The 144,179-nt window shown below is 38.9% G+C and overlaps 1 protein-coding gene across 1 annotated transcript; it reads left to right on the top strand.

Moving 5' to 3' along the window:
* The first annotated feature begins 14,445 nt into the window (after positions 1-14,445).
* On the top strand, positions 14,446-83,100 carry LOC149138973 (Peroxisomal membrane 22 kDa (Mpv17/PMP22) family protein). The gene is made up of 5 exons (XM_089449235.1): positions 14,446-14,803; positions 81,707-81,862; positions 82,057-82,189; positions 82,288-82,327; positions 82,574-83,100. Exons 1-5 carry the CDS (start codon positions 14,528-14,530, stop codon positions 82,662-82,664), a joined length of 696 nt encoding a protein of 231 aa, XP_089305361.1. The 5' UTR covers positions 14,446-14,527; the 3' UTR covers positions 82,665-83,100.
* The last annotated feature ends 61,079 nt before the right edge of the window (positions 83,101-144,179 follow it).

Here is a 144,179-nt window from a genome sequence, read left to right on the forward strand (position 1 = left end):
AAAAGTGGACGACTGGAGCCATATACAGCAACTGGACTATGAGCAGATACCATTTAAATGTAAGGTATGTCACGAATACGGGCATTTTGCTAACAGATGCACTAAAATTGTAAATGCAGAAAATGAAGAGCAAGACGGACAATGGGAACCTGTTAAAAAGAAGAAATCAGCCCCCCCCCCCCCCCCAAGCCTTCCAAGGATACTGACAATCCTGGTCCTTCTACTCAGTGCCCTTCCTCCCCCTCTCTCACCCCTTCTGAACCCCTCCTCCCCGATCCACCCCTCCCTTCCTCCTCCAACCCCTTTCTTATCCTTTCCACTGATGATTCCATTCCTGACATCCCCTCCACTGAGCCCCCAGACTCCCTTCAACCTCAGATCATCTCTTCTCAACCCCCTCTCGAGCCCCTCCCATCAAGGATTACTAGAAGCTCTTCTAAAGAACATGGAGCATCCAGCGATACGTACAAAAAACCAGGCCCAGGCAGAAAATCCGCTAAGCAACATAGGGAAAGAACGCCCAGAAGGACATAGCAATGGGCACACAAACTCCAATAGAGTCCTTCATCCTTGGACACCAAGAGAAAGAGACAAGTGGTAAAGACCAAGAGAGGCGAGCACCTCTCCGCACGCCCAATGCGCCATGTTGAAAATCCTTTCATGGAACAGCAGGGGTCTAGGGCACCCCTCTAAAACAACTGCCCTCAGAGATCTAATTCACAGTGAGAAGCCAGAAATAATGCTGATACAGGAAACAAAACAAGATCAGCATGAAATGAAAAAAATTATAGATCAGCAGAAACAATACTTGGGAAGTATTAGCGAATCCAGAGGAGCCTCGGGAGGCATTGTTACCATTTGGGACAGCAGCAAATGGATTTGTACTGCTGCAAATCCCCATCAGAACTGGATCAGAACTACTCTTGACAGCAGAACAGGCAATCAGACAGTGATCATATATAATGTTTATGTACCCAACCATTACAGAGAAAAGGAAATTTGTTGGGATGATTTGAAGAATAGCATTGATGGGGAACGAAATCCAAATATCATAGTTGCAGGCGACTTCAACCTGATATTGCATGCCAATGAAAAAAGGGGAGGCACATTCGCTTCAGATCCCTTTAGAGATCGCCTGGAGGCCATCATTCAGGATCATGATTTAGTTGATATCATTCCCAAAAATCGCAGATACACCTGGAGCAATCGCAGGATTGGTAGTGGCAATATAATGGAAAGATTAGACAGATTTCTAGTTAACATCTCGCTCCTCTTAACCTTTTCTGTAGGATACACCAACATCCTCAGTACTTCTGCTTCTGATCACTATCCCATCACCTTAACTTTGGAAACCCATTGTCCTCTTGGTCCCATCCCATTTAAATACAGTCCTCTATGGAATCGGATCCCTGCGGCCAGAGAAATTGTTAAGGAAACATGGAGCCAGCATGTGGAAGGCTCGCCATGTTTTATTTGGGAAACCAAATTAAAAAGAACCAAGAAGGCATTAAAGGATTGGGCCAACGAAAGTTACCAGGAACCAGAGGAGACCAAAAAGAAAATTAAAAATGAGTTAGAAGATGTGCAGGCAAGGATTGAAGAGCATGGACTAACGCAGCAAAGCAAAGAGCAAGAGAACGCATTATATGCACAGCTGAGCTATATTAATAGGGAGGAAGAAACCAAATGGCGCATAAAATCCAGACAATTATGGCTCCAAGGGGGAGACAAAAATACAGCTTACTTCCACAAACAGGCCACTGCTCGAAAGCTCAGAAACAATGTAAATACAATCTTGGATAGTGAAGGAAACCGACACAGCACTCAAGAGGCCATAAGGAATGCAGCTTCTAAGCACTACAGGGATCTCCTAACTGAAGTCAAAGGGGCAGAAGACTACTCCGACCTGCTCCAGTATCTGCCCAAAGGAGTTACAAAGGAGATGAATGATAATCTTAGCAAAGAAATTGAAGAAGAAGAAATTAAAAGAGCAATCTGGAGCCTGCATCCTGATAAAGCGCCAGGGCCTGACGGATTTCCCATCTGCTATTACAGGGAGTTCTGGACTGTGATCAAAAAAGACCTGTTAAAGATGATTCGGTGGGTGCAAAGGAAAGGGAAGCTTGGAGGATTCACCAACTCTACCTTTTTAGCCCTCATTCCCAAGGAAAATCGGCCTTCCTCCTTCTCCAGATTCAGGCCCATTTCCCTTTGCAATTCTTCATACAAAATTCTAACTAAAATCCTAGCCTCCAGACTCAAACCCCTCCTCCCCTCCTTGATATCTGAAAATCAAGGAGGCTTTTTGCCAAACAGACATATCACTGACTCCATTCTTCTCGTCCAAGAAGCCATTCACTCAAGTCTATCCAGAAAAGAGAAAGGATTTGTCTTAAAGCTTGATCTGGCGAATGCCTTCGATAGAGTAAGGCACTCCTTCTTATCTGTTGTTCTTAATAAGATGGGCTTTGAATCTTCCTTCATTAATCTTATTGTTGCTTGTATATCCGGTCCCTGGATCTCCCCCTTGATCAATGGTAGACCAGGTGAAGCATTCCAATCATCCCGGGGTCTTAGACAGGGCTGCCCCCTTTCCCCCTATCTCTTCATTCTCATGGCAGAATCCTTCAGTCAAGCCTTGGACCACAACAGAAGAGTGGGACTTATAACTGGTATCAAATTTGGGAATGGAGTAAAAAATATTAATCACTCTCAGTTCGCTGATGATACCTTATTAATCGGAGGAGCCTCCACTACAATTGCAAGAAGGTTCAAGAAATTGCTAGATCAATTTATGGAGTACTCGGGAGGCTTGGTAAATCAGCTCAAAAGCTGTATCTACGGATGGAACACTACAAATCAAGTTATTCACAGCATCGCCAACATATTTGGTGTCACATGCAATTTTGAATGGACCCATTTTTCATACTTGGGCATGCCAGTGAGTTTGGGACCTCTGAAGCTGAAACTTGGAACGGGATCATAGAAAAAGTAAAGAGGAAAGTGCAGCAATGGGGAACAATGTGGCTTAACCCTGCTGGTAGACTCATCCTCCTTAAATCAGGTATCACTTCCCTTCCCCTTTATCGCTTCTCTCTTTATCAGGCTCCTGCTATTTTTCACCACAAATTGGAAGTTGCTCTTCGCCAATTCCTTTGGCAAGGGGGAAAGAGTGACAAAAGCAAGTTTAGTTTAGTCAATTGGAAGCAGGTTATTCAAACCCAAGATAGAGGAGGCCTTGGCATCAGAGCACCAAAATTTTTAAATCTGGCCTTTGGCGCGAAAATTGTATGGAGGTTAATAACAGGGCCCCCAACGTGGTGGAAAAAAGTGCTGGAGATCAAGTATCTAAACTTCCCAAGACAGCATCTTCTTGACTCCAATATCCCCAATAGAGACTCTACCAAAATCTGGAGGTTATGTAAGAAAGCACTTCCTATGATGATCCAAAATATTTCGAAAGTCCCAGGGGGGGAGCCAGCATAAACTTTGGAACTGACAAAATCCTGGGACATCAACCTTTGAGCATGCATAAAGAAGCCACTCCTGTCATCAAATACCTTAACGAGAAAGGTATCCATAAGCTAGCTCAAATCTCCAGCTGGGATCCTCATTCCCGTGCTTGGATTGGCTGGTCCTTCCCAGAAATTCCCAATGCCTTAGAACCCAGTCTCAGCTGCCTAAAGACTCTTCTCCACAGCAAGGCTCCTATCAAAGAAGATGAAATGGACGGCTTTCATTGGGATTCAACAGGAACAGACTATACAGTCAGAGCAGGCCACCAACACATATGCAACATCACCTTTTAGATTAGTCTGTGGCCTCATTGGAAAATTGCTTGGCGAACAGAATCTCTCCCAAAAATAAATTTTTTATATGGCTTCTGCTGAAAGGAAAAATTCTAATAGCGGAGAGGCATCAATGGGCCATCCAGATGCCCCAATTGCTGCAAAGCTGAAGAGACAATGTATCATTTATTCATAGAATGCCCATTTGTTGTAGAATGCTGGAGAAAAATGTCCTTCATTGGCAATTTAAACTGGGACCCTCAACATACCATAGTTGAGACAATCTATAAATGGAGAAAATGTTGTCCCTGGAAAGAAAAAAGAAGTCACTTGGTGAAGAGAGTATGGAACGCTCTCCCCCACACCTTGCTGTGGTGAATCTGGCTAGCTAGAAACAAAATTTTTTTCCAAGATAAGAGCACAAATACACGAACAACCTGCAACAAAGCTAAAATTCTCGCTTTGGAAACTATTTCAACCAACACCACTGGAAAAATCGATGCAACACAATATAGTGTCGAGGAACGAGACTTAATAAGCTACATCTTGGACAGACAGCATAAAGTATTGGAAGGCAACAGGAGTGAAGTTCAGAACAAAGCAGAAGCTAGATCATGGAAAGTCAGACTAAAAGAACAGGAATTTGCCAATTGGATACAAAAGAGCAACTGCTACTCCTTGTTCTTCGACGGGGCATCCAAATCAAATCCTGGTATAGCTGGAGCAGGGGGACTGATTATTAATGCCAATGGGGAGTGTATCCTTCAATATGAGTGGAGCCTAGGGAAGGTTTCGAATAACAGAGCCGAAGCTCTAGCTTTGTTTCAAGGCCTAACTCAGCTAGGCAAATTGGGAATAAAGAAAGCACAGGTATTTGGGGACTCCTCAGTCGTAATTCGCTTAATGGTTCATCAGCAAAACTCTCCCAACACTCTGCTCCAACAAATTAACAGACGAAACCAAATTCTTCACCAGGCAATGGAAGACATCCAATACTATCATATTCTCCGAAATCTTAACAAGAAGGCTGATGACAACGCCAACAATGCGTGTGGAAGACCTGTTGGCACCTTAAGATGCAACTCCAGGGAAACTCTCCAATATCTGCCATGATCTCAACTGAAAACATCAACGCCAAGCCCAAAATCGTTGTCAGGCCCGAAATTAGTCACATTACTTGGGTTGTCATTGGGATTGACCTCTGCAAAAAGATAGCACAAGGACACGAAATCCACAGGATATACATCAAGTGGGATAATCACATCATGCCCACCGGCAGATCTCCCAATAGATCTGACTCATGGATTCATTTAGATTTTATTCAGGTCTGCCAGCAGATCACCCTCCAGTACCCCGTGACTGGACGGCCCCTCTCCCGCCTCATTTCATCTCAGCTCCCCCCTATATCTCTCCCCCCTCCTTCATTCCCCAGCGCTATCTCCCTCCGTCGCTCGGTTCCCATTCACTCCTGTTGCTATCTCCCTTCGTCGCTTGGCTCCCGCGGAAATTACTGCCTCTGTCCCAGAATCATTCTCTGCCCACAAAGCTTTGTTTCGAGCCTCTAGACAATCTTTTTTTACTCTTCTTTAGACTTCTGCGCCTACAGGCGTCTTTCTCTCATATCTTCCACTGAGCCTTTTACCTTCCCCACCCTTTCGGATCCCTGCGCTGTGAGCTTTACATCTACCTTCGTTCGCACCTTCTTATCCTCCCAATCTCCCACAACTATTTCTATGGCACGCAGCGAAGATTGTCTGCACTGTGCAGACTTGCAAGCCGAGCTAGAGGAAGTCAGGGCCCAGCAGCGCATTCTGGAGAATCAACAAAGGATTTTAGAGACGAGGCTTGAAGATCAGAACCGCATCTTGAACGAGAAATACCGGGCTGAAATAGATCTGTTTCTGCACAGGGTGGCCTCTCTGCATGATCAGTTTAGTCACTTATCAAATCGATGCAGCCATGCGGAAGAATCGATTTCAATCCTGCAGTATATGATGGATAAGCGAAACAAAGCTGCTCCTAGTTCCTCAAGTGCCAAACAGCCTGAAGTGGATCCAAATCCGGAGGAATCTACCGCAAGACAAATTAGCCATATTGAAATAGATTAAAATGTTTTGTAAAAGTCAATTTTGGTTGTCTCAATATGTAAGAATCTACAGTAGCTCAGGTAGTTTTAGAACTAGAACAAGCAAAAAAAGGATCAAGGAGAGATCCCTATTTTGTAACTCTTCTGATCCAAGCTGCCATCGATATCTAATGTACTCCAGGAGCTCTGACTCCTCTCCTTTTTTCAGCCCTTAATATAGCAACCGACTTTGTTAAAAAAAATATCTAATTTTAATATCATACATAAAATAATATATTTTCTCCCATAATAATCTATTCGTTTTACAACCTCTTGCTTTTTGCTTATAATATCTCCCAAACAAATGGATGCAACCTTGTTGAAAAGAAGCATGCCAAGCTTATAGAGGTATAATATTAACATTATATTATATCTTTTGTTTTAAATAAATAGTTATATGGAGTTATGACATTAACATTATATTTGTTTTTAAATAAATGGTATATGGAGATTAAATTATTTGTGTTATATAATTAATATAGATTTATTTTAGTTCCAAATTTGTTAAGGGTCGAGAAAGATCAAGTTTTCATAGGTGTAAACATTTTTCTTGTGTAAAATTTGAGGAAATGTTTGTTATTTGATTTCTAGATATTTGACAAATCCACAGTTAAAATAAATTTATCCTGGTATTGAAAAACACATGTTTTACTTATATATAAAAATATTATTTCCACTTGTTTATATAATATATACATGATTGACATTGAGATATTTTATTTATGATTCACATCATTTATATTAAAATTTTAATACATAACCTTGGAATTAGAAAACATATATTCATAGGATTTAATATGAACATTGAAATATTTTATTTATGGCGCACACTAAAATATTTTTATGTTATTGATATATTTTTGTTTTAGATAGAAAATATATATTCATAGGATTTAATATGAACATTGAAATATTTTATTTACGGCTCACACTAAAATATTTTTATGTATATATATATATATATATATATATATATATATATTTTCCATGGAAAAAGCGCAATTTTCATTAATATAATAAGAAAATTACATGTTGTATAATGCTGCATGTATGAGATGCAATCTCTGAGGTGCAGATCAAGTAGTATATATAAGCTTTACAAAAAACCTTCATGATGTAGCTGATAATAAACTTCAAAGAAGTCCAGATAACATCAGAAATAGGATAAAACTGAGTTCGGTCCCAAAATAAACAACTGTGAATAGTAGAGAGTTTATATACATAGAACCAAAAAAGGAAAAAAGGAATGATCAAGAGATCATTCAGTGATGTGCCCATTCATCTCCATGAATGGTTGATGGTAAAAACTGTAGAAGGTGCCTCCCCTGAATTCCTGAATCTGCCATTGTCCTCTGTTCAGCTGCGCTGCCTCTTTGGAAAGACGATCAACGATCTCATTCCTTTCCCTGTATATATGTAAGCATGCAAAAGAATCAAATTGAGACTTTAGAGTAATGATATCAGCCAGAATATCTTTGAGTGTGTGCAAGTGACAGTGATATACATCGTTTATCCAGTTTATAGTGAGCTGTGAGTCCCCAAAAATCTGAATCTTTTGGCAATTTAGTTCTCTTGCAAATAGTAGAAGATATTTAAGACTGTTCAATTCAGCATAATTGTTGGTACCCCTGCCTAGGCCAACTTGAATTCTATAGGACACGACATTGTCAATATGCAAAACCGCCCCCCCGCAGCCTTCGGCCTGAGCCGAGCCATCAAAATAACCCCAGGGGGTATTAGTGTCAATAGATTCCGGGGTAATGACCTGAGGGGGTTTGCTGACAGGGTCCTCTGGGATCAAATTAAAAATAGCCATCAACGAAGTACAGGAGGTTTCCCAATTTATCTTGGCATCCATAAAAATAGATTTGTTCCTGTTTAACCATATACCCCAACAAATAAGCAATGGAAGATTCCTGACTTTATGAGATTGCGCTTCTGTCCACCATCTGAGCCAAGCCTCCTCTATGTTTTGCCCTGACTAGACAATCTGTAAATTTAGGGAGGTCGTGATCCTTGACCAAAAGAAAGTCGACACAGGGCAGGTAAGAAATAAATGGTTTGTATCTTCCTCTTGCTGCTTACACAGGCAACATCTGGAGGGGCCGTTGATTGCTCTGCGCATTAGCTTAAGCTCTGTAGGAGCTTTGTCCATAAGGATGCACCACATAAATAGCCTGGTTTTAGGAGGGGCTTTTAATTTCCAAAGGTGGCACCACCACCAAGAGATATCTCCAATTTGCCTTGTTGCCATAGAGGACGCATAACCTGCTTTAGGGGAGTATCTACCATGGGGGTCAAGAGCCCAAATAAGGACATCTTGATTATCGTTGATCCACACATTGGCCTCCTCAAGTGACCCAATAAACCGCTGCCAATCCTCTTCCCAACAGGCTAGGATGTTGAGCATTCTGTGATCCATCCAACTCTGTTGCTGCCATTGGTCCTGATTAACATTTGCTATTTGCGCTAAATGGGTGATACCAGCATTCTAGAGGTGATTATAGAGTGGTCGTGGGAGGATGTGAGCATTTCCGCAGCCACTCTAGGCATCCAGACTGATTCTCACTTGGTCCCCTTTACCAATTTTCCAAGCCAGTCCTCTCTTAATGAGGGGGAGGGACTGAGTTATTGTTTTCCAAATTATAGAGGCTCCAGTAGTAAAATTATAGGGGATGCGGATCCAGTCCAAGGTTGAGAGTGGATGGATGTATTTGTAGTAGGTTACCTCCTGCTAAAGGCTTCTAGAGTTTATGAGATGCCAACCCAATTTTGCAGCAAGTGCCTCTGCGAATAACTGAAGGTTTTTTATGCCCCAACCTCCCAGTTTTTTAGGTTGACCAATTCGATCCCAACCAACCCAAGCAAATGTTCTCCCAGTGCTTTGACAACTCCAGAGAAAACAACAGTAAATTTATTGGATTATTTTTAGGATGCCTTTGGGTATCCAGGCCAACGACATCCAATAAACCGGGATTGCTTCCAGAACCAATTTGAGCAGAGTGAGCCTACCAGCTCTAGAAAGCCAACGTTGTTGCCAGATGTTGATTCTGCTTTCAATATTTGCAATGAGCCATGCCCAATCCGCTATTTGATAACCATTTGGTTTCAATCTGAATCCCAAATATTTTAGTCCTGAGTCTATATCTTGCCGCACATAGTCAAATTGTTGTCAATCAAATCTTGTTTCATGCGGCTGACATGTTACAATGATAATTGTAGATTTCTCAAAATTTGGCTCCATACCTGTAGCTTTGCAAAAGAGGGATAGTATGGACTTGAACGCATGTGAGTCATTAAAGGATCCATTTAAAAAAATCAAAACATCATCTACAAATAAAAGGTGGGTTAGAGATGACATATCAGAGATCCAGACACCAGCCAAAGAGCCATCCTCTCTTCCTTTTTTAATCAGCCTGCTAAACCCTTCCATAATGAGAAGGAAGAGTAGCGGAGAAAGAGGGCAGCCTTGTCTAAGTCCACGTTCCGCATGAAAGAACCCTGAGGCAACACCGTTGATGAGGATACTGTAAGAGACAGAAGTGAGACAACCCATGATCCAGGAGATGAAGGCATAGGGAAAGCCGATGTGGGTGAGGGTAATCCAGAGGTAAGACCAACATGCACGATCAAAGGCTTTGGACAAATCGATTTTAAGAATAATAGATTTTTTATGGAGCTTTTTGATCGAATGGAGGGCTTCCTAGGCTGTCCCAATAGCTTCATGGATCTGGCGCTGGCTGAGGAAAGAAAACTGTTCCTTGGAGATCATTCGGGAGAGGATAGGTTTGATACGGAGGGCAATTGTTTTTTAGATGATTTTGTAGATACTATTGCAGAGGGATATAGGTCGGTAATCATCAAAAGAGGAATGGTTGTCTGTTTAAGAAATAGAGCGAGGAAGGTCGAGTTGAATGCCTCTAACATTCTGCCAGGTCTTCTACATTCCTCTATGGTCTGAAGGAGATCATCTCCAATTAGCTCAAAGAAGGAGTTGTAGAATTCAGCCGGCCAACCATCCGAGCCCAGGCTCTTTTCCTTTTTAAAGCACTTCAGCACCGCTTCTAATTCTCCTCTAGTAACCCGGGAATTTAAATTTTCCACCTCATCCGGATCAACAAACCTGGGCAATGCTTCAGCTGTACGGATGATGCTTGGGAGAGTTATTCCTGTGGGAGCTTTGTAGATATCAGAGAAGTGTCTAACCCCCATGTCAGCCAACTGCTCAAAGGAGCTTGCTTTTCTACCCTCATGGTCTTGTAGTTCCCAGATTGTGTTGATAGATTTCCGGCCCCTTGCATATTGTTGAATTTTTTTTGAATTTTCATCTCCAGCTTGAAGCCAGAGTGCTCTACTCTTTAACCTCCAATTTTCTTCTTGTGATCGAAGAAGTTTGATTCTTTCAGTTTCAAGCTGAACCAACTGAGCCTTTAGGGCAGTCGAAGACGTTTCATTGGGAGCCGAGTCTTCGAATGCTTTGAGGGCCAATTCAATCCTTAGAAGGTCTTCCTCATCTTTCCTTCGTTTCTCCTTTGCCCAGATTATTGTTTTGGCTTTTAAAGCTGCTAAGTTTTTCGCAAAAACCTCCCCCGGAGAGGAGAGCTCATCCTGAGAGCAGTGAATCCAGGAATCCGCTACCAATTTCCGAAAGCTTGCCTCCAAAAGCCATGAAGAGTTGAATTTGAAAGGCAAAGGCGGTTTAAAGTTATTATCCTTGAACTCCAAAAAGATGGGAGAGTGATCGGAGATCCCTCCTGAGCCCACCCATTGACGAAACAGATTCAAACTTGCCAGAAGAGGGGCCTTGATCAAAAAACGGTCCAGCCTTCTAGCTAGAGCCTCTGCCCCCGATCTTCGGTTCTGCCAAGTCGGCTTGATCTTTGCAGGGTCAATATTCAGTAAATCGTGGGAATCCAGCATATTTTCAAAAAAAGCCGTGAGATGATTGCTTTGACCCCGGGAACCCCATGATTCAGCTAACCCAAGGGAGAAATTTAGGTCTCCACCTATGATTATATTCTCTTGATTCATAAACTCAGCCCCCATAAGCCTGTTCCAATATGCTTCTCTGTTCTGACAAGGCCCATAAATATTGATAAGCCTGAGAGGCCTGTTGAGCTCCACCGAAACTATATCAGCCCCAAGAAAACCTTCTCCCCCCCAGACATTGAGGATTTTAGTGGAGCGTTTATTAAATCCCAAGGCACAGCCGCCAGAGCGACCCCTAACATCCAGAAAGTGAAAATCCCAGTTTGGGAGAAAACTTGATAAGAGCCTATTGACCTGAATTCCTTCGCCCAGCGTTTCTTGTAAAAAAATTGCATCCAGTCTTTCAGAAAGACAAAGTCTCTTAAGAGCCAATTTTTTGTCTGGGTTGGCTAGACCCCTACAATTAAAGGAGAGACAAATCATGGGGGGGCGATAAGAGGGTTGCCCTTTGCTCTAAGAACCCAGTCAATTGGGGATTGGACCCTGGAAGCCACTTCAACACCTACCCTTTTGATGGCTTTTGAGATTTTAGATTGTCAGTCGCGAGTAGGTTTATGGGGAATAGGGGGGGGATCGGTGTCTAGACCGAAAGCCGACGAGGGCGCGGCGGGGAGAGAGCGGAGGAAGTAACGATGTGGCCCACTTGATTGCGGACTGCCTCCTTGAGAGCGGATGGTATGATCAACAGAGGTATGGGGGATGGAGGTTGGTAGGGAAGGAGGGCTTGAGGGAACTAGACAGACCGGTGAGCACAACTTACTAGCCTCCGATATTGACCCAGAAAAAACATAGATGAAGTAAATTTAACAGTACCTAAAACATCATGAGATAAATGAGGGAAAGAGGAAGGAGGAGTACCCGCAAAGGTCGAGTCCCTGGATCGAGAGCTCACTGGAGAGGGCTCTATGACCTTGGCGGTCTGATGGGAGGCAGGCTGCTGCGGCTCCTGATGAGGAGGCGGTGTAGACTCTTGATTGTGCATAGGTGGAGGGAGCTCCGACTCCATTGTTTGATAGGAAGATGAGACCAACGGTTTGGCCGGGATTTGGTTCAGCCCAGACACTCTAGGGTTGTCTTTGTAAAGATGCCCTACTTCATGACATTTCTAACATTGAAAGGGGATGCCTTCATAGTCCAAGATTTGCCGACGAGTAATGTCACCCATCTGGAGCAGGTAGCTCTCCACCAAGCCTTCTCTGGTATCTAGATGCACTAGAATTCGAGCCAACGCCAAACATCCTGTGTCTTGATAGGTTCTATCATGATCCAAATAGACTCCTAAATCATCCCCGATCACCTTGAAGATCTCCTCTGCCCAAAACTAAAGCGGGAGAGCAGGCAAACGAACCCATATAGGACCAGCTCCATGATTTTCCTTTTCTGGTTCGAACATCGACGACCATCTTTTCAGCAGCACAGGGGTCATCTCAATGTGCCAATACCGGGTAAGGACCCAATCGACCTGATTCGGGTGGGAAAAGATCAAAGCAAACTAGCCACGGGACAGTGAAAGGATACCAGGAAGCTGCAGCAGAAGATTACCCCAAATCTCCGCGGTCCACTTCCGCAGTCGCATAGGGGTATAATTCCTGCCCCGGACCCTTCCCACGAGCACTGTGCTCTCAGTTAGAGCTGCTTGAGCCATAGTGATGCCTTCGTTGAATACCAATCGCCTGTCCCTTTCTCTTATTTTTGAATTTCTAGATTTTTTAGTTCGCTTCGGCGGCGATTTGGCAACCTGGTCACCCTCCTCTTGGCCAATGTCTTATGAATCCGAAGATCAGATGTCCTCTGTTCCTTGCTCTAGCCCAGCTATGCCATTGAAGCAGCCTGAGGGAGGGGCAGTTCCAACTGGTTGGAATGCTGGATAGAAAGGGGCAGACCCAAGAAGGCCCAACTGCTCTGGTGTCAATCGTTGAGTAGGAGGCCGTAACCCACTTACCCCTTCCCTGAAGGAGCCCACATCGCCTTGAGGATTTGTACCCACCGAAAATGCTTGAGACCAAGTATGTAGTTCTGAAGGAGAAGGGATAGAAAGAAAGGGAGGCTCCGAGCCTTCTCCCGAGTTAAAGATACCCTTCGTCACCGCCGATAACGGTTGCAAGTCTAGGTCCTGATTAGTAACCTCCATGTCTTCCATTTGCATAGTAACCTCTTCCACCCTCGTGACCGGTAAACTGGCTGCCACCGGCTCAGTCATAGTAGGAACTGGACGGGAGAAGTTGACCCAGATGTCTTCAGTGGTCAGGGAGTCAGTTGAGTAGTCTATTAGCTGCTTGTCCATCCAAATGCCAGCTGCCAGGGTTTTCGAAGCACCGTTCCAAGAAAATCGAGGAAAGAGGACCACTGTTGACTGGTGTAAGGGACTCCCGGGAAACCACAGAGAAAATTACCTCCATTTTTCGTAAACTGACCTACGACGACCGTAACCCCCAACGTCGTCTTCGTAACTACAGTGAGGACCCAAAACCTTCAGGCCTTAGGCCGTTCCCCCACCTTTGCAAACTACAAGGAAACCCTTCAACGACATCAATTTTGAAGAGAGACAAAAGGGTTCTTATAAAAAACTGTCAAGACTGACCCACAGGCCTGTAAACTCCAGGCTTGTTTCTCGTGACCACTGCAAGGCTTCGCCCGTCGATTTAATCGCTTAAACCAGCTTGAAGCCTGTCTTGAAAAACGAGGTTGAATAAACAATAGGGTTTGTTGTTCGCTCAAACAAAAACCGACGACCGCTTCCACAGGAGCATGTGAAAACAATGATGCACCCCACTGAGGTCTTCCAAGTTAGTGTAAAATTGCGACAGCCTGTAGTAAAAAACTAGGTCCAAAAGCTATCCTTTACCGCAATGATGATGAACAAGACCCACCTTCGAACCCTGCAACACTCCCCTTGTCTCCATTGCTCTCCGTGAACCTTCTTTCATCAAATCTATCCCTAATATATTTTTGTTTTAGATAAAAAACATATATTCGTAAGATTTAATATGAGCATTGAAATATTTTATTTATAGTTCACACTAAAATATTTTTACATTATTAATATATTTTTGTTTTAGATATTTCATGTCAATTAGATCTAAAATGAATTACACATTATATAATATCAATAATATTATTTTTATATATCATTTGTCAACTTTATATAAAATTGATTTGAAGTGACTTTTATTTTTTAATCACTATTGTTTTTTCCAAAAATATCGAGATCTAAATGCTAGTGACTTATTAGCAAGCTTATATATCATTTGTCAACTTTATATAAAATTGATTTGTAGTGATTTTTATTTTTTAATCACTATTGTTTTTTCCAAAAATATCCAGATCTAAACAAATATCTTATGCTAGTGACTTATTAGCAAAGCTTAACTAAACCGAAGACGCCAAGAAAAATTGACCCATAACTTTCCTACTCAGTTTTAGCAATATAATTGAAATATACACATACACTAATTATCCAAATTTAAACTTAACCATAAAAAATTGTCGAGTTGACAAAAATACACGTAATTCATTAAAAACTATAAACGGTAATGCACACCATTAACGTACTGTGAGATCCCCTGTTCTAGGAAACGGTAAGCTCGCGCTACATAGAACTTCATTACTCTTTTGCAAATTTTGAATGGGAGGAGGCACAGCAGTGCCCTTTGGAGGATCCGGTGGGAATTTTCCACCAGGGTGGCTGCGACGGCGCTCCAGGAAGCCTGCAACTCGTCCAGCAACCGGGCAAAATGCTAATGCAGGAGGAGGAGGACGCGGACAATGGCGGTTTCCATTGAAATCGGCCATGATAGCAGGCTCACTTGTCCTGGCAGGTGATACAATCGCCCAGCTCCGGGGCCGTCTCCTTGTTAGCAAAAGTAATGACGAGAACCAAAATTCGAACACCGAGAACAAGGTCAAAGCTCTAAGCCGAAACTGTGTGTTTCTGATCTCAATATTCTGTTATGTTTTATCCCTAAATTTAACAATCCCAAATAGGAATTCGCGCCCAACACAGCTAAAACAAATAAAAAAAACTTGTCTCTACTTTGATCTCATCTGATGATGTTTTTATTTATTTATTTTTAATGCTTAAAATACATGTTCCAAGGGTGATCTCATCTGATGATGTTTTTATTTATTTATTTATTTTTAATGCTTAAAATACATGTTCCAAGGGGGCACAAAGCAGACTTCATTCAGCTCAGGTGCCATGTCTCAGGTTATCTATTTTATCAAATTCGCCGGGGTTTGAACTTGGCATACAACATAAAGTTTAGAACTCTGGGGAATGGCTTAACGCTCCGTCAATCTAACTGACATTTATGACGGGCCACTAAATCTCTTGAGATCGAATAGGCACAATGTGTGACAGGAGTAACGCAGAAGATGCGCCATACCTAAATCTTGTTATCGCATAAATCTATGTTGCTAGCTTGACCACTAAAATTCTCTAAGAAGATCGAATAGGTAAAATGTACGATAGGAATAAAGAAGATGGGCACCGCCTAATTCTTTCTACCACATTAATACTTCGAATCTATGTTACTTGAAATGGGAATCGGAAATGGAACGAGAAATAGGGCCAGAGGGCTTTGGGAGGTTAAGCAATAGGAATCTCCTCTCCCCCAATTCGTGTATAGCATGCATATAAAATTAATTACTAATAAACTAATGTAGTGTCAATATGGAAACGAGAATTAGAAACAGACGCTGGTCAGGTTTCTGGTTACATTTTTTTTCCGAGTGAAAATCCATATATGGCCGCAGCCCTCATGATTATATTATGACCGAAGCCAGTCAGAATACGGCCGGAATACAATACGTCAACTCATTACATAGCTTTAAATATAAGAAAAAATACGTCAACTCTTTCCAAACAACCGAGAAACTAAATGAACCAAGGAAGCTATTGTCATAAATCCTAGACTCAAGGGCTTCAATACGAAATATTTGACTTGTTAGGCCAATAGGTGTGGTCTATTTCAGAATAGAACTTCCATAATTTCCATTTTCAAAAAATAGACTTGTTATTTCAGAATAGAACTTCCATAATTTCCATTTTTAAAAAAATAGACTTGTTAAGCCAATAAGCATGGTCCATTTCAAAATAGAATTTCCATAATTTCCATTTTTAAAAAATAGAAAATTATAGTCTAGATTTAATAATTTGAGAATATTCTTAATTATATACACAATCCAACCGAAGAAATCAATTGTATCCCAACAATTTTTCAGTTTCCGACCTCCACTCTTTCTGTCCTCTGTCCCGGGTTACAAATTGGTTACAAATTCTCGAAGTTGCAAATAACACAAATATTTTGATTACCATAAGCATTTATCAGCCATTTAATCTATATAGCTATGCTAGTAGATGCTATTATATTAAGTTCTTGATACATCATCTTTTCTTTTTGACACCTTTATCTTTTCTTTTCGGTAGTTAAATGCTCTGTTTTAGATTGGAAAAGGGATGAAACTCCTTATGAGACCTGCTTTTGTGATCAGGCTATCTTTGGCAAAGAGCAGCGACTCAGTGATATTTATTCTGTCGAAGTTACCTAGGACTTGCACTGGGCCTCATCTGCATAGAAAACTGCATTAGCTCTAGTGCGGCCATTGACAGCACTTCCACATTATTTCTATGCATTAGCTCTAGTGCGGCCATTGACGGCACTTACACATTATCATGGAACCGGTATTGTATCCTGAACATGATCAACATCTTGAAAGACATTTAGCATTGGGAGTGAGCTCCTTGCGTTTTGAACCCAGGTCTTTATCACTGTAAGCACTCCAACTTGACTCTAGACCACAGCTGAATGGACAAGTTTTGGGATATCAAATTGCTTTGAGTGGGTGTTTATAAATTCCTGGAATCATTCCAAGAAGGGTAATCTTTTTAACAGGTTTTATTTGTTCGGACAATGTAGAAATAAGGATCGTGTGTTCCTATAAATACTGTTCTAAATTCTACTCGTAGGCCCATAATATGCCCATGGTTGTGGCTATACCTAAGTTTGTTCATTCTGCAGTTACTTGGTCGTAGGATAAATGCTTAACTCGTCACTCACACTGTGTTGGATTTTACATTGATTGCTTCTGAAGTTGGTTCTCTACAGTGATGGCGCATTCCAGCAGAGAGCACGTGTACTGCCCCTTATGAATTAATTACCTACGGAAGTACGAAATAGCCTATTTAATCCTGTAGGCCATAGTCTTGATAATGGGAAAAAACCCAATTTTCTCAATGCTAGGCAACATTGTGAAAATGTTGGGTCGGCTGAGGCGAAAATTCAAAAAACCCAAAATTGGGATGGCATTTACAACTTGTCACATTCATTTTTGGGAGCCATGAAGGAAATTTATAAAATTTCCTACAAGAGAGTTAGAATCATTTGGAATCTTGGATCATCATTGGATTAGATCAATTTGTCTCTATTTTCTTTGAGCCTCTGAGGGTTTAAGACCCGTTTCTATTCTTTGACTAGTTTCTGTGGAGTTGATCCCACCCTACCACAAGTTTCTGTGGAGGTGATACACCCTACCTAGTCACATTCTTCTTGTTCTGGCACTTGTTCTGGGAGCAGCTCTGTTTTGAAGTAACTGGCAAATCAAAGGCAAGAACTTAAATTCGTTGAAGACTAATCCAAGGTCGGTTTCGGTGCATTATTCTCTCTGACAGATAGTTTTCCTGTGATAAGATTACGGATCTTCTGGCATTTTCGGTGGGCAGTTCTGAGGCACTTCGGCCTCCCTGAGGCAGAACTCGGCCCCTCTTCTGAGGCAGCTCGGCCTCCCTGAGGAAGAACTCGGACGCACTACTCGGTCCCTTTCTCTGAGGCACAACTCGGTACCTTTCTCTGTGGCAGCTTGGCCTCCCTGGGCAGAACTCGGCACCCTTTCCTGACTCCTGAGGCAGGACTGAAACAGTTTTACCATTTTCTGAGGCAACGTTGGATAATTATCCTGAAGCAGTTCTGTCTGAGGCAAGCTGGTGATCTTTCCTGAGGCAGTTCGGTCCTTTCCTGAAGTTTTCTGAGGCAGATTGGCCACATCTTGAGGCAGCTTGGGCAATTTTGAGACTGAGCTCAGTGGAGACTTTTCAGAGAGTTCTTTGTGGCATTCCTGAAGCAGGAATCTTCTACGGATTTGTTACAGAAGCTTATTCTAAACTATAGACAGCAGATTAAGCAAGAAACCCAGGTTCTGTAGGCTGTTAATAGGACTCAATTTAGTGAATCTGACTCGTTTTGCAGACAGTATTGAATTGGTAAAATATTGGTTGAGTACATTACTGGCTTCTTGGATAAATCAGTCCTGTTCGTTGTGGAATTGTGTAATATCAAATTGTAGTAGATTGATCATGACTGTCTACTATTGTTATTGCAAAATTTGTGTATTTTATGAAAAAATGCCTGCTATTGTGTGAATGTATGAACCCCTATTGACTTTCTGTTGAAAACCCTAGCTGGAAAAAAGAAGCCCTAGGAAGAAAAAATTACCGTAGGACACTACAGCACGGCAGGTCAAAGAGATGGTGTGGTAACAGAGGAAGAGTGGAGGGGCACATTAGTTTTTTATGTTCTCAGCACATGCATTGTATGCAGGCTGGGTGCTTCTACTTAGGTGCCTAAAATAGGCAGCAAGAAGGATAAACGTTCCACGAATTTGAATTTTGCCAACTTGTCATCACTATAATCTGGCCATGCAATCTTTGCCAAATTTCCAAGTTCTGATTGATAAAATTGTTGTTTTAAATGTAGAAATCAATTCAGCACCCTCAAATATCCCTACTGCATCTGGATTGTGCAATGTTAACATTTGATCTACAATTCCATCAATCCAAAATGTTTCTTGCCCAATTTTAGGTTAAAAATCCAATGTCCTTTCATGTTATATTGGGTGGCTGGAAAAATGTGAATTCATAGAATGTTTATACTACAACTCTCATTGTAAACCCTATGCCTGGTAGTGCTTCCATATATGGCAGGTGGGGTCCTCTTTGTGTGTGATTATTTATTTTTTTGGCTTACCAGCAAGAGTATGTGGACTGTTTTCCTTTCCTGAGTTAATTAAGAAAAACAGAGATGATTTTATGAGTTCTGCGAGTTCTTTCATATTGCTGTCGGTACTTTTCAGTTAGCAGATGTGTTTTAACTTTTCAGATTTAGCAGTAGAAGAAGTTTTGAGAGTTCCTTAAGTTTTTTTCCCAGTCTTCTAGGTTTATTAGTTGCAGGTCTGATTACCATGTACTGAAATTTTAACGCTTGCAAATTCAAGCTTCGTTTTTTTTTTCTATGTATACAAGTACAACCGTATATGCCCAAGGCATTCCTAATGGCCAACAGGGCCCAAAAAGCAGCTGTCCAAAAAGTTTTTGAAAGCATATGAGAGCTACTTCTGAGGAATATAAGAGCTACCCCTGAGGAGTAAATTATCAAAAGTTATATATACATTCATCTATCCCTCATGAGAGGGTGGAAAAGTAGTCTCTTAGAAAAAATTTACAGTCCATCCATATTCAGAAAACTTTGCTGTCTAGCAGCATAAAATGAGAACAAATCAGAGTTTGCTGTTTGCATCATATTTAGAACCAGGGTGTTGGAAATTGTAACTAGTTTCGGTTTTTATAATTGTCATTAGTCTTGTGTCATGATGTAATTATTACTGTACTTGTCGAAAGAAAAGAAAAGAAAATATTTTTATAAAAGAAAATTATTTATTTGAAGCATGGGTTTCTTGCCCATGGTCTTTGGTCCTAGGTCCAGCACCCATTGAGTGCTCTAGGGGTTCAGTCTCTAGTCAAAGTCAAAGTCATGATCTAAAAGACCCATTGGGGCTCATGTACCAAGAAATTTTTTATTTATTTGATGTATAGAAAGTTCTAGAAACTCCACCAAGATCAGGTCGGCTAGCTCTTCATGTCGGCCTAGAGGAGGCCCATCCAACGCTCAAGAAGTCTATATATAGGAGGACTTCCACCTCCATTTGGATACACACTTGGCACATGATCTTTTGTATTGATCTGCGGTTAGAGGAGCCAAAAAGAAGTGTGAAGGCTTTGGGAGAAGGGCTAAAGTCCAGCAAAGAAATGAAGGATGTCTTGCATCTTGGATCAACTCTATAGTGCAAAATTTTCTGTGAAAACTAGGGTTTCCACAGGTCCGATTTTGGAAGAAGCAGAAGCAGACTTTGTTTGGAGAGCAGTTCTTATTGTGAGTAGCTGGCCTGGTCTTGGAGAGTTTGTTTTGGGTCTTAGGTCTTGGAAGTCTCCTTTGAAGTTGATAAGAAAAAGTTCTGATGGGTTTTCCCCCTCGGTGGGGTTTTGCCCTGGCATGGAGCGTATATCTTGTGTTCAGTGTGTTTGGCATTTATCTTGATGATGAAAGAACATAATAATATTAAGAAGAATAACCTAAATCACAAGTAAATGTCATGTAAAGGAAAACATTAAGCTGCCCTATTAGTTTTCCAACATGGCATCAGAGCTATGATTAGTAGTATAAAGGCAGCAAAGATCACCTTTCATGTGAAAGAGAAAGGGTTTCATGCCTTGCATTGAAGGCCAAGCCACCTAGAAGGAGAGCCGAATTAAAATAATATATTTCTGGGGATATTCTTAGGTCTGTCTGTACCTCTGTAACTGAGCCACAGACTAGGGTGATTAGGCTGCAGGCCTGAGCTAGTAGACCAGAACTTGAGGAAGGGAGCCGAGTAGCATTATTGGAGGTCCAAAAGACTAGTCATCTAACCTAGTCGAGGCCGAGGTCCTTGAGAAGAAAAGTAAAGTTCTGAACATGGATGTAAGGATCTGAAATCACCACCGAAATTCTGAGGTTACAAGTCCATAATTGCAGAGGTGACTGATCTACAAGTTAAGGTACCTTCTTTGTGGACTAGAAGAAGTTCCAATATCAAGCAAAGAGTCTACTTATCCAAGACTGAACTGTTTAGAAGCTTTAAAAGCCTATTATAAAACTATAGTCACCATAATCTCTGAAGGAGCAGAGGCTCCTGTGGAATGAAGGACCTGGGCACATATCAGAAATCTGAGTTCTGTGGGTGACTGAATTAAAATCTGTGGTGTCTCTTTTTACTCTTCACTGCCAGCAAGGAGAAAAGACTAGGAAGATATATTTGGTAGACCTTTTGTGAGACTATGGTCATTACAGAAACCAAGATCCCTGTGCAGGAGTATATATATATGTGTGTGTGTGTGTGTGCTTGCAAAGGCCGAGCTCTATTGTGGCAAAGAAAGCTGACCTTAAAGAACAAGAAAGTCTCTGTCTGAACAAGCATACCGAGTTTATTTGAAAGAGCTATATGAGTAGATTGGTGAAGCACTAATCATAGGGTCACAGTCAAGTCATGTTGCAGCTCTTTATACCCTAACCAGAAGATTGAAGAACAGTGGAATCATTTCTATTTGAAGTCTCTTTGAAGGATCTCTTGAAGGAAGCAGTCTACAAACAGTGTTAGAAGAAGATGTCTAGATGTAGATCTACACCATCTTGCACAAAAGATCTTACATATCTGATCAATAATAATACTTAGTAAAATTATTAAGCGCTTTTGAGGGTTGTTCCTCATAATTTGCTTCAGAAATTTGAAAGTCTGAATATAGGTACCAGACCTATTTTGAAGGGACATCTATATTTTTGAAGATTGATAGAGGAACCACGCTTGAAAGGACAAAGCAGATTGCTCTTATTAGACATTTTCAAGATCATTGGGAGTCAATCTTTGGCTTTGGCATCTTGAAATCAATAGGAAGATAATGGCAGCTATGAAAGTGAAAATACCTTGACAATGTGATCAAGGAGAGAGATTTGTGTTAATTTTAGATTAGCATGTTCTTTGCTTATGAGAGACACTTCAATATTCCATATTAGCCCATTCATACTAGAATCATTATCATGTTGACAGAAACTGAAGAAAGAACGTATGCAACAAAGGCAAAAGACAAGCCAAGACAAGAGGACACAATAATATGGTTCAAGCCAGGGAAAAACCCCAAGATGGGGAAAACCCTTGAACAATTCTTCTTATTATCAATATCAAATATTCAACAGAGGGAGAGTACGATACTTTAAAGTCAAAATGACTTGTCAACGAGGAGATCCAATGTCACTGCCCTACACAAGTAGAAGGCCTAATCAATAGGCTGAAATTTATGCATTCTGTCACAGAGATCAGATGGTACCTTCCTGAAGCAAGATCTGGTTAGGGCTTCTTGTAAAACACTGCTGTCCTACTTAACTGTTCCAAAAACCCTTCATCTCAACTGCGGCTTACTTTGGTCAACATGATGGTACCCTTCGCTGGTTGGACAGAACCCTGGACATGTATCTCGGCCTCTTTATGAGGGTGAATGCCTGCGGCCCCTTTCTGAAGCAACGGATCTGAAATGCAGCCTTACTTTGGTGGGAGATTTTGCCTCTTATTGTCCACAAGCCAGTCCTCAAATTCGGCCCACCTTTCAGCTATTGAAATGAGACTTGCAATGATGAATTTGCCCATACAAAAGAGACCAGATTTCTCCTTAAGATCAGCGGCTACCCTATGTGAAGCATCTCGGCCTAGTTGCAAAAGAAGAACCCAAAAACAGGGCAGTCCTTTGTCCTCCTTGAGCACGGCTGCCTCAGACATACATTGGAGACCTTTTTGGATGATACAAATGAGGTGGGAGGATGCCTATATATACAAATAAACATGATGATTTATCCTTATGGAGGTGAGGCCGACCTTGACACTTGGAGGCAAATTCGAATTTCAAATTTTTAATTTTCCCACCCTGTTAAGGTCATGACATGTAGAAATTTCTTTTGAATACATAAATATTTTCCTTATCTAAATTCGGTGATCTTAGGTCGATTTTAGTCTTCTCGGAAAGAGGAATTCACTCCCATAATTATCTTTTTCAAAAGACTTGCCCAAAGTGGAATTTGGCCCTAGTTGCCAATTTTAACACTTTGTAGCATACTTCTTGCGATCACGAAGGACTAAGGTATGTGGTCCTTGAATTTGAGGTATGTATAATTGTTTTTATGAATATAGGGTCTAACATGAATTGCATTAGGGTTTTTGGGATATGTTTGGTTCTAGGGTTTGTTGAAGATTGTTGGTAACTAGGATTTTGTAAAACCCTAGTTGGCACTTGGAAACCCTAATTTATTTGTTCCCTCATAGAAACCCAGTTTTTGGTTTCTAGGGTTTGTAGGTAGTCTAGGTTGTATCACAAATCTTAGTAAGCGTAGAATTGAATTTTGGGTTCAAACCCTAGGATTGATGTTTCAAAGGAAATATCTAGGAACTTAGGGTTTGAATCTAAAAATCCTAGGAATTCTCCCTCTAAGATACCATGGTATCCCTAGATTGTCAAAGTTGCAATCATGTTCTTGTATTTGTATATTTTTCTTGGTGGTACTTGTCATAATGCAGGTATATGGCTAAGCAAAACCGATCTTATGAGAAATATGATGAATGGAGGGAACTGTAAAGACCCTGAAGGAACTGATGCTATCAAAAGTTCATTGAAGAAAGAATGGTAACTTGGTAATCAAGTTGGATCCTTGGGCACTCTGATAGACTCTCATGGAGATGGACCATGAAGATGTTTCGAAGATCGTCATGGTGATATAAGTCTGATGAGGATATCTATTATTGGTTATCTAGTTAACATGTTGCTTTGCTACCTGTAAAGATGTTGCAGGTTTACATGTTGATAGTTGAAGCAAGTTCAACTATGTGGATGTTGAGGGAAAAGCTCAACATGTAGTTTCTTTTAGATACATACAATCTCGTGAAGCCTTTCGACAAAAGCTAGAACATATGTATAAATATATCCTCAACATAATAACACCACTGCCCCTTCCAACTGAAATTTATGTTCTGAATGATTTGGAACTCTGGAGTAAATACAATTTCATAGAAGCCATTAGTCTGCCATGTTGAGTTTTGAAGTGGAATAGATACAAGCACTAATTTCTGAAATACTGATAATTACTTCAAATGATATATATATCTTCTTTTAACAATTCCAGCTTATCATTAAACAATCACACTTAAGTAATTCAATCATAAAGACAATAGAGATCACAATGCACAAAGAGAACACAAGATTTATCATGGGAAAACCCACTTGGGGGAAAACCCAACAACCTTTCTCTTAGAGAAATTCTTCAGTTCAACAAGAGATACATCTAATGCAACCAGTCAACTATAACATCCAGCAAGCTATGGTCAAACTTGGTCAAGTAGCCTTATAGTAAAGTCAAGTCAAGTCAAGCCAAACTTTTGCCCTCTCAGATCTGTCCAGAATTTCGGACTGTCTAGAAACTGCAGTCCAGAAAATCACACGTACGAGGTCTAGAGAGAGAAATGTGAGTTAGAGAGAGAGATACGATCTTTGTCCTTCTTGTTCTTCTTTGTCCTTCGCTTGGATGCCCAAAAACTGTCTTTCTTGTGTGTGATCGAATGGTGCCTTTGTGGAGAAGGCCAAATGCCTTGTTCTGTCTTCTCGAATGGGTGTTTCTCTTCACCGGGGTCGACTTTACTTGAGGGAAGGTTGACTTGACTAGTTTGGAGCCAAAAATCAAATTTTAAATTTCGAACTCTTCTCTTGTAAATTTGACATGAAGAACATGTCTTATATAAATTCTTTCAAGGGATAAATAATCAAAATGACATGAAGAACATGTCTTACAAATTCTTTATACATCAAAGGGGCTAAAATATAAATTATGAAAATGGACCATAGCTACAAAATTCAACACTCTCTATTAGCTAGGGAGGTATTCATAATGACTAGACAAATGTTCTTCATGTGAACAAATTTCTCTAAGAAAAGGTTATAACAAATCATCACCATAATCGGGTCACAATTGTGACACATGGTAAACCAATACCATCAACCATTTACTATAATTCAGGTTAGCACTTCAGACCTATGGTATATCCTCACCATAATTTGGGTCAGTGCTTCAGACACATGGTAAATCAACTGCATCAACTAATCACCATCATTCGGGTCAGTACTTTAGACCTATGGTGTGTGCTCACCATAATTTGGGTCAGTACTTTAGACACATGGGATATCATTTAGCATACAACTAGTCACCATAATTTAGGTCAGTACTTGACACTTGGTATCTAGACTAGTCTTGGTCCACCATCATTTGGGTCAATGACACATGGTGAATTGCCAAAGGCCAAACTTTAGCTGCATAATCTAGGGCCTGATGCTAAATGAATATGATGCTTTAGGACCATTCTTCCTTATTCGGGTCTACATACTAGAAACATGAAGAATTACTGTCCTTTGCCGGACCATTCTCCTTAGTTCGGGTAAATATACTTGACACAGGGAGAATGTCAGTCCACAATGCTATCTCTTCAACACTCCTTCTCAATGAGAGAGGCATTCTTAACAAGTCCAAGCTTGTCCTTGAAGTATACAAACTTCGGCCTGGACAAAGGCTTTGTAAGAATATCAACAATCTGCTCATCAATGGAGACATACTGGAGCTTTATTGCTCCCTTCTGCACCATGTCACAAATGAAGTGGTACTCGATCTCGATGTGCTTTGAGCTTGTGAAAATTCCAAGATGGAGTCCTATTGCAGCAACTGGTATTATTTCTCCTAATTGTTAATTAATTTAACAATTTATCTGCTACGACAAATATCAAAATAAGCACACTGCAAACTTCACAAATAAAATTATGCGGAAAAATAAAAAGTTGGAAGCTGAGAAATGCTAGCACACACATAAAATTAACACAATTATTTTTGGACAAAAGTCTTCGGAAAAACCCAATGTGGGAAAACCGGTGCAGCAGCTGAGGTTTTTATTATTATGTAGCAGTGAGAAATTCTGAGTACAACTGGATGTCGAAAATTTGGCAATCTTATAGAGAAAAATACTGGCAAAAATCTAGTGAGAAATTTCCTCACCCCACAAGCAAACCCTGGCACAACTCGCCTTCAGAAACTTGACCCTCTGACCCTCTGCGTTAGCCTCTGCATTGATCCGTGCGGCCTACTTGACGTCAAGCCTCTTACTGGTCTCTGATGAAATCATTCTGCCCTTTGCTGGCTGGAAAGATGCTTCTCTTGCACTTTGGGACTCCTTCCCGGCCTCTGGAACTGAAGATGTCAATCCCTCTCAGCAAATCGAAATTGCCTCTAGAAGCTACTGCGCAGCGCTTGCGTCAGCTTCTCTGTGGCTTTTCTGCCTCTCTGCAAATGCACTCACTGGATCTGGAATACTTACTCCAGCCTCACTATCTTTACCCCTCACACACTGCTTCTATCTCTAGCTCTCTCTGGCAATTGATTACTGCTACTCTGGAAATCGATATGCCAAGAAATCGAACTGCTCAAGTGATTTCTCCAAGCCCCATCGATTTCTTCTTATAATCCTTTGCTGAGACTTCAACGACCAAGATTAGATCTTAATCAATGGCTAGGATTAACTTGAAGTCGATCCGTGTGAGTTTCTAGAACATTTACTCCTTAACTTAATTAATAATGATTAATTAGTCATATTCCCTAAGTTTAGACTTAGGAAATATTTAAAAATTGATTAATAATCTAATTAAGTTATTCTAGGTGGAATTTCCAGAAACGATTTCTAGGTTTTGGAGAACTCATGTATTCTAGCCTCTCCACAAAATTTCAAGGCTAGAACACATCCGTTGCTACAAAAACTAACATTTTATCATGCATCAGTGAAATCTGAGTACATCTATGGATGCCCAATTGGAAATCCAAGCAACAAGAAAAGCTGAGTAAAATACTGAAGGGAATTACCCTTCTCCCATAGGAACCTCTGGCTGGACTTTCCCTATCAAAACTCTGCCTCTTGGAGCATTGTGTCAGCCTTTGCGTTGCTCTGCGTAGTTGGTTGGACGACTTGCTCTAGACTGGGCTCAGATGAAGTTGTTATACCTCTGGAAGTTGAGAAAATCATCTCTTTGGGCCTTTGGGACTCCTTCTCGGCCTCTGGAACTGAGAACGAATTTTTCTCCTCACCAAATCGATCTGCCTGACTGAAGCACTGCGTAGTCCCTCAATGCTGCCTCTCTGGGATAATTTGACTCACTTGTTACTGCCTCCCTGGATCTGGAAAATCTTTCCTCCAGCTTCACTGTCTCTGCCCCTCACACACTGCTTCTATCTCCAGCTCCCTCTGACAATTGATTGTTGCTACTCTGGAAATTGATCTGCCAAGATCGAACTACTCAAGTGATTTCTCTAAGCCCCATCGACTTCTTCTTATAATCCTTTGTTGAGACTTCAACGACCAAGATTAGATCTTAATCGATGGCTAGGATTAACTTGAAGTCGATCCGTGTGAATTTCTAGAACATTCACACCTTAACTTAATTAATTATGATTAATTAGTCATATTCCCTAAGTTTAGACTTAGGAAATATTTAAAAACTGACTAATAATCTAATTAAGTCATTTCTAGGTGGAATTTCCAGAAACAATTTCTGGGTTTTGGAGATCTCATGTATTCTAGCCTCTCCACAAAATTTCAAGGCTAGAACACATCTGTTGCCACAAAAACTAACAGACCTGTCATGAAAACTGGATTTTCTGTTAGCTTTATACAACTTTGATTATCACAATATATCATGGTCGGCTCGAGCACGTGATGACACAGTCATGCGAGTAACTTCCAAAGCCACACTGCTTCACAACTTGCCAAGCTAGCTGCAATATATTCTGCCTCGGCAACACTGAGTGCAACAAATGTCTGCTTCCTACTCATCAACGAAATCATAGCAGAGCGCAAACTGAAGCAACCTCTAGAGGTACTCTTTCTATCTTCAACACTATCTGCCCAATCTCCATCGGTATATCCCTGCAATTGTATGTCACTGTTTGAGACATATCTCAAACCATAGTCAACCATACCATGCAAATATCTCAATATATGCTTTTCTACAATCCAATGATCATGTCTCGGTTCCATCTGGAATTGGCTCAAAGTGTTCACTGCAAAGCAAATGTTTGGCCTGGTATTAACCAAATACATCATTGAGCCAATCAACTTTCGGTACATGGATGGATCTACCAAATTTGACTCATGTTGAGAAATCGAGGGCATCATGGTGATTAGATTCTTTAGGTAGATTTTTCTTAGACTTTGACATTTGCTTATGATTGCTTTTTTTTCTTCTTATTAGTTTTCTTATAATTTATTATGTTTCTTTCATCAAGACAAATGCCAAAACAATGAAGATCACGACAAGGGACACAATATGTAGGCACACAACCAGGGAAAAGCCCCTATCTAGGGGAAAACCCAGTCCAACTCTTCACTAGTAAACCAAGATGAGATAATCCAAGGCCTATAGACCTATACAAAAATTCCCTCCACCAAGTTAGCTTCCATACGATAGCTTCTTTCCTCTAATCCTTCCAGAATCTTGACTTGTTCTTGCACTTCAGAAGTATGTTTGTACCTTCGGCCCTGTAGTTGCAATAGAGAGAAATTTCATCTTCCAAAAATTCTTTTCCTTCTTCGTTGTATTACTCTTCTTTTGTGGATGCCAAAAATACCTTCTTTCTACTCTTCGCATTCCTTGATTGATGGCAGGATTTTAGATCTTCTTGAATCAAATGCCTTCCAAATAGGCCGAGTACTTTTGCTATATATAGTGGTTGGAGTCTATAATTTTGAGGCTAACATGATGAGATTGAGGTCGACTTGTTAAGTGAGGAAGCGGACTTGGTGGAGGGTAGATAAGACACATAAAAATATTTTTTCTTTCTTGAAAGTAGCCCAAGAAGGGTCTAGAATACATTGATTTAAACATTGACTCAATATAAAAATCCTAGAGCACTCAATGGGTGCTTTGACCTAATGACCATTGACCCAAGCATGAAACCCATGCTTTAATAAGTTAATTTTCTTTTGTAATAAAATTTCCTTTTTTTCTTTTGACAATTACATTACATCATGACTCAAATACAATTATGAAGATCAACACTAGTTACATTCTTCAACAACTTAGAGTCTCTCAACACTCTTAGATTTGTCACCATGGGAGTTGCCATCGATTTACACTTCGTCATTCCAAACTTCTGCAAGATGTTGATAATATATTTTCCTTGACCAATAAGGATTTTGCTAGGCTTTTGCCATACTTCTAGTCCCAAATAGTAGTGCATCAACCCTAGATCCTTCATATCAAATTCAGAGGCCAACTCCCTCTTACTTAGAATAATGAGATGCTCCACACCTGTCAAAAATAGGTCATCAACATACAATAATAGAATCACATGTTCATTCTTCTCGACCTTGAAATACAGGTTTGGATCAACATCACTTTTGGAGAAATCAAATCTTTTCAGATAACTGCCAATTCGTGTATACCGAGCTCTCCGTGCTTGCTTAAGTTCATACAAGGCTTTCTTCAATCTGCAAACATGAGACTCTTTTCCATACTTGAGGTTGCTCTATGTATACTCCTTCCTCATTCTTGCCATTAAGAAAAGTTGTCTTTACATCCATTTGATGTAAACTCCAACCCATAGAGGAAGCAATAGAAATAATAGATCTAATGGTAGTGTACCTGGTAACTGGAGCAAAAGTTTCATCGTAATCCTCTCCCTCTTTTTGGGAGAATCCTCTAGTCACAAATCTTGCCTTGTATTTGTCGATACTACCATCCACTGCATGCTTGATCTTGTATACCCATTTGGAAGTCACCACAAATTTCCCTTCAGGTCTAGGCACAATCTCCCATACATCGTTCTTGATAATCGATTGGTATTTTTCCAACATCGCATCCTTCCATACTTGCTGGCTAGCTGCTTCTTGAAAGGTGGAAGGTTCAGAATCAATAAGATTTGTCATGAAGGCTGCATATCCAGAATACCTCTTAGGTCTCCTTGCTTTCCTTGAAGGCGCCACGTGGTGCTGTATGTCCTTCTGCTTCCTGAAAGGTAGATCTAAGCCAAGTTGGCCTCTTCTTTATTTCAGGAACAACAATCAGATCCATTGGTTTGCTAGGCCCTTCTGGGTCTTCTAGATGATCAATGGGATGTTTTGCAATATTCGATGGCCTTGGGAGCTTCACATTCTTCATCATCATCAGAGTCCATGGATACTTCTTTAGATTTCCAATAGGCTACATTCTCATCAAAGGTCATGTCCCTGCTAACTTCAACTTGTCTTTGACTTGGAACATAGATTCTATAGGCCTTTGATGACTCACTGTATCCAATGAATATTCCTTTCTTTCCTGAAGGCTCTAGCTTCCTTCTCTTATCTTTAGGTACATGGATATAAACAGGACAACCAAATATTCTCAAATGACCAACCTGTGGTTTTTGTCTGGTGAATGCTTCTTTAGGAGTCTTGTTTTCCAGAATTCGATGAGGACTTCTATTTTGAATGTAGACAACTGTCATAGATGCTTCACTCCACAGAAACATAGGCAAGTCTTGATCGTGCACCATTGCCTTGACGAATTCATCGATGGTTCTGTTCTTTCTTTCAACAACTCCATTTTTGTTGTGGATTATAAGGAACTATCAACTCCCTCTTAATCCAACTTCTTTGCAAAAGGCAACGAGCTCCTTAGAAGTATATTCTCCTCCATTATCAGATCTTAGGATCTTGATCTTCTTGCCCTTCAAGTTCTCCACTTTAGCCTTGAATTCCTAAAACTTGTCAAAGACTTCGTCCTTTGTCTTCATAAAGTAAATCCATGTCTTGCGAGAGAAGTCATCAATAAATGTTACATAGTACAAAGATCCTCTAAGAGATTTCACTGGCATTGGACCACATGCATCATAATGAATTAGAACCAAAATTTCCTTTGATCTACTTTCGTTGCTTGGAAAAGGCTCTTGACACTCTTTCCAAGCGCACAACCTTTACATACTTCTTCATGCTCTATCTGCAATTCTGGAGCACCTGAAACCATTTGTCTTAAAGCAGGGAAAGCTTTATAGTGAAGGTGAGCATATCTTCTATGCCAAAGCTCACATGGATTAATATCATTATGTACAAATGTTTGAGCAGGTTGTTTCAAGAGTCTATACAACCTTCCTTCACGAATTCCAATTACTCTAGCAAAATCTATACTAGAGCCCTTTTACCATACAAGAAGTTTGCCATCAACAAATGCTACTCAATCTCCCTTATCTTCCAAACATAAAATAGAAACCAAATTCTTTTTCAAACCTGATACATATAGTATGTTGCTTAGATGAATGTTTTCACCTAATTCCAGGCGTATAGTGACCAAATTTATGACATTGATAGCATTGAACCTTTGACATATCTCTCTTTCCTTGAGGAGCAGGTCTTCTTTCTTCAGGTCTTCTTCCTTCATTTCTTCTTCCTCCATTTCTTCTTTGAAAACCAAACTTCTTTCTTCCTCCACCCTTCTTGAAACGTGCTGCATATGCTTGAGAGTCACCTTCTTTGGATCTCTGAATCTTCCCTCTTGACACGAGCCTTGATTCTTCTTGAGTACATGCAGTCCATAGTTCATCAAACTTTGGAGCTTCTTTTCTAGCACATATTCCTACTGCAAATGAGTCCCATGATTTAGGTAAACCATTAAGTGCTATAGTCATTAGTTCCTTTTCGAGAATGATTTCATCAATTGCTTGAAGTTGATCTCTCAATTGAGAAATCCTCATGAAATATGAGGCTATAGTATCATTCCTTGTCATTCTAACATCACGAAGTTCATTCTTCAAACTCATTGCTTGACCAATATTGTTGATAGTGTATAATCCAATTAGGGCATCATACATTTTCTTTGAAGAGTCAAGATTTGCAATATATGGAATCAAATGATCTCTGACGGAATCTACAATGATACTTCTAGTTGTAATATCATCTTTCTCAAATTTTAATTTTTCTTCATCCTTTTCGGGTTCAGTGACCTTGCCTTTCACAATACCTAAAAGATCATTCTTTGCAAGGAGGAGATCGATCCTTGTTTTCCAAGCCCTAAAGTTTGTAGCTCCTTCCAATTTGTTTTTTACCTTCATATAGGAACCCATAGTCATAGACAAGAAAATAGATCTTAGATGAGGTCTTCTTCAATGCTCTTCCCTTTACCAAAGCTTTCCAAGAGTGATCTCAATGTCCTATTCTTCACCAAAGCTCTAATACCATGTTGAGTTTTCAAGTGCAATAGATACAAGCACTAATTTTTGAAATACTGATAATTACTTCAAATGATATAGATCTTCTTTTAACAATTTCAGTTTATCATTAAGCAATTACACTTTAGAAATTTAACCATAAAACCATAAAGACAGTAGAGATCACAATGCACAAAGAGAACACAAGATTTACCCTGGGAAAACCCACTTGGGAGAAAACCCAACCTCCTTTTTCTTAGAGAAATTCTTCAGCTCAACAAGAGATACATCTAATGCAGGTAGCTTGGGAGGTACTCAAAACCATAGGGTTCAAGGTTGTGGAGGAATTGGCACCACAAAAAGGCTTGGTGGGCTAAGAACCCAAGAGGTGGGATTTGCACCCAAGCTTATGTGTTTGAAACCAAAAATTATTTTGTTGATTTGATCCTTGGAGATTGTAGGGCACCCTTAATGGAGCAAGGGGCCACAAAGAACACCAAGGGAGCATGTGCCAAAATGAAGAAAATAATTTTTATTTATGTGAGTGTGGGCTTGTGCAACAAAACACAAGTCAACCTTGTTTTAGGACAACCCAAGAGAGGGCTAGATGTTGCACATGATAATCATATAAATAAAAGAATGTGTGACTTCATTCTGGCATCCAACACATCACAAGTGCAAGAACAACTTGTCTAAGAGGAAGATCATATTTGATCTGGCCGCAAACCATTGGAGAATCAACTGAAGTTGAGGAAGAGCAGTGTTTTGGGTCTTTCTTGTGACAGGTTGGAGGTCGAGTTTGGTAGGAGTAGGAGATGAGCTTGAAAGTGGTAGATTTCGGGCATATTTGTTGGTGAAATTCTCTGTTATGTAGGCCAGGAATCATTGTTGAGTTGCAGGTGGACAACTCACTGTTTAGGAGAGTCAAGAGGGCCTAAAAGGAGTCTCTTCGAGGCCACATTCACACACAACATCAACATAGGGATAGGTGAGCAAAGGAGGAGGATAGCCGTAGGCTTGATGGGACTGTTTGGCCTGGAAGAGGGATATGAAGTTGTCTCAAAGTGCCTTAACTAGAGGGCCGAAATTCCAGAAGTAGGTGCCTAGGCCTAGTTACTTTATGGATAGAAATGTTGACGTCCAAGGTATGTGATTGTTCTTCCATGTTGATGTTGTTTTGCTAGGTGGTTGTTAGTCGAAGGTTGGATAGTTGTATTGGCTCCTTAAGTGCATAAAGGGCCGACTATAGTAGGTGCCAAATAAACCGTAGATCAGTTTGTTAAGAAGGATGTTGACAACTGTAAGAAGACTGGATTGAAGTGGCCTAGTGGTTGATCCCTTGAAGAAGTGGCTACCTAAGTGGGCTAGTGAATCAACCCTAAGTTGACGGTTGGAGAAGGACATTTGACAGCCATAGTGGGCAATTGTCCACGCCCTAAATTTGCCTCATTGGAGCAACACAGGAAGGCAATAGAGGGAAGAAGTCCCTAAGAGTTGAGGAACAACATTGGGCAATCAAGGAGTTGTTCACAAACAATGTTGTGAACATCTCACAAGAAGACCCTATGAGTTGATTCATTGAAGGACTAATGATCAGTGAGAGGGAAGATTAGTGAGCCGTGTTTATTGAGAAATCTATGGCAACTTAGTTAGGGCTTATTCATATTTATTTCTCTTTAACTTTGATAGTTGCTTGTGACATTCTTATTAGATTTTTCTTCTGCATGTTATTATTGTGTTCTTTTATCATCAAACAACTACCAAAAACATGAAGATCATCAAAGACAAATGGACACCAAATATAGGCACTTAACCAAGGCAAAACCCCTATGAAGGGGAAAACCCAGTCAAACTCTTTCTTCTGTAGAATCAAATCAAGTTGAGACAGTGCTAGACTCTAGATCAAGACAATGACTACATTCATCCACCAAGTCAACTTTCAACATAACTTCTTGAAGTCAATTAGAATCCTGATTCTTCTTTTCTGCAATTTCTTGAAGTTCGTCTTCGACCCTCAGCCCTTGCAATTAACTTTAGATTCCTTGTTTGTTTGACAAAAAGATATAGAATTCGGTCCTCTAAGGCTTGATAGACTTCTCATTCTTCCTTGTTGGAGTCGCTTCTTCCTTTCCTCATTTTTGCATCCCTTTTCTTGACCTTTCATTGCAGGTCAAATTACTTCTTTATAATAGCCACAATGGATCGAGTGCTTCTCTTATTTATAGACTTTTCATGGGTGACAAATCACTTCATGAGGCTGACTAGTCAAATGAGGGAGCCGACTTGGTCGAGAAGGGACAAGACACATATTTGTTACATAAATCTTTTTCTTTCTTGACACTAAAATCCTAGGAAAGGTCTACAATACAATGACAATGACAATGACTCAAGATACAAGCCTAGAAGCCTTCAATGGAGGCTTCTGACCTAATCCTAGAGCACACAATGGGTGCTTAGACCTATAGACCAATGACCCAAGCATGAAACCCATGCTTTAATAAGTCATTTTCTTTTGCAATAAAATTTTTCTTTTTCTTTTGTTTGACAATTACAATTATAAAGAATGACACTAGTTACATTCTTCAACAATGTCCAGTGACCTAAAGGAGCAGGATTCATTGATATAGGCATATCTGTAGATCGAGAGAAAAAGGATTGACATATGTGTTCAAGACACTTGGACTGAAAGCGATGCGGGGCGCCACGTCAGCAAGTAGGTCAAGTGTTGTCTTGTTCAGGGTAGATTTGTTGTCAAAGGACTGACGCTGAACCCTAGTTTGTATTCTTGTATCAGTGATTGTATGAGGGCCATGATCCTTTGTACGAGAGCCCTAGATAATTGTATTACAATTTGTTAATATAATGAAGTTGGGTTATTGAAAAATTGTAAAAAGTTGTATATTCGTGCACTAGTTGATTTACTTTTGTGTTTATTTCACTGTGCAAAGTAGTTTGTTGTGGCATTTGAGTTGGTAGTGTCAGAGATTCTAAGACCCTAACCTAGATTCTCCAATGCAATGGAAAAAGAACATGGTATCAAAGCTACTTTGAAGGGCCAGTGAATCAGAGTGTGCACAACGAAGCGACTCAGAGGGAGCTAAGATTTTCTAGATCATGGAGTAGAGGTTTCAGCTGAAGACATGGAGATGTGGTCTTGACTGGCTTAGCAACGAGATAGGCTTGGAGTTTTGGTGGATTGGTGGAGAACTTGGTGAACAACAGTGTATTGTGTGGCAGGTTGGTGATCAATGACTTCCTTTGACTTGCCATGGATTGTTGGGACAACTTGAGGATTGTTTTGGCATGGACGAGATTGGTATGATCAAGATTGCTTCATGTTATGGACATCGTGTTGGCAGGCTAGTTTCTTCTTTAGGCAGTGATGTTGCACATCCAAGATTCGAGGCATGTGCACATGTTGTGTTTGACCCAAGAAGATGAGTGCTTTCAAGACTAGGTTGTAGTGATGATGGTCCGTGTTCGACCCCAACTGTGACTGACCTTGTAGGACACGAGATCAGTAGCAGGTTGAGCCAGTGGAGGTCATGTAGACTTAGTTGAGATCTTCAGGTTCAAATGAGATGAGGCAAAGGCACTACCGAGATAGCATGGTTCATTCTACAAAGTACGCTGCAATGATGGACACTAGATGGGCTAGTGTCACCGGTGACGAGATACTTCCTAGTGGTGGAAGTACTGTGTTGAGATTGGTAGCTTGGGAGGTACTCCAAACCTTAGGGTTTAGGTTTGTGGAGGAACTGACACTACAAAAGGGCTTTGTGGGCTAAGAACCCTAAAGGTGGGCTTTGAACCCAAGCTTGTGGGTGTGAAACTAGAGATGAGTTTGTTGATTTGATCCTTTGAGATTGTAGGGCACCCTTAATGGAGCAAGGGGCCACAAAGAACACCAAGAGAGCATGTGCCAAAATGAAGAAAATAATTTTTATTTATGTGAGTGTGGGCTTGTGCAATAAAAGACAAGTTGGCCTTGTTTAAGGACAACCCAAGAGGGGGATAGATGCTGCACATGAGAATCATATAAATAAAAGAATATGTGACTTCTTTTTGGCATCCAACACACCACAAGTGCAAGAACAACTTGTCTAAGAGGAAGAGCGTAGTTGATATGGCCGCAGACCATTGGATCACCAACCAAAGTTGAGGAAGAGCAATGTTTTGGGTCTTTATTGTCATAGGTTGGAGGCTGAGTTTGGTAGGAGCAAGCCAAGTTTGAAAAGATGCAGATTTTGGGTATATTTGTTGGTGAAATTCTCCGTTATGTAGGCTGAGAATCTTCGTTGAGTTGCAGGTGGATGACTCACTGTTTAGGAGGGTCGAAAGGGCCCAAAAGGAGTCTCTGTTAGGCCGCATTCACACACAACATTAACGTAGTGATAGTGAGCAAAGGAGGAGGATAACCATATGTTTGAAGGGACTATTTGGCCAGGAAGAGTAGATCTGAAGTTGTCTTAGAGTGCCCTAACCAGAGGGCTGAAATACCATAAGTAAGTGCCCAGGCCTAGTTACTTCGTGGATAGAAAAGTTGACGTCCAAGGTGTGCGATTGTTCTTCCATGTTGATGTTGTTTTGCTAGGTGGTTGTTAATCCAAGGTTGGACAGTTGTATTGGCTCCTTAAGTGCAGAAAGGGAGGACTGCAGTAGGTGCCAAATAAACCTTAGATCAGTTTGCTAAGAAGGATGTTGACAACTGTAAGAAGGGTGGATTGAAGTGGCCTAGTGGTTGATCCCTTGAAGGAAGAAGTGGCAACCTAAGTGGGCTAGTGAATCAATCCTAAGTTGACAGTTGGAGGAGGACATTTGACAATCATAGTGGGCAACACTCCATGCCCTAAGTTTGCCTCATTAGAGCAGCACATGAAAGCAATAGAGGGCAGAGGTCCCTAAGAGCTGAGGAGCAATAGTGGGCAGTCAAGGAGTTGTTCATAAACAGATTTGTGAACAACTCACAAGTAGACCCTATAAGTTGGATTCATTGAAGGACTAATGATCAACTAGAGGGCAGATTGGTGAGCCGTGTTTAGTGACCTAAAGGAGCAAGATTCATTGATAGAGGCAGAGTTGCAGATCAAGTGCAAAAGGACCGACATATGTGTTCAAGATACGTGGACTGAAAGGGCTGGGGGATGCCACATCAACAAGTAGGTCAAGTGTTGTCTTGTTCATGGTAGATTGGTTGTCGAAGGATTGACACCAAACCCTAGTTTGTATTCTTGTATCAGTGATTGTATGAAGGCCATGATCCTTGGTATGGGAGCCCTAGACAATTGTATTACAGTTTGTTAATATAACGAAGTTGGGTTGTTGAAAAATTGTAAAAATTTGTATATTTGTGCACTAGTTGATTTACTGCTGTGTTTATTCTGCTGTGCAAAATATTTTGTTGTGGCATTTGAGTTGGTAGTGTCAGAGATTCTAAGACCCTAACCTAGATTCTTTAGTGCCGTGAAAAAACAACACCCTACTCTAAAGTGCCCTGCAACCTTGAATGTGTGAGCCTCTCTAATTTGATATAGTTGCTCACCTTTAGGAACACATAACTTATCTTGTTTGTAGAGTAACCCATCCTGGAGATGGTAGTCAACTGTGCTGTAGGCATTGGGCACATGACCTTGGCTCTGTAACTGTTGAAACACCTCCTTGAAGTCTTCATCCTCGAAATATGCCTTTCTATACACATCATGGGTGAATGGCTCCATATGCATAAGAGTTTCCAAAGAAATGATCTTTGATGTGGGTGGCCTGGAAAGCATATTTGGCCAACTTGTTTGTGCTTTCCCTTCTTGTACTTTATCACTAAATGAAACCACTGTAGAAACCCCATCCATTTGTAATGCATGGTCTACTATAGCTTACTCTAAGCCTGTAGATACTATAGTGTTTGGTGATTTGTGTGGATTACTATCTCCTTTCCAATTAGATAGTGTTTCCACTTCTTCATAGCTTGCACTAGGGCATATAGCTCTTTGTTGTAGGTAGGGTAGTTGAGAACCACCCCATGAAACACTTTTAAATGGTAGCATACATGCCTTCCTACTTGCATCAAGATCACTACCATAACATACCCACTCGCATCTGTCTCCACCTTGAAGGGTTGGTATAAGTTCAATGATGCTAGAATTGGTACTTGACTGATCTTCTTGTTTAACTCCTCCAAGGATTTTTGCTGACCCTTTCTCCACTGGAAACTCTTGCCACTAGCTGTTATGGCATGGAGTGGTGCTGCTATTGTTGAAAATGGGGCAATGAATTTCCTCAGTTACTATGCTACCCCATGAAACTCCTAACCTTAGAAATATAAGTAGGCATCAACCACTTCACAATGGTCTCCATCTTGGCAGGACCTAATCTTCAACTCTCCTCCACCTATCACATATCCTAGACACCAAAGACTGCCATGCAAACTCACACTTCTCGAGATTTGCCAAGAGTTGGTGCTTCTTTAAATTCTCTTGCACTTGCATCAAATGTGAGATGCGCTCCTCCTAGGTAGCATTGTATACCAGTATATCATCCAAATAGACAATAACAAATGATTCTATGAAAGGGTGCAATATATCATTCATTAACCTCATAAACATAACTGGTGCATTACATAGGCCAAAGAGCATGATTAACCTTTCTTACAAACCTGGCTTGGTTTTGAATGCGATCTTCTGGGTATGTTCTTCTTGGACTCGAACTTGGTGATATCTAGCCGTTAAGTCCAGCTTGGTGAAGTATTTAGCTTGCTGCAATTGATCTAGCGGATCATCTATTCTGGGCAGGAGGTACTTGTGTTGGGGTGTAATTTTGTTTTACGCCCTGTAATCAATACACATCCGCCAAGTCCCATCCTTCTTTGGCACAATGATGATGGGTGACCCACATGGTGATGTACTTGGTCGAATGACACCCTGTTCGAATAGCTGTTGCAACTGCTTCTTCGCCTCACTTGCTTCTATAATGGATTGCTTGTACAGGCTAGTGTTTGTTAATGGGGAATCCAACAACAACTAGATCTCGTGCTCCACTTCCCTCTTGGGAGGTAGCCCTTTAGGCTCCAGGAACACACCCTTGTAGCAACTCTTCCAGTTGTCGTTTCTGTTCCTCAGTACACCCCTCTAGGGATGACTTTGCTCCTAATTAGTCCTCTATAGACTGATTTTCTCTTAAAAAGAGTAAAACATACTTCTTGCTAGAAATGATAAGTTTCTTGGCTTGGGTTGCACTTGCCAGTGAAATTTTGTACTTTCCCTTGCGCGCATTGTTGGTGAAGGCTTTTCCATCCTTTATGAGGTGGTATTGGTTGGCTCTCTGCGTGAAGATTGCATCCTGCATGTACATATAGGGACATCCAAACACCACTCCACACACATTAAGGGGAACTATATCTAGTTCTACTTCATCAATAAAATCAACATAGATAGGAATCTAATTTTGCACTGTTTGCTTGCCTTTATTTCCGCTTTCTTATTTACCCATATCAATGGGTATGGGCTTGGATGATCAGGAACTTCCAATCCTAATTTATCGACCAACTTTGCTGCAATGTGATTTTGCCTATGATCTTGGGTTGAATGGAGCTTCAATCATTGTTTTCTTGACTTGTATCTTTATATGGAAGAGTTTGGTCTTTTTGTTCCCTTCCTGTTGCCGAAGGGTACTCAAATTTACCTCCTTTTGCACTGATGTACAAACAATCTTTTCATCCACGTCCAAGCTACTTTCCTCCTGATTACTCGAATCTGTGGTCATGAGATTTTTGTTCTTAGTATCTTTCTTTTTGTTCTTCAAGATTAGCTCTGGATGCAACTTTCAACTATAGTGGTTGTTGGGGTCTTTGCACTAATGTGTTGTGGCTGCTGTCTTTTTGTCCTTTTTCCCCTTTCCACTTCTTCCCATTGGTGGAAGTTTCTTGGTGCTCTTTTTTCTTTGACCCACTTGATTGCCCATTCTTCTGGCATACATTCTCGAGGTATTGTGCTTGTACAAAAGCCTCGTCCACCGATCTATTCTTGAACAATGTCACTTGCTTATGCAAATGGCTGTGTAGATGCCCCAAATACATGAGGAGTACATTTGGGTTCTTTGCAGAGATACACAACATTATGGCCATCTTCTAAATTTTGTGATGTACTCTTATACACTCTGCCCTGTCTTTGCCTGAAGTTATGCCATTGTATCCAGTGGTCCTCCTCATACATGATAGGGTAAAATTGTGACTTTATGTGGGTTTTGAAATCATCCCACTTAGTAACTGGATGATTTCCCACCAATCTCAAGGTCTTCGTGTGGCCTTTACACCATGTCAGGGGATGGTCCTCTAATCACAATTGAGCAAATGAAATCTTTCATCCTTCCTCTATTATGATGAACACTAAGCTAAGCTTTTAATTGCTGCAACTTGTGATTTAACTTCAGAGCATTGATCTTACCTTGATATGGCTTGATGCCAACCTTCACTTCCATTTTGAATAGGGACTGTGAATGGTTTGTAGCACTCAGATTAGGTTGATCCTTTTTAGGTTCTTTCTTAGACTCCCTCTCTGGTTCTTCCTGATCTGCTGATTTCCCCTCTGATTTGACCATTGTGTTAGAACCTCCATCTTCTCTGCATAGCTCAAACCTATTGGTCAAGGTTGTCATGAGGATGCTCACATTACATTTTATATTTGTGACTTGTGCTTCCAACTGTGCAAACTGCTTCTTTGCGGGATCTTGAGGGTTCTTGATAGATTTGTCAACCATGGTTGGGGTTTTATGACTTTCTGCTTAGCTGATCTAGATCCCCTGCAAATCCCCACAATATACCCAAAGAAACTTGCTCTGATACCAATATGGTCTGTAAACTACTATGGATATTACACTGGATAGTTTGTCACAACAAATTTGATAAAATTATGCTTAAAATCTGAAATCTACTCTACAAGGGGAATGTTTCCTTAGATTTCTGGATTTGTTAATTTCTCTCTTATGCTTATGCATGCAATAGATAATGTATGCTGAAAATAGAGAACACCGAAATATGTAATATTCCTCTTGAAGAGATTACCCTTGGGATGCAATTATGAGTTAGGGTTTTAACTTTTCAGTAAACACATGAAAGAGTTGTATTTCAAAACAATGTTGCAGTACTCATCAATCTATAAAATAGGGAGGGTCTTTATTGAATACACAAGAAGCATATAAAGAATTCAAACTATAGTTGATTTCGCAAGCAACCATTAGAAGTAGGGCTGATTCAACAAACAAATCACAAACTTACAAAGATCAGTTGTCTCCCAATAGGGCTATCAAAACATGGTCTTTAAGCTTACAAATTTTAGTCGTCCCCCTTGCTACCATAAAATCACATCAACAAGCCTCGTTGTTGCCTTGCTCATATTCACCCTTGCTACCTCAATCTCTAGTGCAACCAACACCCTGAATTTACCTTCAAACCTTTGTTGTCTTCTAATCATGGCCTTTTAGGCCTTAGGCCACTCACTACCGTAGAAGAAGGCTTCTTGACCTTTCGCTGCTCCAGAAAGTAAGATCTCAATACTCCGCTGCCTCAAGAAGACATATACCAGCTCTTCGCTACCTTAGGAAGGTGAATACCAGACCTCCACTTCCTCACGAAGATATATGCCAGCCCTTCATTGCCTCAACAAGGTAAATATTTGCTCTTCATTGTTTCAAGAAGAGAAATGCCAACCCTTCGTTGCCTCAGAAAGGTAAATATCAACCCTTCGCTGTTTCAAGAAGACAAACTCCAGCCCTTCGCTGCCTTAGAAAGGTAGAGTTTAGCCCTTCGCTGCCTCAAAAAGACAGTCTCTAGTCCTTCGTTGCCTCAAAAGATAATTCTCCAGCCATAATTCGGTCCTGCAACAAAAAAAAAATTGGAAAGATTGGCTAGGGTGGAATCTTTTACCACTGAAACCAATAAAAAAAGGGGTTTTAAAATCCTCCAAGAGCTTTAACCCAAAATAAAAAAGAATAACAAACCATGATGATCATAATGACTCTCCTTTTCTTTTATAGTTTCTCTTTAGGGCTTTACCATCATAAATTTAAATTTGAGTGACTTGCAAGTTTCCCTCCATTTGCCCCAATTTAACTTTTATTTTCTAATGTTACGTAGGTAACATTAAATAATAATTCCCCCTTTTGAAATGATTATAGCCTACGAGGTTAAATGGGCTACTATGCCCTTCCTTGTTGAGCTTTGTAGCTTGGAAGGTATTTCTAGTCTTGTGTCTTGACTAGAAGGACCTTGACTTGCCTCATTAGGAGCTTGATTGGACATGCAGAGTGTGCAAGTGAGTTGCACACATGTTGATGTGATGTGCATGTAAATCAAGTTAAATTTATGACTTGTACTTGAGTTAAAGTAGAGAAATCTAAAAATAGGATAGTTAACTAAAGTAATGTTAGTTATCTTTAGCTAACTTAGCAAGCTAATTTTGGCCATCAATCTTAGCTTAGGAAAGTTATAAATTGAGATTAATGTGAGGTGCTAAGACACATAACATTAGCATAAGATTGAAAGAGGATTCTCAGTGAGCATGTGTTGGGTTCAAGAGAATGGAGTGAGGCTCGTGATTAGTATTGTATTTTCTCAGTTGGGCCATTATCCATGGTACGGGAGCCCAAGTAAGTTCCGCGATTAATTTATTGATGAAGAACTGGTGATTGGTCATAAATCTGTTTATGTGTGTGTGTGATTCAGATTGAGTATTTAATTTTGCTTCCATTATATTTTTGTGTTAGGAATTTGGCTGTGTATTTGTTTCGCGTATTAATTGTTGGGAACTGAATACCGCGTTCTGGGTTCTGAAAGTCTAACATGGTATCAGATCGGAAACTCTAAATCGATCTCGGAATTACGAGTTAGGGTTTGTATTGGATCGTTGGAGTTAGGTTGGTTGGGTGATATGAACAATTTTTTTTTTAATGGGGTCGAGAGAAGTTTTTTTTTATGGGCTTATTTTAATTGAGTCGAGATTTTTGGATTAAAAAAAGTGAAGAAGAAAAAAAAGAGGCCCAAAAAAAAGCAAAAAAAGTCAAGGGGGCCGTGGGTGGCCGACCATATGTGTGGTGGAAGCTGTGAACAAAGGTGCTGTTCGGGCCGATAGGAGTGCCAAGGCTGCAGGTCGAAGGCATAAACGAGTGGCAAGCCGTTAGCCAAAACAACGTAGATTGGATTGGGACGTGCATGAGTGGAAGGTCCAACCATTGCAGGAAGATAGATTCAGTGGCAATGTGAGCAATTGGGCTTGCGCAGGTTGAGCAATTGTAGACAACAGAGTGCCAAATAGTCATTGCGTAGTGAAGAGATTTGTAGAAACCTGAGCATAGAGTTGCTTGGACAAGAAAAAATTTCGCTACAATACTTCTGAAGTGTTTGTGTAGCGTGTAAAAGGTGGGAAAATTAGCTGTTGATCAGTTTGACAAGACATGGTTGCTAGGCTACGTTACGAGGACAGGTTGGACAGGGCAGGAAATTTTAGCCTATGGAAAGTGCAAATTGTTTTGTTATTTGAGGAGTTGTGGGACATCGTGGAGAAGGCAGTCTTAATTCTTGCAGATCCTACGCAGTTGGATGCATTTAATAAGATAAACTTGAATGCCAAGAGAATAATATTGGACTCCATCAAAGACCATGTTATACCTCATGTGATGAGGAAGTAGTATGCCTATGAGATGTGGGCATCCTTAACCAATATGTACCAGAGTACAAACCAAAACAGGAAGATGGTGTTGAAGGATAAACTGAGAAATGCCAAGATGTTTGAAACTGATACATTTGCATCATACCTAACCTGGATCACTTAGATTAGAGATTATATGGTAGTAGTGGGGGAAATGATTGATAGTGAAGACTTAGTTAGACGAACCTTGACTGGATTTCTCCGAAGTGGGATGCTTTTGTTGATGGGACCGTCGCATAGGAAAATCTGCCTAGTTGGGATAGACTGTGGGATGACTTTGTATAGGAGGAGACAAGGAGATGTTGCAAAACTACAGGAAAAGATGATGGACATGTTAAAAATATGCAACTAAGGTTAAATTCCACTTTGGACAACTCATTTGATGAAGATGATGATGGCATTGAATTCCTCTTTTCAAGAGGACCAAAATTGACCTAAAGTTCACTCTAATCGCATAAGGGAAAGTGTACTTATGAAGGAAAGCCCGCATATGCACATTTAGCTAAGGTCGGCCCTAAAGCAAATTGGACACCCATGGAAGCCTATAAATTCAAGTGACCTCAAGCTGATTTGGACATCATCATCAAGCATCTTTTTCTTCTCTTCTTCATTAGCTCGCACAGGTTTGAGGCAGGGACAACAACGAAGGTTCGCAAAGATCCGAAATTACAGGGTCTGAGGCTTGCATTTGTTTTAGGGTTGGGCTACAGTCGTTGGCTTGCCACAGGGCAAATTTGACTATAGTCGCAGGCATCACAGACTTAAGGGAGCGATTGAAAACCTGACTAAAAACCTTCAGTCGCACGCATAACCCCTCATTCATGCGATTGGGAAGTTTGACTCATTTGATTAAGCACTGAAGTTGACTACAACCAAGAAAAGTTTTCTTTGATATATTTGATGCTGGAAACATATTTCTGAATATTGTTGGGTTGTTTTGTTGGATGATATTGTATTGGGCTCATTGTACTCTCTACTGAACATTTTATGACAATCTAATAGAAGAAGATTTTTCAAAGGGTTTTCCCTCTTGTGGGGTTTTTCCTTGGTCTTTGACCAAATCTGGGGTTTCTTGTTGATGTATTGATTGTGTACTTTGTCATTTCATTTATTATTCTATCTTCAATTCTGTTGACGAATGGAAAGACTAATTGTAATTGGAAAGATTGCTAATTGAAGTGTTGAATTGGGCTAAAGTAATTGATACAACATAGAACGATCTGAAAAATTAACAGGACAGGATGATGAGAAGAATTTTGCTGTTGCTGGAAAGGGCAATGATAAAGTAAAAGGAAGTGGCAGATCCGCTTCTGTAAAGGACACAAGCAAAGTGAAGTGCGTTGCGTGTCACAAGATTAGTCACTAGGCGAGCCAATGCCCACACAGGAAGAAGGAGGATCAGGTGGCTGCATTAGCATCAACTGAGATTGATGATTTTATGGAGAAATTTGGGAAGGACTTTTCTTTAGTTGCATGTGTTTCTGACAGTAGTACTGTTGTGTGTGAAGACACTGGGTTATGGCTAGTAGACAATAGAGTGTCCAGTCACATGATGTGAATGAGGTCAGTGTTCTGTAATGTTTCAGAGACATGCTTAAACTGTAATATCAATTGTGGAGCTAGCACCACACATGTAGTGAAGTGGGTTGGACGTGTCAGATTCTTGCTAGAGTCAGGAGGATTTCTAGAGGTGACAGGGATGTTGTTTGTTCCAGGGTTAATGGAATACGTGCTCTCAGTATTAGCCTTGGAGGATGTTGGATATAGATTTTTGTTTCGAGATGGACAAGTGCTTCTATATTCAGAGGGAGCAACCTTAGACGCAACTGTAGTGCTTGGCATCAGATAGGGGCAGTGATACAGGTTGTTGGGACAACTTGTGGGTATATCTGAGGGGATCTTAGATACAGGATCAATGTTAGTTGCCAAGAGGGAGCAGGTGGCGAGGAAGAGTGATTCTTCAGGTATAACCAAGGGCCTCAGCTGGTATGATATGACATTGATGGATACTCAGGGGCAGGATGTGAGGAACATGGTTGGATGATATTGTATTGGGCTCATTGTACTCTCTACTGAACATTTTATGACAATCTAATAGAAGAAGATTTTTCAAAGGGTTTTCCCTCTTGTGGGGTTTTTCCTTGGTCTTTGACCAAATCTGGGGTTTCTTGTTGATGTATTGATTGTGTACTTTGTCATTTCATTTATTATTCTATCTTCAATTCTGTTGACGAATGGAAAGACTAATTGTAATTGGAAAGATTGCTAATTGAAGTGTTGAATTGGGCTAAAGTAATTGATACAACATAGAACGATCTGAAAAATTAACAGGACAGGATGATGAGAAGAATTTTGCTGTTGCTGGAAAGGGCAATGATAAAGTAAAAGGAAGTGGCAGATCCGCTTCTGTAAAGGACACAAGCAAAGTGAAGTGCGTTGCGTGTCACAAGATTAGTCACTAGGCGAGCCAATGCCCACACAGGAAGAAGGAGGATCAGGTGGCTGCATTAGCATCAACTGAGATTGATGATTTTATGGAGAAATTTGGGAAGGACTTTTCTTTAGTTGCATGTGTTTCTGACAGTAGTACTGTTGTGTGTGAAGACACTGGGTTATGGCTAGTAGACAATAGAGTGTCCAGTCACATGATGTGAATGAGGTCAGTGTTCTGTAATGTTTCAGAGACATGCTTAAACTGTAATATCAATTGTGGAGCTAGCACCACACATGTAGTGAAGTGGGTTGGACGTGTCAGATTCTTGCTAGAGTCAGGAGGATTTCTAGAGGTGACAGGGATGTTGTTTGTTCCAGGGTTAATGGTATACGTGCTCTCAGTATTAGCCTTGGAGGATGTTGGATATAGATTTTTGTTTCGAGATGGACAAGTGCTTCTATATTCAGAGGGAGCAACCTTAGACGCAACTGTAGTGCTTGGCATCAGATAGGGGCAGTGATACAGGTTGTTGGGACAACTTGTGGGTATATCTGAGGGGATCTTAGATACAGGATCAATGTTAGTTGCCAAGAGGGAGCAGGTGGCGAGGAAGAGTGATTCTTCAGGTATAACCAAGGGCCTCAGCTGGTATGATATGACATTGATGGATACTCAGGGGCAGGATGTGAGGAACATGGTTGGATGTGACAGGTTCTTAACTCAGGTTTTAGATTAGGTAGCAGGACAATCTTCAATGTTAAAGGGAGCAACTACAGATACTAGGATGGAATTGGAGACAAATTCATGTGGAAGAGGTTCTTCTAGATGTACCTCCCTTGCTAAGAGGGAGTGTTGAGCTTTGTAGCTCGAAAGGTACTTCTAGTCTTGTGTCTTGACTAGAAGGACCTTGATTTGCCTCATTAGGAGCTTAATTTGACATGCAAAGTGTGCAAGTGAGTTGCGTGTTGATGTGATGTGCATGTAAATCAAGCTAAATTTCTGACTTGTACTTGAGTTAAAGTAGAGAAAGCTAAAGATAGGATACTTAACTAAAGGAATGTTAGTTATCTTCAGTTAACTTGACAAACTAATTTTGCTGAGGAAAGTTATAAATTGAGCCTAATGTGAGGTGCTAAGACACATAACATTAGCACAAGATTGAGAGTGGATTCTCAGTAAGCATGTGCTGGGTCCAAGAGAATGCAGTGACGCTGGTGATCAGTGTTGTATTTTCTCAGCTGGGCCATTATCCTTGGTACGAGAGCCCAAGCATGTTCCATGATTAATTTATTAAAGAACTAATGATTGGGCGTAAATCTGTTTATGTGTGTGTGATTCAGATTGAGTATTTAATTTTGCTTCCACTATATTTTTATGTTAGGAATCTGATAGTGTATTAATTCCACGTATTAATTGCTGTGAATTGGATACCGGGTGCTGGGTTCTGAAAGTCTAACATTCCTTGCGCAATTAATTTGAAGAGGACATTATAGTTCCCCTTTCTCCACATTGTTGGTCTTCAAGCAATTGTAGATTTTGGTGCTACAAGATCTGTTCCCCTTCCAACATGGCATCCTCCTCAGGAAAATCCTTCCACCCGATAAGGTATTCAGAGATCATCTTGACCCTCAGTCTCCTCTCTCGGACAACCATGATGGCTTCCGAAATCAATACTAGCTGCCCCTCCTTGTCTAAAGGGGGTTGCTCAGCTGTAGTAGTAACTTGTTGATCTACTGCCTTCTTTAGGCATGATACATGGAGGACATTGTGGATTTTTCTCCCTTTTTGACAACTCTAACTCATAAGCTACTGCACCAATTCGTCTGATTATTTTGTAAGGCCCATAAAATCTTGGTTTTAGTTTCTTCGCACCACTTTTCTTGAGTGAATATTGTATATATGGTTGCAATCTTAGGAAAACAATTTTCCCTACGTCAAAGATGCACTCTGCTCTGTGCTTGTCCGCATACATCTTCTGATGGTTCTGGGTGGCCTGCATATTCTCCTTAAGGACCTTAAGGATGTCTTCGATTTCCTGTATCCAATTTTTGGCTTTTGGACGCTTGCTATTCCCAAATGCCAAATTGACAAATGATGGGGCATCGTACCCATATAGTGCCCTAAATGGGGTCATCCCAATTGGTAGATGGGAAGTGGTGTTGTAGTAATGCTCCCTTAGATGTAACCATTTGATCCATGCCTTCTATTGCCCTGACACATGGTTACCAGATACCCCTTAATTTGTTTATTCACAATCTCTGTTTGGCCATCTATTTAAGGGTGATCTGTTAAATTGGCAACTAGGGCCAAACTCCATGTGGGTCGGCTTATTTATGGCAGCTGATATTTTTATTGGATCCCTCTCGTCGAGAGGTGTAGGATTGATCCAAAGATCATCCGATTCCGATAAGTATTTATGGAGATATGAATTTATTTTGTTTATGTAATTATTATCAAGCCGACCAGCTCTTATGTAGGCTCTAGAAGCCCAATCATCATGTCTATTCAATCATCCGCCTTTAGTATAAATAAGAGAGGATTTGGAGTCATTAACACACACATTCTTCATGTGATCTCCTCTCCACGTTTGGGTTTTTGGTGAAGGAGATACACTAATGAAGAATGCCTTAGCTACAGTCACAGTCAACGTAATACCCTAATTCATGAAGATATATATATACGCTGAAAGGGCACAGCATGGAAACCTATATATATACGCACACCATTCAAGGGATATATATGCGGCTATATGTATAACGCAGATACGATGCTTACGAAAATACTTACACGCAAATCATATAGCTAACGTGATGCCCTAAACACAGGGCAGAGATCAAAATCTATGTGTTGGGTATATATATATAAAACCGCAGTAGAAGGGAGCCACGGTAGATGGAACCCGCAGCTATTGAACGCCGTTGTATGCCGAGAGATATTGGAACGCAAATGCTATTGGACAGCAGCTAGAGATTGGAGCGCAAATATAACCGCAGTACAACGCAATAGATAATGGACGCATGTATATATTCATATTCAGTACAAAGTTCAAACGCTATCATATAAGACGTGGTCATACATTATGGAACAACAACTGCTGTATGGAACACAGGTATATATTCATATTTAATATAAACGATGAGAACGTGGTCATATATCATAGAACTCGCAGTCAATGGTGAACGCAGTCATGATATATATATCACACAGTCCATTCTGGGTACGCACAGGACCATACAAAGTACGCATAGTCATACATTGCAGTTATTGTTATATACATTCGCTGGACAGTCCTGTACACATCGCAAAGGTTATATACACGCAGAGGTTATATACACACAGAGGTTATATATCACGCAGAGGTTATATACACGTAGAGGTTATATATCACGCAGAGGTTATATACATCGCAGAGGTTATATACACGCAGAGGTTATATACACGCAGAGGTTATATATCACGCAGTCCATTCTGGGTACGCACAGGACCATTCGCTGGACAGTCCTGTACACATCGCAGAAGTTATATATATACATGTAGAGGATGCCGAAGACTCTTATATATACTCACAGATGTCTCTTATGTATATTTGCTGATGCCACAGAGGTTTTTCGCTTTGGTATATGGTCTCGCATTCGTCTCTCTAATGTGGTATGGCATTCGCATGATATCCCTGGTTATAATGGCATATGATCACAATACTGTGATGGTATATGATATTGCTCTGGTGTGAAATCTGATACAAAGATGTATGGCATCAACGTTATATGACAGGGTCTCGATATGTATGATCTTGCTCCAGTTGTATATAGGGTCTTAAAATGTATGTGGTCTTGATATGTATGGTCTTTATATATACGATGGACTGTACATATGATGGGCAGTGATCGCTGGACAATATACGCTACAGTACATAAGTTATATATATATACACTGGACACATATATATAACGCAGTCTTGGGCAGCAACATGATATATTGTGGATGGGTTGTGCAACGAATACATGAAGCATCGGCAGCAGCATGATGGGCAGCACTATGAGATCATGTGCATGGGCAGCACAATGATACATTAGCAGGGGCAGCAGCATGATGATGATGCACATTAGTTTGAGCAGCGTTATGATGGATAAGATCATGGACATGGACAACCGCATGAGGTAGTATGCAGTGGTGCAACTAGAGAACTAGATGCAGCATGATGATAGGTATCAGTTGAAGCAAAATGTCTTCAACTAATCTCACCGTTATAGGAGATGATCTATGCTTAGATCTAGAGAAAGTCAAAGTGTTGACTTCTGTTGTAAATGTACTCTCTCTCTCTTTCACTGTTGAACTTTGAAGATAAAAGAATATTTGATCAAAGGGTTTCCCCACACATTGTGGGGTTTGTCCCTGGCTCGCGCCATATCTTGTGTCCTCTTGCCTTGGCTTGTCTTCTGTGTTTTATATTTATGTTCTATCTGCAGTTTATCGTAACGCTGATGTGATTGCTAACTGTGAAAATTTAAATAAATTGCTCTAGCATAGAACATACCTAATCTTAACATGGTATCAGAGCTGAGGTGAAGACAATGCCCAAGCAAGAGTGAAAGAGCAATCACCGAAGACAATTGGGACAAGACAGAAGGATCAATGGGTTCCTCATAATTCACCTAGGGTGAAGTCGAACCAGAGAATGTTATCAGAATGGCGCAGTGGAAGTTTCTGATGGCCCATCTAATGATCACTTCATTGGGAAGTTCGGATCTAAGGGTGGAAGGAAAGGCGGATGCCTTGTTGAAATAAGTTCGGCCGTTGTGCATGGCAGAGACACATCTCTTGATGAAGATAACAATCATTCCTGGGACATGATCAAAAGAATGACTGGTAATGCAGGTCATCAAGGAAATGGTCGACTCTTCCACGAAAGTAAGGAACCCCAAAATCTCTTTTATGTACCTGATCGAACCTGATGTCCATCCCAGAAATGGAAGTCAAAGGTTACAAGGTGGCACTTATCGATAGAAAGGTACGTGTTTGAAAATAGATTTTTTAAAGATGTTTTTGAGTTCAGGGTTGTATCAAGTTGCAGGAAGTCCACTGGGGACCATGTCCATTGACTCAGCACCGGAGGTCTGTGAGACAAATGGTGACTAGGATGCCTGAATTCAAAAAGAAGCATGAAGGTACATGTCTGAAATGTACCGAAGGAAAATATTATAAGGGGACCATTCCCCTCATGCAGCAGGTTCACAGGTTTGGAACAACCCGAGGAGTTTGAGAATCATGATCAAGGAATCTCATGTATACAGATGGAAGAAAGCCCTCTATGGCTTGAAGAAAAACACCTCGGGCATAGTATGAGAGGATTGATAGCTGTCTAATGCAGCTGAGATTCACTAGGATTGAAACTGATCCAAACCATTACTCGAAGGTTGTGGATGATAAACCTCTCGTACCGGCACCTATGTCTGACAGGTGCAGACCCTCTCATTTATAGGAGACAGAGGGAGTTGGATTCTGAATGTGAGAAGATAAGCTGCAAGCTTGTGACTGCCTCAAGGAGCTTAACTTTCAGAAGTTATATGGAAATGATGTTGGACCAGATTTGGGAAATGCCTTTGAGTTTCATAAACTCATTCGCGTTGATGTACTTGGATAACCTCTGTCTGGACATACGGGATGCAATTAGCATGGTGAGCTCATATTTAAGCTTCACTGGATTGGTGCCAAGAATCTTCTGAGATATCTTTAGGGCACAATCTCTCACGGATTAAGATACATTGTCGGAAATATGAAACCACATGATTATTCGAATGATGAGTGGGCAGGCAGTATGGAGGATCACTAGAGCACTTCTCAGTGCTGTTTCTTTTTGCAATTTGGCTCGATATCCTGGACGAGCAAGAAGCAGAAGTCGGTGACTCTGAGCACCACCAAGGCAGAGTACATTGCTGATAGTATGGCCTTCTGTGAGGCAGTCTGGTTGTTGAAGCTCTTCAGTGAGCTGTTTGTACACATGATGAATACCACTGTGATTCTCTATGACAACTAGAGGTGGGATTCGATTATTGAGGAATCTCGTATTCGACAATTGCTCTAGCAGATAGACATCAAATACTGCCTTATCTGGGATATGGTAAGTCGATGATCAAGGAGGCTCCATTGAACTGAGATGATGTACAGGACAAAGCCCCGAGGAAAGATCAAATTTGTGATTTTCCCGAACGACTTGGAGTCATCGAGAGACCTTTGTAAATGGTCCTGCATGTTGCATACATTGAGCTCTGGGAGTTCTGGGGGGCTTGCAGTTCTACTGGAGCAACATACGACCACAGGGTGACTCACCCTCCCCTGGTGGTGCGCACTGAAACAAGATGATTCGCTCTCTTGTGGGACAAGATGATTCGCTCTCTTGTGTAGCAGGATGATTAGTTCTCCTGTGAGGCCTGGATTGATGTGTTCTCCATGGCGATTGTAGCAGGATTGATGTGTTCTCCTGTGAGGCCTGGATTGATGTGTTCTCCATGGCAGCCTGGATTGATGTGTTCTCCATGGCGATTGTAGCAGGATTGATGTGTTCTCCTGTGAGGATAGGATTGATTAAGTTCTCCTGTCGAGGCATCTTACCCATGCAGTCTGGGACTCATGGGAAGTACCTCTCATCTGATCAATGAGCAGGGAAATGAAGTTAGGGACCATAGTAGTACCGATGGACGCATCGTTGTATCTACCGTACTCCCTACGCTAGGATGTCCTCCATTGATCTGGGATCAATGATACTGGTCTGGGACCAGTGGTAGGAGTTGTACATACTATGACGCTGACTTCGGGTCGGTTGAGACTGGTCTGGGACCAGTGGTACATACTCCGAGACTGACTTCGTGTCAGTGCAGTACTGGTCTAGGACCAGTGAGAGTGGTACATACTATGACGTTGACTTCGGGTCCGCTGAGACTGGTCTGGGACCAGTGGTACACTCTCTGAGACTGCGATACTGGTCTGGGACCAGGAGTGGTACCTACTATGACGCTGACTTTGGGTCGGTTGAGACTGGTCTGGGACTAGTGGTACGCACTCTGAGTCTGACTTCGGGTCAGTGGAGAATGGTATGAGACATTCTCGATCAATTCTTCTTCTTCATAGTTCAGCGGAGATGAGCAGAGCAGAGCAGAGCCAGCAGAGCAGAGCTAGCAGAGCTGAGCTGAGCAGAGCTAGGCAGAGCAGTGCAAGGCACTAGTGGCCGAGATAGTACAGTTGGACATATGGATCACCGAATGGAGTTCTCCCTAGTTGAGAGGGAGTGTTAAATTGGCAACTAGGGCCAAACTCCATGTGGGTCGGCTTATTTATGGCAGCTGATATTTTTATTGGATCCCTCTCGTCGAGAGGTGTAGGATTGATCCAAAGATCATCCGATTTCGATAAGTATTTATGGAGATATGAATTTATTTTGTTTATGTAATTATTATCAAGCCGACCAGCCCTTATGTAGGCTCTAGAAGCCCAATCATCATGTCTATTCAATCACCCGCCTTTAGTATAAATAAGAGAGGATTTGGAGTCATTAACACACACATTCTTCATGTGATCTCCTCTCCACGTTTGGGTTTTTGGTGAAGGAGATACACTAATGAAGAATGCCTTAGCTACAGTCACAGTCAACGTAATACCCTAATTCATGAAGATATATATATACGCTGAAAGGGCACAACATGGAAACCTATATATATACGCACACCATTCAAGGGATATATATGCGGCTATATGTATAACGCAGATACGATGCTTACGAAAATACTTACACGCAAATCATATAGCTAACGTGATGCCCTAAACACAGGGCAGAGATCAAAATCTATGTGTTGGGTATATATATATATAAAACCGCAGTAGAAGGGAGCCACGGTAGATGGAACCCGCAGCTATTGAACGCCGTTGTATGCCGAGAGATATTGGAACGCAAATGCTATTGGACAGCAGCTAGAGATTGGAGCGCAAATATAACCGCAGTACAACGCAATAGATAATGGATGCATGTATATATTCATATTCAGTACAAACGCTATCATATAAGACGTGGTCATACATTATGGAACAACAACTGCTGTATGGAACACAGGTATATATTCATATTTAATATAAACGATGAGAACGTGGTCATATATCATAGAACTCGCAGTCAATGGTGAACGCAGTCATGATATATATATCACACAGTCCATTCTAGGTACGCACAGGACCATACAAAGTACGCATAGTCATACATTGCAGTTATTGTTATATACATTCGCTGGACAGTCCTGTACACATCGTAGAGGTTATATACACGCAGAGGTTATATACACGCAGAGGTTATATATCACGCAGTCCATTCTGGGTACGCACAGGACCATACAAAGTACGCATAGTCATACATTGCAGTTATTGTTATATACATTCGCTGGACAGTCTTGTACACATCGCAGAAGTTATATATATACATGTAGAGGATGCTGAAGACTCTTATATATACTCATAGATGTCTCTTATGTATATTTGCTGATGCCACAGAGGTTTTTCGCTTTGGTATATGGTCTCGCATTCGTCTCTCTAATGTGGTATGGCATTCGCATGATATCCCTGGTTATAATGGCATATGATCACAATACTGTGATGGTATATGATATTGCTCTGGTGTGAAATCTGATACAAAGATGTATGGCATCAACGTTATATGACAGGGTCTCGATATGTATGATCTTGCTCCAGTTGTATATAGGGTCTTAAAATGTATGTGGTCTTGATATGTATGGTCTTTATATATACGATGGACTGTACATATGATGGGCAGTAATCGCTGGACAATATACGCTACAGTACATCAGTTATATATATATACACTGGACACATATATATAACGTAGTCTTGGGCAGCAACATGATATATTGTGGATGGGTTGTGCAACGAATACATGACGCATCGGCAGCAGCATGATGGGCATCACTATGAGATCATGTGCATGGGCAGCACAATGATACATTAGCAGGGGCAGCAGCATGATGATGATGCACATTAGTTTGAGCAGCGTTATGATGGATAAGATCATGGACATGGACAGCCGCATGAGGTAGTATGCAGTGGTGCAACTAGAGAACTAGATGCAGCATGATGATAGGTATCAATTGAAGCAAAATGTCTTCAACTAATCTCACTGTTATAGGAGATGATCTATGCTTAGATCTAGAGAAAGTCAAAGTGTTGACTTCTGTTGTAAATGTACTCTCTCTCTCTCTTTCTCTGCTGAACTTTGAAGATAAAAGAATATTTGATCAAAGGGTTTCCCCACACATTGTGGGGTTTGTCCCTGGCTCGCGCCATATCTTGTGTCCTCTTGCCTTGGCTTGTCTTCTGTGTTTTATATTTATGTTCTATCTGCAGTTTATTGTAATGCTGATGTGATTGCTAACTGTGAAAATTTAAATAAATTGCTCTAGCATAGAACATACCTAATCTTAACATGATCACTAGTACTAGGGGTCAACTCCATGCCCACCAATTTGAACAACTCATGCCAAAATGCGCTGAGAAACCCGCTATCTCGATCACTAACTATATTTTTAGGCAACTCATGGAGTCTAAACACCTTCTCGAAGAATAATTCTTCCACTTGTGTTTCCTTATAATCGGTTGGAATCGCAAAGAAATGTGCGAACTTGGTCAACCTGTCAACTATCATGTAGATGCAATCCTTGCCTTGTGCCTTTGGTAGACCTGTGATAAAGTCCATCTATGCGCTCTCCCATTTATGCTTTGGAATTGGGAAGGTTCATCATCCTTGAGGCCTTTGCAAGAGAACCTTTCTCTAATCTGCCTGTAAGTTTTGAAGAACCTTGGTGCCTTGCTAGTGGTGTGTCATGTGTGCTCTTTCAAGATCTTCTCCTTGGGTGTGGATTCAGGGACCAAATATAACATATCTTTATAGAAAATGACCCTATCTACTATTCTGTACTTGTCATCCTAGATGAGACTGTCCATTAACTCACAGGCAAACTTGTTTTTCGAATATTCTACCAAGAGGTGGGCTTTCCAATCTCCTATGATCTCCATGAATGAACACGTAGTTGGTTTCCTAGAGAGTGCATCAGCCACAATGTTCATTTTGCTCTTCATGTACTCAATATCAAAATCATAGGCTTGAATCTTACTTACCCATTTATACTGTCTTTCGTTTAGGTCCTTTTGTTCTAGGAAGTGCCGTACGTTGTTGTGATTTGTTCTGACCACAAACTTGTCCCCTAACAAGCACTGTATGAACTTTGTTAAAGCATGCGTGATGATGAGCATCTTTTTGTTGTAGATGCAATAGAGCTTTTCTGGATCTCTGAGTTTTCAGCTTTTGAAAGCTATTGGGTGTTTATTTTGCATCAACACAACTCCTATCCCCTCACCCGAAGCATCACATTCCAATACGAAGGCCTGGATGAAGTTAGGAAGTGCTAGCACCGGGCACGAGCTCATCACCTCTTTGAGCTTGTTAAATGCCCTCTTTGACTCCATTGTCCACCTGAACACCTCTTTCTTCGTCAAGTAGGTCAATGGTGTGCCTAACTGAGAGAATCCCTTAACAAATACCCTATAATAGTTGCAAATCCTAAAGAATCCCCACAACTCGGTAAGGTTCTTGGGTGTGGGCCAATCCAGTACGACCTATATCTTCTCCTAATGTACTTGTACCCCTTACTCACTGATCACATGGCCCAAATAAAGGATCTTAGTCATCCTAAACTCATACTTTGATGCCTTGGCATAAAGTGAGTGTTCCTTCATAATACCCAAAATCTCAGCCAATTGTTCCAAATGGTCCTCCCATGTTTTTTGTATATGAGGAGGTCATTAAAGAATACCAATAAGAACTCCCTCAATTGTTTGTTGAAGATGTGATTCATGTATCGCTGAAGGGTGGCCGGTGCATTGGTCAACCCAAATGGCATGACCAAGAATTCAAAATGCTCATAGTGGCACTTGAAGTTTGTCTTATGCACATCTTGCTCTCGGACTTGGATCTGATGATAGCTTGATCAAAGATCAATCTTTGAGAAATACACTACATGCAACTCATCAAGCAACTCAATGATTTTGGGGATGGGGTACTTGTTTTTGATGCTTTTTTTGTTCAAGGCTCAATCGTCAAAGCACATCATCCAGGCACCAACCTTTTTCATCACCAAAACCGCTGATGAGGTAAATGGACTTGAGCTAGGTCTAATGTGGCTTGTTACCCACCACCTATGGGTGATATCCATAGGAGAATGTTTTTCTCCTAGATGGTCCTTAGCCGACAGCCAACAGCGCCTTGCAACCACTAGATAGCTCGAAGTGCCACCATCTCCGCCACCTGAGCCAGCCATTCTGCTCCCTCATCCATCTGTTATGATCGTATGTTTGAAGGTGGGCCTCCAACCCCGAAGGTATAGCTTTTCATTATGTAGTTACTAGTTAGGTATTTTGGCTTACTTATCATGGACACTTTTGTGCATGGATTAGTAGGGGAATTAAGAGGAAAGAATGGGCTTGGTTTGTACTCTTGTCTCCTCTGTCCAACTTGGTGGTTAACCTTGTATCCTAATCCCATGGGATCTCTTTTATTGGCTACTAGCTTAAGGAATGGTACTACATGGGAAATCCCGATTTTGTTTGCATGGTCCCGTTTCCTGATACCGCATACATCACTCCCCTCCGCTCATTATAACCCCTTTCACCATATTTCCCATCTAGGTCCACATTTGTCCCTTGGCTCCACAAGGAGTTAGCCTCCTCCTCCCATTGTCCACACGTTGGGTCGGGCCTGGAATGATGCCCTGGAGGTTGATGCAGCTAAAAAGAAAGTAAAAAGCATAATTTGGCCACTCTAAACAAGAAATGTACCGTAAAATGCAAAAAATGGCCAAGACATACAAATTTAGCACGCGGGGAAAAACCAACATGAGTTCTACCCTCTATCATTATAGCCATCACCTTGGTTCCTAGGGCACCTATATGAGCCCCATGCATCATTAAGGAACCCATGATTGTCCCAACCCCTGGTGGGCGATGAACTGCCCAACCTTAAGGGGGTATTCACTGCTACATCATTCACATCATGCTCTCATCCCCTGGAGCCTTGAGTAGTTATATAAGAAAAATCAATAAAAGGCAAAAGGCATATGAAGAAGGGTGGAAAAACAAAGGCTGGGGTAACTCATGTACCATGATTGCTCCCTCCTACATTCATACACCCAAGTGTGGGCTTCCCTCATCATGGCTACCCTTGTATTGTGGCATGTGGCTTGGAGCCTTCCCCTGATGTCCCACTCTGTTCCATCATTATATCACATGACACCTGCCACTTAAGGGATGTACCATGGACCTGTCACTCCCTTAGAGGTTGAAACCACTTAATAGGGTCCTTGATTAACCTCCTTCTTGAACTTGGAGACACTTGTACATTCTAAAACCCATTATGGAAGGGCACACCATTGTGAGGTGTCCACTTGGTTCCATTATTTATAATCTCATTTATTTAATTGCACTGATGATTTGTTGTACTGGAATGTGAGGAGACACATTGGATCTTATACAGGATTGCAGGTGGGCCTTCGTCTTGGGGTTTGGTCTCCCTATACGGTGTCCAAGACCTCCAGAAGGTCATATTGGCATTTGTAGGGTGAGTGTAGAGAGCCATGGGCCTCCACTATCCACATCATGGGATCCTTCAGCTCCACTCAATGCTCGCTCATGTTCCATTTATTTGATGGTGATAATGTACCTGGACCACCTTGCCCAACTAGCTACACACTTGCACCACACACTTGGCAGTTGTTCTAGGGCCCAGATGAGGATGTGTCTCACCATGGGAGACAAAGGGAGGGCTTGCATCATTGTTCCAGGCCTTAAAGATGGGATACAAGCTTGTTTGATCCACTTGGAGACCCATGAGGATGTTTTTGTGCCCCCACAGCCACTTGGGAGCACCAGAGGTCATTTGCTTGGAGATCAAGGGGCCACCTTCTTCATCACTATTTTTTGAGCTCTTCTATCCATTTTGGCCATGTTGGACTTCACTAGTCCTTCCAACGACCCTCCTATGTATTGTATTATCATTTCGGTCCTCTTGAGAGGCTTATTTTTCATGTTATGGAGCTATTTGGTGGGCTTGTCACCAATTAGGGTGTTATTTTGCACATTAGAGACACTTTTAGGGGTTTGTTAGGCTAATTAGACCCATTGAACTATTAGAGGCTCATATAAATACAAGTGAGACCTCATTTGTAACTCATCATCACTTGGATTTGGATCATTGTTTCTTCTGGAATTTCGCTATAGCTATTGAAGGACGAATTGGAGATTCTGTAATGCATTTTGATGTTTGGGTTAATGCTATTCTATTTTGGAGCTTCTCTTTTGCATATGTGATGGATGTATATACTTTGACTGCCATGTAAGTTTCTCTTTTATGAGAAATTTTCATTATATGTTTAATGTATGGACAACTGCATCATGATGTTGCTTTTGCTCTAAATCATGTGGAAATCTTGAATCACTTTGGTAGTCTTGATCTATTGCAAGCATTATTCATTAGGAAAGAAAAAGCGAATGTTCCTAGGGGTTGTCTTTGAAATCCTAACCCTAAAACTCCATTATTTGACAAGTCGAAGTATAAATCCTTGTTGTAGCTGGGTAGCTACTTCATTAGGGCATGTGAAGCTGCAATTAGGCTCCTTGATAGAACAAAACCCTAAATCAATCTCATTCTTGACTCTATTCTCCCAATAGACTAGGCACTGGTCAAAGATCCTTGGTGATCACATTAACTTAACGAAATATCATTCTTTCACCTCTTTTCTTCCTCTTTTCTCTATCCCCTAAGGATAAGGATATTTTCTAGGGATTGGTGCGAAATTTTAGTGAGGAGGAATTTTAGGATTCCATTCCGATAAGTTTCTTCATTTATGTCTCCTCTAGGCATCCTCCAATTTTGAATGAATTCTAATGGTGGAATTTCAAATAAATTGATGCCCTTGCTATCACACCAAGAGGGAACCCTTGAAGCTCCTTTGACTTGGGATTTCTTGGAGGTTTGCACTTTGTATTTCATCATTCAAAACCTTTTCTCTTAACTATAGGTGATCATTGGATGAGCCTTTACCACGGTATATCTCTCAACCCTTAGTCTCTTATAGTATTTGTCTCAATGGGTTTTTTGTGAAATGTCAGCCTAGCTTCTCCCAAAGCTTACACTTTAATTGAATGTTTCCATTGAATGAGCCATCCTTGCCTCACTTCGAACCCTAGTATAAACACATCAATCACAAGTGAGAGATTTTGAAAGTTTTGATCTTAGGCATTCATCATTTTTGAATATTACTAAACCCGAGGTCATCCTTCCCTCAAGCCTTTCTTAGAGAGTCCTTTTGCTTCTAAAACAAGCAACTTGTTATCTGAACCTCTCCTTTGAATGGGCATTGGAAATCACATTGTGCATCGTTATTGACTTGATCATTCTAGTGATTTCCCTATACTGAGACTCCTCCCATTGGTGAAAGTCCGTAAAGAGCAGGGGACATTAACTCAGGTGACAATGGGTCTTTGTCCCTGTTGAGAAATCCAAAGAGTGGCAGTTAATTGATTTCTCTTATTATGACATTATTATGTGATGTTTTTCATTATTAATATTAGTTCTTACGAATTATCTTTTCTTATCATCAAGTTTAATGTCAAGAAATAAATAGAAGAAGACACAAGATGTAGGCATGTAGCCAGAGCAAAACCCCACTCTAGGGGAAAACCTGGTCAAAATTGTTCCTTCAGTAGATTCAAAATGAGACAACCAAGACCCTTAAACTTAGACTCAAGACTACCTCCATCAAGTCATCCTTGTTTGATCTTCCTTTCACTTGTCACTATATTATCACCGAATTCTTGTCATTGTGTTTGCACTGAGACATCATCACTGTACTTCCATCAAGACCTTGTCACTGTAATGCCACCAAGATTTTATCACTATAATATCATTGAGACCTTCTCATTGTACGAGCACCGAGACCTCCTCACTGTGGTAATATCGAACCCTTCTCATTGTGGTGATATCGAACCCTCATCACTGTAGTTACACCAAGACAATGATTGCACTGAGACTATGGTATGGTAGCACCGAAACTGTGGTAGTATTGAACCTCAATTTGCATTTACCAATCCTGATCCGAAGTTAACTCACTGTGATTGCACCGAGAGTATGCTTGTGTTATCCAGAATTATTTCAGAGATGATCCGAGCTTGTTCTTCTCTATTCCACCGAACCTTTCTTCGGAGATTTATGTGAGCTTCTTGACTAAACTGTGGCATGAGTAAATAAGCCGACATGAGTACTGCTATCACAATAAACTTCGTTTTTTAATTTTTTAGAAAACGCTGACAGTTGCAGTGTCAGCGTTTAAATTGTAATAAACAGGGAAAATTTTTGATAACAATCCGATATGGTCTTGTGAAGGAATTCGCTGATAACGAGTGTAGCAACATTTTTCATTTTAGCTGACAAGCCAATTGTCAGCACCAAAACCAGTGTTCAAATTCAAAAATGATCACTGTGCTGACCACTTCAGCGTCAGCGTTTTCACGCAAACGTGTCTCCATCTAGTTCAAGAGGGTAAAAGTACAGGTTAAATAATTTTTCCTCCGCTGCAATGAATGAACATAATTTAACATCACTTTACCATATGATACAAATTTATTCGTAATCATATCCTAAAATGGTGTGATTATTCATGCACCACTTGTGTTATCTCAATCACATGCCAAAGTTACTTCACCTTGTCCCATAAGCAGTTTGTTGGTGTTAGTTCGAGATTCTTTACACTTGGCATTGGGAACTGTTTTGTTCACAGGGATTCAAGATCGAATCCCAGGAACACTGTTACCCACCACTTTATGGGTGATTTCCCCAGGAGAAATTTTTTCTCCATGATGAGCCTCAGCCGGCAGGGAGCAACCCCTTGATGCCTCCTACTAGCTCGTTGTGCCATTTCTCTGCCATCTGACCCAGTCATGTGGTCCCTCACTCACCTGTATTGATCATATGTTTGAAGGTGGGCGTCCCGTATCTAAAGGTATGTCTGATCATTTGGTAATTGAGTATTGGGTTTACTTATCATGGATACTTCTAGGTATGGATTGATGGGGGGATTTGGCGGAAAGAGTGGGCTTAGTTTGTGCTCCTGTCCCCTTGATCTCTGTTGGTTGTTACCCTTGGATCTTAGTCTTGTGGGATCTCCTTTATTGGCCATTCGGTTTTCGGTTGGTACTACTTGGGAAACCCTAACTTTGGGTTCGTGGTCCCGCTCCTTTACCCACACATATTACTCCCTTTCCACTCACTATACCCCCATTCATCTTTTCTGTCACCTGGGTCCACATTCCCATTTTGCATCCACATAGGGCTAGCCTACCTATCCCCTTGCCCACACCTTGGGTCAGGCCTAGAATGATGCCCCAGAGGTTGAAGCAATTAAAAGAAAAAGTGACAAGCATAATTGGCCACATTTAACTAGAAATTGTACCACAAAATGCAAAAGATGGCCGGGACAAAAAATAATTAGCACATGGGCAAAAGCCATTACATGAGCTCTACCCCAATCATTGGCCATCACCCTGGTTCCATAGGTCCTAGATGATCCTACACTATCATTTAGGAACCCATTATTGTCCCAACTCCTGGAGGGCAATGAACTGCCCTACCCAAAAGGGGGTAATCACTGCTATATCTTACACATCATGCTCTTGTCCTTTTGAACCCTGAGTAGTTAATTAAAGAAAATTCATAAAAGGCAAAAGGTATATGAAGAAGGGTGGAAAAATCAAGGCTGGGGCACCTCATGTACCACGATTTCTCCCTCCTATACATTACATACCCAGGTGTGGGCTTCCCCTTATCTAGCTACCCCTATGCCCCACGATTGCCCCTCTCATTCCCTATCCCATTCCACTTATTTGTCACTTGCCACCCCCATTAGAGGGATGTACCTTGGACATACTATTCCCTTTAAGGGCCGAAAGCACCTAATAAGGTACATGACTAACCCCCTTTGAAGCTCCCCCCTTTGAAGCTTGGAGACACTAGCACATGCCAAAGCCCACTATGGAAGGGCATGCCATTATGAAGTGCCCACATTGTTATCCATGATTTGTAAGCTTTTTACCCGATTATTTTAATGACTAGTTGTACTGGAAGCCTTGGGGACGCATTGGATCTTATGTAGGATTGCAGGTGGTTTCCATTTGGGTTTGGCTTCCCTATATGGGATCCTGACCCCCAGAGGTCCACATTAGCACATGTAGGGTGTGCATAGAGAGCCATGGGCCTCCACAACAGTAGACAACACTCCATAGATCTTCATGGATGTTCAGAGACTACTAACAATCCACTTTTGGGATGATGGTGACATGATTGTTACACTATGCCCAACAGGCCCCCACAGGAGCCCCACACTCTTGGCAGGTGTCCCAACACTTGTACGATGTCATGGCAGCATTCATTCCACCACCTGGACCATTGCAGAGGATCTATAGACATCTTTGATTCATATGGAGACCCATGGGGTCATTGATGTGCCCTCAGACCCACTGAGAGCACCACAGGTCTACTACTTGGAGAACAAGGGGTCACCCCCTTGTCCATCATATTCCGAGGAATTTATTCCTCAATATGGCACTTCAGGATGTTATTGAGCCTTTGGAGGGCCCTACGACATGCATACATCATTATTTGGCCTCTTGTGAGGCTTGTTTTTACATTATGAGCTTGTATGGTGGGCTTGCCACCATTAGGGATTATTATTTGCACATTATTTTATCGTTAGGGGCCCATAGGCTAATTCGAATTCCTTAGGAGACATATATATTGATGTTAGATACATTCATTTGTATGATCACTTGACTTGGGATCTCTCTAATCATAGAGAATTTTCACACTTTTTCCTTGGTGGATATTTTTAGAGATGGATGAATTTTGATGTATGGATTTGGGCTCTTTCTCTTATCTTGGAGATTTATTGAGCAAAAAAAACGCTGGTTGGATATACTCTATAGCGTTGTAAGTAAATTTTGATGCTATTATTCATGTTGCTGCATACTACTAAAATTAGGGCTAGTTGCTGCATTATCGAAATGTGGAATTGAGCATGTTTTAGCTAATTTAATGTATGGGCCAATGTTATATGAATGAAATTTCCGAGAGATTTATCAAGAAGCTTGCATCATTTGCTTTGAAGTATACATGCTTGAAGGCCATTTTTCTTTTCTTTCTCTCAACATTGGACGAAGTTGACTTTCTGGGCCTCCTTGATCAAGAAACCAAGTTCTTACTCATCATTATCCTTGACTCCATATCCCCAAGTGAACTAGGCACTGATCCCTCAAAAAGGGTGATCATTTCAACCCTCTTTTAACCATTTCCCCCCTTTTCCCCAAGTCTAGCGCCATTAGGTCACCTAGGGCATCAATTTCCCGGGAATTGATCCAAGGAAAAAATTCGATCTTCTATTATCTACTGCGTTGGTGGGTCCCTTCCCTCTCCTCCAAATTTGATGCAATTCTAACAGTGGAATCTTCGGGAATCTCAAGCCCTAGCTGTAGGATTGAATTGTACCTAGGCATCTCCAAGGCTAGACCTCAATAAGATCAATTCAACCTTTTGAAGAAAGTATTTTTGTTTGGTTCTTTTCCCTCAACTTGTCTAGGATAGGAACATCATTGGTTGCTACATTCCATCCCCGAACTTGGGCTGGATCCACTTGGCCCGTGTGGTCCCACTTCTCAATAAAGACTATATGTCAAGGACCATTTGGGAATCCAAGTTTCCCAAGGATTATAGGGATTGAGAAAATTGTTCATAAGCCTATCCTTCTCCCTCAAGTTTCAACCGTCCAATCCTCACCCTTTATCCTTGGTGGACCAAGTCCCTTGCTTAAAGAGCAAGCAAGTTCCATTCTTCATTCCATCCTTGGGAAAGGGTTTTCAGGGTCACTTCTCACCTAACCATCGGCATATACTTTGCAAGTGAATCCCTGCACTATCGGGACTCCTACCATCGGTGAAAGTCCGTAAAGAGCAGGGAGACTTAGCCGTGGTGAAAGTGGGCTAAGCCTCCACCATTGCCCTTAACCTAGCAGTTACCCTTTTAGGAACCCCTTTAGGTCCCGTGTTGGTTTGAGTGGTAACAAAGACCACGCAGCGAAATGGGGAGAGGAGATAAGATGAACTGGTCCGAGCCGAAAGCGTCGGATTTGCTGGACATTTACCCCAAAATTCTTCGGTTGTTTCAACAGGCAGGCTGGAGCGAATTCTTCCACTGTTGTACCAACTACCACGATCTTGTGGCTTAGTCTTTTGCGCAGGGGTTCGATGGGAACTGTGTGGAGGTGGGAGGCTTGTCATTTGCAGTTACAGAGCAAACCATTGCTAAGGCCACAACCTTACCAGCAGACGGTGAGAAGATTTTTCATAGTCATATTTTGGCAGGGATTAATGTCCCTTTCTTCTTCAAAGAAGAATTCAGAGGGAAAAATTGGAGGGCTGGAGTTCGAAAGGAGTGGCTGCAGGACCAATGGCACGTCCCTCTATGCCTTTGTCAACAATATTTTACATGTGAATGCCGGTTTAATTGGGTAAACCTCTACCATTTTTACTTTCTCGCACATCTTGCTAGTCAGATTAGAATCAATCCGTGTTTTTATCTATTAGACAATGTTAAACATATGGCAACTAGGTTAAGGGCCCGCACTAATCCCTCTTCTCACTTCATATACCACAAAGCCCTGATAAAATTGATAATAGAAAGCCAGCTAGTTAAGGCATAAAGAACCTAGAAGCATTTCCTTTTCGAGGGAATTTTTCAGCCTCAAGCCATTAAGAGAAGAAGACGCAGACCACAAACTACCAAAAAGGGAAGAAAAGCTAAAAATCAAACTCCTATTGAGCTCCCTCCCAGCCAAGAAAACCTAGTGGTTCCATCTACATCATCTGGTCCAAAGATCCCTAAATTTTACCAGAGGAAAAGTCCTCGACTTCATAAACCAGACCCTGTACTCCTTGTGAACTCACTTGTTGATGTTGGCTCTTCCCATGCTGCAACTCCACCTTCCAAAACTTCCCCTGCATACAGAGCTAAAACAGAGGACCTTAAGGGCAAAGAACCAAAGGTGGAAAGCATAGAGGAGGAGACACTGCCTAAGGTCTTCAAGAGTGGCAATAGACATACCAGGCCAACTAACAAGTTAAGAAACAAGATCAAACTCATAAATAACCCGGAGTTGGCCAAGGAGGTGATTGACGTTGACAACATGCCGCTAAAGGACCTCATTATTAACAAGAAGAAGGCTACAGGCTCTAAGAAGAGCTGAAGTAGAGAAGTTGTGGAAAAGAGACCCATGGAGACAAGGTAGAGCAAAAAGCAGGGATTTGTTGGCACACAAAAGACATTAGGGAAAGACCCTGGGTTTGGCCACAAGGGGCCGCTGTAGTCTAGGACAACGCGACATTTTCACCTTACCCCAAGGGGTAAGGAGTCTCACCCGAGGCGTGCCGTGACAGAAACTAAGAAGGGTTCAAAAGAGTATCAAGGATATCGCAACCATCACTCTATGTACAGATTAAAGCATACATTCATCATGACATTATATCATTATAGAGATCACATTCATATGAGGAAAGACCTTCGACATTTAAAACTTTTGAGTAGGCCTATCAATCACGACATTACACACAGATAATACAATGCAACTGGTCCAAGTACTCATTTATATTAATTCAACAGAAGATCCATTACAATACATCTTCGGCATGAAGCCGTGGGTAAATACATAAAATACCATGACAGAATGCTCCAGATCTCAGACTGAGCCCTGCTCTGGTCTTCCCGCAACTGTTCCACCTCCTAGTCAGGCTCCTCTGTGCTCTAGACTCCCTCTGGTATCAACCCCTTCTTCATGATGTTCTCTCCTTTTTATCTATTCCTTCACTACCCCGAACTGTCAGTTCCATTTGGCTGTCTATCGCCTCGGCCGCTTCTTGTCCTCCTCCTTGTTTGCTCAGTTGTTTCTGCTTGTTCCTGACACCTTGCCGCAACTGTCCCACAACTGCATGGTCTTGCTCCCTTTCCCAGCTGTCTTCGCCGCAACTTGACCATTGCTCCCGCCACCTGTTTTCCCCTCTTCGTATTTTCAAAACTTTCAAAATTCAAAACGAAGGCCCCAACATGATTGGAGAAGGTAGATGTATTGCTCAAGGCTGCCAGTACCCTTAGCTAAGGTGCTTGGGTATTAAACTTAAATTTTTTGCCTACCTATCTCATGAAACAAAGTTTTCACTTTATCGTTGACAGTCAGCCTTATAGCTTTTGTGTACAACATAACAGTTGGGAGCGCTGACATTCCCATCGTCAACATTTTTGATAAGGTTGACAGAGCCACTATCAACTATTTTGGGGCAAAAACTGTGTATGCAGGTTGATAGAAATGATACAGGCCTGTCAATGTTTTTGGAGCAAAGAGAGAGCGCTGACATCTTCGTTGTCAGTGATATTTAGATAGGTGAAAATGCTGACCCTCTGATTGTCAGCGGTTTTGAAATAAGGCGGAAACGAAAATGTTGACAGTCAACCTGCCAACAAAAACGACAAACAGAAAACCATTGATTTCGACAACAACAATTTCATCGTTTTTTCCAGGAAATCCGAAGGAAAGAGGGATGAACAGAAAAGCGGTTTTGGAGGAGTTTTGGGCCTGATTTGCAGAGGGACCTGTTTTGCCAGCTAGGATGCTGAGCCACTAGATAGGGACCTGTTTCTTTTTCCAAGGAAGACAGTTTGAGAGATATTTTACTTCACCTAGATATCAACATATTTTCCTGTAGTTATTTTAGGAAAAACAAAATATATTTAAGTTTTATATTTTACATGCATGAACTTGAAAGATATTTTAGATATCTCATATTTTTGTAATTAATATGGAGACTATTATTTTGCAAACAATTTATGTAAGTTCTATAAAACAGTTTATGAAGAATGAAGAAGGGTTGGAATTTTATTGAAAAACATATTTGCATTCTGATATATTTGAGCAATCTTGAATATATTTGCAGTTTTTAATGAGCAATTTGTATGAAACTCATGTGTTGTAGTTCCCTGTCAGTCTTCCTTTTTGTAATACAAGCTTTCTTCCATGTCTGAGAATGTTAGTTTCTAAGATTGGATTTCATTTATGCTCCTTTCTTGTATTATCAACCATTAGTATTTGTTATTTCAGTTAGCTATAAACTCTGTCTCACTTCATTTTTCTTCTTCCAATTTCTCAAACAGTCAAAGGATTTGTTGCTATCATGCTTTTTATAGCTTGCTCATTAGATCTGTAACCTCACTTGTTTAGAATTGGACTCCATGCCCAATGGTATGTTTTGTAAATTGCCCAACCAATTTCATCCAATGATCTAAATTTGGCCACCAAACTCAATCGCAAAATTTTTTCTACTACAATGACCATAGAGTAGTTGAGTTTTACAGAGAGATCCCTCTCCAGGTTGAAGGGCCAGCTTTCAACCTAAAAGAGGTTTTGAGGTTACCTTAGGGTTTTTCCCGCAGCCAGGGTTTTCCCTAAGTGATAACAAGTACTTTGAAGAGTAGTGTCTCCACATAAGGTTAGGCTGATTTGTAGGCCGACTCGTAGGCCGACTTGATGAAGATTTTTTTGAGGCTGACAACAAGGAGACTTTGATGGAGGAGTCTTCAAACAAGAATTAACTTTGACAATCAACCTAAAGCCTATAATGGAGGCTTGACCTAAGACAATTGACCCAAGCAATGAAGCCCATGCTTTAACAAGTTAATTCAATAATAAAAATTCTTTTGCTTTTCTTTTGACCAATATATTACATTTTGACTCAAGTACAATTATGAGACTGAACCTAGTTACATTCTTCAACAGTCCCATTGTTGCCACTTGATCTAGTAGTAGTCCCTTTGGAACCCCTCCTAGGACCCCTGCTAAATTAAGTGGTAACATGGCCCATGGATAGTAGTTCCTTGATGGCCTTTTGTATCTCATCCTTGAATTTATTCGGGTGCTTGTTAGGTGTGGTGATCACTAGTTTGGCCCCCTCCTCTAACTCTATGGTATGCTCAAAACCGCTGTCAGGAGGTCTCCCTGGGGAAATCTCTCCAAAAACCTAGTCATGCTTATTCAAGAATAACTGAATATAACTCTGATACTATTGGTTGCTGATAATGTTTTAAAACTAGGTCGCTTCGACTCGGACTCGGCCTAGTTGATTGAGCTGTACCCCTACCAGGACCGACTAGGTCAATTGTCCTGTTAGACGGCTGGTCTGTTAGCGAACCGGTTGAGTTGTTCATTGACTAGGCCGGTTCGGTAACGGACCGACCAGACCGGCGGAGCCCAACTTAAATCAGATGACCTCGGTGGCAGGAAAAAAAGGCGAGTTGGGCAGACTTGAAATCAATTTTTTTTTTGTTTGAACTATTTCCTAGCCCCTCTACCCCTCTCCCACGCCTATAAAGGTGACCCAACCCCCTCATATTTCCTCACAACTATCTCATTGCATTTGTTTGAGCATTTGTGAGCAGTTGGAGTTGGTTTTTGGAGTAGCATTGAGGAGGTCTAACTCCGATTCAGAGTCTGAGCCAGATGATGTTGCCTTGTCTAGCGGTAGTGACTAGTGATCACTAGATAGTATTTTGTATTAGTGACTTGTAGTCTTGCAGTTGTGTTGTTTTGTTGTAGAGGCCATTTAAAGCCTCCTTGGTTGTGTTTTTGTTCTGATCTTTATATATTACATGTATTGGACATTGCACTAGGTGCCATTTTGATATAATAGATATATTCATGAGCATACTTTGATCATATGTTGTCTTCTCTCTATTATTCTAATGTTTGAGTTTGGAAACTTGAATGAAAATCTTTAAAAATATGTTTTTTCATAAAAAATAAATATTTAATGTACTTTTTAGAAAGACCAAGTCATTTGAATAAACTAATCTGAGTCGATACCGAGTCAGAATCTGAGTCAGAGTTGACCCTTGACTGGTTCCGAGTCCGAGTTTGAGTTTTAAAACTATGGCTGCTATCTAACGACTTTTGACTCGTAATTAGAAATTCTACTACACATCTCTCCATGCCTGAATATAACCTCCATTCTCTTAATTGATAGAGTTTGAGGAGTGCCATTGGACATACCCTTCAACACTACCTTAATGCCATTTGAGGCCTTGAATTCCATCTACATTACTTGGTAGTTCATAGAGAACATCCCCATTGGACATACCCTTCAACACTACCTTAATGCCATTTGAGGCCTTGAATTCCATCTCCATTACTTGGTAGTTCATTGAGAACTTCTCCAACAAGTATAACCATTGTACCCCCAATACAACATTGGTGTCTGCAAGATCTACTACATAGAAGTCATCAGTAAATGTGTAATTGCCCAGTGTCACGTTCAAGCATGGAATCCTTTGTGTGCATGTCATGCTGTATCCATCAGCCACCACAATGTTAAAGCCCTCAAACTCTTTTGTGAAATACCTCTCTTTGCCACCAAGACTGCATCGATGACGTTGTGAGTTGCCTTGCCATCGATTAAAGCTGTGACTCATTGCCCTTGTATGACCCCCCTGATCCCGAAGGTGTAGTATTTAGGGACTCCAGAAAGAGTGGCGATAGCACCACCTTTAGCCCCTGTACAAGGCCTCTCATCCCCTTTAGCTTCCTCATGGGACTGCTCCCCCTTTGAACTGTTAGGCTCACTGCTTGGTGTTGGCATTGTATCTTCTTCATTGTCATTGTCTGACAACACCTCAATATAGTGGACCTTTCCCTTTCCCAAGCATCTGTGACCTGGTTCCCATGGTTTCTTGCAACTGAAGCAAAGTTTCTTCTAAGCTTGCTTCTAGTCTTGTCATCCAACCTGTCCTTTCGAGCCCACTCCCTTTGAAATGGCTTCTTATCTCTTCTAAGTTCTGAGTGATGAGTGGTTTGGATGGAAATTTAGCTTTAGTCCATCTTCCATGTCTCGTGTCCTAGTGATGGCATCTTGTAAGGTGGTGGGTTTGAAGGCCTTGACCCAACCACACAGTGGTTCGGCTAAACCTTTTGTGAAGAGCATGATCAACCTTTGTTCAGATATGTCTATCACCATAACAACTACTCGTTGAAATTCTGAAATGTAGGCATCTGGTGTTCTGGTTTGCTTGAGCTGTGCTAACTCCCTGAAGTGTATCTTCAGATCCTTCTTGTCAAATCGGTCTATCAATCTTTGTGTGAAGTCCATGTAAGAAGTAATGTTGGAATGTCCCAGGGTGACCAATCCGTGGTACCACCATTCATGAGCTTCTCCTTCCAAATGCAGGGTGGTGATTTCATGGCCTCTGCTTCCAACATTGGGTTAAGTTGGAAGTAAGTGTCTAACTTTTGTACCCAAGACCTTGCCGAGTATTTGGATGACCCATCGAAGGGGGGATGGACAGTTTCCCAACCTTGCGCAATATTTTACAGTTCTGCTGCGTGCCCCTATTATGATCCTTGGGCCTATTTCTGTACTTAATGTTACTGAACTCTGTAAATATCATAGCTGCTGGAACATCCTCTCCTACTGATGCATACTCTTGGAAATATTCTGAAAAATCTTCGTTCTGTTCTATAGGTCCTTGGTTTACTGCTCCTTAACCATCTAGAAACTGGAGCAGTAGAGGTCTAGGGGTCCTCCTACTGGTTGCTCCTGTGTTAGTTTGTGCATAGACGTTAAAAGGACAAGGATTATGGTTGTTGCTTCCTTTTGCCTGACTATGGCTGCCTCCATTAGATCCACTAGCAGTGTTGTTACCCGGATTACTCAGATTTACCAAAATCTGGGTAAGAAGTTGGGCCATCTGCTGCTGCCCTTGTGCCATCTGCTATTTCCCTTCTGCCATCTGTTGAGCCATTTGTTGCTGCCCTCTTGCTAGCTCCCACAAGATGTCTAAGGGGTTAATTTCTGGTGGCTGCTCTTCCTCCACTGCCATGACTGAATTGTATAATTGTTGGTTCCCTTCCTTTTTCTCACTGTAATGTTTCCTCTATCCTTTGGGAGCATCCAAAAATCATATACTCACAGCTTGGCAGGATGCATAGCTCTGATACCACTGTAATATCCCTCTTGGAGAGATTACCCTTGGGATGCAATTTTGAGTTAGGGTTTTCAATAATAAACACATGAAAGAGTTGTATTTCACAACAATGTTGCCGTACTCATCAATCTATAAAATAGGGAGATCTTTACTGAATACACAAGTAGTATAGTAAAGAATTCAAACAACTGTTGATTCCACAAGCAACTCCTATAAGTGGGGCTGATTCAACAAACAAATGCCAGACTTACAAAGATCAACAATTTCTCAATAAGGTTATCGAAACATGGTTTTTAAGCTTACAAACTCTATCTGTCCCCTTTGTTGCTGCCTCAGTCTCTAGTGCAACCAACACCCCAAATTTACCATCAAACCCTTGCTGTCTTTTAATCGTGGCCCTTTAGGTCACTTGCTACCGCAGAAGAAGGGTTCTTGGCCTTTTGCTGCCGCAGAAAGTCAGATCTCAGACCTCCGGTACCTCAGGAAGACATATACCAGTCCTTCGTTGCCTCAAGAAGGTGGATACAAGCCTCTGCTACCTCAGGAAGATATATACCAGCCCTTCGTTGCCTCAACAAGGTAGATATTTTCCCTTCGCTACTTATGGAAGACAAACTCCAACCCTTTACTGCCTCATAAAGGTAAATATCAGCCCTTCACTGCTTTAGGAAGACAAACTCCAGGTCTTCCCTGCCTTAGAAAGATAGTCTCTAGGCCCTCGCCGCCTCAACAGATATTTTTTTGGCTAGAATTAGGTCCTGTAGCAAAGAAAAGTGGAAACATTCGCTGTTGAGAAACCAAGATGCTTATCGATAATGCTGATTTCTCTTAATTTCATAATTATTTGTGATTGTTTGTTGGCTTCTTATTAAATTTTATATTCTCTTCATCAAGCAATTATAAAAAATGCACAAAACATGAAGATCACAAAGAGACAAAGGACATAAGAAATTAGGCTCCAAGCTAGGGCAAAAACCCTACAAGGGGGAAAATCCAAGAAATCTCTTCTTATGGAATCAGAGTAAAGTGAGATATCTAGGACCCAAGACCAAGACCAAGACTTCCACAAAATCCCAAGTCAGTGCTCCTCCAAGTGATGGCCGAATTTCGGCCCTATAGTAGCCTCAAAATTGTAGGAATTTCGCACATGTGAGCAAAAACCAGGGCAGAAAACAAGAATTTCTCTCTCCTTTGACTTTCGTTGATTTTCTTCTTCTTCTTGCACATAAATGAAAGTGATGGATGAGTGAGTGAATGAGGTCTAAGGTCGAATAGCTACATCTTTAGGCCGACTTGGTCTTGTGGATGACATCTTGACTCTTTGACTCAAGGCAAAAATAATTTTCCTTACAAAGTCCAAATGGGACTTTGACTCAATTATATTATAATAAATTTTCTTTTGACTCAATTGACCCTATAAGCATGAAGAACATGCTTTGACTAGAAATAAAATAATAATAATAAATATAAAAATGAATATAATATATACATCAATAGTACATTTGAATTACATTATGAAGACCGACACTAGTTACATTTCCAACATTATCTAGGGTGGAATATTTCACCACTGAAACCAATAAGAAAAAGTGGGCCTTAAACCCTACAAGAGCCTCATCCCAAAATAAAAACGAATAACAAATCATGATGATCATAATGACTCTCCTCCCTTCCTTTTATAGTTTCTCTTTGGGGCTCTTCCCTTCTAAATTCAAATTTGATTGACTTGTAAGTTTCCCTCCATTTGCCCCAATTAAATTTTTATTACTAAATGCTACCTAAGTGACATTAAATAATAATTCCCCCTTTTGAAATGACTATAGCCTACGAGGTTAAATAAGCTACTATGTCCTTCCTTGGGCAGTTAATTCAAAGAGGACGTTAGAAAATAAAACTCACAAACGATAAATTAACACAAGATATAACTTGGGAAACCCTTTCGAGAGAAAACCAGCTGGATGGTGAGGCTCCTTGGCTCTTTTTCTCTGAATGGAAATGGATGCAAGTACAAAGAAGTGAGGCATGTGGCAAGTGGGCAGCTAGAGTACACAAACCCTCTCTGTTTGCTCTCTCTTTATTTACTCTCAGCTGCTTTACTCATCTTTGGAACAAAATGCATTCCAATAGAATGAAAACCCTTTTCCTCCTAGTTGCCTAGTTATAACCTAAGTTACCAGAAAATGGATACGAGAACGGATACCGGTACGGGGTTTGACACGGATACGGCAAATTTTCAAAAAATATGGATACAATACGGCAGGAAACGGCACATATATATATATTTTAAAAATAAAAATTTCATATTACCATTCATGAATCATATTTCAAAATCTAGATTATCATCTATGATCTATCATGATTCATCATCATCAATTCAACATATGCCAAAGGATAGGACAAATTCAGTTGCATGACACATCCCAGTGGTGAATATCTTGAAAAATATTTGTTTCATGCTTTAGAAGAACCAACGAAACCCTGTCCAAATATCATGGCAATGAGCAGATTTCATTTCTTTGTTCATGTTTTGAAATGATGAAATTTTGTTATCAGGCCTGGAGTTGAGATTGAGGAAACCATGGTGTTAATGTCTAGAAGAGTTATCCCAACATTATTTTTCGCAAGTTGGGAAGTAGTGCTACGGTCTGTAACACAAGGATAACTCCAAATTGTCAATCAGACAATTTAGACTAAGTGATTTCTTGCATAATAGAACTACAATAACCCATTGGCCCTCGACAGTAAGAAGACATTGAAGCAAAAAAATAAACAAACGAGGCAGTTTTCCTTCTTTTGGCTTTATTTCCATGTGAAAAAGTTTTCAATTCAGAATATACACTTCCTCTAGAATTCAAGGAAGAAAAAAATTAAATTGGAAAAGAGGGCAACGAAGAATGCAGGGAATGAGAACTCGGACTAACATAGATTTTGTGAACTTGTACAGTGTATGAAAAAAACTGTGGGGGATAACCGAAGCACAAATACATAAGTTTTAGGCAGCCATTTGTTGCTCATTGATTTTTTTTATTTTATTTTATTTATTTTATTTTATTTTTTTTTACGATGTGGTTCACGGGGCACCGGAGGTGGGCCGCTACGTCCACGTAGACAGTCACGGCCATCAGGCCTACCCCCGAGGGCGTCGAGGAGATTTGACCCCGTGACCTCTCAAACCGGGAGAGTACTATCAACGGGAACTCGACCATTTGAGCTATCCCTCGGGGGCTATTTGTTGCTCATTGATACAATTCTATCCTTCATTTTAAAATTAATTAAAAATTCTGCTTAACAATTGCAGCAATTTCAGTCAAAATGCACTAATCATTGATATTGTCGTAAATCAGAGTTATTATTTGGTATAAAGTTCATGCTGACATCCTCCTCTTTAGCTATACTACAACAGCACACGGAATTGGTTGTGTGCATACCATGTTTGTCTAATGTCAACATCTCCTACAACCAAGACAAATTTCCTATACCTAATAGATATAGTGTTTGTCTACAGCACATGTGACTAAGAAAAAGCCCGACTCTCTTTGGTACTACATGCCATTTTTCTGAACTCAAACATTAAGTAATCAATTACAGCATGAAATACCAAAACCTTCTGTCATTATTGAAGCATCTCGACGGCGGCTTAAGTTCTCAATGCAGCAGCAAGTAAACGGCGGGTTATAACTTATGAATAAGGCAGCAGCATGAGCAAATAGCTTAGGTAAGTTAGGTTTAGTAATGCGTATATTATATAAGTTAGTCGTGCAGCCAATTTTCAATTTTAAGTTTGCTGTTCCTGGCGGGCAGACTTCAAAACCTTTTTTTTGCTGTAAAACGTTTAAAATTTTTCCAAATACGTTTCAGAATTTCAGAAAACGTTTTCAAATTTCTAAAACGGCACGTTTTTTCTACAAAACGCCGTTTGAAAAAAACGTCCCGTATCCAAAAACAAAAAACAACACCAAAACGTTTTTCTGGCATTTCGTTCTAGGATCCGGATCTGAAACGGGAAAACGCCGTTTTGGGGGTCAGGGTGGCCGTTTCCGGCAACTTAGGTTATAACACAACCCGATAGCTTACTAGTGGTTAGTTTGTCTTCAACTCTTAACTAGAGTTACAATATTCACTTTTATAAAGTCTTCCTCATCATCATCACGTGGCTAGCCCCTTTTCCACTAATAATGGGGGGTGGACTTGGCATCCTCTCGAATTATGGTGGTCAATTTCGATAGGTCAACTTTCTTACACGAGCTCCGATGGAGGTGATACTTGCACTCTTGAAAAAGAGCTCATTTAAGGCGTCAAAATGGCTCTTGAACTTTTTGACCCAATTTTTTTAAAATTGGGACTGTCGGTAAAAGTGGCCTTGTCCATTGATTATGTCACATTTTCCACTTGTTGACCACTAGGTGTCAACGACCCATAGCAGTACACCCTCTTTTTTCGCAAAAGGGATAGCACTTGATCGATGTGTCCATGTCATCCAGCTATCATCATCAACATGACTTCCAAGATGTTATGTAAACCCTTTCTGGATTTGTATAAAGTAAATAGTCTCAGTAGATCCGTGTCATGTATGTAAGGACTTAGTAAACCTACTTTTCTAGTGACGATCTCCATTTTGGGAGGTTTTTTGTCTCATCGATCCATTCTTGAATGGTTGGTAGAGTTTTCCTCCAGTGTTACCCCAAAGCTGGAATGGATTTTGTTGCTAGGATCTTAGGCAAGTCCTAGTGTTCTAGATCAAGCCTATGTAAAAGTAATTTGAGAATAATCCTAACTATTTGGTTAGGTTATTTTATTACAAATTGCTTGGTTTGCTGGATTATATTTGTGTCGCAGAAATGGGTACTTTGTGAGGCTCTATTACAAATGGGTTTTCTCCCTTGTGATGTAAAAAAAATATGAAAATCATAGATATAAAGTGTCTTGAGGGCTCGGAAAATAATTTATCCCCTCATAGGTTAATTAATTAAAATCTCAAGCCAAAAATTTAATTAATTCTAGGTCCTAGGTAAATTTAAATTCTCCAAAGGCAAAATTCATCGGTCCTTAAAAATTAAATTTTAAAAGGTCTCGAGACTAAGGTAAATTAATTATTTTGCTAAATTTTAAACCTTTGATCCCTGAGGGTTGAGTCAAAGTCAAAATTTTGTGGAAATTAACTCAAAAATTTATTTTTTGAGTTAATTAAAGTGCATTTAATTGAAAATTTCGAATTTCCTCAAGAATTAAATATTTCGACGGATGAGATTAAATTTTTTTTTAATCTTCATCAACGGTCGAGATTGCTTTGATGAAGATCACTCGAACTAGTCGTTGGAGGATTTAGCTTTAAATAGGAAGTCATTTGTCTGTCGATTTATCCGACCTTTGAGTCGTGTGCTTAGCACGAAGCTCGTGTAATCTTTTTCTGGATAATAAAGAAAGTCTCCGATGTTAAGTTTTGCTGGTGTTACTCTTCATGGGAATACTGTAAGATGTGTTGTTTTCATACATAATTTTTTCTAAAGCCATTGATGATAGCTTCTGAAGAGTGATTTGAGTACATGTATCTTGTTCAGTTGCTGGGGTTTGAATAATAATCTAAATTTTGAACGTAATAGTAGGTATCTCTATTTGTCTGAGTTTTATTATTATTTTCTCGCTCTATTTTTAATGGCTGGATTGAGTTTTGCAGGGAAATCTTGATTTTAGATCCTTGGGCATTAGGGGAAGTTTTCAGTTGGACCAACCAACTCTCGATTTGTATTTTCTGAGCAGCGCAGTAAAATTAATGTTGGGCTTATCATAAGATTTTTTGTTTGTGATGCACGAAGGGTTTCGAGTTATCACCTCCTTAAAATTTAAAAAATTAATTTTTGTGTGGGAAATTGATAGAGCTGGTTGTTGAGAGCCTTAGATTATTAGATCTGGGGGCGAAGTTGGACTCATACTCCTCAGATTTGATAGATCTATCTTTCTTGTGCATGGATCTGTAATTTTTTTTTTGTTTTCTGACTTGGGTTTTTTCTGGGTTTTAGTTTTTATCATTATACATATCGTTTGGTTGTTTTCTTGTTGTCGTGCAACTATAGATCTGAGGCGAAAATTTGTGTAGAGTCCAGATCTAGGCCCTGGAGGGTAAGATTTGGATTTCTGGGAGTTTATCAACATAATTTTGCAGGGACATTATTCAAAAAAATTTGTAGTCCAAGTGTTTAAAAAGTTTTAAATATGGAAATTTTCATAAGGGTTTAACGGATAAATTTGAAGCAGAAGCATGTCATTTTAAAATAAGATTTTATGGGAAATTTTCTTAGGTTTTTGGCTACCATTTTTCTCCTTTCTGCTACCGTATTGAGCTTCCAGAAAATTTCAAAAATTTCTATTTTTTATTTTTATTTTTATTTATATATATATATATATATATATATATATATATTTTTTCTTATTTGTTTTGTTGTCTGCATTTTGGGGTTTCTGGAAAATTTCGAATAACCTGCCACAAATCTGCAAACTCCTCACGCTTGTCTGTGTCTTTTCCATTTGCTACGCCCTTCTCTTGCTAGAACTCTCTCCACGACTTCCCTTTCCAACTTATCCGTGCACGCTATTCTGTCTTTCTTTCTCCCCTCGCTTAGCTGCACGTTTCTCTTACCTTTCTCCTCTGCTTGCTGCTCCCTCGATCCGCAGCCCATTTCCTTAGCTCCTTTTCCTTGCGCAGTCCCACCTCTCTTTGCTGCGTGTTAACTACATCCTCATCCCGCAATTGCTTCTCCTCTGCCTCTCCCGTCGAGCTCCATTACCTGCACGCTGCATCAAATCCTCATCCGCCGTCGTTCCTCCCTTTCTGCAGCTACATTTCCCTCACTTTTGCCCATCGAGCCCCTGTCGCCACCTTCCAAGCTCACACCTGCACAACACAAACACAAAACATTAGATTTTTTATTTTTATTTTGTGTCTTTACGCTATGCATTAGGTTTAGGTTTTTTTGTTTTGTTTTGAATTTCTCTTATTTACTTTAGTTTAGTTTAGGGTTCTTAAGTGATTTGATTATTTCAATTTCATTTTATTTTACTTTTCGATTTTTTGTTTTATTTTGATTTTGATTTATTTATTTATTTATTTTTGTTTTGTTTTGTTTTTGTTTTTTCATTTTTGTGACTATAAAATGCTAAGGAATTAAATCAACAGGATATACACTTTTGCATCTAAAAAATTAAAATTTAAATGTGGCCTATGGCTCATATATATATATTTTTTAATTTATCAAAGTAATTTTGATTTTATTATTTTTGGTCACATTAAAGAATCTAATTTCTTCATTTTACCACATTAAATTAACTACCTAAGGAATAATTAAATTGTTAATCTAAAGTTCCTTGGTGTCCTTTCGTGGTAGTTGATTTCTCTATTAGTAAATGTGATTAATGTTTTGAAAATTATATTGGCTATAGGAGAAAGATAATTAATTCTAGATCTGGGTTATTGAAGAAAATCATTTTTAATCTAGAATAATTGCTTAGCAATTAATTTTCATAATTCTTCATGGGATTTAATTGCTAGAACATATTGCAGTTTTGGGCGTTTACATTTAATCGTTCATGATCGTCACTATTTGTCACATTTATAAATTGCCCTTGCTAACTTGTTTTTTATTTAGTCTATGATTAATTGAATATAAATGCACTGGTCTATAATTATTTTCATCTTGTGGTTGTGTTTTATTTTAATCTATCCATCTCAGTTGACCAAGATTTGTTCTACATTCGTCAAGTTGTCCATCTTTAAGTCTCCTAGAGCCTGTGCACAGGCTATTCTCATTCATTCACCTTAGGGACCACCCCTTTGACTTGTCAAGGAGAGAGTCTAAACGAAGTGAGTAAGGATTAGAGTGACAACCCTTACTCTGAGCGTTGTCACGGTGCCTAGACACTTTGTGCGACAACACCACTCTAATAAAATCAAGATGGATGGAAAATAAGACAGTGATCCAATTCGGATCTGACTAAGTCAACAAAATAATTAAAATGACTCTTTTACATGTGCAAAACTCTCTTAGAGAGTTGATGTCACCCTTAGAGGAAGGTTGATTTGATGAATAGGCACAATGTTCCCTTGAATAAGCATCAGGTTGGTGTAAAAAAAGGGTAAGAAAGGTTCCTTGTCTAGTTTCACTCCAACGTCTAGCTCAAAAAGGTGTAACAACCTCTCCAAAAGTCAACTAGAGGCTTCTACAAGTGGATGGCTCCAATTTGGCACTTAAATCTTCAAATCATGTCTTTGAGTGACCTCCACATCATCGAAATGATTTTAGGTGAGTGGCATGTCATATCTTCATGTTAGAACTTCATTCAAGTGACCCTTTCATGTCATAATATGCTCAAAAGAGACCCCACGACTATCATTAGTGCTCGCATACGTGAGTTGGTCCTCAATAACTATAAAAATCAGCTCAAAATGTCCCAAATGGGAGGACCACTCTGGGTCTTCCACATGGCAGGAGGATGTCCATGTGGATGCAAGTAGCTCATTTGTGCCTTGGAGAGTGTGACCGATACCTTGATATGTGATATGCTTTGAGAACTGTGATACCCCTCAGAAAATGTGAAACTGGATCATTTGCAGAATCGCCTCTAAGGGCGCATGGCCAAAGTGTGGCACATACATAAGGAAGAGAGGGTCCATAATGTGGGGTAAAATAGGTGTGCTAAACCATGGGTGTGACAACCGTTGCAAAGAAACTTTACATAGCAATTAAAATAAGTGAGTAGGTATGGACTCCCATAAATCATGTATCCTAGTATCCATCTCAATGTGCCGATACCATCCTAGGACATAAATACCTGACTTGATGGGAGTTACCACCACCAAAGGATAGTTGGCCAGAGCAATAAAACCAAGCACCTTGAGGATGGGGACTAAAAGGACCTGCCATGATCATCCACCCAAGGGGATGTGGGCTACCAACTAACGAACACTTGTACATCAATCATCACAGTATGGCCACATACAACAAAAATCATCACTTTTGGCTCACCATGATGGTTACATCTGGTGAAAAGTGTAGCTGCAGGGTATCTGAGGTGTAACAGGATGCAGCCTCAACTAGTTTTCATCTGTTCAACAGCACAAATGTGAATTCTTCTATCTTTGTTCATTTCCTTCACCACATTTGCTACTTTTCTTCCCTCTGCATAATTTTATGTCTCCTATGAGTCTATGACAACATCTATTTACGTGCAGCAGCTGTTTCCTCTGTTTTGGTTATGATAGATGTTTTCTTACACCCATGCATAGATTGACTATGATTAAACCTGTATCATTTCTGTAGGTGACGTAAGGTCTGTAACTGGTAATTTAGGTTCTTGGCAAGTTTCTTAAAATAATCTGATTTACTTTGCAAAAGTTGCACAACAGGATATAATTGTGGTGAATTCCATAAAACATGATTGGCTAAGGTCTTTGCGGATGGCTACTTATGGATTTCTTTTATATGGTCCTGGTTCACATGCATGGTATGATCTGCTTGATCGGACCTTTGCAAAGCGGTCTTTGAAAAACATTTTGGTGAAGGTATGGGTTTTTTTCTCCATAATCTGTACTTTTGTCATTGTGGGCAATGTACATCATGTTGTATGCCAGAGATAGCTGTCTTCAATAGGTTTGTTAATCCCGTTATTGATTACCAAATTTGAAAGCCTCCCCACAGTTTCTTAGAAGTAGCCATGTTTCTCATTCAATTAACTTGAGATTTTATTTAAGTGCAGGTGACTTTGAATCAAATCATCCTCGGCCCTTGTGTGATTGCTATTGTTTTTGCATGGAATAACCTATGGCAAGGCAAACTTAAAGAGGTCCCCAATAAATATCGAGAGGATGCGATTCCTGCTCTTGTTTACGGTGAGGGAAATCATTTTTTCTGAATGTTGCAATGAAGAGACTTTCCTTTCTCATCATTTTATTCAGGTTTTTACTAAAATAATATTTATTATTTCTAGGATGGAAATTTTGGACTCCTGCCACCGTGCTCAATTTCTGGTAAATATTACTTAGTTTCCCTTTTGTGTTATATAGTTTTTCTGAAACCATATCCACTGCAAATATGTCCTTTGTTTCCTTTGTAGGAAATATAAGATATTGTTCCTTTATCACATTGAATCAAAACAACAAATTTTCTCATTTTCACTTTTGTGATTATTGAATTTGGAAGCTGGTTATGCACTATTAGTCCTCGATGCATTTAAACCTCAAATATACACATTGGGTGCTTTGCATGGTTTTCAGGGTCGTACCACTTCAAGCACGTGTGGCATTTATGTCATGCTGTTCTGTTTTTTGGAATTTCTACCTTTCAACTACCATGGTTAAATCTTAAGCAACTTCTCTTCAAGAACCATATGATCTATGGGTATTGATGAATGCTCCTTTCCCATATATGGAAAAGGAAGATGTTTATGCCTAAATGAAATGGCAATGGAGGATAAAGAAGGATGGAAGGTCGAGATATTTTAATAATTCTTATAAATAAGGAATACTAGTCAGTTGTCAAATTTCCCCAATTAACCTGATTTTGCATCAGTTCTGATTGTTATTTGGAGGTGGTATTCACCATCTTGAGTTTCATTTGTAACTCTTTGAGACTTGGCTGAGTATTGAGTTGCACGAAAGCTCCAAGTTTTGGGTTTCTAGTGTTAAATTTTAAAACACCTTTGCAAGTGTTGCCACACCTGATTCCAATCAATACATGTGAATGATAAACAATGGGATTGGATTGGTTAATTGAACTTTCCTCTGCACTAGAATCTTTGATATTCAGCTTGTGAAGCTCAAGGCACAAATAGCTTGTGAATTTTCATTTGATTTCGCTTGACATTTTCTTGGAAATAGCTAGATTGGTTTTTCATTGTTAGCGATGATTGCTTATCCAGGTTGTAACTGATAATTATTGAGCATACTTTTAGGTGAAAATGGCCAAGGGTTCTGATTTAGCTTCAAATCAGCATGCTTTCCCATTAGTTTATCAATGGCCCTAAAAGTCCACAACACTCTTGCCCAAGCTAAAGTCCTGGGTGATTGACTAAATCAGTACCCTTTAGGCTATTGATAAACTAATGGGCAAGGGTGCTGATTTCTCTATTATTGTGTGTTGTTATGCGTCCTGTATGCCTTGTGTGTCATTTTAGTTAGATTCCAAGTTCGAGGAAATTGAATATGTCAAAATTATTCATGCCACTGAAATCTTCTAAAATCAATGGGATTTTCAACAGATTTTTATTGACAACATGCGTTGATATTTCTTCTTTTGGTAAAGAAAACTGGGAAATGATTTGCAGGGGATTGTTTGTTTCTCTTTTTAGCAAATCATGATTTATTTTTTTGTCATATACAACTTTCTATCCTGATGCACATTAACTAATTTAGTGCCATTGTATAGAGAGGATTTTTCCTTTTTTTTTTTGGATCGTAATAACTAAATTTTGAATTTAGATAAAATATTTTATTATGATTGGAGTTGTTTCCTACCATATGGCAGGGCACCTTATGTTTCATTCACCTAACCACAGAATTGATGAATCTTAATTGTTTTTCCCAAAGGAAAACCTCAGGGGAAACCAAAGTGATACTTCCATGTATTTGTGGATGTCATCCCTAGTAAACCCATTGGTGTAGGCTAGTGTGCCTCACCAAAAGGGATTAGAACCAGTACCCTAGTGGTATAGAATGAGTCAAATGACCAGCAACATTGGTTACAACCTGTGGAGCTAACCCCTTGGGCAAATAAAATATCAAAACTTAATTATTAAATGACATTTATTAAAAATATAATTAATGACACTTTATGAAGTCACTTAACAGAAGGAGAACTATATGAGACATTGGACTCCATTAATGGAGTGTTAATAACCAACACCCTATTTAATATGAAAATATTGTTTTAAAACTATCTACCCATCTAATTTCAAAAATCAAAGTTTTGGAAAGATGATCACATTACTGTAGAAGACCATATATCAAAATTTTAGAAAGACGATCACGATATTGTAGATGACCATATGCTTTCTTTTGAGCGACTCACCATCTCCGAAGTGTGGGCCTTGTGTTGGTACTCCATTGTATTGACTCACCATCTCCAAATTGTGGGCCCTGGTACTCTATTGTATTGTGGTTTTCTCCATTTTTGAAGGTAGAATTAGTTAAATGCACTGAAGTATTGAACTTGCCATCTGTCACTAAAGGCAAGATTGCATGAAATGCACCTGATGAATGCGATTACCATTTCATAGCATTGAAAACAATTGAATTCACCTTAACAGCTGGAGTAATTCAAGTCGTGTACCTTCTTGGGGATTTGTTTAGACTTAACTCTTTAGAAGATATGTCTCTCATTGTTTCAAAATAAACATCTTGGGGCTTGTCAAATTTCTCTTTGTGCAAGTTTCATGCTATATTGCTACTTTTACCCACCCTTGTATTAGATTTAAGTAAATCACTCTGAGATTTTACAGTGCCAGGCACTATGGTCTGTTTTCATAATAAAAACATACCTTCGCATGTTTGTGTTGTTTTCTTGACATTGTTAGATCAATACTGTGTTGTTCTGTCATTTTTTAATGTTAAAGCAATTAATTTGGCGTACTGTGTAGGGTTTGTTTTATGTTATTAAATGGAATTGTAGTTTTACTTTCTACACATGAAACCGTTAAATCTCTGAAGTGTATTGTATATCTTTCCAATTTTCCCCCTTTTAGGAAGAAATAGAAGAGATAATAAATGCCTTTTTTTTCCAGGGCAAACAGTTGTTAATTTTCTCTTCATATGGGAGGCTTTTTTGTTGCTTTTTAGGGCACACAAATTTTGCATTTCAAAGCTTTCTAGGGCACAACATTTTTGCATGTATGTAGTTTTCAGGTTTTTACCAAAATATGAACCTTTAGTTTTCATTAATTTTTGTGTTTGTCTTTACCCAATCTTCTTTCTTTCTTGCTTCTATTGCAAAACAGTAAGTTAGTTTAGTTTCAAATAGATTTTAAGGGCATTGTTTCATCAATAATTTTCTCCTCCATCGAATGAATTACTAGTTTTCCTTTTGTATACCTTTTTAGTGTTTTGTATCTTGTAAGGGGCAAAAGATTTAAACTAGGTTTCCATATATATTTTTTCTCCTTAATAGAATGAATCTTTATATACCTTTTTGTGCTTCATATCTCATAAGGAATAACTGCTTGAACTACGGTTTTCATGCTTTTAAGATCATTCTCCCCTTTTCTTTTCACAATCAAGGTTGTTTTGAATTGATTAGTCACAATATGTTGCTTACAATTCAAATCTTTTGTCAAGTCCAACCTTCCTCTAAGGACGGGATGTAGTAGACTGCGGAGTTTATGGTTCCTCCTTACAACCTCTCGTTCCTTTCCGCAATGAATTGAATAGATCGTAACAAATGATTACATAATACACTGCAATAACAAAACATTCCAAGACTCTCAAAAGCTTCTCCCCAATATTTTTTTCCTTGTTGAATCCTTTATTTGTTTGGTAGATTTCTTCTTGATATTTGTAACTTTTTAAATTGCTTCAATATTTCTTTGTCAAGGGAGGACTTCAGAATCTTTGAGTGTCCAATCCTCCCCTGTGGTTGTCTTGAGGGGAGGGTGCGTCCATCGCTGTTGTTTCAAGGGATTGTTCAACATGAGGGGGCATCCATCGTTGTTGTTTTAAGGGATTGCTCAATTGTGTTCTGACTTTATGGATCAAGGGATTCCTCAATTGTATTTTATCGTTATGGATCAATTGAGATCTCAACTAAAGTTTGAAGGGTATTTCCTTTGGGGATATTTTGAAATTCTGCATTGTGTAAGCTTGTTCTTTTACAATTGGATTTTAGGGGATGGAGTCTTGTCCCCCATCTTGGCCTTCTCTTGACTACTTGAAAACCATGAAGAAAAGCCTAAATTACCTTCTTCTTTGGAGTAATTTCTTTTGCTCATTGGGGGGTAATTGAACCTTCTTGAATCCTTTTGCAGGTTACCATTAAATGGTTCATTCCTTAATAGATTCAACATCCAAAGGAAGTGCCTAAGATTAGATCCTGGATGCACTAGGCTCCTTCCCATTCCAGATCTATCTTAACATAGATTCTTACATAGTACAATAGACCTTCGTCCTCCTTGCTATGGTCATAACTGATATAAATTTCCATGGAATTCGCAAATGGAACAAGGATATCCTTTTTGTAGAGGTGCAAACACAAGTTTGGAACTTTGCTCGAACAATGAATGGGGGTGATTTCATCGTTTTGGGATTAAAATATAGCAACCAAGTGGAAGGAAGAGGGGAACTCTCTCCCATAACAAAGTACCTCCTTTTAAGATCCTTTGTTGCTTAACATTATTTGAAATCTGCGCAATAAAAAAACTTCAAACCTCAACATAAATTCACTTGCCCATTCAACAATCCACTAGTGCATAAGAGGATTGATGGATGGCTATAGACCATTAAATCTACCAACGACGATTAACTTTGACCAATGTTTAATGTTTTTTCTCATCTCATCCACTTGAAGATGGAGCACAGGAGATTCAAGGGTCTTCTCCACGATGAATTGATCATTGATGGAAACACCTCTTGGTCTTGTCACTTTGGTGTCGAAGGCTTCTTTGTAAGATATTTGTAAATCCATTGTGTTGAAATTGTAGCTTGGGAGGTACTCCAACAACCCTTAGGATACTAGGTTGTGTGGAGCTGACCCACAAAAATGAGTTCTCGTTGGACAAAGTATCCAAGTTGTGGGTTTAGACCCAAAGGTGTGGGCTAAAGACCGAAAATAAATCATTGTTTATTCTATTTATTGTATGAGGTCACCTTTGATGATCAAAAGGGGGCACCTATGGCAATGATGGAGAGATATAAATTAAGGAGACTTGGAAGAAGTCTCACATCAACATTGCATGTCATCTTAAGAAGAATGAAAAGCCAAGAATACCATAAACCCTCGAGGAGGTTGAGCTGGAGTGGAGAGAAGAAGGACAAGTGTATTCTTTCTTGAGTTTTGAAGTAGACCGAGTTGTGGAGGGCTGACAAGTTTGTCGTGTTATGGTTTTGTGCATAAGGGAGAGTTGTGGGGCATCTCTGTAAGGGGCCGAGCTTGTTTCTGTGTCTTTGAAGAGGGTCACAACCCTTATTCTTGGTGAGTAGGGAGGATGTGAAGCCTGTGAAGTAGCTTGAAGGAGGGTCGAGCTCTCTTAAGGTCATGCACATGATATAAGGGCTGATATTTTAGGTGACTGTAGAGTAGAGGACCAAATATAAGGTGGTTGCATGAGCATATAACATGGCCGAGAGGCCTTAGAGGTTAGCTTGCATAGGCTTGAGACTCTTCAGGGCCGATCATAGGCCAATGAAGGGGTATTTGGGGTTGTATTATGTGTAGACGATTGCATTGAAGTTATGGTGAAGTATGATCATGCTTGCTGGATTAGACAATGATATTTAACAACTAATATATAGTGGTTTGGAAGGGCTAACGCACTATGAGGGAGCTCAAGTTTGAAGGCTAATTGTATAGTGAATGTAAGCGGCTATTTCACTATGAGAAGTAGAGTTGTGTTGGAGCTGATTGTGAAAGAGATTTGGAGCAACAAACCCATTGTGAGCAGCTAATATGTAGAGGTATTGAAGGTGCAATTCCTCTATGAGAAAGGTGGCAAAGGACCTACTAGGAGTCAAGACAAAGTGGACTAAAAGAATTGTGGGCAAGGACATCTTTAGTAAGTCAGTCTATTTTTGTTCTTGTCTTGGGCAGATTGATAGTCAAACGTTGTTGACTTCAAGCCTTAGTTTTCCTTGTATTTGTAAGGGCTATGACCCCTGGTAAAGGAGCCCTATGTTTGATTTGTTAAAGTTGTGATAAAATCAAGTTTTGGGTCATCTAAATTCTTGTATACTTTGTTGATTCATTGCAATTACATTTTCGCTATGCAAAGTGCCTGGAGTTGTGTGTATTTCAATGTGTTTATGATTGTGATTAGACAGAGACCTGATTGCCTTGTTGTTGAAGGACTAGTAGCATGGCCAAGTTGGTTACTAGTCTGAGATATGAGGATAGGTTGGATGGGTTGTCCAACTATAGTCCTTGGAAGGAAAGGATCAGGCTGGTCTTGTTGGTGAACAAGATTTGGGAGTTTGCTGATAAGGAGATTAAAAAACCAACAGACCCTAAGGAGTTGGAAGTTTATGAAGAGTTGGATGTGAAGGCTAAGCTCATCATCCTAGATGTTGTCAAGGATCACTTGATACCTCATCTAACCAAGAAGAACACTGCACGAGAGATGTGGAAGGCTCTTTAAGATTTGTTCCAGAATAAGAACGAGAATCGGTTATTGGTATTAAGAGAGAAGCGCAAGAGCACCAAGATGATGGATGCCAAAGGTGTGGCTCTTGTTGGAAATACTGAGAGGGGGGGTGAATCGATATTTCTTTTCAATTGTTATTTTTACCAGTTAGATCACTTATATTTAGAACACAATGAACAATAAGAATAAATGCTTTTATTAATTTCTTCTTTACAATAAATCAAGTACAATATATTTAGGGCTCCAACCCTAGATGAAGAGACCGATCTTCAATCTCCTAGGCTCCAACCTGTAATATGCCAAGCACCGACTTGGACTTCCAAGGCTCCAACCTTGTCAATTTTGAGGCACCAACCTCAAGGGCTCTAACCCTATATCTGGTTCAAGCTCTGACCTGGTTTCTTGAGGACTCCGAGATCTTCCAAGGAACCAACCTTGTCTTTTCGAGGCTCCAACCTCTTGGGCTCCAACTCTTAGCTTTACTTCGTCAAGGTATATTTGGTTATACTTCACGACTCCCAATGTCTTCTTCAACGAGCCTTGTCAATCTTCAGCGATCCCTTCACTTTAATCTCCACGTCTCATTATCAATGACAACCTTGTTCTTCACATGAAGGTGTCACCACTGCTCTTCATGTTACCCAAACAAAAATTCTTCAAGGTCACCTCATGATGGCTTTAAAGCATCATGGTCTTCAATGATCTCCACAAATCTTCAATATGTTGCGTCACAAAGTTCTCCAACTTTGCCCTATTCTGTTCTCAAGAGAAGACTTCAACAAGCTCTATTTGTCCAATCCCAATTAATCAACACTTCGACTACGACAACTTCGACCACGATAGCTTCAACCACGACAACTACGACAACTTCAACCATGACAACTTCGATGGCTTCGACCACGACAACTACGACAGCTTCAACCACGACAACTATGACAACTTCGACCACGGTAGCTTCAACCACGACAACTATGGAAGCTTCAACTACGACAACTGCGACAACTTCGACCACAATGACTACGACAACCTCAACCACGACAACTATGGCAACTTCAACTATGACAGTTGCGACCACGATGACTATGACAACTTTGACCATGACAACTACGACAACTTCAACCATGGCAACTATGACATCTACGCCAACTTCGACCACGACAACTGTGACAAATTCTTTGCTCCTAGCTTGAACCTAGACTATTTAACCCAAGAACAATTCCACAAACTTATCTTCCTTGCTTTTCTAGGATGCGACTTCTTCTCTACCTCTTGTCTTGTCTCCACCGAAAAATTTGAGCTTGAATGAACGAATTTAGGTTTATATTTATAGTGATTTCGTTTATAATTGAAGGTACACGTCTATTTGAAGTGAGGTCGACTTGTATGATTGAGTGTAGGTCGGCTCACTGTTAGGAATAATTTCCTTAACTTAAAAAAATTCAATATCTCACAAACTATTGGGAGTTTTGAGCCAAATAAAGGCTCGTTAGAAAGAGGAAACACTCCTCTTTAAGATGGTCTAGGATCCATTTTGAAAGGATGCCTCCAAGGTGTCCAAAATATTTTTTCTTTGTGACTGTCCTTAAATTTTATGCATAAAAAGTTTGGGACAACATGAGGAATGTTTGAGAGAGTGTGGCTTCTTCATTCTTTGACTTCTTCATTGTTATCAATGTCATCATAAGATCAATCATTATGTAGGAGTGCAACATCCATGTAGCATGACACATCAACAATGTCATCATATACTAGTGCAGTCATAGTGCAACATCATTAGGAGAACTCCAAAGTAGTCTTCCAACCATCAAATGATCTCCAACCATGTTATCAAGATCTCATCAAGTGCCATCATCAATTGTGGTCATTCATCAAGAGTATGCCATCATCAAATGTAGTCCTCCATATGTCATCAAGGGCTTTTAAATACTTGTCACTTGGCACTTCTTCAGACTTCTTCATTAGTGACTTGACATATTAATTGATGACATTCTTATCAAACAAGAGTTATGACATCATCATCTAGAACCAGGCATCTATTGTCTTCAACCTTATCATCTCATTCTAGGGTTTCATGATATTCATTAGGCATCTCAAGAATATTTGCCATCTCGGCCAATGCCATATTGACATCAATGAAAGCATTGATTTACAATCTTCCCCTTTGTCATTGATGGCAATATTCTTGCCCTTCCAACATTCTCTCCCCCTTTGACATCAATGGAAAACGAGGTGCCTAAGTACCCCCCCTGTCAAGCTGCTTCTTTTCTTCATCAATAGTAGTTCTTCATAGGTATGTTACTCCCCCTGTTATGGTGCTCTTCATCAATAATAGTTCTTCATAGGTATGTTGCTCCCCCTCTTATGGTGCTCTTCCTTCTGGCAATGTGGTCCATGATAGATGTGTTTACATTTCTTCATGTGATGAACTGACTCCCCCTGCCTTTATATACTCCTTTAGCTCAAAAAAGGTTGCTTGCTTTGTGATCAAATGGAAGAAATATTCAATAATAGTCCATCAGAAGAGTAAGGGGTCATGTTCTTCAATGGAGTTGCTCCCGAGAGAAGATCTATCAAAGGATGATTGTCCATGTATGACTCATCAAGGATTTCATAGGGCCCATTTATGGATAGCTTCTCCAAGAATGCTCAAGAATCACAAACTCCCCCTAACTGTATGCATGGTCTCCTTTTTGGCAAAGTCTCACCATCAAATATTTGGAATATCAAGGATGACTTCATCAAATCAACAACATGTATTGTTGGCTGGAGTGATCAAGAGACTTCCAGATCCAATTTGCTTCCTTCTCCATACTTGTGTAACTTTCTTCTCTGGCTTGGTTGACATAGTTTTAGCTTGTTGAGGGACCTAAGTCAAGAGACTTCTAGATCCAATTTGCTTCCTTCTCCATACTAGTGTAACTTTCTTCTCTGGCTTGGTTGACACAGTTTTAACTTGTTGAGGGACCTAAGTCAAGTTACAGTCACGTGCCATATCTCTAATGTTATGGCAATTGAAGCACTCCATCTTGTTCATGAATAAGAAATCATGACTTCTTGCAAAATTGCTTCTAGGAGATTGACAGGGACCATTATATTTGTCTTTGTGATATGCCCTACAATCTTTTGCCATGTGCCCAAAGTTTGTACAAGAATAGCAATAACCAAGAAATATACTTTGATACCTGGGAGATGAAGATTTCCTTGATGTACTTCTGAAGTCTTTTTGCCTTGGGATTCTTTGATGATATTCATTACCTTTTGTATTCTTGACACCATCTGCAAGTCTCCTTGGAATAGGATTTCTTCCATTGTTGTCTTGACCCTTCTCCTTGCCTTTGTTGGAACTGGGAGCATCAACATTTCTTCCTGGCTTCCTCACATCCTTGTTGTTTGAAGCATTATCATTCTTGCTTGAGGATTCACCTGCATAGCCAAGACCTGATTTATCGAGGGGAGACCTTTGATGACTTAGGATGTTATCTAGGGTTTGAGAATGTTTCAAGTTCTTATTCATCAAGTCAACTTCCTTTTTAGGAAAGACAATTTCTTCCTTCATTTTCTTGCATTCTTCATCCTTCTTTGATAGAATGATCTCCATTTCTTTCTTCATCTTGGTTGCTTCACATGATTGGGCCTTAAGAGAAGTGATTTCTGATTTTAACTTGGTGATGCCATCATCCCTTTCTTCTAGTTGGCATATCATGGTGTTTTTCTCCTTTTCTGCTTCATCTACTTGTCCTTCTATGAATGCCAAAGCTTCCATCACCTTCTCAGCTCCTTGTGCTTGTTTCCTTGCTTCTTCTAGTTGAGATCTAAGGGAGGAGACCTCTTCCTTGTATTGACCAATCTCTGCTTCAAGTTTGTTCAAGCTCTTGAGTCTTTGTTCAAGGTGGCTTGACAAAGTTTCTTCCCTTTTCTTTGCCTTATCCAATTGATTTGTCATGGATATGACTTCTTCATGATGCTTTCTTTTGTTTTGATGAAATTCCTCCTTAAGTTTGGTGAGATCCTCATCTCTTTCTTGTACTTGAAGCTTGAAAAGATCAACTTCCTTCCTTGTCTTGTCCTGGTCACCATCTTGCGCTTTCTTCTTAAGTTCCTCATTTTCCTTTTTCAAATTGTTAATCTCTTCCATGGCAACTATAAGTTTAGTCAAGAGATCTTCTTCAAAGTCTTCTTTACTTTCTTCTTCTAGGTCTTCTATGGCCTTGATGTCATCACTCTTATTTTCAACTTCCTTGATGGGTTCTAGATTTCCTTCTTGCTTTCCATCATCTTCTTGACTAGAGGTCACGATCAATGCTCCTTTTGAGTGAAGGTCGTGAAGTTTGTCCCATACATCTTTTGCTGACGAACATTTTTCCAAATTGGTCTTTATAGAATTTGGTAGCCCATTCAAAATTGTCTTCATTTCTCTTCTATTGCACTCCTTGGATTCATCGTCAATCTTGCTATCAATAATCATTGATTCCCATATTCCAATGCCCCAAGCCATTAAGAAATTTCTCATTCTTACCTTCCATACATCAAAGTTTCCATTGAACAATGGAACCTTCCCAATTTGATTGTCTTCAGTTTTCACAATTGAGGAAGAGACATCTTTAGGAGGATTGGAGGCTTTCTTCCTTGGCTTTTCCATTTGTGTTCTAAGGATCAACCTTCAAGCTATTAGGCTTGTGAGAAGGTACTGGCTTTGATACCAATTGTTGGAAATACTGGGGGGGGGGGTGGGGGGTGAATCAATATTTCTTTTCAATTGTTATTTTTACCAGTTAGATCACTTATATTTAGAACACAAAATGAACAATAAGAATAAATGCTTTTATTAATTTCTTCTTTACAATAAATCAAGTACAATATATGTAGGGCTCCAACCCTAGATGAAGACACCGATCTTCAATCTCCCAGGCTCCAACCTGTAATATGCCAAGCACCGACTTGGACTTCCAAGGCTCCAACCTTGTCAATTTTGAGGCACCAACCTCAAGGGCTCCAACCCTATATCTGGTTCAGGCTTCGACCTGGTTTCTTGAGGACTCTAATCCTCTAGGGCTCCAACCCTATCTTCCAAGGCACCAACCTTGTCTTTTCGAGGCTCCAACCTCTTGGGCTCCAACCCTTAGCTTTACTTCGTCAAGATATATTTGGTTATACTTCACGACTCCCAATGTCTTCTTCAACGAGCCTTGTCAATCTTCAACTATCCCTTCACTTTAGTCTCCACGTCTCGTCATCAATGACAACCTTGTTCTTCACATGAAGGTGTCACCACTGCTCTTCATGTTACCCAAACAAAAATTCTTCAAGGTCACCTCATGATGGCTTCAATGCATCATGGTCTTCAATGATCTCCACAAATCTTCAATATGTTGCTTCACAAAGTTCTCCAACTCTGCCCTATTTTGTTCTCAAGAGAAGACTTCAACAAGCTCTATTTGTCCAATCCCAATAAATCAACACTTCAAACACGACAACTATGACAACTTTGACCATGACAACTTCAACCATGATGACTACGACAACTTTAACCACGACAACTACGAAAAATTTGACCATGGTAGCTTCAACCACGACAACTATTCAACTACGACAATTGCGACAAATTCAACCACAACAACTACGAAAATTTCAACCAAGGCAACTATGACAACTTCAACTACAACAATTGCGACAACTATTCAACTATGACAACTGCGACAAATTCAACCACAACAACTACGAAAACTTCAACCAAGGCAACTATGACAACTTCAACTACAACAATTGTGACCACGACAACTACGGTAGCTTCGACCACGACAACTACGGCAGCTTCGACCACGACAACTACGACAACTTTGACCATGGCAACTACGACAACTTCGACCATGACAACTACGACAACTTTGACCACGACAACTACGAAAACTTCTTTACTCCTAGCTCGAACCTATGGGAGACTATTTAACCCAAGAACAACTCCACAAATGTGTCTTCCTTGCTTTTCTAGGTTGCAGATTCGTCTCTACCTCTTGTCTTGTTTCCACCGAAAAATCTGGGCTTGAATGAACGAATTTAGGTTTATATTTATAGTGATTTTGTTTATAATTGAAGGGACACGTCTATCTGAAGTGAGGCCGACTTGTATGACTGAGTGTAGGTCGACTCACTGTTAGGAATAATTTCCTTAACTTAAAAATTCAATATCTCACAAACTACTGGGAGTTTCTGGGCAAATAAAGGCTCGTTAGAAAGAGGAAAAAATCCCCTTTAAGATGGTCTAAGATCCGTTTTGAAAGGATGTCTCCAAGGTGTCCAAAATGTTTTTTCTTTGTGATTGTCCTTAAATTTTATGCATAAGAAGTTTGGGACAACATGAGGAATGTTTTCGACAACATGGCTTCTTCATTGTTATCAATGTCATCATAGGATCATAGTCATTATGTAGGAGTGCAACATCCATGTAGCATGACGAATCAACAATGTCATCATATACTAGTGCAGTCGTAGTGCAACATCATTAGGAGAACTCCAAAATAGTCTTCCAACCATAAAATGATCTCCAACCATGTTATCAAGACCTCATCAAGTGCCATCATCAATTGTGGTCATTCATCAAGAGTATGAAATCATCAAATGTAGTCCTCCATATGTCATCAAGGGCTTCTAAATACTTGACACTTGGCACTTCTTAAGACTTCTTCATTAGTGACTTGACATATTAATTAATGACATTCTTATCAAACAAGAGTTATGACATCATCATCTGGAACCAGGCATCTATTGTCTTCAACCTTATCATCTCATTTTAGGGTTTCATGATATTCATTAGGCATCTCAAGAATATTTGTTATCTTGGCCAATGCCATATTGACATCAATGACAACTTCGATTTAAAGCTCTATATATGTTTTGGAAATACTGGGGGGGGGGGTGAATCAATGTTTCTTACAATGGTTATTTATGTCAGTTAAGATTTTTTCACAAAATGAACCAAAAGATAAGAGACAAAAACAAAAATAATTTTATTAATAAGATGATGAGGACTCCAATCCTCTTTTACAATGAATCAGGATCCAACTTGTACAAAAAATTCTTAATTTTTTCTCAAGGCTCCAACCTTGAGTGAGGACTCCAATCCTCCTTCAAACCAAAGCTTCAACTTGGTCAAAAAATAGGACTCCAATCTGTCCCATCTCCAACTTGATCAACACCTACGACTCCAATCCTTCCAACCTCCAACTTGGTTAAAATCATATTTTACAAAAGAATTACTTTCAAATGCTTCAAGATTTCCTTCAATAGTGTTACAACTGCTTCAAGAATGCACGATAGATAATCTTCAAGATCTCCTCAATTTCCCTCCAATATATTCTTCAAAGTCCGCCCAAATGATATCCCAAAACTTTTTAACTTCAAGACTTCAAATATGCTCCAAATGATGCCCTAAAATTGACTTTTAGACTTCCAATCTGTTCCAAACAATTCCCAATAGACTACTTTAAAAAAGGTGCCAATAACTGCTAATCAAATGCCACACGTCTGAAGTTGAAATGTTTGAGGTCTGCTTCAAGTCCGAGTTTCTTAAGGTTTGCATCAACTACTATAAGTCCAATCTTCAACTGCTTGAGGTCTTTTATATGCCATAGATCCAAGTATTGTAGTGCAAGAATATTGGTGCACAGATCTGCCATGGTAGGTCCGATCTTCAACTAGTGTCACATGCATGGAATTCTTACAACAGGTCCAAACTCTCCTGAAATAGATCCACAAATCAGAATCTTCACAATTTGACAGGTCCAAATCACATGTTCTGGTGCCATAGGTCCAAGTTATTTAAAGTGTCATAGGTCGGAAATGATGACATTGTTGATCCGATTTTTGTTGCCACAGATCTGAAACATTTATATACTAGTCAGGGTTCCTTCCCAAAGATTCGAGCTCTTAAAGACTGCTCAAACGTCAAGAACAAATCCTACATTTGCCACAGGTCGAGGTTACTTCACAGGACCAAACTGCTTGCTACAGGTCAACACAAATTTCGAACTACAAAGAGGCTACACAAACCGAGTTTGTGGAGTAGAATAATTCTGCAAATGTGCTCGAGTAGACCTTCTCAAAACAGGGGTATAACCAAGATCCAATCCACAGGAAATGTATAGAAACAAAAACAAATTTGTTCAATAGAAATATCAAACCAATCCTTGTCTTTTCTCCTTGCCTCTTTTAGTTCACGGGTTGTGAACTCTCCTTTTTGCACTTGCTTTTCTTCTCTGTGTGTCTGTGCCGAATTGGATGGGTAGATCCACAAGTTTAGCTTTGTATTTATACACATTTCATCTTATTGTGAAAATAAACATCCTTTGGAGGAGGAGCCGACTTGCTTATGAAGGCTTATGTCAACTAGGTTAAAAAAATATAATATTTGAAGTTGTAAAATCATTTTCTCTCAAACTATGAGGAATTGCGAGGCAAGTAAATTCTCTTTAGAAAGAGCATAATGTCTTCTACGAGCCTATGACCTCATTTCCTTGAGTTGGTGTCTCCTTTGACATTAATAACAATTTTCTTCTAACAATCACTCCCTTTGTTATTGATGGCAACAACTTCTTATAAACTGCACTCCTTGTCATCATGTTGTTCCCTCTGCCATTATGCTGCTCCCCCTACCATCATGCTGCTTGCCCTGTCATCATGCTGCTCCCCCTGTCATATTCTCCCCCTTTGACATCAATAACAAAGGGATGGTCTAATGAGATGCAAGAGAGATGACCCCAATCTTTTGACGAAGATGTTCAAATGGTTCTCGAGGTAGGGGTTTTGTGAATATATCTGTAATTTTCTCCTTAGTGTTGACATACTCCATTTTGATGTTTTGCTCTGTGAACTGTTCTCGGAGGAAGTGATACTTGATTGGGATATGTTTTGCTTTTGAATGCATGAAGGGATTCTTTGAGAAGCTGAGTAGATGGTGATAAGCTGATTTGTTTCTCTATGACATCCTTCAAAGCTTCCTTCATCCATAGGATTTGTGTACAAAAATCTGCGATGACTATGTACTCGACTTCAGTTGTGGAGAGAGATATAGATGATTGTTTCTTGCTAAGCCAAGACACAAGACAATCTCCCAAAAAGAAAGCATTACCACTGGTACTTTTTCGATCGTCAACACTTCTTGCCCTATCTGCGTCAATATTTAATGTGAAGGTAAGAGTTGTGCTCTTAGGATAGCACAATAAAAAATCAAGAGTGCCTTTCAGATATATGAGGTTTCTCTTTACAACTAGCATATGAGATTCCTTAGGTGCTTATTGGAATCTTGCCATCGTTCTTATTGTCTGCATGATGTATGGTCGTGAAGCTGTCAACTATAAGAGAGATCTAATCATTGATCTGTAGAAAGTAGCATCCACCATAGGAGATTCGTTATTCTTACTTAGCTTGCAACCTGTAGCCATAGGTGTGCTCACAACAACACATTCTTCCATCCTAAATCGCTTAAGCATATCTCTAAGATATTTTGCTTGTGATATGAACATACTTGCTTTGGTTTGAGTTACTTGAAGTCCAAGAAAGTAGGATAACTCACCAATCATTGACATTTCAAATTCTTTTGACATATTTTGGGCAAATTCATGACTCATCTCATTGGTGTCACTGGCAAAACTTAGGTCATCAACGTACACAAGAGTGATTAGCAAGTTGTCTTTGTCTATCTTCATGTAAAGATTGCTTCTAGCAACTCCTCTTTTGAAGCCTTGTTGTTGCAGATAATGATCAAGTTTAGCATACCAAGCTCTTGGAGCTTGTTTTAATCCATACAAGACCTTATTCAATTTGCAAAGAAAATATTTTCCTTCTGCTATATTGAACCCTTCTGGTTGTTCCATGTAAACGTCTTCCTTTAGGTCAACATTTAGAAATGCTGATTTACGTCCATTTGTTAAACTTTGAAACCTTTCGAACATGGAAATGCCAAGATCATCCTTATAACTTGTAATCGGGCCACGGGAGCAAAGGTTTCTTCAAAGTCAATTCCTTCAATTTGAGAGTACCCTTTGCACACTAACCTTGCTTCGTTTATGATGATTTGTCATTCTTCATTCATGTTGTTCTTAAACACCCACTTGGTTCCTACAACATTCTTGTCTTGTGGACAAGGTACTAGTTCCCATGTTTCATTCTTTTCGATTTGATGCATCTCTCATTCCATTGCTTTTACCCAATGAGGATCCTTGCTTGGGTGAAATTTTCCAGGTTCTATCATGGATAGTAAGGCAATATCGTTCCTTTTTGGTGTATTTGTCATCTTTCTTCGAGTTTGTATTCTGTTAGGATATTCCGACACATAGGATATAGTTAAGTTCAACTTGGTCTAGCATAGAGTTAGGTTAGAGTTAGGTAAAGTGTGTTTCTTTACCGTTGTACTTTTTGTAACTTACAATCCGACGGTCACGATATGTAGTGATCCGACGGTTCACTCTCACCTCGGTATTACCGACACTTGATCCGTGGCTTGACACCCGATTGGTCCATGAGTTCTATTTAAAGCGCATGGAGGGTCATTGTTCGGGTAATCCGTGCATGAGAGAAGCTTATGTAAATTTTCATTCTTTGATTAATAAATTGTCTGTACCCACGTTGGGACAGGCCGTGGACTGTTTCCCTCCTTGCACTCTGAGGGTTTTAACCACGTCAAAAATACTGGTGTATTGATTTGAGATCTGGTTGTGAGCGGTGTCCTTTTGGTATTCTTTCTGAGGAACTTACCCTGTAAATTCCTACATGGTATCGGAGCTATTTGAGGGCCGCGTCCGTTGGTGATCCAAATCTGAAGCCGGTAGAACTGCATGCGGCTGTCGTTTCCTAGATCTGCTGTTTCTGACTGCTTTCGGGCCGAGAGGACTGCTCTGTTGCGTTCGGAGCATCTGTTTCAGTGAGGAACCCCTTTCGTTTCACGCGAAAAGGTTTCCGGTAGCCCTAGCTGCGTCATTTTTCAGATCGGGAGGTATACAGTGGGTTTTTTGCAGTTTACTGTCATTTTCTCTCTGCTTATTTCGGTTTCGGTTTATTTAGCCTTTTTTTTCCCAGATCTATACCTTTCATTTCTGCGTATGCTCTTTGCCCTGCGACTCTGTGCGATCTGGGCAAATCAGAAACAGAAAGAAAGGATTTTTCTCATGCGTATGCTCTTTTCCCTGCACCTTAGTGTGATCTTGGAAAATCAGAAACATTGAGAAAAATATTTAGTTTTTCGGTTAAAAGCTAACTTTGAGATTTAAAAAAAAAAAAAAAATTCTAGTTTTTTGGCTAAAGCTAACTTTGAGCCGTAAGGTTCGTTTTTCTTTGCATATTCGTGTTGGGTTTTATGTTTTGTGTTTTGTAGGGGAAAAGAGCCTTCCCAAGGCAAGCACGCAAATCGAGGCCCCCCCCCCCTCTCTCTCTCTCTCTCTCTCTCAAATATTTTGTATAGATCAATTGGTTCAAAGACTTTTTAAGAGAGTAGAGGTCTTGGGTTCAAGTCTCCATTTTGTGGGGGCGGATTTTTTCATTCCCGCACATTCGCGCACTTTGCCGGCAACGTCAACAATTTTTTTTTTCAAAAAGCCATATCTTCTTCATCCGGAAGCCTTTTTCAGAGCCGTTTTTTTTAAAACCGCCTATTTTTTCGAGATCTATCCATTGGACCACTTACTTTCAGCATCTTCAGCTTCAGGATTTTTTTTTTCAAAAAATGGAAAGTCCATGCCAAGTCATTCTTGACAGCACTAACTACTTCCAATGGGTAGCCTACATGGGAGATTTACTTAGAAGTAAAGGTCTCTTCAGAATAGCCACAGACCAAGAGAAGAAACCCAAAGATGAAGACAAAGCCGAAAAATGGGAAAATAGACAAGATCAAGCACGTGGTTTGATAGGAATGTTTGTTTCTCCTGATCTTAGATTCCACATTGCAGAAATTGAAACTCCTCATGAAGCATTAGAAAAACTTGCTAAAGTTTTTGGGATTAAAAATGAAATTAGAGCCCATCAACTTGAGAATGAGTTGCTTACTTTGGATCCTAATAATTTTTCTTGCATTGAAGATTTCTTGTCCAAATTCAAGACCCTTAGATATCTCTTGGAAGGTGTTAAAGTTAAGAAAGAAGATGGTAACCTTATTTATTCCATCCTTACTAAGTTGGGACCAGCCTACTCTGTATTTGTTTCCACTTTCCATTCTACAAGGGAAGCTTTCATTTGTCAAGGCAAAGACTACAAACCCCCTTCCTTTGACTCCTTTTGTGATTCCTTAATAAGAGAACAAGAAAAACTCTTACACCTTGGTCTTCTTAATCTTGGAAACTCTTCCTCGAAAGCGTTAGCCGCCCAGCAGCAACCAAATTCAAAGAATCCTAAGAAGTCTTATCCTCAAAGGAATGGTCCTAAACCAACTCAGCCTCAAGATGAAAGATCATTTCAGCAAAATGACAAGACCAATAAAAACAAATGGAAGAGGACTGACAGAGATTGTAACTTTTGTAATCGAGATGGCCACTTAGAATCTAAATGCTTTAAGAAGATGGAAGCCTTGGAAGCCGCAATGAAGAAACATAACATCCATCTAGAGCCTACTTCAACTTCAACTTCCGGAACGGCACTTTCTGCATGTCATCGTCAATCATCTCAGTCTGGTTATGCATTAAATGTATCTTCTTCTTCTTCTCATTCTCATGAGTGGCTCATTGATTCTGGAGCCTCTTGTCACATGGCCAAAAACCAAGCCATGTTTTCTTCTTTAAATGATTGTAACACCAAAAATATATATGTTGGTGATGATAGATCTCTTAATTGTGTAGGGACTGGAACTGTTCATCTAGACAATGGTCAGTTCAATGATGTATTATGTGTTCCAAACTTATCCTGCAACCTTCTATCTGTCTATCAGATAACTCATTCAGGTGAAGGTAAAATTGTTGAATTTTCACCTCATGATGTTGTAATCAAGGATCTAAAAGATCCTAAACAGATTCTAGCTACTGGTCTTGCTGATGATTCCAAAAGGTTATATAAGTTTCACAACTTTGGGTCATCCCATCTTCCCTCAGTGTTTGTTGCTCATAATGATGAAGTGAGCAAACTTTGGCATGAGCGGTTTGGTCACTTAAACTATCGCTCCCTTCAGCATCTATGTAAAGAAAATATGGTGACAGGTCTTCCTATGGTATCTTGCAAAGATGGTGTTTGTTCCGGATGTGTACTCGGAAAACATCATCGGGACAGTTTTGACAAACGTGCCTCTTGGCACGCCTCAGCCCCTTTACAGCTTGTGCACAGTGATTTATGTGGTCCTCTTCCTGTTGCTTCATTCTCTGGCTGCAAGTACTTCTTAACTTTCATTGATGATTTCTCTAGACGCACTTGGGTATACTTCTTAAAACTCAAGAGCGAAGTATTTAGCACTTTTTTGGCCTTCAAAGCATTTGTTGAAAAACAATCTGGACATCAAATTCTTAAGCTAAGAACTGATAATGGTGGAGAATATGTTAAAAATGCATTCATCAACTTTTGCACCGAAAATGGAATTCAAATGCAACATACTGTTCCATACACTCCACAACAAAATGGTGTAGCTGAAAGAAAAAATCGCACCTTAAAGGAAATGGCTAATTGTATGCTGCAATCTAAAGGACTCAGTCTTAGTTTTTGGGCCGAAGCAATTAATTGTGCAAATTATATAATCAATCGCACTCCTACTAAGGTTCTAGAGAATATCACTCCAGAAGAAGCTTGGAGTTCCATTAAACCAGATGTAAGTCACTTTCGTGTGTTTGGAAGTGAAGCATGGGCCCATATTCCAGATGAAAAGCATAAAGCTTTAGAACCTAAGAGTGAGAAATGTACTTTTGTTGGATATTCTGAAGATGTAAAAGGTTATAGACTTATTCCATTTAAGTCCAAAAATGTTATCATTAGAAGAGATGTAAAATTTGATGAAAATAAATCGGCCTGCGAGCCTAGTCCGGCGGATGTGCCACCTCTTCCTATCTCTTCTATCTTTGAAAACATTTCTTCTTCTGATGATGAAAGCGAGGATGATAATCCTCCCCCACCTTCTCAGGATCCTCAACTTCCAAGATGGGTCCGTGCTACTCGGGATGCAGCAGGTGATCTTGCCGGTGATCCTACAGATCAGCGACGTACACGTTCTCAGTTTGAAAGAGCCTCTTCTTTACTGGCTCAAGCTCCAGTAAATCATGATCCTGACACTTTTGCAGAAGCTTCAGGCCATCCACATTGGGAAGCAGCTATGAATGAAGAATATCATTCATTGATGACAAATGATACATGGGATCTTGTTCCTCTACCAAAGGGACGCAAACTTGTTAGATGCAAATGGGTTTACAGAACCAAGTATGGACCCGATGGGAAAGTTGATAAACATAAGGCTCGTCTAGTTGCTAAGGGCTTTTCACAGGTTGAAGGCATTGACTACACTGAAACCTTCTCTCCAGTTGCCAAAATGAACTCTATCCGCCTTGTTCTTTCCCTTGCTGCCTCTTTAAAATGGGAAGTCCATCAAATGGATGTTAAATCTGCCTTCTTGCATGGGGACTTGCAGGAAGAAATCTATATGGAACAACCCATTGGCTTCATACAAACAGACTCCAGCCTCGTTTGTCGACTTAAGAAATCCCTTTATGGCCTCAAACAAGCTCCTCGGGCTTGGTATGCCAAAATGGATAGCTTTCTTTTAGAATCTGGCTTTTCTAGGTGTCATTCTGACAATACTGTCTACACCAAGAAAGTGGGCAACTCTCTTATCATCCTTGTTCTTTATGTTGATGATCTTATTCTTACTGGTAGTGATCCCAACCTTATAAACCATGTGAAGTCCAGCCTTAAAAAGAAATTTGAAATGACAGACTTAGGACACTTACACTATTTTCTCGGTCTTCAAGTCTTGCAATCCCAAGAAGGTATTTTCCTTTCCCAGTCCAAGTATGCTTGTGATATTCTTCGTCATTTTCACATGGAAGACTGTAAGCCAGCCCCTTCTCCCTTTCAGTCTGGAGTCAAACTTTCAGTCTCTTGTACTTCTCCTGAAGTTGATGCTACCTTATACCGTCAACTTGTCGGAAAACTCTTGTATTTAACCCATACTCGTCCTGATCTTTCCTTTGCTGTTGGCCTTGTTGCTCGTTTTATGCAAAACCCCCGTGAAAGTCATTGGAAAGCAGCTAAAAGAATACTTCGTTATGTTCGAGGTACAGTACAGTTTGGGATTCATTACAGTGCCAAAGCAGCTCCTCTGTTAGTTGGTTTCACTGATTCTGATTGGGCTGGTGACCTTGATGATCGGAAGTCTACTGCCGGTTATGTCTTCACTCTTGGTTCAGGACCTATTACATGGGCTTGTAAGAAACAGGCTGCCATTTCTCTTTCGTCAGCAGAAGCAGAGTATCGTGGTGCCGTTGAAGCTAGTAAGGAAGCCTTGTGGCTTCGTCAGATCCTATCCGAATTTGGCTTTGAGCAGCAGCATCCAACCACACTTTGGTGTGATAATCAAAGTGCCATTCAACTATGCAAAGATCCAGTCCAGCATCAGCGCAGCAAACACATTGAACTACACATGCACTTCATCAGAAAGCTCATTCATGACCATGTTCTTGAAGTGCAATATTGTCCAACGGATGATCAGGTTGCAGACATCTTCACAAAGGCTCTCACAGAGGCGAAGTTCACTAAACTTCGATATATGCTTGGAGTTCAGGAAGTTGTCACTAAGGGGGGATAGGCTCTAGTGCCTCCTTCCTTCTCCTATTGTGTCATATTTGTAAATCCTTCAATCCTATCCCAAGTTGTTCTTAAGGGGGGATGTTAGGATATTCCGACACATAGGATATAGTTAAGTTCAACTTGGTCTAGCATAGAGTTAGGTTAGAGTTAGGTAAAGTGTGTTTCTTTACCGTTGTACTTTTTGTAACTTACAATCCGACGGTCACGATATGTAGTGATCCGACGGTTCACTCTCACCTCGGTATTACCGACACTTGATCCGTGGCTTGACACCCGATTGGTCCATGAGTTCTATTTAAAGCGCATGGAGGGTCATTGTTCGGGTAATCCGTGCATGAGAGAAGCTTATGTAAATTCCTACATATTCCATCATCTACATCACCAGTAATTTGATCTTTCCGATGATGCTTTTGAATGAAAGATCAACATTCAAGAGATGGAGTTTGAGATGGTTCCTTTTGATTTTCTTGTTGCTTTTCTTCCTTTGCAATATCTTCTCCAAGTTCTCCAAGAATATGATCTTCTTCATTGATTTCAACTTCTTTTTCAAGAAGTGCCTCATCAATCTTTACATCAATGCTTTCAACTACCTTTTGCAACCGATTGTTGTAGCATTTGTAGGCTTTGCTTCTTGTAGAATATCCAAGAAATATTCCTTTATCAACTCGAGAATCCAACTTGCCTGGTGAATCATCATTGATCTTCATAAAACACTTCCAGATATTTTGAAATATTTGACTGAAGTAGTTCTTCCTTTCCATAATTCATATTGGGTTTTGTCACTATTTGCCCGGAGTTGTGCCCTGTACATCTTCATAAAACACTTCCATATATTCTGAAATATTTGACCGAAGTAGGTATTCCTTTCCATAATTCATATCGGGTTTTGTCACTATTTGCCCGGAGTTGTGCCCTTTTCATAGTATATATTGCTGCCCCAACTACTTCTCTCCAAATTTTAGGCTACCAGTTAGCTACAAGCAACATTGTTCTTGCAGTCTCTTGTACGAATTTATTCCTTCTTTCAACCACTCCATTTTGTTGTGGAGTTCTAGCAATAGAGAGTTCCCTTTTGATTCCATGTGATTCACAAAATTCATTGAATTCTTTTGAAGTAAATTCTCCACCTCTATTTGTTCTAAGGCACTTGATTTTTTATTCGCTTTCATTTTCGACAAGAGCCTTGAAATTCTTAAAACATTCTAATGCTTTTGATTTAAATCTTATGAAAAATACCCACATCATTCTAGTATAATCATCTACAAATAATACAAAATACCTTTCGCCTTGTAGAGCTGGAGTTATTGTTGGTCTGTATAGATTTACATGGATGATCTCCAAAGGCTTTGATGTTGAACATTCCTTGGTCTTGAAACATGTCCTTGTCTGCTTTCCATGTTGACATGATACATAAATAGCCTTTTCAGGTTTCAAAATTACAGGAATGTCTCTCACTGCTTGAGTTTTACTGATCTTTACCAAATTATCAAAGTTTAGATGTCCCAATCGCTTGTGCCACAACCAACTTTCATCTACTTGACTCATGTAACATTTTTCTTCTTGAATTTCATTGAGAATGTATACATTATTTGCTGTTCTTACTCCTTTTCCCACAAGTTTTCTTGAAGAAGACCTTCTTATCTCACAATCCTTGGCACTAAAAATGATATCATGTCCTTGGTCACAAATTTGGCTGATGCTTAGAAGATTGTGTTTGAGTCCTTCAACAAATAGTGCATTTTGTGCTTTGCCCTTGCCATTGATGAGACTCATTGTGCCTTTACCAACAATTTTAGCAGATCCACTTCCAAAAGTCACATTTCCATCCTTCTTGTCTAGTGAGATAAACTTCTTTTGGTCACTAATCATGTGCTTAGAACATCCACTATCTACAAACCACTTGTTTTCCTCATTTTGTGCACACAAAGCTAGACCACAATTTTCTATAGTGGATTCCTTCCTTCTCCAAATCTTTTCTTTCAGCTCAAGTGGACAATTTTGAGCTTCATGACCTGGATTATTACATTTGGAGCATTCTAGACTATATTTTGACAAAGGATCAAATGAGTTATAAGTCTTGATCTGATCTTGTCTCCTTGAATCAATAGAATTATTTGGGAAGTTGGTCCTATACCCCCTTGAGTTAACATCCTTATTACTTCCATAAGCCTTGCAATACTTAGCTTGGTGACCAATTTTTTTGCAAAAGAAACAATGACCAAGGAAAACAGTTTGATACCTGTTAGGATAGCCTTGGCTTGATGTGACATCCTTTTCTAGAAAATCCTTCTTCCCATTCCTTGGATTGTTGTAAGGAGATCCTTGACTTGGATGAAAATGCTTCTCACTTTTTGGATGATTGCAAAGGGAAACAACATAACTTTTTAGTTTTTCTTCATGATGAGCACAAGTGTTCTCCTTTGAGTTGGATTGTTCACCTATGTAGCCAAGCCCTAATTTATCATATTGTGGTGTTTGAGTGCTGAGGACGACATCAAGGATTTGAGAGCTTTTCAAACCTTTGTTGACCTAGTCCAACTCCTTCTTGAGAGAGACAAATTCTGCTTCCATTTTCTCGTAGATCTCTTCCTTTTTGTTTAGCTCGTTATTCAAGATTTCTTCTATCTTTTTTGCTTCTTCCTTTTCAATTTTGAGAGTGATGATCTTCTTTCTTAGTTTTTCATTTTCTTCAATAGCACGGATCAACAATTCATCCAAGTTTCCTTCTTCTTCTTCGGGTTCATTAGTGTCATTTGTGAACACAATGAATAATTCTTCACTACTTCCTGCATAATCATCTTTTTCATCAAAATCATCACTATCTTGGAGAAGAAATTTATTTTGGGTGAGCCTTTCTTCTTAAATAATCTTTTCTTAGGTTCATCTTCATCATATTCATTGCTATCTTGCTTGGAGAAGAAATTCTTCTTGTTTGGTCCTTTCTGCTTGAAAATTTTCTTTTGGGTCCATCTTCATCATCACTATCATCCTTGGAAGGGCACTTTGTAGCATAATGTCATATTTTTCCACGTTTATTACAAATGAGAGGGTTGTAGAAATGTATTTCGGAATAATCACATCATGATTTTTTTAGTCAACATTTCAGAAATGTATTTCGGAATAATCACATCATGATTTTTTTAGTCAACGTTTCAAACCAACTATTGTGGTTCATCCTCAAGACAAGGATCCTTTCAGTTTTGATCCTTTCTTTAGCTTCTTAACAAATTGTGCCAAATTTGTTTCAACATCAGAGTCATCACTGCTACAACTACAATTCTTCCCTTTTCTTGATGCTTGTAATGCCTTAAACACAACTTCTTTGTGATTTGAGTTTCCTATTCTCATTTCATATGCAATAAGAATTCCATGAAGCTCATCCATTGATAAAGTGTCTAAGTCTTTCAACCCTTCTATGGCACTAACTTCGACATCAAAATGGTCTGGGAGAGATCTTAGAAATTTCTAGACAATAGCATATTCCTCGACTTTGTCACCAAGCCCTTTGAGAGAATTGACATCTTCATCTACCCGGTGGAAGTAGGCAACAATGTCTTCTTCTTCATCCATTTTGAGTCCTTCAAACTGCCTTCTAAAGGTTTGGAGCTTAGCCTTCTTGACCTTTTCATCTCCTTCATAGATGCTAATGAGCTTGTCCCACATCTCTTTAGCTGTTTTAATGCTCATGACTTTAGTGAATTCTGAATCTGATAGACCACTTGCAATAACGTTTAATGCTTTTGCATTTGCCATATATGCCTTCTTTCCATCTAGATTTATTGGAAGAGGAGAGGGGATCTTGTATCCATCTGTGATAGACTGCCAAACTTCGAATCCAAGAGACATTAAGTAAAATTCCATGCTAAATTTCTAGAAAGCAAAATTTGTTCCATCAAATTGAGGGACTCTTCCAACATCTTTATTGGCCATTGTGATTCAAAAATCCTTCTTCATGTTAGGTTGATCTTGAAGAAGCTGGATTTGATACCAATTGTTGGAAATATTGAGGGGGGGAATGAATCAATATTTCTTACAATGGTTATTTATGCCAGTTAAGATATTTTTCACAAAATGAACCAGAAGATGAGATACAAAAACAAAAATAATTCTATTAATAAGATGATGAGGACTGCAATCCTCTTTTACAGTGAATCAGACTCAAACTTGTACAACAAATTCTTAAATTCTTCTCAAGGCTCCAACCCTGAGTGAGGAATCTAATCCTTCTTCAAACCCAAACTCCAACTTGGTCAAAAAATAGGACTCCAATCCCTCCAAGCTCCAACTTGATCAACACCTAGGAATCCAATCCTTCCAACCTCAACTTGGTCAATTTTTTTTTAACAAAAGACATACTTTCAAATGCTTCAAGATTTCCTTCAATAGTGTTATAGTTGCTTCAAGAATGCACAATAGACAGTCTTCAAGATCTCCTCAATTGTCCTCCAAGATATTCTTCAAAGTCTGCTCAAATGATGCCCCAAAACTTTTTAACTTCATGACTTCAAATTTTCTCCAAATGATGCCCCAAAAACACTTGACTTTCAAACTTCTAATATGTTCCAAACAATTCCCATTAGACTACTTTGAAAAAGGTGCCAAGAATTGCTAATCAAATGCCACATGTCTGAAGTTCAAATGTTTGAGGTCTGCTACAAGTATGAGCTTCTTAAGGTCTGCATCAACTTCTATAAGCCCGACCTTCAACTGTTTGAGGTCTTTTATACACCACAAATCCAAGTATTGTAGTGCAAGAATATTGGTGCACAAATCTTCCAAGTCAGGTCCAATCTTCAACTGGTGTCACAGGCCTGGAATTCTTACAACAGGTCCGAACTCTTCTAGAATAGATCCACAGATCAAAATCTTCACAATGCCACAGATCAAAATCTTCACAATGTCATGGGTCCAAATCACAGGTTCAAGTGCCACAGGTCCAAGTTATTTAAGCCATCACAGGTCCAAAATGATGAGAATGTTGATCTGATTTTTGTTGCCACATATTTGAAACATTTATGCACAAGTCTAGGCTTCCTTCCCAAAGGTACGAGCTCTTAAAGACTGCTCGAATGTTTAGAACAAATCCTACTTTTGCCACAGGTCGAGGTTACTTCACAGGTCTGAAAATGTCACGAGACTCAATTGCTACAGGATAGGTGACACAAGTCCAAATAGAGTTGTCTTTAGTGCGAATTTTTGGATTTTCTAGTGTCAGAATTTGGCGGAAAATTTTGAGGTGAAATCTTGATTTGTGTTATATAAACTGGTTTTTTGACTGTATATATGGATTCAACACCTTGAAAAATCCCCAGGGCACTTCTATTGTGCAGGGATTACCCACCAAGCTTGTGATTTCAATAAATTCCTGCCGGATTTTAGAGAAATTAGACCGGAAAAACCCACCGGAAAAGCTTCCAAAAAGTTGCACTAAAGATAACTTGAGTCCAAACTGCTTGCTACAGGTCTGCACAAATTTTGAGTTGCAAAGAGGCTACAAAATCCGAGTGTGTGGAGTAGAATAATTATGCAAATTTTGTTGAATAAACCTTCTCAGAACAGGGGTATAACCAAGATCCAATCCACGGGAAATGTCGAGAAACAAAAACAGATTTTTTTAAGAGAAAGATCAAACCAATCCTTGTCTTTTCTCCTTGCCTCTTTTAGTTCACAAGTTGTGAACTCTCCTTTTCGCTCTTGATTTTTTTTTCTGTGTGTCTAAGTTGAATTGGATGGGTAGATTGACGAGTTCAACTTTGCATTTATACACATTTCATCTTATTGCGAAGAGACACATCGTTTGGAGGAGGAGCCGACTTGCTCTTGTAGGCTTATGTCAGCTAGGTTAAAAAAATATAATATTTCAACTTGTAAAAAACATTTCTCTCAAACTATGAGGAATTAAGAGGCAAGTAAATGCTGGTTAGAAAAATCATAATGTCCTCTACGAGCCTATGACCTTATTTCCTGGAGCTGGTGTCTCCTTTGACATCAGTGACAATTTTCTTCCAAAAATCTGATGAGGATTTCTCATGTTGGTGATCAACGTGTTGCCATTGGAGATAACATTCCAGATTATGAGTTAGTGAGCACTGCGTTGAAGCATTTCACCGAGGAATGGAAGCCATTTATTAAAAGGATTGTCATGCGAGATAAGCTTCCATATTGGAATAGGTTAAGGGACGACTTCATCCAAGAGGAACTGCGGGACAAGGATCTTCTTAAGAAGTCTACTGAAGAGAATGTGGCTCTTGCAGGAAAGATGAAGGGCGAAGCAAAGGAGGAATTGAGTAAGGTGAATTGTTACACATGTGATTAACATGTTTATTATGCGAGTAAGCGTCCATGTCGAAAGAAGGGAGATAATGAGAAGAAGAAGGAGATAACAATGGTTGCTACATCTTCAACTGAGTTGGATGACTTCTCAAGAAGATTCGAGGAAGACTTTGCTTTGGTTTCTCATTTCTCTGAGGGTACCATTGACAAGGGTGCATGGTTTATTGATAGCATAGCGTTGAAGCATATGATAGAATCGCGGGAAGTTTTTGAGACTAACTAAAATGGACTCAGAATTGCACGTGAAGGTTGGTGATAAAGTCATAAAGCTGTCAGAGGGCCAGGTGTTGTGCCATTCAGGATGGAGTCAGGTGGACTATTACGAGTTCAAGATGCACTGTGGGTATCAGAGCTCAAGAGCAGCGTGTTGTCTTCCTTAGTGATCGAGGCGATATTTCGAGATGGGAAAGGAATACTCAGGCCTAGAGGCTCTAACTCTGCTGGAGCAGTCATTGGAGTTTGGGAGAGTGGTCTATACAGGCTAATGGGAAAGCCTATAGATCAAGGGAGGAACCAGGTTCATTAGATTTAGGAAGAGTCGAGTTTGAGAGGGAGTTTGCAGATTCAGAGGGAGAGTCTGCAACCCAAGAAGAGCACATGGTCAATGGGGAGTAAGGAGACTTCTACAACTGGCAAGAAGGAACTTTGGAATGGGCTGAAGGCCTATCATGAGAAGAAGTAGCGAGAGGCTTTTGGTGGTAGGGGCACTATCGAGGATAATGTTGTTCATTCTACAGGGTGTGCTGCAGTGGTGGACGATAGGAACTGGGCCAGTGTTGCTGATGAGTTACTTCCGAGTAGTGGAAGTACCTCCTTCGCTAAGAGGGAGTGTTGAAAATGTAGCTTGGGAGGTACTCCCACAACCCTTGGGGTACTAGGTTGTGTGGAGTTGACCCACAAAAATGAGCTTTCGTTGGGCAAAGTACCCAGGCAGTGGGTTTAGACTCAAAGGTGTGGGCTAAAGACCCAAAATAAATCATTGTTTATTCTATTTATTGCGTGAGGGCACCTTTGATGAGCTAAAGGGGGCACTTAAGGCAATGATAGAGAGATATAAGTTAAGGAGACTTGGGAGAAGTCCCACATCAACATTGTACATCATCTTAAGAAGAATAACAATCAAATAAGACCACAAACCCTCGAGGAGGCCGAGTTGGAGTGGAGAGAAGAAGGACACATGTATTCTTTCTTGTGTTTTGAAGGAGAATGTGATGTGTAGGGTTGACGAGTTTGTTTTGTTATGGTTTTGTGCATAAGGAAGATTTGTGGGGCATTTGTATAAGGGGACGAGCTTGTTTCTGTGTCTTTGAAGAGGGCCTAAGCCCTTATTCTTGGTGAATAGGGAGGTCGTGAAGCCTATGAAGTAGTTGGAAGGAGGGTCGATCTCCCTCAAGGTCATGCACATGGATATAAGGGCTAAGATTTGAGGTGACTGTAGTAGTAGAGGACTGAATCTGAGGTGGTCGCAGGAGCCTATAATAGCCCCGAGAGGCCTTAGAGGTTAGCTTGTACAAGGCTGATTTTCTTCAGGCCCAAGCAAAGGCCAGTGAAGGGGTATTTGGGGTTGTATTCTTTGTAGATGATTGCAAATAAGTTATGGTGAATTCTGATCGTGCTTGCTCTAGGATTGGACAACGATATTTAAAGACTAATAAATAGTGGCTTGGAATGGCTAGCCCACTGTGAGGGAGCTAAAGGTTGAAGGCTAATTGTATAGTGAATGGAAGGGGCTATTTCACTGTGAGAAGCAAACTTGTGTTGGAGCTGATTGTGCAAGAGATTTGGAGCAACAAACCTCTTGTGAGAAGTTGAAGGTGCAATTTCTTTGTGAGAAAGGTGGCAAAGGACCTGCTAGGTGTCAAGACAAAGTGGACTAAAAGGACTGTGGGCAAGGGCATCTTCAACAAGTAAGTCAAGTTTTGTTATGTTCTTGGGCAAATTTATAGTCAAACATTGTTGATTTCAAGCCTTAGTTTTCCTTGTATCAGGGTTTTGTAAGGGCCATGATCCCTGGTATGTGAGCCCCATGTTTGATTTATTAAAGTTGCAATACAATCTAGTTTTAAGTCATCTAAATTCTTGTGTACTTTGTTGATTCATTGATGCTAGATTTCTATTGTGCATAGTGCTTGGAGTTGTGTGTGTTTTAGTGTGTTTATGATCGTGATTATACATAGACCCGATAATGAAGTGTTGGGAAAAATCAACACATTTCTCGTTAGTCGCAATGTCTCTAGTAGATCCACAACTTGTAGCGATGCAAGATCCGTATGTTGGCTTTTGGTAGGTATTCGTTCCAAAGGATGTCATGCTGGCTAGGGCAACAAATCCTAGTGTGCATAACCATCCTTCCCCATTCCAGCTCAATTTGAGGGGAATGACTTTCTCTCCTTTCATTTGAAAATTGATGTAATTTGCGTTGCTTCATAAAAAAAACTACAGAGATTGCCTTCATTTTCTATTGCTTCAATTGCATATTGTGAACTTGAAGTTTGTTCTTTTTTTTTTCTTTAGCCAATGCTAGTGATTTCTCAAGTCTCTTTTATATGGACATTTTTATTGTTTGGATTTTTGGGATTCTAAAATAGTTGTTTTGTTAATTAAGTTAGTCTATCTTAGATGTCATGATTAAAATGTATTGATTATGTCACATTTGCAAAGTCTTCTTGAAAATACAATACAATTTCTTTTGTGGGTCACCAACTCAGTGGGGATTTTTATGTCTGTATAAATTATGCATTTTTTTCACAAATTAATTAATAGCTCGAACAACGAAGCATACACATATGCACTCTTCAAGGTTTAACATAGTCCTATGCTTGCAATTTCAACAATTTAGTGATTGTTGGAGACTCATAGAACTTAATTTTCCATTTAGTTGTTGGCACCTCCCTATGGGATTCCAAATCATAGATCTTTCTTAAGAGAGTTAGAAGCCTTTTCTCCAAATTACAATCCTCTTCATTGCACCATGTGCTTCGACATAACACAATCAAGAAGTTGATAAAATAGCCAATAGGGGAACAAAATTGGTCATGGGAATCTTATGGATTAAGGAACAATTCACAAAACCTCAGTCATGGCTAACAAATTGGTGAATAACCCTCTTGATCCCGTAAAGGAGAGGTTTTCGTTCCTGGAAGCATAAGTTGCAGATATACACTGTAATGTGAGCCTTCTCACGGCGTTCCTAACCAATAAGCTGGGGCTATTTAGAGAATATGGGGGTTCTAATGTAGAGGTCCGATCAAAGGAGAGATTGGGAGTTCATGAAGAAATAGAGGAGTCAAGGAAAGAACTTGAAAAAGATAAAACCAGTTCGAGTGCCATGAACTATACACAGTCCATGTTCAAAATGGAAGTGCTGGTTGATATCAAGCTATGTCAAGGTGAGATTGATGCTCTGAAGCTTAATCATTGATTGTGGCAACTATAAGTTTATTTCAATGTTCATCATATAAATGAAGAACATAAGATTTCATTTGTGCAATTGAAATGAGGGCCATACACTGACCTAGTGGGAAAGCCACATGGAGACCTTGAAGGGAGATCCTCTAGTTATTAAGTGGGAGGACTTTAAAACCCTCATAAAATCACAATTTTACCCTATTGGGTATGTAGGGACTAGTGGATCTGGTGGCACTACTTCATGTAGAAACAAAGGTTGAGTGTACGAGAGTACACCATAAAATTTAGAAAGATGGCCATAATGCTGGGTATCTGCGGAAAGAACCTAGATGTACTTTTCAAGTAGCTAAGGGGTCTACACAACAATCTGTAGAAGCAAGTGATGTTGTTCAAGCCTAGATCAGTGGACAAGGCTTGTGTACAGGCACAATACTTGGACAACATAGGTCACAAGAAAGGGCAATCAAGTGGATCGAAGCAGAAGGAGCACCAAGACACTTCCAAGGAGGGGAAGAAGAAGTAGTGGAAAAGGGGAAAATATAAAATATGACATCTACGGCGCACCAGTGTAAAGATCCCAACAACAACTGCAACCACTGTAACTTGATGGTCATACATAGGGGTAGTATTGGAAGTTGCATCTAAAGCTTAACCTGAAGAACAAAAATAAAGATAATAAGAAGAAGAATCTCATGGCCATTGATTCGAGCAACTAGGTTGAAAGAAAATTGGATGAGGATGAGAAGATCGTATGTACATTAGTGCAAAAAGAGGTGAATTTGAATAACCTTTAGCAACATGAAAAGAATGAAAAGACCAGAATCTTCCATATAAAGATACATGTTAAAAAGACTAAGATTGATGCTTTGTTTGACTCAAGATCATAGGCTAATCTCATTGCGGTAGAGCTGGTCAACAAATTGTGATTGAAAGTTCGTGATCTTCCAAGCCCATATCCATTGTGATGGGTAAATAAGGATGCAAAGATAAAGGTAACAAAAAGTGTAGAATTAGATTTGCTATCAGTGTTGATTTTATTGATGAAGTAGAACTAGATGTAATTCCCCTTGATGTATATGGAGTGTTGTTTGGAAGTCCTTATACGTACATGTGGGATGCAATGTTCATGTGGAGAGCCAACCAACATCACCTCATCAAGGATGGAAAATCCTTTACCATCAACGCACATAAGGGAAAATCCAAAATTTCATGGTAAGTGCCAACCAAGTCAAGAAATTAACTAGTTTAAGCAAGACATATGTTTTACCATTTTTAAGAGAACATTAGTCTTTATAAGTGTCAATAAGAGCAAAGGCATCCCTATAAGGGTGTACGAAGAAACATAAACATCAACTGGAAGAGTTGCTATAGGAATTCAAGGATGTGTTCTAGGAGCCTAAAGGGATACCACCTAAGAGGGAAGTGGAGCATGAGATTCAAGTATTGTCAGACTGCCCATTGTCAAACATTGGGCTGTACAGGCAGTTTGTTATGGAAGTAAGTGAGGTGAAGAAACTGCTGATTTTTCAAGTGCAATAAATTTAGGCACTAATTTCTGAAATGCTGATAAGTACTTCTAATGATGTAGATCTTCTTTTAGCATTTTAAATTTACCATTAAGCAATTATATTTAAAAAATTCAGCCATAAATGTACAAGAACAATAGAGATCACAATGCACAAAGAGAACACAAGATTTACCCTAGGAAAACCCACTTGGGGAAAAACCCAACCACCTTTTCCTTAGAGAAATTCTTCAGTTCAACAAGAGATACACCTAATTCTACTAGTCAATATGATGGTCAAACTAACATACAATGCTATGGTCAAACCTTGTCAACTAGCCCTCTTGTCAAGTTAATCTTTTGCCCAACAACCTCAACCCTATTTGATCTGCTTAGGCCGAAATTCGACCTCCTAGAATTTGCCTAGAAACTCTGCCCTCGTGCCCAAAATTTTTCCCTGTTGCCCAAAATATTCTACCCATAATTTCAGCCCCACTGCCCAAAAACTGGTGCATAGAAGTTCAACATGTTGCCCAAAATATGCCCAGAAAGTCACACATGTGAAGTCAAGAAGAGAGATAAATGCTAGAGATGAATTTTCCTTTCTTCTTCACTTGGATGCCCAAAATATATCTTGTTGCGTGAGATATCTAATGATGCCTTGTGTAGGAGGTCGAGTGGTTTATATATAGTGTTTTGCTTGTCTGAATGAGTGTCTCTTCACTGGGGCCAACTTGACTTGAAGGAGGGCCAACATGACAAGTTTGGAGCCAAAAATTTAAAATTTAAAATTCTCTTTTGAAACCGACATGAAAAACATGTCTTACGTTAATCTTTTCAAGGGATAATAAAATAAAACGACATGAAGTACATTCCTTACATTTTCATTATATATTTCAAGGGCTAAAATATAAATTATGAAGGCCGACCATAACTACGAAATTCAACAATCCTCTTAGCAAGGGAAATATTTATAATGACTATCTAGATGTTCTCATTTTGACAAATTTCTCTTAGAAAAGGTTATAACAATACATCATCAACATCATCCAATTACCATAATCTAGTCAACCACTGTGATACATGGTAAATCATCAACACCATCATCATTCAATTACCATAATTTGATCAACAACTGTGACACATGGTAAACCATAATTAACATCAACTAGTCACCATGACTGGTCGATGCTTCTGATCCATGATATACAAATTAGTCTTGGTTCACCAAAATCTTGGTCAATCTCTGACTCGTGGTGAAACCCTAGGGACACTCAATTTATTTGAGTAATCTGGGCCCAAATCCAAAAGGATTCACTCTAGGCCATGATGCTAAATGAGCTCAGTCTACCTATTTGGAGAGTAATCTGAGCCTGATGCTGAAAGGCACCCACTCAACTGAGTGATCCTGGGCCTCTAGGACCATTCTTCCTAATCTGGTCAATATACTTGAAACTGGAAGAATGTTTGTCCTTTGTTAGACCATTCTCCCTAATTTGGTCAACATAGTTGACACAGGGAGAATGTCTGCCCCTGATGCTATCGCATCAACAATTCACTAAGGGAGACATTCTCAACAAGTCCAAGCTTGTTCTTGAAGTATACAAACTTCACTCTAGATAAAGGCTTTGTAAGAATATCATCTATCTTCTCATCAATGGAGATGTACTGGAGCCTCACTGCTCCCTTTTGCACCATGTCACAAATGAAGTGGTACTTGATATTAATGTGCTTCAACCTGTTATGGAAAATTGGATTCTCGATGAGCTTCACACAACTTTGATTGTCACAATATATCATGGTCAGTTCCAACCCCTGATCAGATAGTTGTACGAGTAACTTCTAAAGCCATGCTGCTTCACAAATCACTAAACTGACTGCAATATACTCTGCTTCACCAATGATGAGTGCAATAGATGTATGCTTTCTGCTCATCCACGGAATCATAGTGGAGCCCAAACTGAAGCAACCTCTAGATGTACTCTTTCTGTCTTTTGCACTCCTTGCCCATTCTGAATTTGTATATCCCTGCAACCATATATTACCATTTGAGACATATCTCAAACCATAATCAACTATACCACATAAATACCTCAATAAATGCTTCGCTACAATCCAGTGGTCATGTCTGAGTTCCACCCGGAATTCGCTGAGAGTGTTCATTGCAAAGAAAATGTTAGGCTTGGTATTAACCAAATACATCAAAGAGCCAATCAATTTTCGGTACATGGATGGATCTACCAGATTTGACTCAGAGTCTCTCAATTTCCTCAAATTAGTCACCATAAGAGTTGCCATCAATTTACACTCCATTCCAAACTTCTACAGTACTTGATAATATATTTTTCTTCACCAAGGAAGATTTCACTAGGATTTTGCCATACTTCTAATCCCAAATAGTATTGCATCAAGCTAAGATCCTTCATATCAAATTCAGTGGCCAACTCCCTCTTACATCGAATAATGAGATTCTCTATACCTAAGTCATCAACATATAATAATAAAATCACAGGTTCATTTTTCACATCCTTAATATATAGGTTTGGATCTGCATCATGTTTGGAGAAACCAAGTCTTGTCAGGTAGCCATCAATACGCGAATACCAGGTTATAGGTGTCTGCTTAAGTCCATAAAAGGCTTTCTTCAAATTGCAAACGTGAGACTCTCTCCCATAAATCTCAAAACCTTGAGGTTGTTCCATGTATACTTCTTCCTCAATCACACCATTGAGGAAAACAATCTTTACATGTACATGATGTAAATTCTAACCCATAGAAGCAACACTATAAATAATAGATCTAATAGTAGTGTACCTATAAATTGAAGCAAAAGTCTCATAGTATATCTCTCCCTCTTTATGGGAGAATCCTTTAGCCACATTTCTCACCTTGTATTTGTCAATATTGTCATCCACTGCATGCTTAATCCAAACTTGTTAGCTAGCTGCCTCTTCATAGGTGGAAGGTTCAGAGCCAATGCGATTAGTCATCAATGTTGCATATCCAGAATACCTCTTTGGTCTCTTGCTTTCCCTAAAGGTGCCACATGGTGCTGCATGCCCTTCTGCTTCTTGCAAGGTAGATCTAAACCATGCTGGTCTCTTCTTGATTTCTGGAACAACAACTGGATCCAATAGTTCACTAGGCCCTTATAGCTCTTCTTGGTGATCTACAAGATATTTTGAAGGATTGGATGGACCCAAGTCTTCTTTCTTGGGAGCTTCATGTTCTTCATCATCATCAGAATCCATGGGAACTTCAATAGACTTCCAATAGGCAACATTCTCATCAAAGGTAATGTTTCTGTTGACTTCAACTTGTTGCTGTATTGGAATATAGATTCTATATGCCTTTGATGATTTGCTGTATCCAACAAATATTCCTTTCTTTCCGGAAGGTTCTAGTTTCTTCCTTTTATCTTTGTGTACGTGTATGTAAACTGAACACCCAAAGATTCTCAAATGTCCAACCTTTGGTTTTTGTCTTGAGAACACTTCTTCAAGAGTTTTATCCTCCAAGATTCGAAGAGGACTTCTATTTTGAATATAGACTATTGCCATAAATGCTTCACTCCATAAGAACATAGGTAAGTCTTGATCACACATCATTGCCTTAACAAATTCTTCAGTGGACATGTTCTTTCTTTCAACAACTCCATTTTGTTTTGGATTGTAAGAGACTATCAACTCCCTCTTAATCCCAACAAGTTCCTTTGAGGTGTATTCACCTCCATTATCTAATCTCAAAATCTTGATTTTCTTCCCTGTGAGGTTCTCTACTTCATCCTTAAACTCTTGAAATTTGCTGAAGACTTCATCCTTGGTCTTTATGAAGTAAATCCACATCCCTTAAGAGAAGTAATCAATAAAGGTTACATTGTTCAATGAACCTCCAAGAGATTACAATGTCAGATTTCACTGACATTAGATTGCATACATCATAATGAACTAGATCTAAGATTTCCTTGGACCTACTTTCGTTGCTTGGAAAAGACTTCTTAACATTCTTTCCTATATTCTTTCCAAGTTCACATCCTTTACATACTCCTTCACACTCCATCGGCCATTTTGGAGCACTTGAAACCGTTTGTTTTAAAGCTGACAAAGCTCTATATTGAAGGTGGGATATCTTCTATGCCATAATTCATATGGATTGATATCATTATGCACTAATGCTTGAGCTGGTTGTTTTAAGAGTCTATAGAACCATCCTTCATGAATTCCAATTACTCTAGCAAAGTCTATATTAGAGCCCTTGGGCCATACGCGGAATTTACCATAAGCAAATGATACTTTGTCACCTTTATCTTCCAAACATGAAATATAAATGAAATTCTTTTCAAACCTAAAAAATATCGTATGTTATTGAGATGAATGTTTTCACCTGATTCCAACTCATTTAGTTGTTTTCCCAACGCCTTTGATTGCATAACTGTTGTTGTCTCCAAGCTCTACCTTTTGAAATAGTTTCCTTTCCATTAGACTTGTAAGATTGTCAGGAGCTCTTGTCATGTGCCTTGAGGTACCATTATCTACTAGCCACAAACCATTGCTATCTGCAACATAACCTGTAAGAGTAGAAAAATGGAAGAAATCTTTGTCACTTTATTTTCATTCTTGGGTTTCTTTGAATGTTCATCAATCTTTGTTGTGGTAGCATGCTGCTTTCCCTTTCCCTTTCTATCATTTGATATTTTAGAACAAAGTTACCGATCAAACAAGAACTATTACCTCAAAACAATAACTCTAGCCCCAAAACAAAAAAAAAGAAACAGAAAAAACAAACTGAAAACGTGAAGTGTTGATGTTGGAATAACAACTATTTTTTTGGGTAAAATTTCAACATTTTTTTTAAAATGGTAGTAAAAACCAATTTTTTGTGTGCAAAAGACACCCTGAAAACGAAGAGTGTTGATGTTGGAATAATTCTCTTTTTTTTGTTGGTGGGAGGCGAGGGGGACGAGGGGGTGGTGGTGGTAAAATTTCATTATTTTTTAATAACAACGTTAAAAATAAAATATCATGGCTCTGAAAAACTTTAAAGTTCCAACGATTTTCAAGCATGGTATTAAATATAAAATATCATGTTTTTTGGAAAGCCTTGAAATTTCAATGATTTTTAGGCATGACATTAAATATAATATATCACATCTTTAAAAAACCTTAAAATTCCAACAAGTTTCAGTCATGGTGCTAAAGAAAAAATACTTATAACTATTTTCAAACATAATATTAAAGATAAAATATCATTATTTAGAAAAACATTTAAATCTTGACAATTTTTCAACCATAGAATTACAACCAAAGATTATGATTTCAATTTTTTTTTTAAGTTTTCAAAATATTTCAAGCATGACATTATGGAAAATTTTTATGACTATTTTTTAAATGAACACCTACATGAAAGAGTTATTATACAAAGAGTAATTTCATTTTTAAATGCTAAATGTATAGTGATTTTAAAATCTTCGTCTAACATGGTTTGAAAGATTGCAACAAAAATTTAAAAATCAATCATCAAACTGACACGTAATGTAGGTGAACTCGACCCATTGTATTGAAAATTTAAAGACCAACCATGAAATTAACACATTGTGGGGGCAAACTCAATTCATTATAATGAAAACTTTAAAATCAACTATCAAAGTGCATATAATGGGATTGCGTTGTTAGTCGAGCATTGACACAAACCCTGCAAAAAAAAAGAAAAAGAATATAATAAATAAATATATAAATAAATAAAAATGAAAAATACAAAAAAAAACAAAAATACAAACATTGAAAAAAAACTAAAACTAAAACAAAAAAATACTAGAAGTGTTAAATAATAATAAAAAGTAATAAAACCTACAAAAATATAAAAAATATATAAACACGAAAAATAAAAATAAAAAATCACATAACTTAAAATAATTTTTTTTAAAATCAACCAGAAAAAAACAAGCACTATATCTTTTTAATGTTAAAAAAAATAAAAAATAAAAAATTCTACACAATTACAAAAAATGAAAAGAAATTTAAATTAAAAAAAATAGAAAAAAATTTGGGCCATGGGTGGTCGATTCTCGAAAATTTGGACCATGGGTTTATTTTAAAATTTTATTTTATTTTATTTTTTATTTTTTTATTTTTTATTTTTCTGAATATCGCTACTCCTATATTAATACAGAATATAATTACAGAGAGGCTGAGGCCTTGAGAGTTCTAGCCCAAGAGAGGGCATGCTTACAAAAAATCACTTGAAAAACTAACCAGATAACCTGCCTAATGATTTGCTTTGAAACTTGATTTATCTAGAGACTGTAACTGGAAACTGGGACAGAGTGTTTGGAATCAGTCAAAAACTTAGTGCTGCGCAGCTCTTTCATGACCGGAAGATGACCATAAACAGGTTGACCCAAGAAAATATCCAAGAGGACAGTAACCAAATGACGTTGACCATGACAGTAACCAAAAAAGACTGGAGAGTGCCGCCCGCGCAGGGGAAACCGACAAGTCAAAATTAGCATAAGACCTGATCTTGAGAATTGTAAAACAAGAAATGACTTTGGATCTGGAAGGATTAGGCGTCTTCTTATAACAACTGAACAAAAATAGAGGGTGCAGACCTGTTCATTCATCATGCGAGGTTGGAGGCGATTCTTCAACAATGCGGCAGCTGAATTGGTCAGAATCTTTAGACTCAAAGGGTTGGCCCTCTTTATCTGAAGAAACACCCCCTGCAGGAGCGCTCAGACTAGCGTGGATGGTCGTTTCTTGTATTGCTGAGCCACCAGGGTCCTTGCGTTGAGTAATCTCATCCTGCGAGGAATCGTTCTTGTCTTCCAACTTCGGCTCCAAGGGAGCCCCTGGGCCAACAGCTCCCGAACTAACAACGTCTTCACACAACTCAATGGTAACTGACATAATGGAGGAGGAGTTGCCTAAGGAGAAGGGGAAGCGAAAGCGAGCTGTGTGAGATTGGGAGTGGTGAGAGCATGCTTCGGTGTTGAAATTCCCTTGTCCCCTGCCACGACCACTTCTGGTCACAGGGTGTCTATCAAAGCAAAAGTCTGAGGCATCAGACGAAGGGTCCGAGGTCGTGGAGGAAGGCTGGCGGGAGACATGGCCACATGCGCTACCTCTTTTAAAGCTCATCCTTGAGCAAACTCGGGGCATTTTGAAGTTTGCAAGAGGAGCGGAATAAACAACAGCGGAGGAGACTGAGAGGGGACGACAGAGGAGGATGCAGAACTGATTAATAGGAGCATGAAAACACTGATGGATGGCAACACCTTGATCCCGAGCCAGACAGTACCCTGATCTGTCTCGAGAGCGAGAAACTTCAGTCTCGCTAGACCCGCTTGAGCGCAAGGGAGGAGCCAGAATGAAAAACAGGCAGAGCGCCATTGCAATTAAACTATCAAAATGGAGTGCGGTCGGGAGTTGCGTTAAGGCAACATTTAATTTGTTGTCCTGAGTCATTAAAACCTTTCTAATTCGAAGCCGGTTGGCGTTGGTGATGAGCCATGCGCCCACCCTCCACACCGTCGTCGTGCTGCGCGCCATACTATACACCCTCATCCAGGTGGTTTATTTTTAAATTTTATTATTATTATTATTATTATTTTAATTTTGTTGTTTTTTTCATGAACTTAAAAAATATTGTTTTTAATGTTTTTTCATTTTGGTTAATTTTTTTTTTAAATTTCCTTAAATTATGTGTTTTTTGAATTTTATTTATTTATTTATTTTTTGATATGTGTTTGTGCGTTTGTTTTTGTTTTTAATTTTTTGCTTAAATTTTTAGTTTTTACAAGTTAATTTGGTTTTTTTTATAATTTTATGTTTGTGTTTTTTTTACATTTTTATGTTTGTTTTTGTTTTGTTTTGTTTTTTTTTTTATTTGATTTTTTTTTTGGGTCATGTTTTTTAATTTTAATTTTAATTTTTTTATGCTGTATTACCAACATGAAAATCACCAGTGTTTAAAAAAATTAACTACACTTAGAACATTAGAAAATTTAAAGTGTAAAAAATAAGCTCTCTAAGCAAAAAAGTGTTGACGCTGCATCATCACTTTTTAATTTTTTATGTTGTATTACCAACATGAAAATCACCAGTGTTTAAAAAAATTATCCACTTAAAATATTAGAAAATTTTCAGTGTAAAAAATAAGCTCTCTAAACAAAAAGTGTTGATGTTGCATCATCAGTTTTTAAAATCAACATGAAAATCATTAACGTTTAAAAAAAAATGTTTATATTTGATATATAAAAAAATTTAAACTGTCAAAAATAAATCCTCTAAAAAAAATGGGTTGATGCTGCATCAACACTTTTCAAAATCAACATGAAAATCATTAACATTTTAATTTTTTTTTGTTCATACTTGATACATAAGAAAATTTAAAGTGTCAAAAGTATGTTAAAAAAATGTGTATTATGAGTAACCAATTTTCAAATCGAGTGATTTTTTTGCTACCTCAAAAAAATGGGTAATTTGTAAAGTTCTCGTTTGATCGGTGACTATGTTTGAAGATATTGGTTTTTAGAATGACTGAATTTATGACAACAATAACATTGGATCTTCAACATATCTTTCTTTTCTTGAGGAGCAGGTCTTCTACCTTCATCTCTTCTTTGGAAACCAAACTTCTTTCTTCCTCTAACCTTCTTGAAACGTGTTGCAAATGCTTGAGAATCACCTTATTCAGAGCTTTGAATCTTTGCTTTTGATATGAGCTTAGATTATTTTTGAGTACACGAGAGCCATAGTTCTTCAAAACTTGGAGTTTTTTTCATGCCATAGATACTAGATGTAAACAAATCCCATGAATCAGACAAACCTTTTGTAGTCACAACTTATTTATCAGAAATGATTTCATCAATTGCTTGAAGTTGATCTTTTAATTGAGAAATCCTTATGAAATATGAGGTCTGTTACTCCTGCCGCCTACACCTATCTACAAGTCAGTGAGAAAAGCCTTCAACCCCACAAGGTGTGGTTGGTGGAAGGAACTAAGAGAAGGGGCTGTCACACTAAATCCCTTCTTTCTCTGTTTAATCTATCTCCTAGGTTAGCTATGGGGGTGGTCCTTAAATGGAAAACTAAGCTAAAAAAATGTGAGGTTCTAGGAGACGGATTGAAGTGAAAATTGATCACTTTTAAGAATTATGAGCAAAATATGATATTGAGCAATAAAAATCATAACATGATAAAACCATAAAATCAGTGCATCAAGATAAATTGTTCAACATAAATGAAAGATACATTTGCTCAAAACAAAAATAGAATGCTTCCAACAATGAAAGCAAAACAATCATGAAATGGAAATAAAGATGTTACTACAATAATTGATACAAGATATAAACTGCTTTCAAAATATAATAAAAGCCTAAATCAAAGCACACAGAGATATCTTGCAAAATAAAAAACAATTAGTGTTTTACTTGCAAAAGGAGAATGCAACAATGTTTGCCAACATAAAATATTCAACAATGACAAGTAGAATAGACAATTGCAAATAAAACCATAAGATGTATTAGCATGAGATGCACTTATACTAGATTTAGATGCAGTTAGTCTCAATTATTTTTAATCTAAATTGCCTAATCTAAGTGAAAAGTCTTCCTCTTTAGCTCTTATCAAAAGGTAAAAATTGGGGTGACTGTAAGAAAAAAGGAGCGATGGCACAAAGGTGTCATTAACGATACCCATTCCCTGAGTCTTATGAGCCAGTGTGTGGCTTCGTTCCTACAAGGAGACAAACCACCTACATCACTGCAGGGTCACACACTTTTACCTTACTTCGTACTAGACGGAAGAGAATTCCAAGAAAGTCTTTTTCCCTATACTTTCTATCAACCAAGCTTATGCTTGGAGGTTAATTTTAGCGAGGATGCAACTATACCAAAATGCATAATATGTGATACAAATAATTTTCTAAATAAATATTTGCAATGCATTCAATATAATGAAAATAATGTTCAAAGTAAATTGCACAATGTAAACTCAATTGGAAAAGGAAATTAGCTTGCACATGAATTAAAAAAGATTACTAAATGCTTTGGTTCAAGAAAATGGAAATGTACTAAAAAAATATAACTTGGATAGTTGCTCAAGATAATGCAAGATACATAAGCTTCATGAACATATAAGATTATAAGTTATTCAAAATAATTGTTTTGACAAATGATAAACCAATAACCAACTAAAACAACGAAGCTTGAAATTTATGTGCTTGCAAAATGAACAATTAACTTAAATAAATCAACATGTAAACAATGAGCCTATTGTGAGGCCAACATGAAGCAAATGGTTAAATTTTGCTACTTGAAATTATATGCCTTGCATAAAAGACAATGTTTGCAAAAGTAAGATTTAGAATTTTATTTGAAAGCTAAACTTGAAATGGCAAAACATGAAAATAAGAAACAAAAATGAAATTCAGTAAATTAGCTTGTGAAGGTGATGTTGTGTTAATTTTAAGACATTCAAGATAAAAAAGTTTGTAAAACAAACTCAAAATCAAACCACCCACATGCTCCTCTTTTTGCAAAAAGGAGAAAATGAAGCTTTGGGTGAACACTCAAGCCCCCACAAGAAAAATTAAGCTTTTATTAGATGTTACAAGATGAGAAACCTTAAAGAGGTCTCAAGTAAATCTTCAAAATGAGTTTACAATTAATGGGGTTTCTCAAGCTCTAGATCTCTTTCTTGAAACTCAAATTTAGAAAATGAAATATAATGAGAAAACTCTCAATATTGAAGAAGTTAAGTGTTTCTTGGTGCCCTAAGGTTTGGCCTCCAAAAGTGAATGAAATGTAACACAAAACAAGCAGTTAATACTCTTCAAAAGCACACGACCTTGCCAAATAGCAACACACGTCTTTATCCACAACCTTTTCCAAATTTTCAACTTTGAAAGGGTATAAAGGTCCTACAATGAAAAATGTTAGAGTTTGTGTGATCCTTCCTTGATGCTCTTGTCACCAACACTCTACTTATGGGCTGCAAGATCAAGAAACAAATTATTGTAAAGAGAATATGAAAACAACTAAATAATATACAAATAATATACAAGAAACTAAATTAAGTGATGAGAGTGAACCCCATCACTTGGTTTAATTTATAAAAGCTCTCAAATAGCTAATATGAATTAATAAAACATTATGTCAAAGATTTAATTTTTTTAAAATGATTACTTGTATACAAGTTATGCCCAAATGAATCTCTATGAGACAGTTTTTGTAAGATAAACTAAGTGAATCCAAATAACAAATGAGAGTTCCTTTGAATGGTGCTCCAAGAGTGGGTTGGTCTCTCGGAGACTTCCCCACGCTTGATTTAACAAAAAATCTTCTACAATACTCAAATCAAACCATATAGATTTTGATAAACAAACAATGAATTGAAATTTCTAGAAATTAATTTGAAAATAAACTAGAACTTTAAACTCTATATCATACTTTTAAATCAAATCCTAATACAAGATAGATGTATGTTAACAAGTTTAGAAGAATATATGGAAAATGAAATAATTCAAAGCATAGAAAGATTATACCAGTAGCTCACAATGCACTATGCTCCAAAGGAAGAACACCCATGAATGGACCCTCAAAATCTTTTTATTGATATTCCTGAAAAGTGTACAAGGTAGCAGTGCTTCCGCAAGCACAAGAGCTAGTAGACAATGATACAATATGAGAGCCCATGGCTTCATTATATAGAGAGTTGGGAGAAAATGCCAATGTAAAAGTGATTAAACAAGTGGCATGAGGTGACAATACCAAAGAGAAATTCGAATTTGTTGAATGGAGCTAAAAATCGAATTTTGAAAAGTGGACATCATTTTCTTCTTCCCTTATGCGCCAAATTCGAATTTTATGATGGAATGACAAATGTAGATGGGTGGTAACCTATGTGGGGAAAATTTCCCACAAAAATTTCCACCAAATATGCTCCCAAATCCTCCAAAATGTGCATTAACTTCACAAATTCGAATTTCCAAGTAAGCAACTTTCTCATTTAATGGCAACAATTTGATTTTATTTCAACACATGTCATTTCCTTGATTTTAGGAGTCCATATCACCTTGGGACTTCAATTTAACTCCCCCATAATTTTCCACTTCGTTTTCACAACATTTAATATATGTGGGTATTAATTTTTCTCTATTTATTTAATTTATGGCTTAATTAATTGCGAGATTTGCTACTAAACTTAGGAAAAGTGATTTTTGAGAGTTCAAAACATATTTTTAACCCCTCTAAGTGTGTTATAGTAAAAAGTTGAGTATGAGAAGTGAAAATTTTATTACACATACCCATACATCTTCTCTAGACATCACTTATTACGTTACAAATACAATTTTTATTGCAATTTCCGCAATGAAGAAAATAAAAAAAATTAAAAATGACTACTTAGACCTAATCAAATTCCACGAAATTTTTTCTGTGACTTAATATGGTAATACACATCGACTCTAGACACTAAGATGTGTTAGGGGCTCAACTTTCAAACTGTCACCCCGACATTGGGGTAAAAAGTGAGTGAAAAAACTTAGAAAATTATCCACCTCTAAAAAATAAGGGATAATTAACCAGATAAAAAAAACACTCCAAGGTGTACTCGTTTTCGGATCGAGTCACAACATCCTAGGCCTTTTACAAATTCAAAACTCATCATTACTAGTATCACTTATTACAATTCCCCGTAGGGTGTGGAATCTGGGTACAAGAAAGATGATGAGAAATAGAAGTAGAGTTTAAAAACTCTTTTTGAATGATAATATCTGATGGTATGCATGTCCTTTGGATCATCTTTGGGCATATAGTATTCATATAATCACTGGGTTCCACTCCAGTGGTCAACATTTGACTCCATATGACGATGCATGCTAGATATGAAGTGATAGTGTGCAAGAACTTGGGATCTGCATCCATCGACAAAAGACATATATCATCAGTATCCATTCAAAATATCATTAAATGAAATCAAGTACAGAAATGAAGAAATGCAAATTTATTCTAAGAGCATAAATGACAATTTATTCATGAAATAAAATTAATTAAACAAAAATGACAAGGGATAAGGTTAGAAATATGATACAGAAAGATGTCCCATGGCATTAGATGTCCTCAATGAAGTTCATGCTGAGAACCTGCTTATTTTCAGGCAGATCCATGGGATGTTTTTTTGATGTGCCCTATCCAATTATAAATATCTGAGGACTTTGATCAATCCCAACACTGTGTTGTAGATGGCCATCAGATTTACCAAATCCTTTTCATTTTTTTCTTTTCTTCTTAATAGGTTGTGATGTTGATGTTAAGGTAATCAAAGTAAACCTTTTTGCCCGATCTTAAAGATGCTTTTATGGAAAATTCGAAGTATCCAACAGTTATTTGACTTGCCTTTGTCCATTCTGCTTGTGCTTTGACATGAGTGATGGATCAATCTCATAAGTATAAACCTCATTCCCCTAAATTTCCTTGTTATCCAAGTCTCCATCAATTAACCATTTTTCAATGGAGTAAATGACCTCCTCGTAATGAGATGAAGATTGCTTCAGTGGATCGGGAAGCTTATGATCTGTTTCTTTGTTCTTTGTACCTGTGATCTTTCCATTTCCTCGAACCTATTCTGGAAATTGACCTCATTAGCCTTCATAACACTTATTTCCTTGACATGATTTGCTTCCATGATGTTGATTAATTGCACTTGGTTTTCTTCCATGACGAGCAATTTGTTTTGAATAGAGGTCATATGATTAAAATAATTGACTTCCATGGCCTTTATTGCTTGTGCATGATTTATCTCCATGGTCCTAATGAGTTGAGTTTGATTGAGTTGCATATGCTTAATCATTCAAGTCAACTCCTTGATGAGATCCTTATCATTCTAATCAACATATTTTTCTTCAAAGGCGTTAATGATTGATTCTAGAGAATCGAAATTGTTAGCACGTAAGTCTATGAACCAATCCATAGCATCACCATCTAATGAAAATATGAAAATTCTCATTTTAACGTCCTCATGGTTAATATCATGGCACCATTTGCTCACACAAATGTAAAAATTCCTAAGGTGTGTTTGAGTACTAATGTCATTGTTACTTAGAAAACTAGGCAACTCTTCAATAGCTTCAATGGCTTCATCTAGAATAAAATTTGTATAGCCTGAAATGTTAGTAAAATCACAAGGGGCGAACAAATCATCCATGATGTCATGCTCACTTGACCCTGAAAAAGCATGTGGATACCAGAGAGAGGCTCTTGTCCAAGATTACCAAGAAGTCTACAAGAAGAAAGATTCAAGCAGAAATCCTTGCAGAAAATGAAATAAGTGGAGTCGCTACTTGAACAAGAATCTAACTCTAAAATCCAACTTGAAAAAACTAAAAGTTAGTCAATTTCTCAGGCACAAGAAGGCTTGTCCCCGACAGTGGCGCCAAAGATGTTATTTCTGCCGCCTACACCTACCTATAAGTGAGCTATGAGGGGTGGTCCCTAAATGGAAGACTAAGTTAAAGAAATGTGAGGTTCTAGGAAATGTATTAAAGTGAAAGTGGATTACTTTTAAGAATTATGAGCAAAATGTGATATGGACAATAAAAATCATTAACATGATAAAACCATAAAACTAGTGCCTTAAGATAAATTGCTCAACAGAAATGAAAGATACGTTTGCTCAAAACAAAAGTAGAATTCTTCTAACTATGAAAGCAAAGAAATCCTGAAATGGAAACAAAGATGTTAGCTCGATAATTGACACAAGATATAAGATGATTTCAAAAAACAATCAAAGCCCAAATCAAAGAATATGGATATATCTTGCAAAGGAAAAACAATTAGTGTTTTACTTGTGAAAGGAGAATGCAACAATGCTTGCCAACATAAAATATTCAACAATGACAAGTAGAATGGACGATTGTAAGTAAAACCATAAGATGTATTAGCAAGAGATGCACTTATACTAGATTTGGATGCAATTTGTGTTGGTTATTTTTAATCTAAAATGCTTAGTCTAAGTGAAAAGTCCTCCTCTTGAGTTCTTACCAAAAGGTAAAAATTGGGTGACTGTAAGAAAGAAGGGGTAAGGGCACAAAGGTGTTATTAACGATACCCGTCCCCTGAGTCTTACGAGCCATCGCGTGCCTTTGTTTCTACAATGGGACAAATCACCTTCATAACTGCAGGGTCACGTTTTTATCTTACTTCGTATTAGATGGAAGAACTTTTTAAGAAAACTTTTTTCCCTATATTTTCTATCAACCAAGCTTATGCTTGGAGGTTAATTTTAGCAAGGATGCAACTATACTAAAATGCGTAATATGGTATGCAAATAATTTTTCCAAATAGAGATTTGCAATGCATTCAATATAATGGAAATAGTGATCAAAGTAAATTGCCAAATGTAAACTCAATTGGAAAAGGAAATTTTCTTGCACATGAATTAAATAAGATTACTGAATGTTTTGCTTCAAGAAAATGGAAATGTGCTAAAAAAAATAACTTGGATAGTTGCTCAAGATAATTCAAGATACATAAGCTTCATGAACATATAAGATAATAAGTTACTAAAAAAATTGCTTAGACAAATGATAAACCAATAACCAACTAAAGCAATGAAGCTTCAAATTTATGTGCTTGCAAAATGAGCAAATAACTTTAATAAATGAGTATGTAAACAATGAGCCTATTGTGAGGCCAACATGAAGGAAATGGTTAAATTTTGCTACTTGAAATTAGATGCCTTGCATAAAATAAATTTCTTCCAAAAGTAAGATTTAAAATATTACTTGAAAGCTAAACTTGAAATGACAAAGCATGAAAATATGTAACAAAAAGGAAATTCAGAAAATCAGCTTGTGAAGGTGATGTTGTGTTAATTTTAAATCATGTAAGATAAAAAACTTATAAAACAAGCTCAAAATTAAATCACCCACATGTTCCTCCTTTTTCAAAAATGAGAAAATGATGCGTTGGGTGAAAACCCAAGCTCCCACAAGAAAAACTAAGCTTTTATTATATGTTACAAGATGATAAACCTTGAAGTGGTCTCAAGTATATCTTCAAGATGAGTCTTTACAATTAATGGGGCTTCTCAAGCTCTAGATCTCCTTGAAACTCAAATTCAGAAAATGAAGTAAGTATAATGAGAAAGTTCTCACGATTGATGAAATTAAGTGTCTCTTAGTGCCCCAAGACTTAGCCTCCAAAGGTGAATGAAATGTAGCGCAAAACAAGGAGTCAATCCTCGTCAAAATCACACGGCCTTGCCAAATAGAAGCCCTCCTTTTTATCCACAACCTCTTCCAAAATATCAACTTTGAGAGGGTAGAGAGGTCCTACAAGGAAAAATGTTAGAGTTTGTGTGATTATTCTTTGATGCTCTTGTCACCAACACTCTACTTATGGGCTGCGAGATCAAGAAACAAATTATTGTAGAGAAAATATGGAAACAATTAAATAAAATACAAATAATATTTAAGAAACCAAATCAAGTGATGAGAGTAAACCCCATCACTGGGTTTAGTTTAGAAAAGCTCTCAAATAGCTAATATGAATTAATGAAGCATTATATCAAAGATTTAAAATTTTAAAAATGATTGCTTGTATACAAGCTGTGCCCAAACGAATCTCTGCAAGACACTTTTCATAAGATAAACTAAGTGAATCCAAATAACAAATGATAGCTCCTTTGAATGGTGCTCCAAGAGTGGGTTGGTCTCCCAAAGAATTCCCCTCACGTTTGATCCAACAAAAATTCTTCTACAATACTCAAATCAAACATTAGTTCATATATATTTAGATAAGCAAATACTGAATTGAAACTTCTAGAAATTCCTTTGAAAATAAACTAGAACTTTCAAACTCTAGAGCTTACTTTCAAATCAAATGCTAATACAAGATAGCTGTACATTAAGAAGTTTACAAGAATATATGGAAAATGAGATAATTCAAAGCATAGAAATATAATACCAATAGCTCACAATGCACCATGCTCTAAAGGAAGAACACCCATGATTGGACTTCCAAATTCTTTTTATTGATATTCATGAAAAATGTACAAGGTAGCAGCGCTTCTGCAAATACAAGAACTAGTAGACAATATGAGAGACCATGGTTCCATTATATTTGGGAGAAAATCCCAATGTAGAAGTGATTAAACAAGTGGTATGAGGTGACAATCCCAAAGATAAATTTGAATTTGTTGAATGAAGTTCCAATGCCAAGTGTAAAAATCGAATTCTAGCAAGTGGACATCATTTTTTTCTTCCCTTATGTGCCAAATTCGAATTTTATGATGAAATGACAAGTGTAGATGGGTGGTAACCCATGTGGGGACAATTTCTCACAAAAATCTCCACCAAATATTCTCCCAAATCCTCTCAAATTTGCATTAACTTTATAAATTCAAATTTCCAAGTAAACAACTTTCTCATTTAATGCAAAAAAATCGATTTTATTTGAGCACATGTCCTTTCCTTGATTTTAGGAGTCCACATCACCTTGGGACTTCACTTTAAATCCCCCATAATTTTCCACTTCATTTTTACAACATTTAGCATGGGTGTATGTTTATTTTTCTCCATTTATTTAATTTTTGGCTTAATTAATTACCAGATTTCCCATTAAACTTAGGAAAAGTGGGTTTTGAGGGTTCAAAACATATTTTTAACCCCTCAAAGTGTGACATAGTAGAAAGTTAAGGGTGAGAGGTGAAAATTCTATTACTCATAATTCATACAACTTCTCTAGACATCACTCATTACATTACAAATACAATTTTTTATGCGATTCGCAGTGAGGGAAATCTAAAAAAATAAAAAAATGACTACCTAGACCCAACCAAATTCCACGAATTTTTTGTGTGATCTAGTATGATAATATACATCGACTCTAGACACTAAGATGTGTTAGGGGCTCAACCTTCAAATCGTCACTGCGACTTTGGTGTAAAAAGTGAGTGAAAAAACTTAAAAAATTATCCACACTAAAAAAAGAAGGGATAATTAACCAGATAAAAAAACACTCCAAGGTGTACTCGTTTGCTGATCGATTCCCAACATCCTAGGCGTGTTATAGACTCAAAACACATCATTACTAGTATTACTTATTACAATTCCCCGTAGGGTGTGGAATCTAGGTACAAGAAAGATGATGAGAAATAGAAGTAGAGTTTAAAAAATCTTGTTGATTGATGATATTTGATAGTACACGTGTCATTTGGATCATCCTTGGGCATGGAGTCTTCATATAATCATCATGTGCCACTCTAGTGGTCAACAAGGCCATAGTATCATTCCTTGACATTTTAACATCACGAAGCTAATTCTTTAAACTCATTGATTGACAAATGTTTTTGATGGTGTATAATCCAGGGCATCATACATCTTTGAAATGTCAAGATTTGCAACATATGGGATCAAATGGTCTTTGATAGAATCCACAATGATACTTCTGGCCGTGATTCCATCTTTCTCATATTTTATTTTTCCATCATTATCTGAAGGTTCAGTGATCTTGTGCTTCACAATACCCAAGAGGCCATTCTTTGCAAGAATGAGGTCAATCCTTGTCTTCCAAGCCCCAAAATTTGAAGGTTATTCTAGTTTGTTCTCTAACTTCATAGAGGAACCCATGGATATAGATAAATAATTAGAAACTATCTTCAAAGCCCCTTTTTCCTTAACCAAAGTTCTTCAAGCGGGATCTCAATGTCCTTTCCTTCACCAAAGCTCTGATACCATGTTGATTTTTCAAGTGCAATAGATACAAGCACTAATTTCTGAAATGCTGATAATTACTTCTAATGATGTAGATATTCTTTTAGCTCTTCCAATTTATCATTAAGAAATTACACTTCAGAAATTCAACCATAAATGTACAAGAATAATAGAGATCACAATGCACAAGGAGAACACACGATTTACTTTAGGGAAACCCACTTGGGGGAAAAACCCAACAACCTTACCCTTAGAGAAATTCTTTAGTTCAACAAGAGATACACCTAATTCTGCTAGTCAATATGATGGTCAAATTGACTGGTCAAACTTGATCAACTAGCCCTCTTGTCAAGGAAATATTTTACCCAACAACCTGTTATACTCCTATAGCAATAGGTGTCATATTTCATGATTGACTTATTGAGCTCTGTAATATGTTCATCCATTTCCTTGTTGCAACAGTTTTCCATATTATCAAAAAATCAAAAAATGTAAAGAGGGTATGCCCTAAAAGAAAAATCAAAGGGTAAAAAGAATAAAATGGTAAAAAAATTAAGAGAAATGAACCCAAAATAAAGAAAGACTAGGAAAGTGTGCAAGTCCAAAATGCCACTACTTTTTCATTTTCTATAAATAAAGCATCGTGTGCAGCTTGTTAATTCATGCCACAATTGATGAATGGCCAAATAGCTTAATCTTGGCTAGTTCATGTTTGAATTTCATGTTTTAGAGATAGAGAATAAAAATCTGACCAAACTGTTTAATCTTGGCAGATAAGTAGATAGGTAGATAAGCAAAGGAGCTCAAAAGTCTAATCTGAGCCCTTGGAAGTAATAAGTGAAGACTTAGGTATGCTTACCATGCAAAGGAAAAAAAAGTTGATGAGGGTTTGCTAGTCTAAGTGCACCCAAAGAAATAAGGAAAAAAATGCTAGACAAAGTAGGCAGGGTAGGGAGATTGGTGTTGCAGAATGATACTTGTGATAGATTTTGTTTCTAAAAAAATGTGTTAACTTTCACCTCTATCACAAGTTCAAGGCGGATATTTCACTTGAAGCAGTTCAAGCGAGGCAAGGTTACATGACTAACTCCTCTTCATGTTTTTTCCTAAATCATTTACTAAATTCCTCTCTAAAGGTATTAAGATCTGCTTAATATCACTCACAAGCCACTCCTTCCATTTCATAAACATTGCCTAAAGTAAAACCCTATTTCACTTAGGAGAATGACAAATATTCTCCATAAAAACCCTTTTTCAGCTCTAGCCTAAGTTTAACTACAAAAGTCAAAATTGTTTCTATACTTAGCGCTCAAATTCATTTTCATATTAACTCTAACTGTTATTATATAACTCCCATATAAAATTCATTTCCCTTCCCGTGTTATGTAAATACATAAAAAATCCTATATATTATGTATCCCCTCCCCCTGGTTGAATACGACCATAACACTGTTTAACAAGAATTGATGAATTGTTTGAAATTCATTGAGAACCCTCCCCACTGCGCACATATGGGTTTAATCAACCATTGGGTTGATTAATAACCAAACCCCGACCATTAAAAACCAACCCCGATATATTAAAAACATAGTTAATTATATCGGCCCCCCGCTTGTTAAACTCCCGCCATCTCCAAAGGTCGTCCGCCGTCCGATCTACTCCTGATCATCCAACGGTCCGCATTCAATATCGCGACCACCTTTTTGACCACGTGATAACGCGTGATCGGCCGGTGGTTTTGCCGCCGTACTTATGCCACGCGTCACGCTCCCGCTTTGATCGCTTGCCCTCTGCCCTAAACCGCCCAGTCCCAAAAGTGGTGCAGGCAAAACCGCTTACCACCGCCCTCGCTGACGTTAGCTGTCCTTTGCTGACGTCAACTGTCCTTTGCTGATGTCACCTGCCATGTCATCTACCACATCACCCTTTACTGATGTCATCCGTTTGAAATTCCCGCCAGAACTTCATTTCGTCGAATAAAAGGGTAAAAATGTCATTTTTGCTATTTTTCTCTGCATATTGCGCTCTCGTGAAAAAACGATCTGCTCCAATTTCCGATCAGAAAAGCTACAACAACGAGCTCCGCAACCTGCCATTCAACCTGCATAGTGCAGTCTTCCTCTTTAAACACAGTTCGAACTAGCACCAAGGGACTTCCAAAGCTTGTGGAAGAAAGAAATAAAGGGATATACAGGGATATTTGCTACCCTAACCAGTGGATCTTCAAAGACATAATTGCCAGAAGAAAGGTGGTGAAAAGACACGTTAGCAACATTGTTTTACCAGAACACGATGGACAACAATGAGTAGAAGTCAAAACACGGTTGAAGAGTATCAGTTCAGCATTAAAGTGTATCAGAGCCAAAAAAATGTGGCATATCAGAATTAAATGTAGCAGATCAGAATTAAAGAGCACAGTTAAGACATGCAGTTGGTGCAGAGCTACTACAAAAGACAACTGCCAACAAAATTAAAGAGCCTGCCTCCAGCACAACACCAATTTACCCTTTTTCTATCATAGGCACTCGCTGTTTCCATTTTTGTAAACTTTTATTAGGTAAACCTAGATATTATCTCACAGCTGTTATGAGATATTTGTTGTACAAATTTGAAGTATAAGTACCCCCTCCATTAGAGTATTGAGGTGGTGTGTGGATTTCCTAGACTCTGCTGTAATACTGAATTTTTGGAATAAAGAGCTGTTGGAAATCAAACTGTTGCATGGCCTACTGGATGAAGAATTGAAGCAGAGGACTTGTCACAGAATTCTTGAATCAACCTCTGGACCAATAAGTCCTATATATATTGTGTTTTATAGTTTTCTTGTTTATTATATCATCTGTGTTTCATAATCTGAATGATAAAGAAAAGATTACTATCGGAATTTGCTTGACTGCACTCTGTTTTCAGTCTTTATTGTTCTCTGTGTTTTCTTCAGAATTAGAATAAGCAGTGAAATCTTAATTGCTCCTGTTTCCTAATTCTTTCATGTTGATTATTTGCTAAAGAATTCTTAATTTCTCCTTATCAATAATCATCCATTTTCCCTCTTTCAATATGTTGAAGGATTCTTAATTGCCCTTCACCTATTTGAGTCCATTCTATCTTTTTCAAGCCTTGATTTGTTCCCTGTTTGACTACCTTGCTCTGTGAAGCCATCCTCTGTTAAGAAACCAAATCCAGAAAGCCATCTTCTTTGACTCCATTAGCCCAGTGGACTGAACTACTCTGTTTTACCCCTCTGTTCTATTGAATCTCACCACCCAAACTCAAACAAACCCTTGAACCTCATAACTATCCTAATACCTTTAAAAACAAAGCTAAATCATAAAGAGAGAGCCCTCTCTAGATACAGATTGGCTAGATTATGTATCTAAAAGATTGGTCTGTGGTTACCTCGGCATCCTTCCCTTTCTTACAACTTTGGTGAAAACCTGAGTGATAACACAACCTTGGCCCTCTCTAATGTGCCTAGGCTAAAATTCCGCCATCCTAGAATCTACCTAGAAACTCGACCCTGTTGCCCAGATAATTCTGCCCAAAATTTTGGCCTTGTTGCCTAAAAACTGCTGCCCAAAAGTTCGACCTGCTACCCAAAATTTGCCCAGAAAGTCACATGTGTGAAGTTAAGGAGAGAGAGAGAGAGAAATGCTAGAGATGAATTCATCCTTTGTACTTCGTATTTCGTCCTTCTTCTTCTTCACTTGGATGCCCATAATATATCTTGTTGTGTGAGAGATTGAATGGTGCCTTGTGGAGGAGGTTGAGTCCCTTATACATAATGTTTTGCCTGTCCGAATGGGTGTCTCTTCACTGGGGTTGACTTGACTTGAAGGAGGGACAACTTGATAGTGTGGAGACAAAAATTCAAAATTCAAAATTCGGAATTTTCTCTTTTGAAACCGACATGAAGAACATGTCTTACATTAATCTTTTCAATAGCTAATAAAATAAAATGACATGAAGAACATGTATTACATTTTCATTATATATTTCAAGGGTTAAAACATAAATTTTGAAGACCAACCATAGCTACAAAATTCAATAGAAACAATTGCAACATTTTCTGGACCAAGTTGTCATTCGATTGAGTACATCACCATGTGGGTCACCCATAATTATTGTGCCAAAGAAGGATGAGATTTGGCGAATGTGTACAGATTATAGGGCGTTGAACAAAATTACTCTCAAGAATAGGTACCCATTGGCCAAAATAGATGACCCGCTGAATTAGTTGCAACAAGTGAAATATTTCAGCGAGTTGGACTTGAAATTTAGATATCACCAGGTTTGAGTCCGAGAAGAAGATGTTTGGAAGACTTCCTTCAAAACTATACAAGGTTTGTATGAGGGGTTAGTTATGCCATTTGGCCTATGCAATGCACCAACTATGTTTATGATGTTAATGATTGATAATGCACATTTTTAAAGATTAATTTGTTATTGTCGATTTGGATGATATACTGGTATACAATGTTACTTAGGAGGAGCACATCTCATATTTTTTGTAGGTGCTAGAGGCATTAAAGAAGCACCAACTGCTAGCAATCTCAATAAGTGTGAGTTTTCATATCAGTGTTTAGCGTATTTGGGGTATGTGATAGGTGGAGGAGAGATGAAGATAGATTTTGCTAAAATGGAGACCATCATGAATTGGTAGGTGCTTGCTATTTTTTTTTGAGGTTAGTAGTTTCATTGGGGTGGCATAGTACCTGAGGAAATTCATAGCCTCCTTTTTAGCGGTAGCAGTGACACTCCATGCCATAACAAGTGGCAAGAGTTTCCAATGGGGAAAGGGTCAACAAAGGTCTATAGAGGTGATCAATCACATTAATGATCCATATACAACCAAGTTGGTTGAGATATTCCTTACCTCAACCTTTTACAACTTTGAAGGTGAATTCTATGAACAAACTTGTGGAGTTGCTATGGGTTCTCCACTCTCCCCGGTAGTTGCTAACTTATTCATGGAAGACTTTGAATCCAAGGCTTTGCCCTGAGCTCAATTCCAACCTAATCTTTAGAATAGGTTTGTAGATGATACCTTTATCATCTGGCCTCAAGGGTGGGAAAAGTTAGATCCAATTTTCCAACATCTGAACAATCTATCTAGCTTCATCATGTTTACTATGAAACATGAGTTCAATGTTAGCCTGCCTTTCCTTAGCGTCCTTATCTCTCAGAAAGATGATGGTTCTTTATCTCACCAGGTCTTTTGTAAGAAGATTCACACAAAGCAATATCTTCATGCCAATTCCATCACTATCTTTCTAAAAAACTGGGAGTTCTCAACACTTTGGCTACTCATGCCTTAAGGGTTTCTGATGAAAGTCACTTGGATAATGAGAAAAACCATCTCCTTAAAGTGTTAGAAAAGAATGGCTATAACAAGCACCGAAGTCTCATGGCTTTCTTAAAAGCGAACAAAGGTTCAAGGATAAGGAAAGAGCCCAAAGATTTGATTTCCACTATTTGACTTCCCTTTATTCAAGGAACCACTGACAAAATTGCTCAGATCTTTAAGAAGCACAAGGTCCCTTCCACCTGTAGGCCCCTGTACACCATTCAAAGTTCGCTAAAATCTGTCAAATACTTGGTAGACCCTAAAAATATGAAAGGTGTTTATGTAATCCCATGTTCCTGTGGGACCCCCTATATTGGTGAAATTGGCCACTCCATGAATCAAAAGATTCATGAGCATATAGGACTCGCTCCTCCGCTTTGGTAGAAAATGTGGAGAAGATGAAACACCACATATGTATAGAAGAGGTCCAGATCATTGTTAGGATTGATCACTTCAATCAGCGAAAGTTTAGAGAGACCTTCAAAATCAAGAGAAGGTAAAGTACTTTAAATAGAAACGATGGATGGAAAATTAACATTTATTAGATCTCGCTCTTTCTTAAAGGTCCGCATTTTTGTTTTTACTTGTTTCCCCTTATTTTTTTTAGTTTTCTGCTTCTTTTCTTTAGTTTGTTACCTTATTTTTTGTTTATTTCAAAATTGCTTAATCTTACCTGCCTATTATTATTCTTGCGTATTATATAAAGAAATAAATATTGATATCTATTTTTTTTGTCTTCACATGTATATATGCTTATTTATTTATTTTTAATACTTAATACTCAGTGCTCTTTAATTTATTCTTTTTAGTAATTAATTTATTTTTTGGTCCTTCTATTATCCTTCATATTTTTTTATCTCTATAATATATATATTTATTAATATGCACTTATTAATGCATCTATATAACACTTCATTCTTTATATTATAGTTGTGTTCTGTTTTGACTTTTAATTATTTCATCTTGTTTAGTTTAAGTCTTTTCCTTACCCTTTATTAAGTTTCATCCATTAACTTTGTTTCCTTTTAATATTCTTTAATTTCTATAAATCTACTTTTGTTTTATCTATATATATTTATTAATGCATACTTCATTGTTAATATTATAGTTGTGTTTTTAGTTGAATTTTCTTAATTTTTAATATTTTGTTTTTATTATTCTTTATTTTATTTTATTTAGTTTTTTTTTGTTTTTTTTTTTTTTTAATTTAGTTTTTTTTGTTTTTTGTTTTCATTAATTTTTCCTTTTATTCTTAATTTCTAATATCTTGCTTTTGTTTTTATTATTCTTTAATTTGTTTTATTTAGTTTTGGGCCTTTCCTTTTCTTTTTTTCATTAATTTTTCTTTTTAGCATTGTTCCTTTTCTTTTTAGTATTGTTCCTTATTAAAACTATTTATTTTCTATAAAATAATTTATTCATTAATAAGTTACTAGACATTACAATAAACAATTTTTTTTTGAAATATTATCGTTGGTAATTACTTTTCTTTATCTCTCTATATTATTAATTGCATGATTGGATCAAACTCTCAATTTTAGTCTTGATGATAAACCACAGTGGATGGTTCAAAACACGTCAACAAAATATTTACAAATGTGATTTTACCAAAAAACCTTTTTTGAGAGAAGATCAATCAAACACCAATTTTGGCATTATTGAACTTGCAGTGTCCCTTTGAAGTGGAGACATATGCGAGTGGGTATGCTATGGGAGCATTCTTTATGTAGGAAGGAATGCTTGTATTTTATCATTCTGAAGTATTTCATGGGGAAATTCTTAACTAACCTACCTACGCCAAGGAACTCTATGCCCTGGTGTAAGTTGTGAAGAAGTGGAAACACTATCTGATGAGAAACGAGATAATAATCCACATAGATCACTAACCACTATAATACTTGCAAGCCCAGAGTAAGCTACAACAAACTAGAAATTGCAAGTGGAAGGGTCTTTTAGAAAAATTTCATTTAGTGGTTAAGTATAAGAAGGGTAACACAAAAAAGTTGGCTGACATGCTTTGAAGGCCACCCACATCAAAGATCACAACTTTGGGAATTCTGATGCACATGGAGCCATTCACCCATGATACATACAAAGAGACATATTCAAATGATGAGGACTTCAAGGAGGTGTTTTAATAGTTGCAGAGCTAGAGTCATGTGCACGATGGTGACAACACTATTGACTATCATCTCCATGAAGTCTTACTCTATAGGCTAGATAAGTTATGTGTTTAAAGGTCAACAATTGTAGCTAATTGTAGAGGCTCACACCTCCAAGGTTGCTAGGAATTTTGGTATAGGGAAGATAGTGACCAACTTGCATAGGTATGTGTATTGTCCCAAAATGCAAGAACATGTAGCTAGGTTGATAAGAGGATGTATGCTTTGTTGTACCAACAAACCTAGTAACAAGAAACAAGGTCTATATTATCCCTTACATGTATCATATCATGTTTGGGAAAACATTTCCATGGAATTTGTGAGAGGTTTACCAACAACCAGAAATGTACATGACTACCGGTTCGTGGTAGTTGACCGGTTTAGAAAGATGTGTCTTTTGATGCCCTGTAAAAATATCATTAGTGGGCAAGAAGTAACACAATTTTTCTTTGGACAGGTTTGGGTGCATTTTTGGATACTAAGGAGCATGATTTCATACATGGACACACGATTTATCAATGAATTTTTGACTACATTATGGCAGATCCATGATATCTCACTGCATTTTGGACTACATTGTGGAAGAAGATGGACACGAAGTTAAAGAGGTCTACAACATTCCATCCACAAATAGATGGGTTGATAGAAGTAGTCAACAAAACTTTGGTGTAGCTTTTGAGGGGTTACAAGCAAAAGTATCTGTCTTGGGATGAAAATTTGGTATATATACAACACTCTTATAACATATTAGTCCACACTTCTTCTAGTAAGTGATCCTGATTTAAACATGAATGCAACACATTACAGATATGACCGTAAATACAGAGATGAAACAAAAGTAATACTTCATTTCATTGATGTAAAATATTATAATATGCTTACAAACAGAACTGGAAATTAACTAGCTCGGGCGATGGTAGCTTATCTATGAGAAGAGATGTGGCGGCTACATGCCTCTGAATTTTCTTACAATGAGGCTCGAAGGCCTATTTATTGTTTAGAAACAATGGAAAACCCTAAACATCCAAAAAACTAACCCTAGGAGATGAAGCGCCAAACTATGCGCCCCGTTTTGGGGAAATTGGTACATCAACTTCCTGGGGTCGTAACTTTGGCATACGATCTTTGTTTGACACGCACGATACCTCGTTAGAAATATCTATATGAGGACTACAACTTTTGAGTGAGCAAGATTGGTTCATGGACCCATGTTGCTCCCAGTTTTCCCCAAAAACGCGTTTAGGGCCTCAAAACGGCTTCGGAAGTTCAGGACCCGAAAAACTGCCAAAAATAGTGTGCTACAAATAAGGAAACTGAAAAACTGAAAGAAGCAATGGTGGAGGTCCAAGTGGAATAGATGGGTGGCCATTGATATCCACCTGGATCAGTAAGTCCCCATTTGAAGCTTGTTTTGGATATTTGCCACCTTCACCTTTTTATATTGCATATGGGCAACAACGAGGAGTGAGGGAGGATCTTATAGGGGATGCCTTAACGACAAACAAATTTGTTGAGAATATTAGGTAGATCCATATGCAGGTACAAGAGACACTATAAAAGTCATAAGAAAAATATAAGGCTAGGCATGATCATCATAGAACAGAGAAGTCATTAAGGTGGGAGATAGAGTATGGTTATAGTTGAACAAGGAGTGACTATAGGGTGCTGCTAAGAAAATCAAGGCTCTATGATATGCTCACTTTGAGATACTAGAAAAGGTGGGAAATAACTCCTATGGACTCATTCTACCCTCATACATGTGCATTAACTCAGTGGTGAATGTACATAATTGGAAACTCTATGAGCCTTCCATGCTAGATCAGGTAGAGGAACAAGTCCTACCTTACGCTGTGTTGACAAAAGATACAATTTTGGAGAAGAGGTCTAGAACTACAAGACAAGGACAACATAGACTTTGGCAATTTGGGTTGAAAGGATAACTTCTAGGCAAGGCTAAATGGTAGAATTGAGAGGCGGAGAAAATGTTTTCTCACATCATTTAGTAGAAGATTTTGGGGACCAAAAACCTCCCAAAATGGGGAGTTTTGATCCATATTAGATCATTATATTGTTTGTCATCCATCTTGATGCTTTAAGAGTGGAAAAAGTGGAGGAATTAACTCACCGTACCATTTTTTTTCGGTGGGACCCAGTTTGACAATTTGGGGTTTGAAACCTTCTGGGGGTAGTTTGAGGCATTAAATGGCATATTTTGGGGGTAAAAATTCGCTACTTTAGCGTCACACCCTTTTTTCCTATTCTACACACAAAGACATTTCCAAAGGTGCAGGAATCACCACAATCAGAGTTCGTA

Source organism: Pinus tabuliformis, chromosome X (genome assembly GCF_031772625.1).
Source record: "Pinus tabuliformis cultivar Carrire ecotype Pingquan chromosome X, CPIR1, whole genome shotgun sequence".
Classification (NCBI taxonomy): Eukaryota; Viridiplantae; Streptophyta; class Pinopsida; order Pinales; family Pinaceae; genus Pinus; species Pinus tabuliformis.

Excerpts from the sequence above, each read along its gene's own strand:
- LOC149138973 (XM_089449235.1), top strand. The coding sequence starts at position 14,528 with ATGGGAGGAGGCACAGCAGTGCCCTTTGGAGGATCCGGTGGGAATTTT. Across the intron at positions 14,804-81,706 it reads ATTCGAACACCGAGAACAAG|GATATAATTGTGGTGAATTC; the intron begins GTCAAAGCTCTA and ends GTTGCACAACAG. Across the intron at positions 82,190-82,287 it reads GATTCCTGCTCTTGTTTACG|GATGGAAATTTTGGACTCCT; the intron begins GTGAGGGAAATC and ends TATTATTTCTAG.